General features: G+C 49.6%; 4 protein-coding genes and 1 non-coding gene across 7 annotated transcripts; 1 reads left to right on the top strand and 4 right to left on the bottom strand.

Moving 5' to 3' along the window:
* Positions 1-22,456: 22,456 nt before the first annotated feature.
* Positions 22,457-35,512, bottom strand: CFAP20 (cilia and flagella associated protein 20). Its single transcript, XM_008139858.3, has 6 exons — positions 35,182-35,512; positions 25,904-25,983; positions 24,868-24,979; positions 23,975-24,163; positions 23,560-23,670; positions 22,457-22,858 (listed from the first exon to the last, which is right to left on the bottom strand). The coding sequence occupies exons 1-6, from the start codon at positions 35,263-35,265 to the stop codon at positions 22,853-22,855; spliced, it is 582 nt and encodes a 193-aa protein (XP_008138080.1). The 5' UTR covers positions 35,266-35,512; the 3' UTR covers positions 22,457-22,852.
* Positions 35,513-42,613: 7,101 nt separating this feature from the next.
* Positions 42,614-78,672, bottom strand: CSNK2A2 (casein kinase 2 alpha 2). Of its 3 annotated transcripts, none has more exons than XM_054710030.1 (12): positions 78,505-78,671; positions 77,674-77,785; positions 67,481-67,582; positions 65,202-65,252; positions 59,320-59,379; positions 53,910-53,993; positions 53,028-53,138; positions 52,499-52,600; positions 51,408-51,508; positions 50,477-50,625; positions 48,663-48,756; positions 42,614-43,039 (listed from the first exon to the last, which is right to left on the bottom strand). In XM_054710030.1, the coding sequence occupies exons 1-11, from the start codon at positions 78,606-78,608 to the stop codon at positions 48,680-48,682; spliced, it is 1,053 nt and encodes a 350-aa protein (XP_054566005.1). In that variant the 5' UTR covers positions 78,609-78,671; the 3' UTR covers positions 42,614-43,039; positions 48,663-48,679. The 3 variants fall into 3 exon arrangements, with proteins under 3 accessions (XP_054566005.1, XP_054566007.1, XP_054566006.1); XM_054710032.1 differs by lacking the exon at positions 42,614-43,039 and adding an exon at positions 44,579-47,505 and having other exon boundaries at positions 78,505-78,672; XM_054710031.1 differs by lacking the exon at positions 42,614-43,039 and having other exon boundaries at positions 47,908-48,756; positions 78,505-78,672.
* Positions 55,655-55,800, bottom strand: LOC114230985 (small nucleolar RNA SNORA57). Its single transcript, XR_003616976.1, has one exon. It is a non-coding gene; the product is annotated as a small nucleolar RNA SNORA57 (small nucleolar RNA).
* A 24,247-nt stretch (positions 78,673-102,919) lies between the features above and the next one.
* On the top strand, positions 102,920-122,984 carry CCDC113 (coiled-coil domain containing 113). The gene is made up of 9 exons (XM_054710752.1): positions 102,920-103,113; positions 104,958-105,084; positions 106,267-106,428; positions 110,275-110,430; positions 111,730-111,810; positions 114,731-114,886; positions 119,492-119,599; positions 121,821-121,976; positions 122,887-122,984. The coding sequence occupies exons 1-9, from the start codon at positions 103,016-103,018 to the stop codon at positions 122,971-122,973; spliced, it is 1,131 nt and encodes a 376-aa protein (XP_054566727.1). The 5' UTR covers positions 102,920-103,015; the 3' UTR covers positions 122,974-122,984.
* Positions 122,985-123,029: 45 nt separating this feature from the next.
* On the bottom strand, positions 123,030-131,497 carry PRSS54 (serine protease 54). The gene is made up of 5 exons (XM_028143055.2): positions 131,404-131,497; positions 130,789-130,917; positions 126,891-127,149; positions 125,248-125,379; positions 123,030-123,934 (listed from the first exon to the last, which is right to left on the bottom strand). The coding sequence occupies exons 1-5, from the start codon at positions 131,490-131,492 to the stop codon at positions 123,362-123,364; spliced, it is 1,182 nt and encodes a 393-aa protein (XP_027998856.2). The 5' UTR covers positions 131,493-131,497; the 3' UTR covers positions 123,030-123,361.
* Between the last annotated feature and the right edge of the window lie 1,751 nt (positions 131,498-133,248).

Raw genomic sequence — 133,248 nt, 5'->3', positions numbered from 1 at the left:
ACATTTAACAGCGGTCCTTCGCAGGAAACGTTTGCCCAGGGCTGTGTTATGACTTCCTAGGCACATTTGCCCTTTCCTGAAGCCCTTCCTTGTAAGAAAAAATATTAGATGTACATTATATAGCATATAATGTATTTTATTTAATATAATATATGCAAGGTAATTATCATATAGCCTAAATATGTAATATAAAATGTAAGTATCTATCATATTTAATATAATACAGATTATATATGACTAGAGGCCCTGTGCACGAAATTCGTGCACGGGGGTTGGGGGGGTGGTGGTTTCCCTCTGCCCAGCCTGTACCCTCTCCAATCCTCGCCCCTTGGAGGATGTCCAACTGCCAGTTTAAGCCCGATCCCGCCCCCAGGGATCGAGCCTAAACCGGCAGTTGATATCCCACTCGAAATCCAGGACCACTGGCTCCTAACCACTCACCTGCCTGCCTGCCTAATCACCCCTAACCACTCTGCTTGCCTGCCTGATTGCCCCTAACCACTCTCCCCTGCTGGCCTGATTGCTCCTAACTGCTCTCACCCTTAACCGCCTTTGCCTCACCCCGCCAACGTGGCTTTGTCCGGAAGGACATCCGGAAAATGTCCAGTCTATCTGGTCTAATTAGCATATTACCCTTTTATTAGTATAGATTATATTTTATGACTGTTGGTATAAAGACAAGTACACCAGGTAATCCAGGCTGGGTTGTATTCTGGTTTTTTTTCCTACTGTTTTTAAATGAATTCAAATATTTCCATAAGCCCCTAGGACTACTGTGGACCCAAGCACTGCCCCTGCTAAGGCTCGTGGAGAAGTGAGCGATGAGTGTGCACACATGGGGCCCACATGGCCAAGAGGAGCGCCCTGAAAGGAGACGCCCTGTGCTCAGCCCTCACTCACCTTGGTCCTTACCCAGACAGTCCTGGGGCAGGGAGAGGTTTTGATGGCTTTTAACGGAACCGCTCAGGGCTCAGACGAAGTGACTGCATACATTTCTTAGGATGAAGATTTTTATTCCCTTTTAAATTCCTTTATTTTGTATTTTTCAGACTTTTCATTAGCTTTTGTTTTTGGAATAAATAATAAATGCACAGCCCAGCCCAGCATGGCTCAGTGGTTAAGTGTTGACCTATGAACCAGGAGGTCACGGTTCAATTCCCGGTCGGGGCACATACCTGGGTTGCAGGCTCGATCCCCAGTGTGGGGAGTGCAGGAGGCAGCCAATCAATGATTCTCTCTCATCATTGATGTTTCTATCTCTCTCTCTCCCTCCCTCTCCCTTCCTCTCTGAAATCAATTTTAAAAAAATTTTTAAGAGAAAAAAATAATAGATGCACATGGCTTAAGAACATTTTGAGTGCCCCAAATGATTTGTAAAAGAATATAACTCTCCCTCCTACCTCTGCACCCTGCCACCTTGCTGCGCTGGTCTGAGTCCCTGCAAGCAGAGACATGCAAACGTGGTTTACCACATTCCTACAAGGAATATGAATATATTCTTGTGCATAAATGCATCTTCTCTTTGTTGAATGGCTCTTTAGGATTCCATTGAATGAATAGGACACAATTATGGCGCCTGCGTATTTCCAGTGTCTTTCTATTACAACAGTGGAGTAGAGAATGCTCTCCCATTACCTGGTGCTTTCCGATTCCTGTATTTTAAACAAGGATGTGCTATTTACGGAAGACACGATAGCCTGGAACGACCTCAGCGAATTCTAATTTTGGATGTTTATGGCCGACACCCAACAGAATTGGCTGGAGTGGGGCGGGAAGGAGGCAGACATTTAACACCGATTTAGTAATTTTTCCCGGGGATATGACTTCACAATTGCAAGTGTTACATAAACTGTAAACAAACCTTTCAAAGGTTACTTTAAAAAGCAGGGCTTTCAAATTAAGAACATCTATTCAGCAGGCACCATTAAGAGAATGAAAAGGAAGCGGCAGAGCGGGAGAAGACGCGTGCCATCTGCATGTCCAACAGGAGACTTGTATCCACCATATAGAAAGAACTCCTGCGGAACAATAAGAAAAGAAGCAGATTATCCCCCCAAAAAAATGCATACAAGGCTCGGTCAGCACTTCGTTGAAACAAAGAATAGCCCACCGACCAGCAAACATATGAAAACATGCTCAGCTTCATCAGCCATCAGGAAGACAGGCGTGCCGCGCGAGCAACGTGATCAAACCCAAGGAGGGCGTCCTTAGAACCCTCCATCTATAGCTGCGTGGTCAGCAGCACAGGTAACAACCTGGAGTTTTGGTTGGCATCTGAAGGGGAAGGGACCGACGTATAGGACTGAGCCCTTAACCTGTGGGAATCTAATGCTCTTCCTAGGTCAGGGGTGTCCTGCCAAGGGCCACTGGGATTTTTAGTAACGTCATTTGCAAGCCCATACAAAATTATCAACTTAAAACTTAGCCTGCTCCATTTGGTCATTTCCTTAACTCGCCCCTAATGCCTTGGCAGGGACAAACCAAGTGATTTCTCGGGCCTTAGATGGCCCCCGGGCAGGGTGTTCCCCACCCCTGCTGTAGGTAGACAGTATCAGAACTGAGTTCATTGCTTAGTGATGCTGAAAAAACGCATCCGAATTGGTGTCAGAATCGTTCAGTACTATTTGCAATAGCCAGGGATTGTAAACATACACTGAGTGGCCAGATTATTATGACCACCCCATCAGTACTTCGTTGGGCCACCTTTTGCCTTCAATACTGCGGCGATTCTTCTTGGCATTGACTCCATGAGATGTTGAAAGGTGATATGAGGAATCTGACACCATGCCTGATGAATAGCACTGTCCCGTTCTGTGAGTTTTGATGGTTGTGGAACCAGCTGCCTGATGGCTCTTTTAACTTCGTCCCACAAATGCTCAATTGGATTGAGATCTGGTGATTGTGGGGGCCACCTAAGCAAGGTAAAGTCTCCCTCATGTTCTTGAAACCACTCCTGCACAATACGAGCACCGTGGCATGGCACATTGTCTTGTTGGAAGAAGCCATCTCCATTGGGATACGCCATCAACATGATAGGATGAACTTGATCAGCAACGATACTTAGGTATGTTGTGCTATTCAGACGTTGTTCCACATGAATTAAAGGGCCCAAATCATGCCAGGAAAACACGCCCCAAATTATAACACTGCCCCCACCAGCTTGAAGGGTTGTACTCACGCATGTGGGATGCATGCTTTCGTGCTGTTTCCACGAAATTCTCACTCTGCCATCTGCATGATGCAACTGGAAACGTGATTCATCGGACCGCATGACTTTTTTCCAATGCTCGGCTGTCCAATCCTTGTGTTCCTGTGCGAATTGGAGACTTTTTATCTTGGTAACTGCAGACAGCAAAGGTGTTCAAGCAGGCCTTCGGCTTCCATATCCCGTACGATGCAGTGTATGGCTAATTTGCCTACAAACGTCAGGTGGTCATAGTAATCTGGCCACTCAGTGTATATCTGCTGGAGACCCTGCTTTCCGTTCTCTCTGCATACCCCGAGGTGGGATTGCTGGATCAAATGGCAGCTCTATTTTTTTAAAATACATTTTATTGATTTTTTTATAGAGAGGAAGGGAGAGGGATAGAGAGTTAGAAACATCGATGAGAGAGAAACATCAATCAGCTGCCTCTTGCACACCCCACACTGGGGATGTGCCCGCAACCAAGGTACATGCCCTTGACCAGAATCGAACCCAGGACCCTTCAGTCTGCAGGCCGATGCTCTATCCACTGAGCCAAACCGGTTCCGGCAGGCAGCTCTATTTTTAACTTGTGAAGAACCATTCTGCATTCCCACGGTGCACAAGGGTCCTAATGTCTCCACCTCCTCACACCCACCAGGACAGTGGCCATCCTGGTGGGTGTGATGTTGGTTTTGCTTTTGTTTTTCGTCTCCTTGGGAAATAGGCGATTGTCACATATTCGGGCAGTATGTTATTCCCTGAGCTACACACGTGCGTACTCATGTCTGTGGGATACGTTTCTATGAGTGAAACTCTTGGATCAAAGGGTGTGTGCATTTTTTTAAAGTCACCAAATTGTTCCCATAGAGGCTGCCCCAATTCATAGCGCCACCGACGACGCCCCGCAGGCGCCCTGTGCCAGCGTGGAATCAGATGCGCCCTCCGGTTCCCTGGTCTTCTGTGTGCAGAGCGAGGCCCCTCTGCCCCTCCTCCAGGGCCACAGCAGCCACCCCCACACAGAGCCCTGCTTCAGGGCCCTTAGGGGGCTCCCCTCCCAAGTCGCCTTCCCTCCCTAACAGTTCTCACAGCTCTTTGGGGCTCTATGTCTAATCATGCTGTGTCTCAATAGGAGTTTGCCAGTGGTTTGCTTTGAAAACCGGATCAGCCCTCGCCAGTTTGGCTCCGTGGATAGAGCGTTGGTGTGCGGACCCGGGTTCGATTCCGGTCAAGGGCACGCACGCACCTAGGTTGCAGGTTCCTCTCTGGCCTGGGCCCTGGCTCTGGTCGGTGTGTGTGCAGGAGGCAACCAATCGATGTGTTTCTCTCACATCGATGTTTCTCTCTGTCTTTTCCTCGTCTCCAGCTCTCTAGAAATCAATGGGAAAATAGCCTCAGGTGAGGACTGAAAAGAAAAGAAAAAGAAAACCAGGTCAAAGGGGGCAAGGACACTCCTGTGTCTTAGTTTGGGCTCCCCCAGGAGCCGCCCCGGAGACTAGGATCCCCGGAAAGGACTGTAGTTTCTGCTGGTGGTCCAGGACCACGAGCCCAGTGATCGGGACAGGGATGAGGGAAGAGCAGACAGAAAACAAGGACATGTTATCCAGCTAGTTACCGCTTCGGTGACTGAAGCTTGATCGCCCTCCTTCCATTTGTGTCTCCCCACTGTGTGTTCTGGGGTGAATGAGAAAGGGGAAGAGTTGCATCTGGTTCTGGGGACTGTGCACCCCCATAGCTCCTCTCACGTTAGCCTCAGGCCTTGTGCCTTTCCTGCACCCAGTCTGCCTGGCCCCCACACGGGCCACCTGCCTAGGGATTTCCCTGGGGGGGAATGGGGGGGATGGAATGGGCCCCGCCTCTCAGATACAGGCTTGGCCAATCAGCAGATTCCATCCCAATAACCACTGTGATTGGCTCAGAGATGATCATATGACCCAAGTAGGCTCACCAAAGGTAACCTCTGGACTTTGGCTGCTGCTTTCAGAAGGTCCAGCTCTTTCCCTGACGGGTTTGGGGTCTGGAGCTGCTTGCTGGCCGCCATTGGGAGGGGTGTGTTGTGTGTGTGTGTGTGTGTGTGTGTGTGTGTGTGTGTGTGTGTGTGTGTGATGCTACCTGAGAGCCCCTGCAGGGAAAAGCCAGCCTCTGGAGCTGACTGATGCCTGGTGTCATTTGAGCCCTGGGTTAATTTAAGCCTAAAATGAGATCTACGTGGGACTATTCAGACCCCAGGCCAGTAAGTGCCCTTGTTAGCTTACAGCCCGTGGAGGGCTCACCACGGCACCTGGACAGACGTGGCCATTGAAAACAGCCGTGGGCTTCCCTGCCCAGGTATTTTGGGAGGATCATCCATCGGGGTCTCCCCGTGGAAGAGGCCTGGACACGGGATGGTTTTCCCATCATAGGGGTCAGGGCAGCAAAGGTGGGCTCCTGCCTCCTGCACACCACGCTTTCCCTCTCCCTGCTTCCTAACCCGCACCCTGGCCACAGCAGGCTCCTCCCCCTTCCCAGTCACACTGGGTCGTGGTCCTGCCCCTCCTGCCTCCCGGGGTCCCCACACCTCCCCACTGCCGCCTGACCCAGCTCAAATATACCTTCTTTGTAAAGCCGGCCTGGACACGACTCCAAACAGAAAGACTTTTTCCCCCTCCGCCCACGCTCCTATGGCGTATACCCTTCTATTTAAAGCGGAGCTTGGGGCTCACTATGGTCATCGATTCATCCCTTCTCTCAGCAGTTATTTACTGCACGTCCTCTGTCCTCCCGGCACGGTTCTGCGCTCTGTGCGTGAGGAATAGAGCAGAGGGCAAAATACAACCGACAGACAAAAGCTGTCTTCCCGGAGCTTACATGCAAATGGGGGAGCAGACAATAAAAATCAGTAAGTCAGTAAACTGCACATGATGTGCCTGAGAGAGCACTAGAGAGAAAGATCAAGCAGAAAAGGAGGGAGGGTAAGGGGATCTGGAGTGGAGTGTGTGTGTGTGTGTGTGTGTGTGTGTGTGTGCGCGCGCGCACACACACACACACATTTTAAAAGAGTGTGGCCAGAGAAAGCTTTTTTGAGAAGGTAACACTTGAGCAAAGGCCTGAAGGAGATGAAGAAGTGTAGCAGATTAGCCCGGCCGGCATGGCTCAGTGGTTGAGCATCAACCTATGAACCAGGAGGTCACGGTTCAATTCCCAGTCAGGGCACATGCCCGGGTTTCGGGCTGGGGTGTGCAGGAGGCAGCCAATCAGTGATCCTCTCTCATCATTGATGTTTCCATCTCTCTCTCCCTCACCTTCCCTCTCTCTGAAATCAATATTTAAAAAAAAAACAAAACACCTATTAAAGAAGTGTAGTAGATTAAATGGTGGGCCCCAAGAGATACATCCTCATCCCCATCCCCAGAACCTGTGAATGGAACCTTATTTGGAAAAAGCGTTTTCGCAGAATTTCTGTTGTTCAGCTACCAACGTTGTGGTGACTTGTTACGGCAGCCCCAGGGAACTAATACAGGAAGTAAAATCCTGTGGAAATCGGGGGAGAATGTTCCAGGAAGAGAGAAGCTCAAGGACAAAGGCTCTGAAGCAGAGATCACACTTGGTTTCTGTCGTGGCCAGGAGCCGGAGCAACCGGAGCCGATGGAAGGAGGAGGGAGTGGCAGGAGGGGAGGTCAGCGGGCCAGGGGACCGGACCAGGTGAGATTGTGTGCCCCTGTTGGCTTTGACCCTGGGTGAGGTGGAGCCGTGAGCAGAGAAGTGACATGATCTGACTTCATCATTTAAATAAACTGTCAACCTTCAACATCAAACAGCCAGTTATTTTGCCAGCAAAACGTGTTCCTTCAGCAACAGCGACTCCAGACAATCAAGCTACAGCAAAACCCACAGGCTCCTCCCACAAGCAAGGAGAGGAGTGTTACTTTATAGAGAAAAGGAGGAAGTTGGGAGGGGCTGTTTTGAAGGAAAGTCCATTGGAGGAAAGTGAGAGTTCAGGGTGGTGACGGTTTCTCATTGGCCCATTGGTCGAGTGGCGGAGCAAGGAAGGGAGTCTGCCCTCTTCCTGCAGGAGGAGGAAGGTCATGTCACTGGCCGGGACGATTTCCCCGTTGGGGTCTGTAACTGACACCTTCCTTATTGGGGTCTGTAATTGTAGTCCAGAGGTAGTGCGTGAGGGCTCCCCCTTCTGGCCTCCTGACTCTATCTTAAATGAGGTTTCCCTTTATTGATTTTCACAAAACAAAGGACTAAATGAATGCCTAGCAGACACCACATCACATCACATCCTGATTTCGTCTGTCTAGGCTGCTCAACCAGGAGCAACTTAGGGGCCGGGACTATGTCTTAAATTGTTCTGTATCCTTACGGGCCAGTCCTAACGAAAGAGTGCCTACAAATCAACAATAAAAATGGGACTTGCGGGGTGGAGGGAAGAGGCTCCTTGATCAGAGATGTGTGAATAACGAGGCTCTATCTCCCACCCATCGCATCAAATCACACGGAGACTCCAACTTTCCCGCACCGCATTGCCAAAACTGTTCGGACCTGTGGTACCAGAGTTAGCGAGGGTGTGGGGATACGCCTATACTGTAGGTGGACGGGACGGTGGCGGTGCCGCTGCCAAGTCCATCGGCCCAGCCACGCTGTGAGCTTCCTTCCTGTCCCGTTCCTGCCCCGAGCATCTCGTCCCCTACTTGGATGTATACAGTGTTGTATCCTGTTTCCCCCTCAGCGCTGGAGTGTCCACATTTCCCCGCTTTAAAAACTCTTTGTACACATGGTACACATTGTACTTAAAAGAAAGCAGGCACCACGGGGTTTGCAAAGCTTACTGTGGAAAACTTAGAAGGAACCAACCAGATCCAAGAGGAAAGGGAAAACCCCCTGAAATCTATACCACCTTGACATTCTGTGGGCCCTCCTTCCGCTCTTCTGTGCACAGGTTTTGGCGTGTGTGTGCCTTTGTGTGTGTGTGTGTGTGTGTGTGTGTGTGTGTGCCTTTTAAGAAAACTGGGATGCTACCAGACATTGTGTTTGTTACTTGCTTTTCTTTTCTTTCTTTCTTTTTTTTTTAATCTCTTGAAGGGAGAGGGATAGAGAGCTAGAAATGTAGATGAGAGAGAAACATCGACCAGCTGCCTCCTGCACACCATTCTGCAACCAAGGTAGATGCCCTTGACCGGAATCGAACCCAGGACCTTCCAGTCCATAGGCGGACGCTCTACCCACTGAGCCAAACCGGTTTCAGCGCTTTTCTTAATAAGTAAAATTCTTCTGAGCCAGGGTTTTACGGCTTCCTGGTTCTCTCATGAGGAACCACGTTATTTCTCCATTCTCAAGGTCGGGATGGGGTCAGCCTGGTGCTCGCGAGGCCCTTGGGGAGCCCAGGGCAGGGACAGGCCCAGGGGTGCAGACATCAGAGGAGTTGCAGGCTCCTGGGGTCGGAGGGCTTGGCAAAAACGCCCCTGATCTTGGGCAGGTCGGGGGAGCAGGGTCCCAGCCGGGGCCCTGATCTGGCTGTCCCAGCGGCTCACACCGCCGCCTCATGCCAGGCTCAGCCGGGAGCCGAGCCCACAATCGCTGTCCCCTCGGGGTTCCGCTGCCTGCCTTGCCCCATCCTGGCCTGTCCTGAGCTGCCCTGGTGGGGCCGGGTGGGGTAAGACGAGGCCCTGAGGCCCCGGAGGATTGTGGGAAGAGCCGGCGTGCGGGGCCAGCAGCCAGGGAGTTTTGCCTCCGTCAGGCTTTTGGCCCACGGAGCATCCTTGGTCCAGCCCCGAGCCTGGAGGAAAGCCCTGCGCCCAGGCCTCATTGTGCTTGCAGGATTTCCTGCTTCCTGGCCGCCTAACCTATTTATGGGCCACAATGGCTGCTTCCCCGGAGGCCCCTACTGTACTCTGGGCCCATCCTCCGAAGGCCTCTGGACTCGGCCCAGCCTGGCCTGCCCTGGGGCAGGACCGTGAGGGGGCGTCACCTCACAGGCCAATTCAATGGGTGAATGGAGTGCCGGGCACAGGGCGAGGACCCGGAGGCTCTCTCCGGGCTCAGCAAGAAAGAGTGTGCAGCCCGCCAACCACGGCCACTGTGCGACAGTGAGTGACGTGAGCCCACAGCGTGGGACGGTCCTGGCCCCAACTTCCTTTCTTATTCCACCTCCTCCCCCGCTTGCCTGGCCTTCCCTGGAGCCGCAGGTTCACTCTCTCTCTGGAAGGGCCCTGCCTCAGGATCTTTGCTCAGCTGGCTCTTCTGGCCTCTTCTGTCCATCCCTCGGCCTCAGCAGGTAAATCAGGCGAGATTTAGCCAATGGAGCACTGTTCAGCTCAGTAACTCTTACTCAACCTGCAAGGCCCACCTCCAATGTCCACTTCTGGGAGGCTTTCCTGTGCCCCCAATACTGGGTCACTCCCCCCCCCCACTCCACCCACCCCCCAGCCCTGATCACATCCTCCAGGAAAGGCCGCGAGGTTTGTAGGTCAAGCTCCCCAGAAGCAGAGCCAAGAGCCCATGCTGTGCAAGGGGTTAAGTGAGAGCCTCCATCACACAAAAGGGAGGAAAGCAGAACAGGGCAGAGGAGGAGGCCGAGCCAGACGTGGTCTCAGGGGAAGCCTGGCCTCTGCCCGGTCCCCCAGGGAGCTTGGAATGGCACCAACCAAGTTGTGAGCTCGCCCGGCCGGCGAGGCTCAGTGGTTGAGCTTTGACCCATGAACCAGGAGGTCACGGTTCTTCGATTCCCGTAAGGGCACATGCCTGGGTTGCAGGCTCATCCTCGGTGTGGGGCGTGCAGGAGGCAGCTGACGGATGATTCTCTCATCGCTGATGTTTCTCTCTCTCTCCCTCTCCCTTCCTCTCTCTGAAATCAATGAAAACATTTTTTAAATATATTTTATTGATATTTTACAGAGAGGAAGAGAGAGGGATAGAGAGTTAGAAACATCGATGAGAGAGAAACATCGATCAGCTGCCTCCTTGCACACCCCCTACTGGGGATGTGCCCGCAACCAAGGTACATGCCCTTGACCGGAATGGAACCTGGGACCCTTGAGTCCGCAGGCCGACGCTCTATCCACTGAGCCAAACCGGTTTCGGCAACATTTTTTTTTTAAGTGAAGTCTCCAGAGGCCAGAGGACAAGGCTGCTATCCCCTCACGTCCGTCATTGAGTCACTGCTCAGAACCTCCCAGGCGTATCCAGGTAACAGGACGCCCATCAGCCAAGGGCAACCTCCAGTGGTGGTAGTGGTGGGGTCTCCAGCCTGGCCTCCCAGGGGCCGGTGTCAGGCCTCTCGGTCATCCAGCCCAAAGGCCATGGTGCTTACCTGGGATGGGAGGCCAGGTGCGGAGACGGGGTCTGGGTCTCTCTGAGCAGCCTGCAGCAGCAGGTCCCCTCCCAGGAAATGGTGGGTCCTGAGGGGTGTCCAGAAGCCTCAAGCATTCCTACCCCCGGGACCCCCTGTTTGGGGAGGACAGGGGAAGTGCGATGGACCGGGAAGAGAGAGGGAAGGGGCATGTGTCTGGAACATCACTGCTTGGAGGGAGGCAGAGAGAACCCGGCCACCGGCTGGAACGACCTCAGAGGCTCCCTGAGTCAGGAAGGGCCCAGGCCTGCAGGAGGGGACAGGCGGCGCCGGGCGTGGGGGGCGGAGCCTCGGGGCCCCCAGGGAGGAAGAGGCGAGGAGGCACCTGGGTCAGTGACCCTGCGGCTGGTCAGTCAGACTGGCTCCAGGCGCGGGTCCACCACGTGCCAGCGGTGGGCCATCCACATCCCTGAGCCTCAGGCTCCTCCCTGGGGAACTGTGAGGGCAGCCTGAACCGGGGGCTCCGGACACGCTCCCGCCCCGCCCGTCCCGCTTTGGCTTCGGTGACCCCCAGCTCTATTAGGGAAATGGGCCAGCGTCACACCCATAGCTCAGATGCCAAAACCGAGGCCCCAGGGGGCCAGCTCAGGCTTGTATCCCCTGCCTCTCCCACCCCCATGGCTACAGGCGATGGTGGCCAGATAGCATGGTGAGTGCACACACACACACACACACACACGCACGCACGCACACACACACACACGCGCGCGCGCGCGCACACACGCGTGCGCACCCTCTGCAGGGCCACCCTGGGCTCGGCAGGGCTAAGGGTGGGAGGTGGGAGCAGAGCACAGTTTTTCCAGCTGCTGGGCTCCTTCGGCCAGAAAGTGAGGAGGAAGGAGGCAGGAGGGGAGGGCGGGGCCGAGGCGGGAGGGGGCCGCGCCGGCGCCTGTGCGTGTTCCACGGAAGCATCAGTTTTTCCCTGGAAACACTCAGCGGACTCCGGCCCTTCCCCCTCGCCCCCGCTGTCTTTTCCTGGCACAGAGGCGGGGTGGGGGTGGGAGAGGATGGGGGGGGGGTGGAGAGAAGGCCCCAAGCCCACCGAGGGGACCACTGTGGCTCCATAACCCTGACCCCTTGAACTCGGCCCCCACCCACAACTCCGCCTACAGGGAAACTGAGGCAGGTGGTCGGAAAACCTTCCTCCACACTGGGTCCCGCCAAACCAGAGGAACACGGTGCCGCCCACGCCCTCGGAGGGGCCACGGTGGCCAGTCCCCTGCCTTGGGGAAGGCCAGGCGCCCAGGGACGGCACCGCTTCTCGTGGATCTGCGGTTGAACCCAGGGCCGCTGCTCCTGTGCGACTGGGTCAGCCATCCCCTCCTCCATGAGCAGAGAACAGACTCGCCCACCTCGCCCCCTCCCTCCAGGGATCTTTCTCTCTTCTCTTCCTCCCTTCTCCCATTCCCTCCCTCTCTCTCCTGCCTTCTCTCCTCTCTCTCTCTGAGTCATTTCTCTCTTCTTCCCTCTCATTCTCTCTCTCTAGCTCCTCTCTTTAAAAGAAAAAACAAAAAAAAACCCCTATATATATATAGTTTTATTGATTTCAGAGAGGAAGGAAGAGGGAAAGAGAGATAGAAACATCAGTGATGAGAGGGAATCATGGATCGGCTGCCTCCTGCACGCCCCACACTGGGGATCAAGCCCGCAACCCTGGGCATGTGCTCTGATGGGGAATCGAACCGTGACCTCCTGGTTCACAGGTTGACACTCAACCCCTGAGCCACGCCGGCCGGACCCAGCCCCTCTCCTTTTGTGGAGCTCTCTCACTCTCATTTTCCTTGGCTTCTCCATCCCGAAAGCTCCCTTCTCTCTTTTTCTCTCTCTCTAACCCCCTCTCCAGCACCCCTGCCACCTAGTCAGCTGTCCTATGAGCACATCCCCAAGTTGTTCCACCAGCTCCTTGGCCTGCCCCTCCCACCCCCACCCCAGGGCTCCCAACCCCATTGGGGCACCCCCAGCTTTCTGCTGTCCAGGCGAGAACCTAGGGCACTGTCCTGAGTTGGTCCCATTTATTCAACCCTTGGGCCTCGTCAGGGGCTAGGCCACCCGTCTCCTCACACCCCGGGTGCCCACTGGCCCTGTCTCCCGGGCTCCCTGGCCCACCGCCTGGCTTCCCCTGGTCCCCTCCGTCCTCGGGCTCACCTCAGAGCCGGTGAGGGCCCGGCTCTCCCCGAGAGCCCCTTCCCTGGTGCAGGACGCGCCAGCCCCGCCCACTCCCCCCAGCACCTGCACCCACTCCTGCCTCCAGTGCAGGATCCCTCCTCCCGGCGCACCCCTCCTCGGGCCTCTGTGGCGGACCCAGTGGGGAAGGGGGAGAGGGTGTCCCTGAAATTCCCAGCCCACCCCCTTCACTTTACAGGGGAGTCAGGCCCCCACCGTGGGACCCTAGGCGGGCACCCCAAACCCCGTGGTACAGGGCTCTTCGCTGGCGGGGCTGCCTGCGGGGAGGGGCTCCTGGCTGGTCGGTGGCCCCGGCAGGCGGCCTGGCGGACTGTAAATCACCACATTGTCTCCTGGGCCCTTCCCGCCCAGACTTTAGAAGGCAGGGCAGGAATCTGCCTGCACCCACCCCTCCGCCCGCCAGGCAGGGGGCTGGCACAGCCGGAGAGAAAGGGGGTCTTTATGCCCACGGGCAGGAGGGCACCAGTCCCCTCCCGGGCCCCTGACAATGCCCTCTGGTGAAAGGAGTCTTTGTGATGCTCGCAGTCTGGCCGGAGGGGACACAGAGGCCTCCCCAAGTGGGAGGCGGTGGCAGGAGGCTCTGTGGGGCCGGGGGGGGGGGGGGGGGGGAAGAGAGGCGAGGGGGTCACAGGCCACAGTGGGGAGGCCTCTGGGCCCAAGGACCGGAGGAAGGAGCCATGCGATGGCGGAAAGGAGCAAGGACACACTCCAAGCGCAGCACAAGGAAGTGGCTTTAGAGTCGCTGCGTCCTGTGTCCACAGAGGCCCTGACCTCCCCCAGCTGTGGGGGGCGCAGCTTCCTGCAGCCGGCCGGGGTCACAGAGGAGGGCGGTCCCCACCTGCGGACCCGTTCTCACTGCTGCCCTCACCCATCGGCCGTCACTGCTTCTTCAATCATGGGGCACAGCGCCCCACCCCCAGCTCTCCCCTAAGAGTCTGCCCGCTCACCTTCTCACAGGCGCCCACCCAGACGCTCACCGGCCCCCCAGCAACAGTGTAAGTTCCTTAACAACTCACATTCGTGCCTTCCCTCTGCCCCCCGCCCCCCAGCGAGGCTTTGAGAGGTCGCATTGGGTTTCCGACTCAAGGCTGTCCGACCCCCAAAGCCATGCGTTTAACCCACGTGCTCCCCACCTCCCTGTGCAGACACCCTCACTCCAGCCCCCCTGCCTGGCGGGACCCCAAGGAGAGAAGGGCTCGGCCCTTAGGGAGTGTTCTGGAGCGGCTCGATCCCTCCCCTGCAGGACAGACAGGGGCTGGGGCAAGTCCTCAGGTAGAGCCCCCTCCCCACTGCACGTCTGACACCCCCGAGCTATGGGTCATCAGGTAGCGCTCCTACTCTCTTAAAGTGGGGCCGTCACACCTGCCCAGCAGGTGCCTCTGCTAGGCACACAGGCGAGATTGTGCAGGAGAGACCCTCTCCCCCACCCCCCCAATAAACGTGGCCCTGCCTCTCTGAGGCCAGAGCGGCAGGAAGCCCGGGTGGGGAGGAGGCCAGGGCAGGGTCAGCCCCCTTGCCCTCCGGGAGGAAGAGGCTGAGCCAGGGGCTGCCAACCTGTGAGTCAGCGTCCCTGAGAAGCCAGGCAGCCCTGGGCCTGGCAGGGGCGGGGGGGGGGGGGGGGGCAGGGCTGGGTCCCTCTGTGGGTGGGGAGGGTGGAGAGGGGGAGGGTCTCCCCAGGGAAGAGCAGAGCGACCCAGGCCGGAGCCATGTGGAAGCCATGTCTCCCGAGTCAGAGGCAAGGACCTGGGTGATGCTGGCAGCCCCTGCCAGACTGTGGTCTCTGGAAAAGGGGTGTCCTTGCAGAGAGCGAGCTTGAGGCTGCCTGCCCCCCCCCCCCAGGCTGCCTGCTCCCCCCTCAGGCTGCCTTTCTATCCCACCGCCACCAGCCCACACTCCCCTGGCCTCGCTGAGCCATGGACAGGGTGCTAGGGACTAGCAAGCTGACCCTTTGCTGTGCAGATGGGCACACCGTCCAGGGAGGAGCTCCGCTCGCCTCCTCAGATTTCTGGGAGCCTCCAACTTCCTCCCTGGCGAAGCTTCCTTTGTTCCCCTGTCCTCCCCACAAAACCCCTCCTGGTCCCTCCATGCAGGCCCACGGACAACCACCGTCACCATGACAACACTGGGAGTGCTGGGCCGCGCCTCAGCACGTTCATCCATTCTCTCAGTGAACCCCAGCACGCCCCGTGAGGTGCGTGTCCCTGTTGTAATTCCCACTTCTGCGAAAGGGGAGGCTCGGTGAGCCACTCTTGCACCCTGAGGTCCCAGGCCGGAAGGCAGGGAGGGGCTCCAAGCCCACGCTGGCCCAGCCTAAGGGAAGGGCTTAGCTACCGGCCACTTGGCTTCCCCAGGCCGAGTGGTCACGGCCATTCATCTCATTGCCCTACAGTGACCCCAGCGGCTGGAAGGGCAGAAGCCGCCAGAGGGCAAGGTCTCCACCAAACTTGCTCTCTGCTGAGCGGGAGGGGCTGGGAGGGCCTGCCTGGAGGAGGGGGACTGTGACCACCAACTGCTGGCCAGCCAGGCCCTAGGGCAGCTCATTCAGTGAGAGACACCCCCTTCTTTTTTTTTTTTAATATATTTTATTGATTTTTACAGAGAGGAAGGGAGAGGGATAGAGAGCTAGAAACATCAGTGAGAGAGAAATATCGATCAGCTGCCTCCTGCACACCCCCCACTGGGGATGTGCCCGCAACCAAGGTATATGCCCCTGACCGGAATCGAACCTGGGACCTTTCAGTCCACAGGCTGACACTCTATCCACTGAGCCAAACCGGTTTCGGCGACACCCCCTTCTTTTCCAAAGCCCCCACCATTGCCACAGGGACCTCCTTTTCCTCCCTCTGTTGCCAGTGGCCAATGTGGGGTGCTGTGTCCACCTCCCCCAACTCCTCCTGCCAATTGGACTTCGCTCAGGACACCGGCTCCGTTGTCTGCATCCGGGCTCTCAAGCCTGTTCCGTCCCTGGCCCATCACTGTCTCCTACAGCCCCCATCTCAGTGAGGACCCCGTCCTGCGCCCCACACCCCCTGTAATTCCTCGTGCGGCTGCCTCCCTGCCAGGCCCACCCCACCACCAGGCCCCCACACGGCCATCACGGCTCCTGGTCAGAAGCCAGTGGCCAACTCAAAATAACTATTTCCCTTCCCTCCAGCACAACTGTCCCTCCTGGGAAGGGACAACAGCTGCAAGGGATCAAAGGGGGGAACGGAACCAGAGAACCCCCCACCCACAGCCCACACCCAGGCCCAAACCCACAGAACTGGGGCGTCGAACACGGGGGTGAGGAGCCTGCCCCTCCCAGAGTCCTCTTCCCTGGGAATAGGAGCGGGGAGAGGGGCCCGGGAGGGCGGCAGCCTCCCCTAGCCCAGCACCCGGCTTGGCCCACCTGTGGTTTGAATGGGCTTGCCTCCAAGCCTGGGATGCTGAGAAATGGGCCTGGCTGGGGTGGCTCAGTGCTTGAGCATCGACCTATGAACCAGGAGGTCACTGTTCGATTCCTGGTCAGGGCACATGCCCAGGTTGTAGGCTCGATCCCCAGTGGAGGGCGTGCAGGAGGCAGCCGATCCATGATTCTCTCTCATCATTGATATCTCTCTCTCTCTCTCCTTTTTTGAAATTTATCCAAAAAAGTATATATAAATATATTTTAAAACAAATAGCCACATGTGGCTAGTGGCATCTGTATTGCACCCTGACCCCCCTTTCCGAGGGAGATTGCATAGCCCTGAACGCCTTACAGGGTGATGGCATGATCTAAGAAGAAATCTGTATGTTGGTCTTCGGCCCAGCTCCTGACCAGAGCTCTTAAAACCTTTGTAATTTTCTAAGCAATAAAAGGGACTAGGAGCCTCTTTGGGCCTGGGGTTTTGACACAGAGCTCCTAAATCCTCTGGAATGTCTGGGGTGATAGGAGAGTCTTTTGTTCTAATCAGTGACTCCCAGGCCCCCCCCCCCCCATCCCCGCCCCCAGGGTGGCCTCTGGATGGGGGCTGGTCACCAGAAGAACCGAGCTGTGATGAGAAGCTTGGCATTTTCAGCCACACTCCTTCTCCTCTGGGGCGGGGAGAGGGGCTGGAGCCGGAGTTAATCATTGATCCTGCCTATGTGATGGAGCCGCCCTGAAAAGCCCTCAAGTGGCAGGTTGGCCTTGGTGCACCCCAACTCCACGGGGACAGAAGCTCCCGCCCTCGGGACTCTCCTGGACTGTACCCTGTTGCTCTCCTCAGCTGGCTGCTCGTCTGTATCCTCTCCTCCCCTCTGCTGTGTAATAAGCTGGGGGCCGTGTTTCCCTGAGCTGTGTGGGCCAAGACAGCGAGTGATGGACCCTCCGGAGGGCGTCTGGAGATGCCCAGTGTGGAGCCAGCCCAAACCGACGTGGACTTGCAACTGGTGTCTGGGTGGGGGGGCAGTCTGTTGGGCCCTTTAACCCTCGGGGTCTGACCCTAACTCCAGGTAGATGGTGTCAGCATTGAATCGTAGGACAGTCACCCAGCGGGTGTTAGAGAACCGGTCCCTGTGGGAAAAGCCTGAAGAAAGGCCCGCCGGTCGGGTTTGTACTTGTGGCTGAGATTTGCTCTCATAGCCCACCACCAGGCCGCCCGCTCGGAGGGGGACAATGACAGCGTTCGCCTATGATCCCTGAGGGTTGCAGGCGCCTGAGAGTCACCGAGAATCTGACGTGGTGGCTTGGGCCGGTTTCCAATGCCAAGAAAAGAGGTCCCAGGCTTGGGAGGGTGCTTTCCGGGGCAAGTGACCACCAGGGCAGTCGAGGCGGCTTTGGAGGGCGACTCGGAACCCAAAGGCTAGAGTGCGTGGATCTGTTCTACTGTCTGTACTGGCTTTCCTGTATTCCCTCCCCAAACACCAGGATTCACGATTTAAGACCTCATGGAAGAAGCGTTGGGGGAAGTCCAAGCGATGACAGAGGCCTTAGAGTTATTACCCTCGTGCAGTAAAACAGAGGAGGCTCCCGTGACGGTCTCCACCCCTGTAATGAGGGTTCTGTGCAATGCGTTTCCACACACACCCCCACCCCACCCCCCTGCGCCCCGCAGCTCTTTTATTTTTTTGCTTTGCTTCAGACACCATGGATACCAAGAGGCACATTTTTTCCAAGGCTCATGCTCCACCCAGATGTCCGATGCCTTGTGGATTTACAACTGGGAGCACCCCGTGGTTTGCATTTCGGGAAAATGTATAGAGACGTAACTTACCTACGAGGATTTTGTAGAAAGGGAACTGCAGGTGTTTGGGGAGGGGCTGGGGGAGGTTGCAGATGTGCCCGGGGCGGGGCTGCTGTATGCCTTCTTCCCTCCCAGCATCTGGCCTTTCTGCCCTCGGAAGCTGTCCTATCAGTTCCTGCTCCCTCCAATTTGGAGCAGCTTCTCAAGTGACGGAAACATCACCCATCATCAGGGGAAGCAGTTAAACATGTAGATTTCTGTGCCAGATTTAGATCTCCTGAAAGAGAATCTGCATGTTAATGAGCTGGGCCCCAGAGCCTGCATTTTAACAGGCCAGGGCGCAGTCATCTAAATGGAGAAACATAACGGGGAGAATAGCTCGGTGTATGTAACTGAAACAGTAATGAAGCACACACCCGTGTGTGAACGGGACCCCGGTTAGGAAATAAAGCCTCGTGTCCCTGAAGGGCCTCTCTGGTCACTGGTTTCCCCCCCACCCCCCAATGCTAGGTGAAGCACTCTCCTGAGCTTTGAGACACTGTCCCCTGCCTGTCACTAGAGGTTGTCGTTTATAAGTGCATCCTAGAACAATACATTCTTTTGCCTATTTAAAAATGGTGTGGTGCCCTGACCGGTTTGGCTCAGTGGATAGAGCGTCGTCCTGAGGACTGAAAGGTCCCAGGTTCGATTCCGGTCAGGGGCATGTGCCTTGGTTGCGGGCACATCCCCAGTAGGGAGTGTGCAGGAGGCAGCTGATTGATGTTTCTCTCTCATCGATGTTTCTAACTCTCTATTCCTCTCTGTAAAAAAATCAATAAAGTATATTTTAAAAAAATAAAATAAAAAATAAAATAAAATAAAAATGGTGTGGAGCCTGTCGGGTGTGGCTCAGTGGTTGAGCGTTGACCTATGAACCAGGAGGTCACGGTTTGATTCCCAGTCAGGGCACGTGCCCAGGTTGCAGGCTCAGTCCCCAGTGTGGGGCATGCAGGAGGCAGCCGATCAATGATTCTCTCTCATCATTGATGTTTCTTTCTTTCTCTCCCTCTCTGAAATAAATAAAAATATATTTTTTATAAATTGTGTAGAAATGGGATCGTCTTTAATATATTGTGCCTTGCTGTTCTCAGTCTGCATTATGGCTGTGTGGCTGCCCCGTGTTGTTGCACCTCGCTGTACTTTGTCACTCTTCATAGCTGCGTAGTATTCCATTATGTGAAGACTAGTGACCTGGCGTGCTAAATCGCGCAGCCCCACCCACCCGCCCGCCGCCCTGCCTGACACCCTAACTAACCTCTCCACCCAGAGCTCGAGTGCGCCTGGCCCGGCCCTGACCCGACCCCTCCAGCCTTCTCTGGCTGCCTCAAGCCCCACCTTTGGTCCTGTGAGTCACCTCAGGCTGGTCCCACCTCCTCCGGGCGCCTCCCCGCTTCCACCCCATCTCCAGAGCAATTCGGCGGCTCCGCCCTGCCACGCACGCACACGCAGCCTCCTGCTGAACGGTTATTATGACGTGAGGGTGTCACGACCATTAGCACATTAGCTCTTTATTATATAGGATAACACACTTGATCTATCATCAGGCTAATTTTGTTGATGAGGAAATAGTGGGTCAAAGAAATCCGGTAATCGAAGAGCCCAGTGCTGGGCTGAGTGTGAAACCTGCTCCCACCACCCGGGCCTTCGCTGTGTAAGCTTGGCCACACTCATCTTTGTGCCTTGGTTTCCTCCTCTGTAAAAGGACAATCATCGCTCCTGTTTCCGTGTTGTGATGGTTCAGTAAACAAGTACAAGGAAGTAGTTGAAACGTTGCCTGGCCCACTCAAACGCTTTCAGTCCGGGAATGGGAACTGGCACTCCGTCTTTCCTCGATTCTTTGTACAGTTTCCATTTCCCATGAGCACGTGTTACTTTTATGTCCATTAGTTCAACACAAACCTTTGCCCCATAGCTTTTCTTAAAAAAAAAATATATATATATATATATATATATATATATATATTTCATTATTGATTTCAGAGAGGAGGGGAGAGGGAGAGAGAGAAACATCAATGATGAGAATCATTGATCAGCTGCCCCCTACGGGGGATGGAGACCACAACCCGGGCATGTGCCCTGACAGGAACCGAACCGTGACCTCCTGTTCATAGGTCAACACTCAACCACTGAGCCACGCCGGCTGGGCTACCCCACAGCTTTTCAGCCTCAGGCCCTGGAGTTCAGCTAATGTGTGATCAAGAAGTGACAAACCAGGAAGCCCTCACTGCGAAGGCAGAGCTCCGCCTGGCCCTTGACCCCTCCTGAGCAGACAGGTCTGGTCTGGCCCAGCCAGCCCCACGGGAGGCAGGGGACGCCAAACAAGGCAGGACAGGGCTGGCATCTGACTCCCATCGTGGCATCCGGGTCCTCATTCTGCCCCTGCCACTCTTAGGGGGTAGCCTGTGCCTCTCTGGGCTGCAGTGTCCTCATCAGGGTGAGAAGGGGCTCAGAGAAGAGATCCAAGGCCTTTCCCAGTGAGTTCCGACCCCGAGGCTTTGGCTCCAGCTGCTGAGGTGCCAGGGAAACCCGCTGGGGTTCTCTGGTGCTCACTTGTCTCCTCCGGATGCCCAGGCAGGGGCTGGCCTGGCTGCAGGGAGGCAGCCCAGGGGCCAGTGGCAAATAGGAGCCCGGGTGGGTCTGCCCTCCCCCAAAACGAGCCCGGTTAGGAGTGGCTGCGCACCTGTCACTCTCGCTGGGGAGGTGGTTCCTCTAAAGCGCCATGACTGTTGGGAGCTGGATATGGCACCTGCCCACTCCAGCTTCCACAGTCTGAGGTCCCTGTGGCCCCCGCTCCACGTGGAGGCCTCTGGCCCCACAGCCTGTCCTTCCCTCCCGCTCCTGTGGCCTCACCAGTCATCTTCCTGGTGAGCTGGGAGCCGAGGGCCAGGGGCCGGGCAGCCGCTGGTGCCACCATGCACGCTGGCCCAGGGCCAGCTTAGATAATTCATGGCATCACCCTGACGCCCCCTCACTTCCTCTCGGATGGCTATGAGAAGCATCTGGAAAGGCAACAGCTGCTGCCTTCCACCCCGGAGAGGGCGGTGAGGTAATGGCCATACATAGTCTGGCCAGTGCGGTGAAGGGGGCTCTGTGTGGAGGAGAGCGCGTTACTGTCTTTCTCGGGGCTCCAGGGCACTTTGCTGACACCCGGCACCAAAGGGAGAGGAAAAGTTAACCCTCTGGCTCCACAAAAGCATCTTTCATCCCAGAACAGACTCCAGATGGGAAGGAAGACCTCGCTCCACAGTGGCCAGAGACAAGCGGATCTGTGAAGTCCCAGGCCCCCCCCACCCCCTTTTCTGAGGCTCCCCCTGAAACCCAGAAAGTTCCGGAGACACGCAGAGTCTAAGGCAGGAATGGAAGGACGGAGAATCGGACAACATTTAGATGTGACGGGGTTGGTCCTGAAAGAGCAGTCACCTGGGCTGATGAACGGCCGGTGGCTCTCAAAGGAGAGGGCGGCCCCCAGGGGGAAGGGGCTCCAGGCTGGTTGTTAGCAGGAGACAAAGGGCCGATAGTATGGGCTGAGCCCACCTCCGTGCCAGGCAGCGGACGACTGAGGGGAAATGGAACTGAGTCATGAGGCAGAGAGGGGCGCCTTCGTCCACCCTCCCCTCCCGCAGCCCCTGCCTCCTCGGAGACTTGGCCGTGCTGGCCCGGAGCAGGGTGCCCTCACCATTTAACTTCTCAGAAGGCAGTAATCAATGCCGACTGGCACTGCGTGCTTTCACCTCTCATCAAAGCCGAAGCGGCTCCGCCCACCCCCCCAGCCTCTCCTGTGGAAGGGAGAACGCGGCGGTGCCTAGGATGGCCCTTCGTTCCTTTAGACTTCCACATTTCTATTACATAAATGTCACCTTTCCAAAAATATTCTTTAGTGTACAACAAAGCATCCGTGGGATACCATAACCATTCTCTCCAGATGTAATCACTGCGCTAGTTGTGTGTCCTTCAAGGTCATCTAGGTACAGCTACATGTGCTCTTGTCTGCGCCCAAACTGCTTCCCCAGGCATGATCCACATGTAGAGCTGTAGCCGAAGGGTTTAACTTCCATAAATTAGATTACTTGTCTAAGCGAGCATGCCCCAGAGTAAGTGTGAGTGGGCAAGTGGTGGGAGGTTTCAGTTCTCTCATGTGATTTGTGCTTAAAGAAGCCACTTTCCCCAAAGCCCCTAAGTCAGGTGGGTACTTCCTGTGGCACCTGAGTAGGGAGGTGGTGCCCGCTCCAGCGCTGGGGGCGCTGCCGCACCGGCTGGTACAGAGGCAATGGGACTAGATGTGCTTGGTCTTCAGTGACTCAAGCCCAAGAAGATGCCTCTCTTAGTCCTGCACCATTCCTGGGTTTTTCCACTTGTTCATCTTGAAAGTTGTTCCAAGTCAGTATCTACAAATCAGTCTTGCTCTAAGCGCTCACTGCCAGCTACTGCACAGCACGAATGCATGGGCCGGTCTTTGGAAAGAGTTCTATTTTCATACCACAAAGAAAAGAGAAATGTCACCATTAAAAAGACACAAACTAAGAACAAACGTACAAACCAAGAATATAACATTTTATTCATTTCCAGATTATGAGTATTACAAGCATATACATATATTTAGGTAATATATAAAACAAAGAACAAACCATAGAAAGAGATTTTGGTCTGAAATGGACACCTTTAATTCTGTAAGCTCGTGGTAAGGTATCTCCCACGCGCTGGGGTGGCGGCGGGATAAACGCCAGGAGCCCCGCATCCCCACTGTACTTACGATGCATTACGTACGGCATGGTCACTGTGTCCGCGACAAGGGACACCAAGGAGTAGACAAAAGAACCACAGCACAGCGAACTAATAGAAATATTTGTTTTTCTGCATTGTCCTCCAGATAGTTTCCTTTAAAACTAAGAGTCGGGTCCAGGGTCTATCCCTTGAGTTGCATTCCAGTTATTGCTGAAGGAGAAAAAAGAGGCATCAGTTCAAGCTATCAGAAAAAGACGGTCAGTGCCCTGATCCCCTAGCTCTAGCACAGAGGATGCTAAGCTGCAGGAAATGACACGTCAGCAGCAGCAGGCAGGTAGCGCTGCCATCGTGTCAGAGGAGAGAGCAACGGGCTGATAAAAGAGGTTCAATGGACCCTGGCCAGTTTTCTCAGTCGTTAAGAGTGTTGGCCTGTGGATCAAAGGGTCAATGGTTCGATTCCCAGCCAAGAGCATGTACCTCAGTTGCGGTTTAATCCCCGGCACTGGTCGGGCATGTGCAGGAGGCAACCAATTGATGTGGAACTCTCACATCGATGATTCTCCCCCCCGCCCCGCTCCCTTCCTTTCATTCTCTCTAAAAATCAATGGAAAACTTATCCTCGGGTGAGCATTTTTAAAATAGAGGTTTGATGGGGGTGCCTGTGACTCCCTGCACCCCGAACCCCCAGGAGGGGCAGGATCACCTGAGGAGTGGAGGAGCACAGAACCCTTCCCAGGCTCATTCCTGACTCAGGGCTGACTTAGGTGGGGAAGACTTAGGTCTTAGGATGGAAAGGCACCCCATTCTCCATGTCAACGCAGAGAGGCGTGCAGCCGACCCAGGGCAGAGCGCTTTCCAGGACACAGCCTCCCGACCCACCGCCGGCCTTCCTCGGGGTCCCGGCTGCTTACCTTCCCCTTGTTCTGAACTGGGAGGTAGAGTTTGAACTCCGCTGGCAGTTCGTCTTCTGAGTACAGTCTGTCTGAGAAGTAAACCCGGCGGATGCGGCAGTTGGCGTGGATCTGTGGACGCCAGGCTTACTTTGAGAAACTCAACGTGACTGTCCTTCCTCATCTCCCGGTCCTCCTAGGGCTCCCCCACCCCACGGTGCTGTCGAAGCGTCACCCCCTTGGCGTCTCCTGCTTGGCCTGGGGTGGATTCTGACAAGAGGGGATTTGCTCGCCATATTCTCCCGCTACCTCTAAGCAGAACCCCCTGCACTTGGGGGCCTAATCCAGAAACCCACTCTTCTGTCGCGTGGGACCCAAGCCAGGGACAGAGCATCCCCCGTCCCATGGGGGCTCCATCTGGAAAAGGGCCTGGCACCTGCACTCTCAGGGTCTCGATGTAGTTGGTGCCGTACGCCCGCCGAGTAAAGTCCGACAGGTTGAACTGAATCTGGTTCCAGCCGTCATCCAGCCGCATGGGCATGGTGCAGATGAAGGGTTTGACCCGGGTGGTGCTCTGGTAGTTACTTGCCCGAAATCGCCGGCGCACATTTTTGTCATCTAGTACCTGTGAAATGGAGACAAGAGTCACGCTCCCTCCACCTTGGAAGAGGCTAGCAATCTGCGTAAGGCAAGGACCTGAACTTCCACAGCCCTGATTCCCAAGGCTGAGGCCCAAGGGAGGATAAACAGACCAGACACAGGTCACACTGGATGCAGATGGCCTGGAAGGAGCAAGTTTATCTTATTTGTTGCCAAGACAACACCAGCTGCTTATGACATATGACACACCCACCCACCAGGCTCTCAGGCCATAGAATGACTTCATAAACATTCTTCCCTTTGAAAATAAAAAATACTAGAAATAGCGTGGCCAGTGTTGCTTAGTGGTTGAGCGTGGACCCATGAACCAGGAGGTCATGGTTCAGTTCCCAATCAGGGCACATGCCCGGGTACAGGCTTGATCCCCAGTAGGGGCGTGCAGGAGGCAGCCACTAGAATAGAGACCAACAATAACCCAGTATTTAAATGGTTACTCCCCAAATGAACACTGCTCTAATCCTTAAGTTTTGAAATCTTGTCGCTATAATTAAATTTACTGTGTTTCTTTAAAAATTCGGCATTAAATTATGATAACTAATATCAAGTGTATGTCAAAATAATAAGGGCTGAATCAAGTTTATGGCACAGGCAGAAAAGAAGACATTGTCCGCTGATGGGACACCTCTCTGGCACAGCCAAGAATATGTACATTCACGTGCACACACTTACCTGTACTTCAAAAGTAAAATATTTCTTCAGGTTTTTAATAATCATGACAAGGAATGGAAGTTTAATTCCCAATGTCTTCTTTGGGTCTGCAGGACACGTGATGTATGTGGTGCTGTAGAGAAGGAAATGCCAATAAACACACTACTGATCTTTTCCTCTGTGTACGCACAGCAACAACCCACGGCCCAAGAGGGTAAATCAAAAGACAGCTCTACAAGTTCCAGATACATCAGCCAATTAAGCCCTCAACCTTTAGTCAGCTAATGCTTTAAAAAAAGCTGGACTCTGGCCCTGGCCAGGTGGCTCAGCTGGTTAGAGCATGATCCCGTACACCAAAGGGTTGAGGCTTCGATTTCTGGTTAGGGAACATACTTGGGTTGCAGGTTCGATCCCCAGTCGGGGTGTATACAGGAAGCAACTGATTGATGTGTCTTTCTCACATCGTTGTTTCTCTCTCTCCCCCTTCCTCTCTCTCTAAAAATCAATAAGAACATATTCTTGAGTAATTAAAAAAAAAAAGTGCTAGACTCTGAAACAAAAGCTCAACACAGGACTAGACACCAACAATAAAATACCTGAAAAGCAAAACCAGACCAGTGGATCTGAGGCAGTCCTTCCAGTGAGAGAAGATCTCTTCTGGTCCAAGAGAATCAACAAATGATAGAAAGCCAAAACTAAGACCATTTTGGCACCAAAGCCCACAGTGGCCACCCCCAACACACACGCACCTTGGTTAAATATTAATATCTAATACTTGCACAGGGCTTAACATGTGCTAAGCAGATTCTAAGTGTTTTATCCACATTCACTCATTTAATCTGCACAATAACCCTTCAGGAAAGATGTACTGTTGTTATCCCCATTTTACAGATGAAGAAACTAAGGCCAAGGAGACTGAGTAACTTGCCAAGGTAAACTCTAAGTAGCAGAGCTGGATTCACACCAGGTGGCCTGACCAGACAGCCTGTGCTTTCACCTCCATGAGGTACCACCTCCTTGGAGTACAGTATCTCTAGGAAAACAGAGTTCAACCTACCTGACATTTGTTCCTTCAATCTCTAGCACCAGGGACTGGATGTCATTATCAGTGATTCTTTTAATGTGACCATTCCGCACCTATAAGGAAGAAAATTAAACTGATTAGTATTGAAGTATTTGGCAACAACTTTAAGATTCTGAAGGCTGAATGGGACCATTTAAAGAAAACCACAGTGGCCCAGAGGGGGATAACACGGAAGTTTGTGACATGCTACGTTGAATGTGTAAATAAACCATGCTATTACTGCTATGCAGGGTCCCCTCAACCACCACAGGAATCACAGGGAACTCAGCAACCTATAAATCAGGATAAATTTCTTCCCGAAGAAATCAACTCCATTCATTCAGCTAACATTTAATGAGCTCCTACTACGCATTAGAACATTCCTATACATTCTCTCACTTAATCCTTCCCACAGCAACAACAAAAATCACAAGGCAGGTGGCACTGTTTCCCCTTTACACATGTGGACATCGACACCCAGGAGTGCAGCTGTCTGCTCCTAAGTCCGAGGGTCAGGACTGCCGACCAGGCCGGCCACTGCCCCACGCTGCAGAAAGGCCAGGGGCTGAGTCACTGAGGAGGGGCGACCAGAACATGAGCACTGCTCCCCCAGGTTTACGCCTACTTCATGCTTCCTTATCTTCTCTTCCCTTAGTTTCTACTTTTTCAAGTACGACCTCAAGTCCCATCTGTGCCCCACACAGAAGCCTTCATTAGCACTTCCAGCCCACACTGACCTCTCTGACTGGTTTTCCTGGCTTAAAGAGCCCACACTACACAATTCAGCTCTTCATCCTACGTTGTTTTGTATTTTTTGCTGCATATGTAGGAGGTATATGAGGGAAAGAAATCAATATTCCATACAGGTGCCTCCTCTCAAAATATTTAGGAAAGAAGAATTACCTTCAAGCAATCAACTCTTAAGCACCTAATATGGACAGAGCAGAGATGTGCAAAGATACCTCAGAGACAGGGCTGGACTGCTAGGGCTGAATATATTAACACATGAAAAGGACCCACCAGCTTTAGAGCAGGACTCATCAGAAAGACAAATGTGGTCTTTTTCTAGGGACAGTGAGGATGGGCTGTGTTGGGCTGTTTGACAAATTCAACGATTGTCATTTGGCTTCCCATTAGATTCACATAAGGGAGAGAACAGTGTCCAGTCTGTCTGATAGTTGTATTTTCCTTCCTTCCTTCCTTCCTTCCTCTTTCCCCTTCTCCTTCCCCTTCCCCTTCCCTCCCCTCCTTCCTTCCTTCCTTTGTTAATCCTCACTTGAGGATTTTTTCCCCCCATTGATTTTAAGAGAGTGGAATGAAGGAGGAGAGACAGAGAGAGAGAAACATCAATGTGAGAGAGACACATTGATTGGTTGCCTCCGGTAAGCGCCCCGACCAGAGCTGGGCATGCAACCTGCAACCCAGGTACATGCCCTTGACCAGAATTGAATCCCTGAGCCTTCAGTCCACGGGCCAATGATCTAACCACCAAACTAAACCAGCCAGGGCTAATAGTTGTCTTTTTCTTTTCTTTTTTAAATATATTTTATTGATTTTTTACAGAGAGGAAGGGAGAGGGACAGAGAGCTAGAAACATTGATGAGAGAGAAACATCGACCAGCTGCTTCCTGCACACCCCCCACCAGGGATGTGCCCGCAACCAAAGTACATGCCCTTGACCGGAATCGAACCCGGGACCCCCCAGTCCACAGACCGACGCTCTATCCACTGAGCCAAACCGGTTTCGGCAATAGTTGTCTTTTTCAACATGGGTTATTAATAATATGTCATCCTATTTTTAAACATCAGTCTCTGAGCTCTGTTACTGTGAACTTGATCCACTCGTGGTGTGCTTGGCGTTCCTCAGGTGACATCTGATATCACTGGCCATCTTTTTCTACAAGTTGCAAATGAGTCTTATCTTCTCAAAAAAGTGTAAACTCAGGGGTAGGGACCAAGTATTAAGCATCATTTGTATCTTCCACAATGCTTAGTACTGTGCTAGGCATACAGTAAGCACTCAGATATTTGCTGACTTCTGGACTTTGTCGCTCTAAGAGCTGGCACATATGAATAGTTTCAAGAAGGATTTTAAAACATTCCTGGATAACATATCCACCATGGACGATTACAGGAAGCCAGAGATCCTGGGTACATCACACCACAGAGCCCAGGAGGCTGCCAGCGGGAATGCTTTCCCACAAATCACCTTTTGGTGCCCACTGTCAGAGACAGACTGCTGGGTGGACAGGCCCCAGATCTCTGCCAATGTGGCATTTCTTGGTTCTCAAGACACAAATGTCACATTGAAGTGCTTCTCAAACAAAGCTGCTGACATCCAATGCCCTCCTGCTTCGGATTCTAGGCCGCTTTCCAAGGAGATTAAGAGCACAAAGGCTTGGATCTGTGTAGCATATGCCACCACTGCCCACCTCATTCCCCACAGGAGCCCTCCCTCCAAGTGGCGATGGTCCTCTAGTTGCTGGCCCACAGCTGCTGGGGAAAAGCAGGCCGTGTGGTGAAGGAGGACTTAGGAAATTATTTCCAAATCATGTGATGATAAGAGCTGGCAGTATTCCAACAAGATGCAAACACCAGTTCTGTAACATACCGCTAATTATTCCCTGTAATCTAGCTTCATTCTTACCTAAGGCAACATTCAAACAGATGATTAAATTGAAAGGATTAAGTATTGAGTGCCCATGGGCTACTATTGCTAAAGTGCAAATTGTTGCAATTTATCCAACATTGTTTGAAAGCACTGGCCTCAGATCTTACCTCCCCAAGGCCTTTCAGGCCATCCCTCAGCTCCAGAAAGCCTAGCCGGGCTTCACAGGGCAGGAGTGAGCCCAGGGCAGGAGCATTAGGGAAGCTGCCTCTATCCATCTCCGTTTCCAGCAGGCGACTTCACTGGAACAAAGCTGACTATTCGGGTTTCCGCAGAAGAAAACAATGCCTTACACTGCGTGCAGAAGCCGCAGGCTGGACGCACAGACAGACTCTGTATGGGCATCTGTATGGGCATCCTCTGCTGCTGCCCTGGACACAGCTTTTAGTGAGACTTTCAATGACTTCCTAGAGAGAACTTTCTTTCAGCCACATAGCAACAGCCACACTCGCAAACTTACTTCTTACAAAGTTAGTTAATGTGGCCCCCAAACAAGAGAACTCAGAGGAACCAAGGCAGCTTTTTTGAAGGAATGCCTATCAGTCTCTAGAGTTTTAGCCTGGCTGGTGGTGAGACAAGCTAAGTAGAGTTTTGCCCAAGGAGCAAGCTCAGGCCTCAAAGAAGAAAAACACAGTATTCTCACACCCCAAGCTGCCAGCGCTATGAAATCAAATTATGTTGATCTGTTAGTGAATTATGATTTTTTTCCTTTATTTAAGTTCAAATACAAATTCGTGGGGGGGAAGAGTGGAGGTTGATGGAGGTGCAATTAATCAGAGATATGAGCACTTAGAAGGTGCAAAACCTCCCCAACCTCTTCTCTAGGCTCTAAAACTAGGGTGGCAAGGGGAAGGCGTGAGGGGCAAGCTTCCTAACCCCGGCAATCTGGCTCCTGTATACTGCAAGGTCTTCCAGGAAGCAACCCCCTCCTCAGTCCAGCTTCTGACAAACACCGATAACAAGACACACGGCCTCAGAAAGCATCAGCTTCCTTTCCGTAGCCCCTTCCAGGGCAGAGGTCGCTAGGCAGGCTGGCTTTGAAATGAAGATAAGATGAACCGGTCAGCATTTACTGCTCATGGTGGAAACAGGTTTTCTTTTACTTCCCTCTCTCAATTAGAAAGTGCCAATTATTTGTGACATTAATTCTTTTTTATTTCATAACACATTCCCACTATCAAAGTGTGGCCTACACGTGTTTTATTCTCCCAAAAATAAATAAGTATTTAATAAATAAGATTCCCCAATCTTACATTTGTTAAAAGTTCATGAACTCCCCAAGCTATGAGCTGGAGGTACTTTAGGAGCCTCAGAACCCAGGCAACTGACAACTGCAAGTCAAAGTGGTTCTCGGCCTCTGCGGCCACCGGGAAGGGCACCATCAAGCCCTTCTGGCAATCACTCTCCCAGGCTTTCCATCGTTGCTGGGGCAACTAATAAGCAACACTGACTTAAGCCCCAGGGAGGAGGGTCAAGCTGAGGGGGAAATACTACTGAGAGGAAGCTGGCCAAGTTCTGTATTTCTACAGGTGCGTTAAAAATAACACAGGAGTGGTTTCCATTTCCTACCCCCCACCCATTTTTTTTTTTTTTTTTTCTGGTTCCACCCACTTATCCTGGCAGACAGCTGAGCCCCCAGCCATCTGGTATCCTAGTCTTAATGACACATGTTCCAATTTACAGTAAGCCATTAGCGCTGTCTGTTAGGGGCTGGGCTCCCTCAGAAAATGGACAGAGGGAGACCTCTGTGGGGAGAGTTGGGCATAGCTCCGACGCAAGGCCTCGGCTTCCCAGGCTCCAGTGGGTCACTTGGCAGGGGCAATCCAGACAGCAGCCAGGCAACTCAGGGCGCCTACAACAAACCCTGAGCTAAAGTAAGGGCAGTGGTGTGCACTGTTAACCAGTATCTTTGTAACAGCGCCTCCACAGGGCAAGTGTAACTAACACCAGGTCGTCGCCCAATTGTAGGAAAAGCTATTACTCAGAACAATGAAGAACACCATCAGACTGACCCAGGGAGAGTCTGAAAAAAGAGTTTCCCTACCTTCATGTCCAAATGCTGTCAATTCTACTACTGGAAATCGCATCAGTTTAACATGGACTAACAAGATTCACTCATTACAAACTGGGGCGCGGGAGCTTTTTTCTGGAGACTTCGTTCACTTTTAAATTAGGAACAGGAAATGAGAATCTAATACCATCCAGCAACAGCCACAGAAACTCTGGTTCTAATATTTAGTTTGAGAATAGGGGAGGAGCAGCAGCTGAGAGAGAGCCGAGGTGACAGGAGACAGATGGAGAAGCCTGTATGAATTAACATTCTCACCTAATAGGCTTTTAGGATATTACCAGTAAGGACTGAGAATGATGTTTACACAGGCCATAAGTGGGAATAAAACCTCCTGGTATTTTATTTACAAACCCAAAGTAAAGTTTACAGTACACACAGGAGTCCTTTAATCAATGTAATACTTACTAGGCCCAGAAATTAGGGAAACCTTAAGAAACCCCTAATTTCTCCTAAACTCTTGGATTGAAAAATTGCAAAGCTTATTAGAAAGCTTCCAGTCTAGCCAGGAATACAGATCTTAAGAAGCTAATTTTCAGTGTGATTGAGGGCTCTGGCCTGGTAGCTCAGTTGGTTAGAGCATCATCCCGATACACCAGGATTCTGGGATCTACCTCCTGTCAGGCACATAAAGAAGCAATGGAAGTGCTCTAGCTGGTTTGGCTCAGGGGATAGAGTATTGGCCTGTGGACTGAGGGGTCCTGGGTTCGATTCCAGTCAAGGGCATGTGCTGGATTGTGGACTCGATCCCCAGTGAGGGGTGTGCAGGAGGCATCCAGTCGATGATTCTCTCTCATCATTGATGTTTCTATCTCTCTCTCTCTCCCTTCCTCTCTGAAATCAATAAAAGTATATTTTTTAAAAAGCAATGAAAGAATGCATAAATAAGTGGAACAACAAATCAATGTTTCTCTCTCTCTCTCAAAACAATACATTAAAATTTTTTTAAAAATCAAGTGTGATTGAGTATGATGAAAAGGAAGGAGAAATTCTGCAAGGGGATGGCAATTAGCCCCAGGGAGTGCTTGTAAGCTGTGACCTAGAGACTACAGCAGAGGTGGAGGCACAGGTCCCAGCAGAGGGACCAGCAAATACAAAAGCTTGAATGAAGGTGAGAGAGAACAGGGCTCCTTTCAGTTCAGTAGGTTCAGTAGACGGGAGCCCAGGGCAGGGGAGCCCGGGGCAGGGGAGCGAAGGGCAGGTGAGCCGAGGGCAGGTGAGCCCGGGGCAGGGGAGCCCGGGGCAGGTGAGCCTGGAGAACTAGGTAAGCAGGCACTAGACCATGCTAAGGGTTTGGACTGGGAAAGCCATGGTAAAATGATTAAATTACGTATTCTAATTTCAGAAGGCTGGGCTTCCTCTTCCTCAGCATCTGAATACTGAGCTCAAATATAAACCTTTTTACTCTTGTGCAAACCCCGTAGTTTCCCGCCCTATTTAATACTGTATGCCATAACTCTGTTGCTAAGCATTTCATATACATCTTCATTTAATCTCCATAACCACGAGAGAGAGGTGGCTTTACTGTAAGGTGAGAAAACTGAGTAGTTAAGCACTTGCCCAAGGTCACACAGCAGAGGACCTGAGACAGAGCCAGGCCACAAATCCAAGGTGCCTGATCACACTCCAGCACTGGGTTTCAAGATCAGAGACTATTCCTCCCCTTTAGGAACTTGTAGTCTACAGGGAGATACCTCACTTAAGCTCTCAATGAAATAATGTTTAAGTTGAGATTTGAAGGATGAGAAGGGGAGAGGGGCTGTGAACCTCAAAGAGTGGGATACAAATGTAACCACACCCACAAATATAGAGTTTGCAAATTCACGGGTATTTTGAATATGACATTCACTCCTCACATTCAGAAGGAGACACAAAGCCTAAACAAAAACCAAACCTACTTTTTCCAAGATTCTTCTTTTTTTAAAAAATTTTTTATTGATTTCAGAGAGGAAGGAGAGGGAGAGAAATGGAGAAACATCAATGATGAGAATCATCAATCGTCTGCCTCCCACACGCCTCGCAGAAAACAAATCACAGGAATTCTCTCTCCATAAACTAGGGAAGGAAAATAGTAAAATTTTGTGAAATCAAAATAATTGAAAATATGCACTAGAGCCAATATGATGTACCTATTGGCAAAGGTTGGGATCATTTTGTTGTTGTTAATCCTCTCCCGAGGATATTTTTTCCATTGATTTTTAGAGGAAGGGAGGGGGAGAGACACAGAGAGAGAAATATGGATGTAAGAGAAACAAAGCTGGCTCGTCGCACACACCCCAACCGGGGGCTGGGGATGGAGCCTACAACCGAGGTATGTGCCCTTGACTGGAATCAAACCAGAGACCCTACAGTCGGAGGACCAACACTCTAACCACGGACCCAAACTGGCTAGGGCCAGGGTCATTTCTTGATCAATGTGAACAGTCCTTTCTTTTCTCCATCAAGTTTTGCCCTCATCCCCAGCAGGGAAAATACTTCTCGAACTCTGTATCTCCTCAAATCTACACAATGCCTGTCACCTGGCTGTTGTTCAATAAATCTTTGATAAGTATATCAATTCCCAGGGTTCTCTGGACCAAACTGGATTCCCAACACTTCCTGAGGACTTTATAGTATAGCCGAGAGAAGGCACACCTACAACGAAGCCCGTGAATCTGGCCCCAAACTTTCTCTTTTTCTCCCTTTCCTTCCCTTGACCCAGGGGAAGAATTTTGCTTAAAATGAGTGGTCTTCTAGTTTTCTTTGCCAAAATTTACTCCATGTACTCTACCAATCGATCTAACAACGTTTTCACATGTGTTTATGTCATTAGGGTACCATCCGACCTCTAGTGGCGTTGTTAAGGGACACGGTGTGCCATGGTTACTTTGCTTCTATGTTTCACGTGTAAACATGTTGACTACCCAAAAAGCTGCATCAGAAAAATAACTAGAGAAGATCAAGCCCAGAAGGGTTAAAATGGGCAACTCTAACCCAAGTTTCACTTCACAGAACTGCTGAGGTCCCGAGCACTGAATTCTCTCAGTGTAAGTTCTGACCTGCCCTGAAAACCTCTCCTCCTCCATCACGTCCCATTTTCTATCTCCGCTGCCTGATACTGGCACTTGGTTACAATTCCAAGTTCGACAGCACACAAGGCCACTCTCCCGGTAACTAAGTCAAGCCACAGCGGAGAAGCCTTACAAAGTTCTCACAGTTTCCTGGTACCCTCGCTGCGGGTTCTCTTCGCAGAGCGTATGATGTTTTATTCCAATGTGAACAAAAGCGTGCAACTGAAAACCTTAGCGACGTGGGGGAAAGGTTAAGGAACTGCTTTCCTGTGCCACACGCTGGGCGTCAGCTCTCGACTGTGGGTCGCATCACCGTGGAAGGGCAGCGCTGGTCCGATTCCCCTCTTACGCACGAGGCCCAAAACGCGTTCTATTCCAGTCTTTCAACTACGTTACAAAAAGGACATTGTGAGCCCACCACCTGGAAGCTGCTTGCAGGAAGCAGGACTCCCCCATGGCAACAGGCAGAAGGCGGTCCACGTTCCCTCCCCATCTCTATGCGGCCCGAAACGCTCACCAGCGGGGAAAGGAAGACAGAAAGGTCGTTCAGAGATGAAATCCCAAGTTCTTGGCTTCATCACCAATAAACTTCTTCCTCGGATTATTCCCCATTCATTCTCCCCTGAGGAGAGCGGCGCTGTTAGATCCTAAGTGCCAACCTTAACTTCTATGAAGAAAAGGGTACAGCTAGCAGCTGACGGTTAGGGGATTTGCATGAGACATGAAATACCAAGGTAACAAAATGCAGACCAGCTCTCAGGCTGCCAGACACACACGCCCCCTACTCCACCCCTCCCAAGAGTGGACGGGGCCATGGCCTCCTGGGGTCAGGGCCAGGGCCATCCTGTGGGTGCCTGAAAGAAAGACCAGGAGGCTGGGACGGGGCTGTGAGCTTATTCGTGCAGACAAGACTGGATCACCACTCTGCCATTTCCCTGCTGGAGAAGTCAGGCACTGGAGGGGAGGCAGGGCACAGACCTCCCCCCCCCCCCCCCCAGTCACCCCGAGTGTGGAGCAGGTGCCACAGTCTGACCTGCTTGGAATCAGCAGAAGGGAGGGGGCAAGCGAACGAAGCCCAAACAGAACTGGTTCTGGAACAAAGGCTCCGTGTCTGGCGCCCAGCACAGCGCCTGGCACCAGGCAGGCTATCAGTCAACATCTGTGAAATCCGTGAACAGCAGCTGCTCTCCTCTGTACGTTTCCAAAACAACCTCCAACAAGTGTATGCCTCTCGTGCCGCGAGAGGCGATGGGGGCACCCAAGCTCCGAGGAATGGACTGACCAAGTCCAGTCTGCGGCGAGGACCCCCTGACCTAACCACACACACCTCGGCCCCCCGGACACCTAGACCCCAGCCACTCCCGCCCATAGGGACCTCCCGGCTGCTTACACGACGCCCCACGCCCCGGCCTGGCCTCCCCGAGGCCCCAACTCGACACAACTACCCGCCCCCCTGCAGCCCGCCCCGCCGCCCCCAGCCCCTGACCTTCTTGTCCCAGATCTGCAGCGGCTTGCTGCCGATGCTGTAGAGGATGGACAGGAAGCCGCTCTGGAACGTGTTCTTGAACATCTCGCAGGCGGCCTTCTCCTCGGCCGCGCCGGAGCGACCCGGATACGGACCCCCAAGTGGCGAAGGTGAAACAGGGGGGCCGGCCCTGGTACGAACGAGGGACGCTGAGTGACTGACCTCGGGGTCGACAGCCACCTACCACCTGGACTCGAGACGCCACGTCCGGGAGTTTCCGCTCCCACCAGAACCAGGCCAGCCCAGGACGGAAACCACAGCAACTGCCGCCCGCGCCGCGCTCCCTGCCTTAAATGGAGGCGACGAGCCAGCCGTAGCTCGACGTGGATTCCTCCGCCCACTTGAGCCCGCCCCCTTGGAGCGCGGAGCCAATCCCGTCGTGGGGATCACGGGCTTCCTGTTCCTTCCGCCCTTAAGCCCCGCCCTAGTCCCGCCTCCTCGTGAAGAGAACTCCTTTGCCAAGGGACTATTTTTCTCCATCGTCATCTCAGAGCTTTTGGAAGCGTAAGGAGACGTGACTATAGAATGTGTTTTCGACACTTGCGTGGTGTCATGGGAACCTGGAGGGGGTGGGGTCAGAGGGCGTGAGGACAAGGCCCCGCCCCCTGAGGAGCGAGGAGGAGTTACAAGCGCAGAAGAAAAGGGGAGAGAGGCGCTTGGGGTGAGGTGCTTACCTGGAATCCTGCGATGCCAAGTAAGCTTGTTGGCTGAGTACAAGCTAAGGCTGGAGCAGCTAACCTGTACTGAGCAGTAACTGTACTAAGCGCCATTGCTTCATTGCTTTCATTGTTAACAGGGTTGCTATGAACACACCACATATACATGGATATGTGGGATGCAGTCAAAGCAATACTTTGAGGAAAATATATCGCCTTAAATGCATTATTATTATTAGCAAACAAGGAAACCTGAACATTCAGATAAAAGCAGAACTTAATAAAATGAAACAAAATAAAACCGAGTTGGTTGAGTAACAGCTGAAGTTTTTGTTAAAAAAAGCATCAATACTCAGCACAGTTTAAAAAAAAAAAAAGACATAAAATAAGCTATGGTATTTCGTGTGGGGAAGATATCTGAAATGGTGGAGATGACTCACTGAGCATCTACCTAAATATTATACTCCGTGCCCAGGCCTGTGCTGGGTATTGTGGCTGACAGGAAGTTTGCAGCTAACTTCATCCTCATAATCCTATCTAATAAAGAGGGAATATGCTAATTGACCATCACTCCATCACAAAGATGGCTGCACCCACAGCTGATGCCAAGTTCCCTTAAGGAGCCTTAACGAGCAATCAGCAGGGACCTGAGGCTCCGCCCTCCCCCGCCCCCGAGGGGCTTGACAGGGAACCTCAAGGTGCACTTCCCATCCTGGTGCTGGGCTAAGGGACCTCGGACTGCTCCCCCCGCCCCAGCGCCAGGCCGGGGGACCTCAGGCCACACCCCCTGCCCCAGCACCAGGCCTGGGGACCTGAGGCTGCACCCCCCTGCCTGGCAGGGCTTGACAGGGACCTCAGGCTGTGCTTCCCACCCAGCGGGGCTTGACGGGGGACCTCAAGGTGCACCCCCAGTGCTTGATCAGGGGAACTCAGGCGGCACCTCCCGCCCAGTGGGGCTTGACGGGGGACCTGAGGCTGCACTCCCCTGCCAGTGGGGCTTGACGGGGGACCTGAGGCCATGACCCCCACCTGGCGGGACTTAACAGGGGACCTCAAGGCATGCCCCCACCCCATCTGGGGGACCTCAGGCCATGCCCCCCATCCTGGCGCCAGGCCAGGGGACCTGAGGCTAAGCCCCCTGCCTGGTGGGGCTTGACAAGGGTGGGACTGGCCAGGTCTGGATCTAGCCCAATGGTGGGGGCAGGTGGCTGGGTCTGGGTCTCACGTGATTTTGAGGCGCATGTGGGTGGGCTAGGACTTGACTCTGGGTCCCCCTTTTAATGTGCTTGAATTTTGTGCACTGGGCCACTAGTAGCTAATAATAGCTAACATCAACTGAATATTTGTTATGTGTCAGGCACTATACTAAGCGCCTTAGCCTTTATTAAATCATTTAATCCTCACAGCAACCCCGTGAACAACTGAGCCAGAATTTCCAGACATTGGTGGGGGGGAGGCCGGTGGGGGAGACATGGATTGTATTACAGTAAAAAGTCAAAACATTTTATATGAAACTGTTCTTTTTTAATTATTTCTGGGGACTCTATATACTTTAGGCCAGTGAACAATTTATCCCTTGATTGTTATTAAATTTCTCAAAATATCCTAGGGGGGAAACGTGCTTAAGTGCCCTGAACAGATAGCCAGCCCATCAATGAGCAAGCTGATGGGGGAAATGAAAGTGCTTGCTTCTCCTAACGACTCATCCTCAGGGAGTGTCCACATGAACTGTGTTCAGTTCTTCCTTCTGTTAGGGGTCACAATTTATTGCGATCACAAGCCTTGGCTACAGTAAAGATTATTTGATGAAAGGGTTGGAGAACATGAATTAGTGTTCAGTGAACATGTTTTGCTCCTATTGTAGACTTGATCTTGGCATGCTTCTTCCAGATGCAGCACCGCCATCATGACAGGCACACCATAAATGAATGAATGAACGAACGAACAAACTAGAGCCGAATGTTCACTTTGACATTTATCTTCATTTCAAAAGTAATGTAGTCTGAAATAACCTAAAACTACAGATGTCACTCAAAGAAACACATGAAACACTACTTCCTCAAGATCGTTTTCTCTTCATCAACATGAAGATGCGTAAGGGCAAAACACAAGAAAATTCTTGCTAATAAGTTGCTTCCTACAATAATTATACAAGCCAGTTTTTTAAAGTAATGAATGGAAAAAGCAGAACCTAATGAGGCAGCAAAATTGCAATCTGGGCAGTAGGCACAGAAGCTCAACTGATACATATCAGGCCATTAAAAGTTGCAGAAAAGGTAAAGTAATTGCAGGAAGTGCAAGATAAGGGTGGTCTTGAGAACCCCATGACTACAAGAAGGGGTTTAGTTTGTTAGCCTGAAGTGGGGGTCAAGCCATCACAGAAGTAGCATCCAGTCCTATGCCCAGCCCACAATCTCTGACCATGAACAAATCACAGTCCTGTGTTTGGATGGAATATGACATCTTGGTGGGGTGTCAAAATACACCAAGAGATTACAGCAAGTAAATCAAACCCATATCAGTAATCCATGTCAAATGAGGGAAACTTTCTCATTATTGTGACATTTTGTTTGTTATTAAAGATACTTGAAATATTTAAAATAACTTCAAGTATTAGAGGATCTGATACTTCCAATTTAATTTGAAATGCTTCAAGGAATTTGAAATTAGTTCTGTGGTTTTTAATTTAAAAAATGTCAAAGAAAATGTAATTAAATTTGTAAACAATGAATGTTTAAAATTTTTTGGTTTAGTGTTTGGATGCTTACGAAGACTGCATCCGAATTTTGGTCTTTCATGTTAGCTATTGGAAGTGTTTGTGCAAATCAAATAGATTGAATGTGTGGGTGACTTTGAAATGTCTAAGGAAACTAGATCGTGTGTGTGAGCAATGTTTATGGTTTAACCCGTTACGTTTTTAATTAATCCAGCATTGATCAAAGATTAAGCCAAAGTAAGTGTTCATATTTATATACAAAACCAACTAGTTTGTAGTGATAACAAGATTTATAAATTGATTCCAAAGAGACAAATGAGATTTTTCAATGTACAGCTTTAATAACCGAGATATTTTGTAAAACATTAGCAACTATAGAATTCTGTTCAGTGCACAAAAGCCCTGGTCAGATGCTACAACCCAGTGCACAGTGTCTGTTCATGTCCATCCAAACCCAGAAACTCGGAGCACCCAGCATCCGAGAGACGCGGGACTTGATACTGTAAGGCCAAATTTATTCTTCACCCCTCCTTGCTGATGGGGATGGGGAGAACAGCGATGGCTGGGGCGTTCACCTGGCAGATGGGAGGACCCCCGAACCCAGTGGCTATACCCCACCACCACCAGCCTTGACACCACCAAGTAAAGGAGCCAGCGGTGGGCAGATGAGGCTCATTTGACTGTGAGAGTGAAGCTCAAATGGGACTCTGTTGGGCCCTTGCACATTATTGTTATTTTAAAATTGATTTTTAAACGTACACACAGCAAAATGCACTCTTTTTAGTGTGTAGTTTTGATGAAGGCACCAAGTCATAAAACCATTGCCGTGTGCAGGATTCAGAACAGTTCCATTCCCCCCCAAATTCTCTTCACGCTATCCCTTCGTAACCAGACCCTTTCCCCTCCTCCAACGCTCCCTGCACCCCTGGTGACCATGGATCTGTTCTCAATCCCTACAGTTCTGCCTTTTCCAGAACGTCATATAGATGGAATCGTTCAGTAGGTAAACTTTTGAGTCTGGCTTCTTAGCACAATGTGTTTGAAATGCACATTATTTTCACTGTTTGTGGAGTATTCCGCAAAGGGTTGCTCATCCATTCCACCGCTCAGCCCCCAATGGCCAGGGATGTTTTAACAAGTTGGCTGGCCCTCCGCATGCTTACTTTTTTTTTTAAAAATATATTTTATTGATTTTTTTACAGAGAGGAAGGGAGAGGGATAGAGAGTCAGAAACATCGATGAGAGAGAAACATCAATCAGCTGCCTCCTGCACGCCCCCTACTGGGGATGTGCCCGCAACCAAGGTACATGCCCTCGACCGGAATCGAACCCGGGACCCTTCAGTCCGCAGGCCGATGCTCTATCCACTGAGCTACACCAGCCAGGGCCGCATGCTTACTTTTGAAGGCTTCTCCACAGCATTTCAAACCCATTAAAAGGCAGCCATTTTCCAGATTCAAGATAACCCTTTTCTGTAACTTTGAAAAGATCTTGAGAATTTGCTTTTGAACTTATTTGATTTTGTGATTGTCTGACTCTTCACAAATTATCATGAGGAAAAAAAAATTTTAAACAAATACTGAATCTAACCATGAATGAAGTTCACAGGACTGGAAAGACATTTAATCACGTTTATTTTTATTTTGCAACTTTCTTATGTTAGAGCCAACACCGTTTTTTTCGGGTCGAAAACATTTCTGTAGGCCCCTGGGAAGTCTTAGGCCCTGGGCACCATGCCCCAAATCTGACAGAACCCCACAAGGATTTCACGACTAAAGGCATCCCGGTTCCAACCCACACCAGTGAGAGAAGAGATGGAAGACTGCTTTCTCTGAATCATAACAATGCCCTTTCTTAAAAAAAAAAAAAAAATCATATGGCACAGTAGTTCAAGTTTTTGAAGAGTTTATCTCACAAACATACATACTGTGTAAAAAAATGTATGTGCAAATTTGTTCATCACAGCAATACTGACTGGTAATAGTACTGATAAGAGTCTATCAATAAGGAATGGCTGCCACAGTGGTACATCACATAATGGGATACTAAGCAGGCACGACAAGGGATGAGGTAGGTCTGTATGTGCTCACAGTAGGGATTTCACAATTAAGTAAAACCCTAACTTGCAGAAAAAGAATGTAGAGTCTGATTACATTTCTGTAAAAGTAAAAGTCACTGTAGTTTTGAAATGTTAGTAAATGCAGAGGGAACACACTGGAAGGTTTATGCCGAACTTCACCGTTTCTGTATGCCTGTGCATGTGGGCGGGGAGAGGCTTTCGTTAGGTGCTTTGCTGTACGTGACATTGTTACCATGAGCGTCTATTACTTTTGTAATCGAGGAAACTCAGTATTACTTTAAACAACCCCGACACAAGCAGGACGACCGGAAGACGTGACTTGACGTTCTGAATTTCTGAGCACATTATGGATGAGCAGTAGACTGCTCTGGAGTTAGCAGGTTCCTTGTCCCTTTTTTTCCAAGGCCAAAACCACACACACACACACACACACAAAAAAAAAAACCCTCCTCTTTCCTTCTTTCTACAACCACTCTCCCAACGAGCACATCCACAAAAAACAAGATTCTCTTGGTTGATTGAGGAGTTTCTGGAAAACAAGATGTCCACACTGAGAAGGGAAATTGGAGGACGAAGCTAGAGTTCAAGTTCTGCGCGGCATCTAAATAACTCCCAAGCCAACGGCCGTGTATCTGCTCCGAAGAGACCCTTCCTCCTGGCTGCAGGCCCTGCAACACCGCGGTCAGCACGGCGAGAACATGCTATGTAGAGAAACATGCACACACGAAGCACCACGTCCACAGGAGTTCCGGGGACATGCTCACTGCAGTGAGGTATTGAGATGCTGTCCCGGAGATCTGGGAGACCAACTGAAATTTGCAGAACCGTAAGTCCAAAAGGACCCATGAGAGAGAGCGCTTGAGGACCCCAGGCCGGTGATGGAGCTGGAAAGTACTAAGTCCATCCATTCGGTGCCCCGTTGGCCTCACAGTCCGCGGGCGGTGGGCCTGCGGGCCTCACTCGCTGGTGTCCAGGGGCACGCACGGTCTTGAGCTCCCACACCCGAGGAACTGCTTGGATACGACAGAAGCTGGCCCAGGGGACACTGTGACCGTGACGGCAGAAGGCGTCTTTGCTTCCCCCCCATAATTGCTTCAAAAACTGTGAGTGTCCACACCTGGATTGCCAGTCACCTGTTCCGAACAAGCAGCAAAGACAGGAGAGAGGACATTGTGCGGACCAGGTAGCTTTTGTGGAGAACGGGGGTGGGGGGCATCCAGCCACCTGGGCGTGGGGGTCTGCCTGTCGCTTCTGCTCTCTATAGGCGGTGGGAGGGCACAGGCCACCGCCAGACACCAGGCTGTGACACAGCTGTCCTAGGAGGGGAGGACTGAGGGAGCCAGGGAAGGCTCATTTGTAAAAACAGGTCGAGTTTGTTCCCTTGATAAATACAGCCAGTGCTTCCGCACCATCCTATCGATGCGACCAGAAAGAGCCCTGGGGTGGGGACCCAAGAGCCCGGCCCCTGCCCTGCCTCAGGACGGCAGCCTCCATCCTCCACGGTGAGATGCTATTTAAGAAGGGGGTTTGGGGAGAGGGAACAGGATTGGGAGGTGGAATAACTATGGAGACAAGAGCAAAGGGAACGCCAAGGGGCTAAGGCACCTTAATGACTTCACCGAAGCGGCACACCTACATCATGGGTCTCACCTGCTTTGCAAGGCCCAGTCAGGGAGGCCAAATGCGTGTTTGAGGCAAAGCCTGGCTTTCTGGGCTCACAAGTCTCCTTAAATCAGCCGCCTCTTTCCCAGGGTGAGCTCAGCATCCCTCCTCGGCTTCTCATCTCTGTAGAGAGCATCCTGAGCACCTGCCTCTCCGCCTCTGGGACTGCCCCCCTGTCCTCTGGCCAGACCTGCCAACGATGCTCTTCTGTGTCAGCCGCCTGGCCATGGGTCTCGGTTAACGGCCCCTTCCATACTGAAAACTCTCCATACATTTCTTTTAAAACCTTTTATTCAATAATATATACTTTTAAAATTATAATATGTAACTGCCCATCATGCCGTATTAGCCCCCGCACCCCCGCTGCGGAGTCTGTGGTCTGCTGAAAACCAGGCGGCCACGGGACGCGTCCAGGGGCGCGGGGGGAGCAACAGTAACCAACAACCATTTTGCATACCCTTCACATTTCCCATGCTTTCTGGGTCAGGAGGAAGTCAACCGGAAGCCAAAGGCGTGGAAACCTTTTACATTCGGAAGTGAGGTTTGATATACGGTGGTGGGCTGCCCTTCAGTTGGTCTAGTTCGTGCTCGCCAAACCCGCCACCGTTTGTGTCTGCTCACGGCACGTGATCTCTCTACACACGTTAAGACGTTTGATTTGGTTCTTGTTCTGCTTATGGAAAAGTGAGAGGAACCGCAACAGACCTGGGGAAAGAGATGGGAGGAGGGGAAAGACGCATTAATCAATCTGACCGGGAGTGAGGACGGGCCTCCCTTGTCCGTGGCTCCCTCCTGGAGAGGGCCGGGGAGTGTGTGCAGGCTTGCCTTTCCCGTGCCACTTTGCAGAAAACCTAGTGAGGCCCTTTCCAAACTTCCTCTTCTGATCCCCATCAAGAGGCAGTCTTTGCACGGCCTTGTGTGAGAGCAAGGGGAAAGTTCTGGACACCACGGGGGTGACCGAGTCTCTTCCCCTCCTCTCAGGTCCGGGACGCTGACCGTTCTGTGGGAACCTAGCTACAAGGTGTGCAGGCCACTGGCCTCTGGCGCCCCATCAGATCTGACCCAAGTTACTGAAGACAGCGTGGGACTAAGTATTTCTCTGTATGACAGAGAAAGGGCCAAGTCCACTGAAACAGGGAACTAGCTCATACAGGGGTGAGCAAAGCAGGTTTACAGCTGTTCGTATGGAAAGACATGCAGGTCAGGGTTCCTAGGAGCTTTATCAGCTTCCAAAGAACGGCACAATGGCAGTGTGCTCACAACTGCAAACCTCCGTTTGCCCGCCCTGTATTTTTAACTCTCCCCTGAAAGCCTGGTCTGAAAACTGTTCCTCCTCCCATGTCCAGCGCAGTGGGGGGGAGGCGAGATGCCAGCAGAATTTCTAAGAGTCTCAGAACGGCACCTCAGCCCCGAGGGGAAGGACTGCGCACCTGGGCGGCGGTCACAGGAACATCGGTCCATGAACTCTTGGGGTAAAGAGCTCTACTGCTCAGTATTTGAGAGGCCACGTGGTGCATACGGATAAGAAATTAGTTTGCCTTTCAGCGCTTCAGAAACTGATTTCCAAGCATCCAACTCCACAGAGGGACCAGTCGGGGAGAAAAAGAACATTCATTAAAGACACCGCCATCTGCCAAACAACAGCACATGCCCGCGAGTGCTGCAAGGAACGGGTCGGGGAGGCGTTTTAAACGCAGAGCACTGCCACGAAGGCTCAAGTTGTGGAGTAAAACAGGTCAGCCCCAAGAAGCGGGTGTCTGAGGGGTGCAGCTCAGAAGCAAGAATCAAGAACCAGCAATACGTCCCCTCGCCGACACGCCTCCCGCTGTCTACCCACCGAGGGGATTACTGCAACCACCACACACATCTCTGCAGTTCAAGGTTTACCCCTTCTCTCCCGAGACAGGAAACACAAGCTTAAGGTCCTCAGAGCAGGGGCTTGTCGCCCTCTTGGGAAGGCGGGTGACCAACGTTTTTATTTAGGCAAAACAGGATTTCACAGGGCGTTTTTCTTCCCACTAAGGGCAGCAGCACAGAAATCGTACATCAGCCATCCAGTGATACAGAGGTGGCCACCACTGTGTCTGAGGTGGTCATTTGTAAGGATCGCCAGCCAGGCAGCGCTGCTTTTGGCAAACAGAAGGCGAGTCGGCTCCAGGGTTCTTGATTTACCCAAGCTTTACACGGGGTGCCAAGGTTTCTGTCCCAACCTCTTAGTCACCATTCACAGCAAGAAAAGCCAGCAAGTGAAAAACGGTTAATTTATTGAGTCAATGAAAGGTGATTTTTTAAAAACAATCCTCAATACATGTAGTTCAGGAATTAAGTATCACATTTGTAGCACATTGTTGAGTCTCTACACAAAAGTACGCCCACCTGCACAGCCCCATTGCCTCACCTCACGGCCTGCGTGGGGCCGTGTTCACCAACACATCCATGTAGCTCAGAGCACATTTCCACTGGTTTTCTTAGCTGGTGTCTCCCCACCACCCGCCGGCCCCGTTCCCACCCTAAAGGCAGCACGTCCCGTCTCCGAGTTAAGCTCACTGACAAACTTTGGCTTCCTGTGTGCTCATGTGGACCCTGCTTTTGCGTTCACAAGGGTTTCCATCTCCATGACTTCGCCAGGTTATACTACCCACTCCTGCTCAATGGGAGGAGGGAAGTCTGCTTTCCCTGTGGGTGCCCATGCATAATGCAGGTTTCTAAGCAAACCATTTACTCTGACCTGGCATTAAAGGAAACGATTAACTGAGCTTTTGGATCCACTTCAGTGCATATACAAAACTCCTCCAATTGCTGCTTGTGTCCCAAAGTAATTTTGCTCCCATCCTCAGCCACGCAGCACCTGGGAGAACCTGTCATTTCCCTGAGTAGGCCCAGGCTGAGCCCCCCGCCGCCAGCTTGCTGGGACTCGGCATCTGCCTGGGAGAGCACCTTGTGGTCCCACCGGCACCAATCCAGGGGGCAGTGCCCGCCTCAGGGCACATCCAGAACATGACTTTTGTGCCCCCCAGGTCCTCTCCCCTCACAAGTCACATTCCCTCAAGATTGACCTTTTGACTTATTGGTTCAGCTTCTCCTTTAACAGCCCGCTGGCCCGGCCTCTCCCAGCCCCCAAGGATTGCAAGCTCTGCCTTCTCCTCTAATGAATCCGTCTGAGCACCTTCCTCTTTGCAAGGGAAAACATTGGCTTTGAGCCTCGTGAGTACCGATGTGCTAGAGACGTACTGGAGAGCGTCTGTAAGGAGACCCAGCCAAGTGCGTGCCGGTTAAGTGCCCCGCAGAACTGGCATCGGCACGCGCCTCACTGTAAGAAGGGCCACGAATGCTTGGTCTGCACTATGCATGTGACGGCTGCTCCCGCCCAGCCACCTACCACAGGGACGGGAGGGGACAGGAGCAGGCCAGCTGATATGACCCAGGGGAGCATGAACTGCAAGTAAACCACAGGTGAAAAGATCGGCAGTTCTGCCCCGCAGCCGCCTCAGCTGGAGGAATCCCCGCGGCCATGCTCACGGTGGCCCGGCTGTGATACACCGCCTGCCCGTGGCCAGGAGCTTTTTCCTCACCACATCAGGTCTATGTTCTTAAACACAGGCAGTACCTGAGATGACAGTGTAACACTACCCTGTTCCCCACATTTTTTGCTTTTCTTTAGGAAATAATAAGTCCTTATCATAGGCACTTTTAACCTGTTATAAGGTAATGAAGCAAACAAAATATCAAATGAAAATTACTGAGATGAATTAAGAAATATGCTAACTGAAAAGGATAGAGGGTGGGTAGATCTACCATAGCTTAGTCTAAGTATTAGACATTCTCTCTCTTACACACACACACACACACACACACACACACACACACACACACACCCTCTCTTTCAGAACTCTCCAAGACCATCTCCTAACCCAGGGAAATGTCTCAAATATCAGCGGAGCCAGGTCCAAGGGGACACACCATGGTTTGGGCATAGGTTAAGAGAAAAGGTCTGGACTGGACTCACTCCAGTTTGGGAGGAAAAAAACAACCTACAGTGGCAGCAGCCAGCAGCTGGTCAAGGCCAGACGAGAAAGGAGTGGGCGTTTTAAACTCCGTTCTGCTGCACGTCTAAGGCATGAAGACAGGCAAAGGACAGGTGGCAGCAAAGGAAACTGTGCATAAAGCATTGCTCCTGTCAAAGCGGCGGCTGCAGAGCCAGGGCAGGCAGGTGAGCGTCTGCACCTACCAAGTCACAAGCAAAGGAGAGAGGACAAGTGAACCGCCGGCTCAGCTCCAGATGCTCTCCTGCCTCTGGGCCCCCACAGGTCACTACTTCACCAAGCCCTCCTCTCGGCTCCCGGCCTGGTCCACACAGGCACCTTAAAGGGGTGGGAGGAGAGCATGGGGACACAGGGGCGGGGCAGGAAAGACACACAGTGGCACATCTCCCTGATAATAAACAACAGTTCCGTGTTGCCTCGGAGGGCACGTGAGAAGCTTCTGACAATTCCAGACAGAGTTTTACTGCCTGACACGGTATCTAGGTCCAGCCAAGAGCTCGTGCCTCGTCTTTCATTTTCAGACAGAACAAATGCAGACAGTAATATACAGAATGTGCAATGCAGGCAGGTAGTATATGTATGAGAACCTTGGCGGAATTCATTTCCTGGCTTTGGGATCTTATTTTTTCATCTGTAAGCTCAACTCTATAAATAAGAGTTTTATTTGTATTTCAAGTTCCCACCAACCAAATGAATCTACATTTAGAGATAGGACCTGCTACCAATACCAATATGATTTTATTGGAATATGGAATGTAAACAGATGCTTTCAAACAAACAATCTATCCTTATAAAAATGTATGGCATTATTAAATAGTTAATAAAGAAATCCTAATGTGACATGGTGACAGACCCCTCAAGCTCCAGCCTAGCTGTGCGAGTCCCCATAGCTGTGGCGTGGCTCTGCAGCTGGGGTGAGGGGACTGCTTGCAAATCATGTTAATGTCAAGTCCCCCAAATGAAATCAGCACTATTTTTACTTTTTAAAACAAAATCTAGCTTCCTTTGCTAACGTGAAGGCTGGCACATGGATCCCAGGCTCTGCTACTCACTCCGGGAACTCCATTTCCTCCCCCAAGGCCCTCGCCGCTTGGGCTGTGGGTGGCTCTGCCCATGTACCTCCAGGCCCTGCAGGCGAGACGGACTTGTCATTGCCATCACATTCACGTATTGCCCATCAGAGCTTAGAAATGCAGAGTACCCTGATTACAGCGGGGAATTACTTCTCATGGGGATAAAAAGAGGCAAAAAGGGGGTGGGGATGGGGATATATATTTTTCCTTTGCCCAATAGGTCATTCCTGAATAAATTCTCATAGAATCTTTTCCCTCCTTCTCCCCCTCCCTGACCTAAGACCGACTTCCCAGCTTTAGTTATGGTTGTGAACAAAGCATCTTTGTTTCAGAGAGATGCGTTAAAATAGGTGCACACACAGGGATGTGCTGGGAAATGGTGAGGCTTCCTTAACAAGGCTGAAAAAAAAAAAAAAAGAAAGAAAGAAAAAGAAAAAAAGATACACCAAAAAAAAAATAGCAACAAGATTTTATGGTGAGGCAAATCAACAAAGGTTACAGTGAGCTCCAAGTTATGCACTTAGCATCTAACTTCTGAAGAGACGGATGGACCTGTTCGTGGCATCACAGGGTTTAAAGTGACGTCTGCTGACACCCAAGGGGACTCATGAGAGTGACTGCAGTTTGCTCCCAAATTAATACGCTTAGAGGAAACTGCAGGGCTGAGGTACATTTCCTAGAGAGCTCATGTCATAAAAAAATACATAAAACATGAATTTGTAAAAGAGTTAAAAAAAAATACTGTCGCTGTTTTAATATCTCCTGTTCGTAAGTGAGGCTGGTGTGTCAGTACAGGCTGCTGACGTGCGGCTAAAACGAGCCTGAATCTCACCCAAGGAAACCCAGACCACAGTGGAATAGACAGGAAGTCAGGTATTCAGAGCTGGTTGACCGAACGAGTTAATTCAACAGTGGTCTCCTGTGAAACACAGGTCAGTGCACAACAACTCCGAGTCTCCCATCTCCCATGCATCCCACAGGGAGCGGCCCCTCAGATCCTGAACTAGGTGCAGCGTCTCGCCCGCTGCTGGAGCGTCAGCGCCCTGGAGACTAGGACTGGGGAGTTTCTTTCTTTTTGACAGACTTTTAGGTCTTTACTCTTCTTTGCGTTTAGAAGGAATGACTAGAATTTCTTTGTATCACACTGGAGTTTTCCTTCAAGGTTTGTGTTGGGTTGGTTGGTTTTATTGGCAAGCATCAATGCCGCATTACCCGTCGCTTTCCAGTCTTCATCGGGCCGCCGTGAGACCACTGGAAAGTACAGCGTTGTCCGCACAGGGCTGGGACTGCTCCTTCACCACGGGGTCTGCAAGGCAAAGGGCCAGGTCAGCAAGGCTGGGCGGTGAGGGAGGGAACATCACACTGAGCCCCGCCTTCCACAGTGAGCCAGAGGACACACTGCTGGAAAGGCAGGACCAGGAGGGCGAGGGAAGTGGCAGCGTATGGTTATAGAAGAACGAGGCACTGAAAAACGATCAGGGTGAGCACTCATACTTCCTCAGAGTCAAGTTCAATGACTCAGACTCACAAAGAGCGGCACAGACTCATCTCCCACTATTCAAATGTCTACTCATTTTCTTTTCTTTTTTCTACTCATTTTCTTTTGTGCTATTTTCCTTTAATACTAACATCATACCCAACGCCCAATTTTTTCAATGCATGCACAATAATAAGCACTTCAGAGAGAAGGGTGAATAAAAAGAGCCATTAGAAGACCTAATCATTTTGCCCAGTCGGTATATGGCTCAGTGGTTGAGTGTCGACCTATGAACCAGGAGGTCATCATTCGATTCCCAGTCAGGGCACATGCCCAGGCTGCGGGCTGGATCCCCAGCGTGGAGCGTGCGGGAGGCAGCCAACCAATGATTCTCTCTCATCACTGATGTTTCTATCTCTCTCTCCATCTCCGTTCCTCTCTGAAATCAATAAAAATATATTTTTTAAAATAATTAAAAAAATTTAAAATAATATACATATACATATATAGAGACGACCTAACCATTTTTAGCAATAGTAATTTTTTTTAAAAAAATAGAAGCATGAGTATTCAGAAAAGTAGACAGATCATGAATTACATATTGTAAACATCAGTGCTCTGAATTCCATCAACTCAAAGGGTAGAAATAGATTTCTGTGCCCTGGACCACTGAAGGGTGAGATCTTTCAAATTCACTGTCTACTAATGCTTATGGGCCAATAGGTTCCAAGATCACAGAGCGATGTCAACTTCAGGCAAGTTTCCGTTAATTGCAGAGGGAAAAAGAAGGAAAGATGGCATATTAGTCAAGCAACAGATAGGCTGAAAGTGTTGGTCGATTCACATAGTGAATTGAGACAGGTCGCTTAACCTCCCTTATTCTCAGTCTCCTCTGACTAGCCTAAACCACCCCACACTGCTGAGAATAAAGTGTGAGACGTGCCTTATCAGTGCGGAGAACTGCACTTGTGCAGAACAAGCAACCACATAAATGAAATTTATACACATTCTCTGAAGTCAGTAATTCAGATAGAATTTTAGTGAGGTCTTTTCATACCTGCTCTCCTTTCTGCAAATTCTTATTTAACTTATTTCCTTCTTTAAAAACATACTAATTATTTTCAACTAATTACTTGTTTTTCTGTGTGTGCTGGTGTGGGGGGGGGGGGCAGGGGGGTTTGTTATCTTTGATTAGTTTCCAAGAAAAAAGTATATATTTGAAAACTTGTGATCTACCAACTCAGTCACAGGGAATGGTCTAACACAGCGGTCGCCAACCTTTCGGACCTCATGGACCACCAGTAGTCCGAGGACCACCGATTGGTGACTGCTGGTCTAACAGACCAGACTCGAGGGAGCTACAAGCAAATACCTCCAGGGATCAAGAAGCAGACCTGCCAAGTTGTCTCAATGGTTTAGAGCTAATGAGGCCAAATTCCAGCGGCATTAATTCAAATACCTAGAATTCCCTTGACCGGCCTCAAAGATAAAGGGTGCAAGAACTTTTCCTTTAAAAAACGAGGCCTCTGCAGAGCGCCTGGAGACTCACAGAAGTACGGGTGCTCCATGGCCTCTTTGGCAGTCAGTCTCTGCTGATGGTCGTATCGCAGAAGTTTGTCCAGAAGATCTAGGGCCTCGGGGCTGACGAGGTGTCTGTTCTCACTATGTATAAAGTTTTCCCAGCGTTTCCGTGAATGTCTGAGAAGAAAAGGAGAGCATTAGTGTTCTGAAACAAAATTCAACTAAGATGCTTATGTAGTGGGGCCAAAACCAACAAAATCAGAGAGTACGACACTGGTTACAAGCTCCTTAAATCTCATTCCGGCTACCTGCCCCACCCCTACAGCTCTGATCCCAGCCAGTGCACTTGCTAACATCTGTATGATCCTCAAACAAAACAGTGCTCCATGACTGATGAATTAGTTAAGACGTTTACATCTGATTCGGATGTAAAAGATTTAGATGGCTTTAGTGAATTCTGGGCGAGGCACAGAGGTGACTGAGTAATTGTTATTACTCAGTCATTATATTTAGAGCTGCTGGCCTTAGAAACATGCGTTTCATAAAATACTATTGGAAAAATTTCAACACATTTACTTTTCAAAACTCTATCTGAAAACAGGCTTTAAAATTATAAATAATCCATTACAGAGAACAAAAGAAATGGTTTCTTATTCAAAGAAGCACAGCTTTCTAAGATATTTCCATTAAAATAAGCATATGCTAAGCCAGAAAACTTCTTTTCTGTAACATTATAATTTTCTATTGATAAGCAGACTGTCTCTTAGAAAAATAAAATTAATAGAAGACCCATGTAAACAATGTCCAAATATCTCAAAGTAAGAAATGCACGGGGCGGGTAGAAGGCTACTTGATTTTATACAATTAGAAAGGGGAAGAGCTTTAGAGAGAGATTTTGCCAACCTTCCCACGTCTGCAGGGGGTTGAGTTAACACCCCTCCTCTCCCTCTCTTACTTACTGTCCCAGGATATCGTTGAAGTGTGGGTCTAGGTCTATGTGATACTTCTTCAGATACCCATACAGCTCATCGGTACCCAGGACCTTGGCAATGCGAACAAGCTGAAACACAAACAAACTGATCAGATCACCACGCACAGAACTCCCTGCACGCCCGTGAGGATGCTGGGACAGGGAGCCAAAGACTTCCCACTCACGACTTCCCCAGGAAACAGGTACAGACCCAAGCCCGGGAAGACGGGCAGCAGACCCAAGGACAAGAATCCACACGAATGCAGATTTCCAAAATGCCTTTGAAACGATAACGCAACTTATTACAGGAATCATCTACAACAGTGGTTCTCAACCTTTCTAATGCCGTGACCCTTTAATGCAGTTCCTCATGTTGTGGTGACCCCCAACCATAAAATTATTTTCGTTGCTACTTCATAACTGTAATTTTGCTACTGTTATGAATCATAATGTAAATATCTGTTTTCCGATGGTCTTAGGCGACCCTGCTAGCGGTTCTCAACCTGTGGGTCGCGACAGTTTTCAAAGCTGTGGAAAATCAGCGATGATCATTCTGGGATGGAACAAAGACCAGGCTTTGAATGTATCAAAATTGACTCAACAGGTTGAGAACCGCTAGCAGGGTCACCTATGACCATTGGAAAACACAGATATTTACATTACGATTCATAACAGTAGCAAAATTAGTTATGAAGTAGCGATGAAAATAATTTTATGGTTGGGGGTCACGACAACATGAGGAACTGTATTAAAGGGTCGAGGCATAAGAAAGGTTGAGAACCACTGCTCTAGAAGCTGACGATTCTGGGGTCATCAAATTTAGTGACTAGAACCTAGTTTCATTAGGTAAGGAGGTGCCTGCCTGCACGGCTCACTTTGAAGTTGGGCATAAGAGAAGCGTCATCGATCTTTGGAGACCTGGTAACAGCAGGCAAAATTTTGTGAAATCCTTCACCTGAAGAAAAGCTCCTATGAGGACACTGAGAGATAACCAGTGGCTCAAGGACAGCACCCTATCAAGGATGCTACTTTCTTGGCATCTGCCCCCAAATGGATATGAGCCAGATGGTGTTCGCTCACCTGGTCATAGTTGTCCTGTCCGTGGAAGAAGGGTTCCTTTCGAAAGATCATGCTCGCTAACATACAGCCCAAACTCCACATGTCCAAGCTATAATCATACATCTGAGGAAATAAGGACAAGCAGTCAGTCACAGCTGCTCCATTTTCCTGAGCAAAAAAAAAGAGGTAGCTGCGGAAAATCAGCAATGATCATTCTGGGATGGAACAAAGACCAGGCTTTGAATGTATCCAAACTGACTCAATAAAAACCAAGAAGCCCGGCCGGGTGGTTCAGTGGTTGAGCGCTGAACCAGGAGGTCACGGTTTGATTCCCCGTCAAGGCATATGCCTGGGTTGCGGGCTCAATTCCCAATAGGAGACGTGCAGGAGGCAGCCGATCAATGACTCTGTCATCATTGATGCTTCTATCTCTCTCTCCCTCTCTGAAATCAATAAAAATATATTTTAAACAACAACAAAAAACAACGGGAAAAAGGAAAAGCCCCAAGGAAACACAAAAAGCCCAGCGGCGCTCCGCTAACCACTTTACCTGGTAGTCCACAAGGAGCTCTGGTCCCTTGAAGTACCTGGAGGCCACGCGGACATTGTACTCCTGAGCAGGATGGTAGAACTCTGCCAAACCCCAGTCTATCAGTCGCAGCTACAAATACGACAGAAAGAAAACATGTGAAAGGAGCTTTTATAGATGCCTGTGCCTTAGAACAGGGCCACACCACATTAAATGATAATTATTTGGCCGTATAAGAAAATGTTAGCAAATGCACTGGCAAAAAAATTGTACTTTCAGTAACTGCGTAAGAGGCCTTTTCTGAGCACAGCTCTTAGAATCGTATTTGCTTTTTTTTTTTAATTTAAATTATCCTGGTTTCTTTTCTCTTGAGATCAATAGAGCTTAAGCTTCTCTCTGGCTCCATACAACCTGTATGTGCAACACATCCCCCATCATCAACAGCTTTCATTATAAGCTGTAGTCATAACAGAAAGGGTGGGGGTACATGCTCCATTCCAGGATGGAGGCACTGCTCCAGCTTTTCATTAATCTACTAGGTGATTCATTTACTCAACAATCAGGGACAACCAGAATTGGGCACTGAAAATAAGAGGGATCAATGATATTTTTAAGGCCAGGCAGATTGGTCTGAGGGGTCGTTAAGCAGTAGAAACCATCAGCTGCAGTTTCTTTCTTGAGGCCCCCCAGAAAACCATGACCACAATAAACAAGGGAGTACAGCTGCTTTCCTTGTGTACTACACTTATGCAAAGTAGGAACCCACACTGGGAACTGGGAAATAATAGTATCACCAGTCTGCCAAAGAAAGCAGCAGGGGTCTCCAGAAACCACCTAAGTACTGGCCAGGGGTGGTCTACGCCTTCCACTGCAAGGCTGGCGGCTGCCTAGCCGGTATGGTACCTTTTTCTGTTGGTGATCTATCATGACATTGTGAGGTTTCACATCCCTGTGCATGATTCCCTTGCTGTGGCAGTAATCCAGAGCCTATTAGGTAAGAAAGCACAGAGAAAGGTAAGCAAACCCTCTACCACCCCCACATTGCAATCATATTCGCATTTCTTGTGACAGCTTGACTGGGATAGTCTCCTCTGGGGAGCTTACTGTCTGTAACAAAAGAGAAGAAACCGGCCTCAGGAGGCAGCCCCTGCTCTCTGCACACGACGCTGGCCGCTGGTAGAGGGCTAAGGAGGCCACGTCAAGGCTCTGATGGTAGTTTCTTAAAATGGGGGAAATGAGGCCTGGCTGGTCTGACTCAGTGATAAGAGTATCAACCTGTGCAGTGAAGGGTCAAGGGTTCAATTCCTGCATGTACCTGGGTTGCAGGTTCCATGTTTCTCACTCTCTCTTTCCCTCCCCACCCTGTCCCGCCTTTCCACACTAAAAATCAATGGGAAAAATACCCTCGGGTGAGGATTAACAAACAAACATACAAAAATTTTTTAAAAGGCTGGGGGAGAGGAATGTGGAATGATACTCTCCTTTCAGCACTCCTCTCCTGCTTGCACTGGCCACCCGAGTTTAGAAACCATACATTCATCTGTTCAGATTTTGTGTTTAAAATCGGACCTGGGAACCTCACTGGAGTCACCTCTCATAGTGGTTCAATGACACGCAAGAGTCCACGTGGACATGAAGCACGACATCCAAATATCTCTCTCAGGGTGGCTTGTTTTTTTAGAAAGTGTCTTATGGGGGTTTTCTAGATTAACACACATTCTAATATTAGTATTACCCTTAAAAGCAATCTCTGAGCCAGTTGGTCTTTAAGAATTATGATTATAGCCCGGCAGGTGTGGCTCAGCGGTTGAGAGTCAACCTATGAATCAGGTCATGGTTTGAATCCCGGTCAGGACACATGCCTAGGTTGCGGGCACAATCCCCAGTGAGGGTGTGCAGGAGGCAGCTGATAAATGATTCTCTCATCATTGATGTTTCTCTCTCCCTTTCCCGTCCTCTCAAGCTTGCCTTCCCTCAATCCCCACACCCCTCTGGCCCTCTACTCCTCCTCCCATCCTCTGCTCCCAACCACTAATCTGCTAACTGTTGCTATGATCTATCTGCCTTTTAGACATCCATAAAATAATACAATATACAGTACTCCATCTTCATTTACTCAGATGTTTCTGAGATTCACTCATATTGCTTTTTGCTTGCTGGGTAGCATTCCACTGTGTGACCATACCAGCTGGTGGACAGTTGGGTGGTTTCCACTTTTTGGCTCTTATGAATGAGCTACTTATGTTCATGTACAAGTCTCTGAGGCGACACATGCTTTCATTTCTCTTGGGTGGATTCCAAAAGGTGGAAGTACTGGATTGCATGTAGGTTTTACATTAAACGTTCAAACATTTGTTTCCCAAGTAGCTGCACCATTTTACATTCCCATCAGCAGCGTGTGAGGGTTCGTTTCTCTACATCCTCCCCACACTTGTCGTTGCCCACCTTTTTGATGATGGCCGTTCAGTGGGTCTGAAGTGGTATCTCACTGCAGTTTTGATTTGTATTTCCCTAATGAGTGGTCAAGTTGATTATCTTTCCTTGTGCTTACTTGTCAGCCTTTATCTTCGTTGGACAAATGTTGGCTCAAATCTTTCATCCACTTTTTTATTTGGGTTGTTCTTGTTTTATTCATTGATTTAGTTTCCCCGTGTCCCGGTGCTTGAGGATAGAACCACGGACTGGAAACCATCGGCACTGAAGACATGCCACCCAGGGGGCAGGAGCGCCTATCCTCTGCTCCACATATTTCGGGGACTGGGACCGCACGCCAGACCCCGCCAAGAAGAGGAGGGTTGTTTTTGTTTTAAATTAAAAAAAAAAAAAAGTTTTTGCTCCCGAATCTCCCTTTTCTTACACAATATAACTATTTTCATAAATTTCAAAAGTAGGCCCTTTGGCTTGTCTTAAAAAGCACTTTAAGCTTGCCTGAGTCCCATAATATCCTCCATGAGTGATAATGATAGCAACCCAGAATCTCAGGGTGCCTACTATGTGCCTGGCACTGAGGGCTCTTGGTGGGAGTTTTCCATGGGAGAGGATGAGGGTTTCTCAACTTTGGTACTGTGGACATTTTGGACCAGATAATTCTTTGTTGCGGGGAGCTGCCCTGCACACTGTAGGATGTCAGTCAGGCAGAATCCCCACTACATACCAGATTACAAAGCACCCCTCTAATAGTGAAAACCAAAGACAGTTCCAGACTGCCAAATGACCTGGGGTATGAAGCAGACTTGACTGAGAACCCCTGGCCTAGACTAGCAAGGGCACTATACCAGGCATCCTTGTGTGGGAGGGAAGCCAGAAGCCAGGGAATGATCCCTAGCACCAGCATTCCAGGTATAAGCCCATTTTCCTTTCCCTAGACACAAAAGAGTATACAGTGTCCGATGCTTTTTATATGAAGGTCAAAAACAGGCAAAACTAAACTGTGGTGATTGCCCTGGCCAGGTAGCTCAGTTGGTTAGAGCATCCTCGCAGTACAGCAAGGTTGTGGGTTCTATCCCCAGTCAGGGCAAACACAAGAATCAATCAATGATTGCATAAATAGGTGGAACAACAAAAATCGATTTTACCGCCCCCCTCCCTCTCTCTCAAAAAATAACTAAAAGTAAAAATAAAAACTAAATTATAGTGGTAGAGGTCAGACTATAATCTTCAGAGAAGGGGATACTGAATACAAGGGGGACAAGAGAGCCTCTATGGCAGGGGTCCTCAAACTTTTTAAACAGGGGGCCAGTTCACTGTCCCTCAGACCGTTGGGAGGGCCCGACTATAGTTTAAAAAAAAAACTATGAACAAATTCCTATGCACACTGCACATATCTTATTTTGAAGTAAAAAAAACAAAACGGCAAAAATACCCGCATGTGGCCCGCGGGCCGTAGTTTGAGGACGCCTGGACTCTATGGGTTTTCATACCATTCCCCACCAGCCCTGTCCAACAGAACTTCCTGTGATGAAGAAATACTCTAGCCGAAACCGGTTTGGCTCAGTGGATGGAGCGTCGCCCTGCGGACTGAAGGGTCCCAGGTTCGATTCCGAGCAAGGGCATGTACCTTGGTTGTGGGCACGTCCCCAGTGGAGGGTGTGCAGGAGGCAGCTGATTGATGTTTCTCTCTCATCGATGTTTCTAGCTCTCTATCCCTCTCCCTTCCTCTCTGTAAAAAATCAATAAAACGTATTTTAAAAAAAAAAAATACTCTATCTCCGCACTGTCCAATACGGTAACCATAGCCACACGAGGCCACTGAGTATTTTCAATGTGAATAACAAAGCTAAAGAGCTTACTTAATTTAAATACCTACCTGCAAGGCTGAAGCTACTATTCTGGACAGCATAGTTCTGTGTAGGTTTGGATAAATGTTTCACTTAGGTAAAATCCAAAAAAAACTGTACACTTAAGATTTAGTACTTTGTTTATGTAGGTTCTACTTCAATTTGACTTTCTCTTTTGTTTTGTTTTACAGCAAAGCTGTAGCAAGACTGCCATGGCAGTGCCTCTGAGATGGACCAGAGCTCCTGAGGACAGACCTCCCTGAATCTGAATCAGACCCAACTCTGCGCAACTCGTGATTCACGAGCAATCATGGCAGCCTTCAACCTGTTTCTACATTTTCAAAGTTTAAATGTTGCCTCTTCTCTATCCCTGGCCTGCCTCTCCCAGAGAGAACAGGAGTGCTGATTCTGTTATCTTGCCTAGTCTTTGCCCAGATGAATTAGACACACACCTGGGATGTGAGAATCGTCTGATGAAAGAAAATTCACGAAGGGAATTAATTCTTTTGCCAAGTTTACTAGTCAGACTCCCTGGGGAGCTACTGGCATACTTTTAAATTCCTTGGGAAATTCTTTCAGTTTTAAAATCTGGTCGTTTCTGACCACTAAGCACGAAAGAGGTTTTCCAAATGTCATCTGGGGTTCCATGCCTCATCAGCAGAAAATACCTACCACCTAGCTGCTGCCTCTGGAAAACGGAGAGGACACCAGACACCCAGTGCCGCCTGGAGGAGCAGCTGTGAAGACCTGCGTCACTGGATGTCTTACCTGGTCTATGGGCCACTGTGCCAGGTTTCAACCTTACCTTTGGGGTGCTGGTCTGCCTCAAACGCTTGGTATTGTGTTCAAGCAACTATTCACAATTCCATCAAAACTCCATCTTGGCATTTTTCAGTAACGCCAACACCTCCATCACTTTTACGTTCTTTCAGAGGTTCTTAATTTGGGGTCACACCCCTCCTAAAACTTAAGTAACACTGTATACTTCACAGCACTTTTGGAGTGATTTCACTGTTGTCATTAGACTCTTAGTGCTCCATGACACTAAAAAACTTAGGAAACATCCGTCTACTCCATTTTATACACCTTTTTAGAATTCTTTACCTAAATGTTTACCTACACAAACTAAGAGAGATCATTTCTCCATCAATCAGTAATGCTTGAAAATTTCAGTCTTGGGATTAGTAAGTCTCCTAGAAGGTCCACCCATCACTCTCCCTGCATGTCAAGGCTAATTAGCCAGGGCTAGAGGCTGGGCTGTCTCATATAAGAAGGGGATTGTAAGAGACGGCAAGAAAGAGATGGCCAGGAGTGCCTGCAATCCTGGTATGCATGTCCCTCCACAACGTGACCTCAATGCTCTGCCCGTCGAGAGGTGGGGTCTACTTCCCACTCTTTGAGTCTGGGATTAGCCACATGACTTGTTCTGGTCAACAACTGAAAACATGACACAGAAGAGTGCTTACATGTCACTTACACTCTTGCTGCTAGACCAGCACGGGAAGGGCCCAGACTAGCCTCCAGGGGGACGAGGCCTCTGCTACTCCAGCCGCCCTCCAGACATGTGAATGAGGCCATCCTGGATCACCCTAGACCATCCTGACCAGCTGGCCCAGTTAAGTTTTCCCAGACCAAAAGACTCACCCAGCCAACCCACAGAATTATGAGAAATAAGAAACTATCTGTAAAAGTCGTTAAGTTTAGGTGATTTGTTATGCAGTAAAATCAATAGTAAATATTGATTAAGCAGCGGAAAGAAAACCCTAGGGCAATAAGAGCTCTGAAGAGGGAGGGTCTAATCTCTGCTATGATGCCCCTGGACTTGGCCATCTCTGTCAGTTCCACTGGAAACTTTCTATGTAAAGGTCCCAAGATGGAGGCATCAAGGAAAGAAACACACCCCAAAACAACAAACAAACAAAACCTCTAAGTACTCTGGGTATCAAGAAACATCCTGCTCTTTCTCTATTCGCTCAAAAACTTCCCCCTTAATGACTAAGCCTGAACAGAATTCACTGTTCACGGGTGCCACTTACTTTAAGTAGTTCATACATATAAAACCGGATATCAAAGTCTGTCAGGATCTGGTAAAGTTGCTGAAACAGATTTCAGAAAACAAAGTTACATTAGCGTCATTACATCTTGTCATCCAAATGTTGGTTATTATTCTCTGTAAACTTTAAGCGTGAGTCACTGAAGAAGCCCAGAACTTTTTACTCCCTGACCTGCAACAAATGGGGACACAGACTACAGAGGGTCTGATACTTCAGCCTTCCAAAGAATTCCAGGGAAGAAAACCATTCATTCCAACTTGGACCCTTTAAAAACATGTTTAATGCTCCCTGGTTTCAAACCCCACAATTGCAGTCATAGAGATGAAGCCACAGGTGTCCAACTGCACTTCCAACAAACCCGCCCACTGCGGCTGCACGTTTGCTGTAGAGCAAGAGCAGCGGTCGACAGCCTTTCGGACCACTGGCTGGCGACCGCTGCGTGGAGAAGACCCAGTTCTGTGGATAGGAGACCCTGAAAAAGTGCATCAGCCCACGTGGGAAAACAGTGGCAAGACAGCCTGTTCGTGAAAGAAACACGAGGAAAAGCAACTGCTACAGCATTTGGAAATGGCAAGACTTAAAAAATCTATACCCTCCACTCCCCACAAACCAGTTCCAGGCTGGAAAGAGAACACCTCACAGGCAATATTGATGGGAACTAACTAAATCAATGTTTTAGGGAGAAGCAAAAAGGAGAGGTGGAGTGAAATGTTAAACAACTGATTCACAAATGCACATTTTCATGATTGATAATCCAAAGACCCACCCACTGGGAGATTTTTGAAAATTTTCAATTTCTAAAAGGCAGAGTAGCATTTATGAATCCAGGTTCATTAAAACACGAACCCTTGTCGAAACTCTATTATTACTTTTGATCATCAATCCAACATCAATTCCAAGTAGATCTCTTTCCCCATCAGTCCAAGCAGCACTTTTGATGAAATTAATAAGCACACCTTTATGAAATATGTTTTGTTTCTCCTTTATTGGAAGACTCAAGCAATATAGAGAAAAGCTCTCCAGGAGCAGAGAACAGTGTGTAATAAAGGGGGGGGGGGGGATAAAATTACATATTCGTACTTGCTTGTATCTGTAAGAATGATGAGATTAATAAAAAGCGGTTTCATATACATGGGGGGTGAGGAAGGATGGACATTGGGGCACAGAGGAATAAAAGAGACTTTTTCCGCATACCAGTTCATATTTTAGATATAGGCAAATACATTATCTGTTCAAAACAATTTTTTTATTTGCTAAAAATCAAATTTAACAACTTCTAAGAACAACAGGACTTCTTTTTCAAATGTCCCCTTTTAAATCAGTGACTCTCCTTCCAGCCTAGTAAGGCTATCTGATTTCACCAAACCCAGGCAGCAGCCAGCTCAGGCACCACAGGGAATGAAACCATACGTTACAGTCCACATTCCGGTGGTGCCCACTGGAGGCTGGCCGGGATGGGCCCCTACTGCACTCAGGCACAAAGGCACAAAGACCTCTGCACCATTTCTCGCGAGATTCAACTGCATACCAGCCCAACACTCAAGTTTTTTCTTCTCCCCAGCACACCCCCAACCTGTATGTACAGAACTAGGCGAAGATACCATCTCTTTGCGTGTCAGGTCAGCTTCTCCTGTGAGAGTTAAGGAGATCACTCCCAGAGATGATGCCAAGTTGAACCTCAAGTCAATAAACAGGCCATGACAGGGAAAATAGCATTTACTACCCCTCAGAGGCCTGGGATAGATTATTTCCAGAAATGAATATGGACTATTGTACTAGCTGGGTTTTATCTGTGGAAGGTGGTATCATGTGGTATTTATACCAAGCATCTGTGTAAATGAATGTCCTTGGTCTGCCAACATAGCATTTCCAACTACTCCAACCAATATCAATTTTATATAGTACAAAAAAACACTAGTTGAATATAGTGCTTAGGCCTAACACATTCTAAATATTGCCATGTGTCTTTTATTATCGCTTTGACACACATGAAGTGTTATACCTGATGATTTCCAGGAGAAATTGACCAAAACAGTACCTCTACCATAAAATGAAATACAAGGGAAAAAATGAGGAAGGCCCTAAAAGATCTGAACTAAATTACCAAACTTGATATAAAAACTGACCATGTACTAAAGTCACAAGCATCAATCATCAACAAATTCCAAATAATAAACATTATATGCATCAGGTTCTCTGGACACAGCACAATCAAATTAGGAATCAATAATAGAAAAAAAATGTTAAGTGGGTTCTGGATCAGATATTCACAACCATAGAGCTAAAAAGGACGTTCCCAGGACAGCAATCACTGGGACACCTTTTAATATGGAGTCCATACTGTCTCTATTAGGTGGCATGACTGCATAAATATTAAATTTCTTAAGTGCACTGTGGTCATGTAGGAAAATATCCTCCGTCTAGTGCTAGCATATTTAGGAGTGAAGTAAAGCAATGCCTGCAATTTGCTTTAAGATGACTTCAGCAAAAAGATAGTTAGAGATAAAGAGGGGAGTGTGGGGGGATGGAGAGAAATAACTGCAAATGTGGCATAATATTAACTGGTAAATCTAGGTGAGTATCATAAGGGTACTGACTGTGCTACTCTTTCCAATTTTCAGTAGGTCTAAAAAAATTTTTTTTAAATATATATATATTTTATTGATTTTTTTTTACAGAGAGGAAGGGAGAGGAATAGAGAGCCAGAAACATCAATGAGAAAGAAACATTGACCAGCTGCCTCCTGCACACCCCCTACCGGGGATGTGCCCGCAACCAATGTACATGCCCTTGACCGGAATCGAACTTGGGACCTTTCAGTCCGCAGACCGACGCTCTATCCACTGAGCCAAACCGGTTTCGGCTTTAAATATAATTTTATTGATTGTTTACAGAGAGAGGAAGGGAGAGGGATAGAGAGTTAGAAACATCAATGAGAGAGAGACATCGATCAGCTGCCTCCTGCACACCCCCCCTACTGGGGATGTGCCCACAACCAAGGTACATGCCCTTGATCAGAATTGAACTTGGCACCCTTCAGTCCACAGGCGGATACTCTATCCACTGAGCCAAACCAGTTAGGGCAGGTCTAAAAATTTTCAAAGTAAAGTTTGGAGAGAAAACCCAAATCCACAAGATGTGAATTTTTATTTCTGCTTTGAAAATGATACAGAAGTGAGTCTCATAACCATGAAATGTAGTGAAAATAGTGCTTGGGGTTTACAGACTTCAGGAAAGACAGGGACCGGCCAGCATGGCTCAATGGTTGAGCACTGACCATGAACCAAGAGGTCACCAGTTTAATTCCTGGTCAGGGCACATGCCCGGGTTGTGGGCTCCATCCCCAGCAGGAGGCAGCTGATCAAGGTTGATGTTTCTCTCTACATTGATGTTTCTGTCTCTCTCTCACTTTCACTTCCCCTCTTTCTAAAATCAATAAAAACATATTAAAACACACACACACACACACACAAAATAAAACTCCATGACATTCCAGATAAATGTAAGAGCATAGAAACTCACCAAAAAAGGAATTTGAAAGAAAAACAGAGAAAAGGCATGAAGAATAAAACATAATGAGGGGGGAAAAAGACATTTTCTCAGTGAGAAAATAGAAGATATTACATAAAACATAAAAGAACAGGATACTATTTTAAAAGGCTCAGAGAACAAAACAGAGCTCTACAATAGGAAGTCTAACATCCGAATGAGTTTGAGAAAGTGAGAACAAAGAAGGGAAGAAAATCAAAGACATTAAAAATACTTTTCTGAAACAGAAGGACACAAGTTTCTAGATTGAAAACGCCCAGTAAGTATCCAGAACGAAGGATGAAAGCAAGCCATATGAAAGCATGTCACGGGGCAACTTCAGAGCCTGAGCAGGAAGAGACCCTGCAGGCTTCCACAGAAAAACAAAAGACAATCACGTAAGATGAAACCACAATGGCTTCAGTGGTAGGAGCAGAACAATCTCTTCAAAAGGCTGAGGAAATTATTAATTACAACCTAGAATTCTACACTACGGAAAATGTTAGTTGGGAGGATAAAATAAAATGTTTTCAGATATGCAAGCCTCTAAAAACGTTAAAATCCCACGATCCTTTTTAAAAAAGCTCCTAGACAATGTATGCCATCCAAACATCCCCTTTGTAAGAAGTCAGATTTCTCTAGGGAATTACACACTGACCTTCTGCCAGTTGTCAAATCCACCTGGCAATTCACGAAACACAAATGCGGAAGTGAAATTTTACATGTGGCTGGACAGCTGGTAAGAACTCATTAGGAAGCCGACTAAGGGGTTTTAATATGAAGCTCCATGAAGACTGGCTTTGAAATGTTTGCATTAGAAAGATGTTTGGCTTCATGAAAGCCTGTTTAGTTTTGCAGAAATGCGCACACATATGCACCTTGATAAACCTGGGTCACCCACAGCAAATTAATGAAAAAAATGTATACCCCACTTTTTAGAGTTCACTACTGGAGTCACAAGGAAACTTGTTACATATGGGGAATGCAACACTGTATATAAAACTTGCTTATTGTTTTATAAGTGCTTACTGTTCACTGATTAACCTTAGAGCCTCTTTAGGGTGATTACCTAAGAAAAATTAAGTGTGAGGATAAGGTTCTTTTATTTTCACCCAAAAGCATCACTCCTGATACAGCGTATTTCAACTGCTGATTTGATTTTGTCCCTAACTTCCATCCCAACAAAATCACAAGCCTTTTATTCACTGGCAGAGTTGTCATCACCTAAAAATCTCTAAATGCCCCTGAAATCAACACCGCTTTTGATTTTTAAAAAACTTTCTCTTCTCATATTGGTTTTCATATTGTGCTCCACCATGTCCAGCATGCCTGGCCCCCAAACCTTGACATGAGTTAAGGTTGCGGTGTTTGAAAAACACAAATTCATGAAAAACCGGCTTAATATTCTGCTTCTGAAGAACACATCATATTCTAAATTAATAAGAATATAAGAACTATATGAGGCTGCCTGGCGCAGATGCCCCAAGAGCCCCCGAGGTGTCTGGGAGCACCCGGACCTGAATGGACCCAGGGGGTAGGGGCTGCTGCACCCTTCCCTGTGTGCCCCCCGCAAGGCAAAGGCTTCGGCTTTAGTATTTCCTGCTGGTGAGCTGGGCGCTCAGGTCCAGGAGAGGGAAAATGAGTATCTTTAAATGTCTACAGATGGTGCATGTTCTCTCCAGAGATGCTTCTAGTTAAAGAAATAATTTAAGAGTCAGGTATCTTAATAAAATGTGCAAATGCAAAGGAAGGAAGGAAGGAAGGAAGGAAGGAAGGAAGGAAGGAAGGAAGGAAGGAAGGAAGGAAGGAAGGAAGAAAAGAAATGTAAATAACCAGGGCAGGGCTTTTCTGTGTCATCTGCTCTGTATGCAGTGTGCACGAACACACACCATCTGAGAGTCTGAATCCACTGTATTGCTTTTCACGAGCCCTGCATCCGCTCATCACTTCCTATCAGCAATGTAAGCAAGATTCCTAAGAAAATCAAAGGCAACATCTACCTAAAGCTGTCATCTAAAACAGGAGTGGTAAAAAAAAAAATAAAAAATTTAAAAAATAAAATAAAACAGGAGTGGTAGAGATGAGGCATTAGCTTAGACCCAGCCCAGCAGCTATTCCCAGAGTAAGCGAGGCAAAGGGTGATGAGTAACTACACCAAATGCAAGAGCCCTAACCACTTTCTGCAACCTGGAGTCACTTCAGAAGGAATCCAATGTGTTATTTCCTACTCACCAATGACCTTTCTGCCCTCCTTGTGTTCTAGAGTATCAGCAGTACTTATTGCCACCACTCATCCCCAAAACCCCCATAGCAGAAAAAAAAAAGTATATACGTACCTTAAAATCTGTATTATTGATATATTCAAATACCAAAGCTGGTGTCTTTGACTGCAAGAAAAAAATATAAATAATTATTAAGTATTCAAACAATAAATATAATTTCTTCTGTCATACCTACCTATCCTCAAATCCCACTTAGATGAAAAAGATTCACCCCTCAGGGAGAGACTAGCAAGAAATTTCCTCTTGAAATTTTATGCCTGGAATTTGCTTCAAAATAACAAGATGGTGGGCAATGGGAGAGTGGGGAAGTGGGTGGGGTATGGATGAAACAAAGTTGGCCAGGAGCTAAGTGCTAAAAACTGAGTGCTGTGTGCAGGCAGGTTCATGCTATTACTCACTTTACTTTTGTAAATCGTCGGAATTTTTCATAATAAAGTTCTGTTTGTTTCTTAGTTTGTTTGTTTTTAAAAGGAGTACATTCTCTGACCAACCTGTCCACTGGGCCTGGCACATTATGCGAAGATTTATTCTCTTGAGGGTTTCAGTTTGCCAACTATGAAAGGAGTGACATGTTTTCATCTTGGTTTAGCGAGCCAGATGCATTTTATAGAATTATCATAGGTCTTGGGGCTCTAGCACAGGTCTTTTCAGGACCCGAAAGGAAATTATCTATAATTATCAGTAAGCCACAATGTGAAATTACTTCCTCAAGTATTTTTAAAGCACTATAATCTTTGATGCAATGAGTACAAAATAGTCAATATTTCCTTGTTGTAAACAGATTTTCAAATGTCAAGTTTACTTAAGTGAGGTAAAATAATGTGAATTGGCAGTAATAAGCTCTCGAAATTGGGAGAAAAGCAGGGGCTTAAAAGCGTTATAGGAAGAAACAATCATCCTAGAAATCTTTCCAGCCGGGAAGTTTTGCCGAAGGAAGCAGATGAAAGTTACCTAGGAGACAGGCCACAGTGCACCCACACGGGCCTTTGCCAGGATGAGTGGCAGTCCCGGCCAAAGGGTCCTCAGCAGCCCACGCTGAGAGGGTTTCACCACCAGACCTCTCTACAGGTGGGGGAGGAGGGTTCCCTGGTTGTTTCGTCCACTTCAATTTACTGGTTACATATGTGTAACACACACACACACTTTAAGTTAACAGATTACAAAAACGGTGAGACAGCTATTACCAAGCTCCATGTCACTGCAGAATCAATCCGAGCTGATCAGACAGGGATATATTTGTGCCAATTAGATGGGATCTAGAATATGACCATCCTTCTCAGTCTTTTCAGGGACCAAAGTAAAAAGCTTTCCTTATTCTTCAGTTCAACAGCCCTGTGTAATTTTGGGCAAATTACTTAACCTCTGTAGACTTCAGTTATCTTATCTGCACAGTATGACAATGCAGACAACAACAGTACCTACCCCCACTGGACTGCTGTGAGGATTACATGATGAGATAGTTAAACACTCAGAATAGTGCTGGCACACGCATGTTAGCTACCACATTATTATGAGGATGTCTTCAGCAGATAGAAGCAAAGACAATAAACTCAAGCTATCATGGGAGAACGGAAATATTTGAGGTACAGCAGGTGAAGAACAGAAATGGGATGGGAAGCGATACCAAAAAAGCCTTAGTTAATAATAAACACTTAAGGTTTAGTCACTCCCGGGAAGAGACAAAAAAAAGTAAACAGCACCACTAAAATGGGTCAAAAGTAAGCATTTTAACAAAAATACTTCCAACGTTTCTGGATATACAATGTGCCCCCTAACAGTGGATGCTGAATTAAAGACCAGTATGAGAACCAGCAAGCTCGCCCCCTCAAAGGTCAGTGGGCCCGGGACCTGCTCAGCGCTCTACGCCAGGTGTCCACGTGGAGATTCTCGGTACTTCCTTCTGTGACCCCAGATTTTCAATGGGAGGTAAAATAATGCTGATTGGTAGGAATAAGCTTCAAAACTGGGAGAAAAACAGGGTCTTAAAGGAGATAGTCAGCAAACATTTGTAAGCTGAATCAGGACAATGAGGTAATACACCTGGGCAGGGATTTGCCTAACTAATAGACATGTTAGGTTCTATCGAAGTGGTGGTGGCTACTTTCACATTGGGCCACCATGATTATTTTTCTGGTTTTCAAAATCATTCCGTAGAAAAGACAAACACAATCATCCTCACTATATAATATTTCAGGTTTTATGTCTCTCTCTCTTTCTCTCTCACATACACACACACACACACACACACACACACACTCTCTCTCTCTCTCTCTCTCTCTCTCTCTCTCTCTCTCTCTCGCTCGCTCCCTCTCCCCCAACCATCAGGCACCTACCACAGGGTCCTTCACAGTGTCAATCAGCTTAATGATATTTGTTCCACCACGAAGGTTCTCCAGAATCTTAACTTCTCGTTTTATCTTCTTTTTCTTCACTGGCTTAAATACACAAGAGTAATCAGAAGTAAGACTCCCTTGAAAATTAAAACTTTAAAACGACGTTAGCTAATCAAATGGATAGTGCACTATCTTGTACACTCGGTTATGTTAAAGAGCACGTCTAAATTAGAAGAGAAAAAAATGGAGATAAAATGGATCTGCCCATAAGAACTTATAGGATTAAGTTAAACAATTTACAGACTTATAGCTTATGTCAAATCTTTAAGTAGGGCACTTAAAATTTTTGAACACCATGTCATACTTTAAAAATAAAATGCTTACTGGGTTAACTGCCAAGTGGAAAATGTTATAGCTCTGAACAGCTGTATATCATGCACCCACAAATGGAAAAACTTAAACAAAATGGCGAGACACCTGCTCTTCCAATGAGTTACATGTAATTTTGTCTTCCAGGAGCGAAGACCAGTTCACTGACATCAAGTTACAAACTTGTTTCCCAGCTGCTGGCTCCCATTTCCTGTCGCCACTCCCATTTCCTTAATATCTAGGATCTGAAATCACCAGTAAAAATTCCCAACAGATCCCATTCCCAAAGAGATGATGGATCGGTAACAGTGATTGAAAACCTCTGCTACTGCTAATCTTTCAATCTGCGAGACAGGAAAGTTTCAAGACTTTAATCAGAAATACTGGCATTACACGTTACTTCTTGTTTTCTTAATATATTTTTTTTATTGATTTCAGAGAGGAAGGGAGAGATAGAAACATCAATGATGAGAGAGAATCATTGACTGGCTGCCTCCTGCATGCCCCCTACTGGGGAGGATCGAGCCCGCAACCTGGGCATGTGCCCTTGGCCAGAATCGAACCTGGGACCCTTCAGTCAGCAGGCCAATGCTCTATCCACTGAGCAACACCGGCTAGGGCACACATGTTGCTTCTTATCTTAAGGGGGCTAAAGAATCTGAAGAAGGAAAATAAGCATATCACAATCAACAAGTTTTATAAAGCACTTAGCACAGCACTGGCACATAGTAAGCACCCAATAAATGCCAGCTTTATTATTTTCAAATTTTTAGTTAGTAATATTTCATCTTCACAAAATTCCCATGTAGTAGATTCAGCCACGCTGAGCTACTTGCCCAAGGGTCACACGGCTAATAGTAAAGAGTGGGAGCAGGAATCACATCCAGACAGTCTGACTGCAGGTCTCACTGGTAGCCACTGTGCTTTCATTTCCCTAGTGTGGCTACATAACTAACATAACTAAGGAAAAGGGACATTCCATCACTGAGACACTGTTACAACAGCACAGGCAGAGGCCAGTGGATTGGCCATGAAACAAGATATAAAAAGCCTGTGTGTATGTGTGTGTTGGTAGTGGTGGTGGAGGGGGAGGATATAATACACATGTCAGAGAAACCTCCATCTATTGTTGGTCACTAAGCTACAGCTTTGAACCAAACAGAGAGGGAGAAGATTATGAAACACCGAGCATCTGCAGCACCTATAAACGCGGTGCTCAACTGAGAGACTGGATCTCGCTGCATCCTTCCATGGCAGCTGCCAGCAATCATGCCCACTCCACTCTGCCAGGATTCCCAGCAGATCTGGCCACGGTGTCCCTTCCCCATCTCCACTTAGCCTTCTTATTCCTTATTCCCAGTTTCAAAATTAGGGAGGCTCAATACTTTGGGAAAATGAAGCATTCAAACTTGAAGCCACAGAAGGACCTTCTACACAATAAGTAGTCTGAACAACTGTTCCCTACTAAAAAGATAAGACAACTGAATGCAACACATGATCTGGGATTTTCTTTTATATAAAGAACATATAAGGACAACTGACAAATGTGAATGGGGACTCTAGTTTAGCTAACAGCATCATACCAATGCTAATTTCTGATTTTTGATCCTGGCACTGTGGGTTACGTAAGAAGTTGTCCTTGATTTTAGGAAATACACACCAAAGAAAGGATGACGGCAATTTACTCTCAAGCACTTTTAAAAAATAAGTAAAATAAGTATAAATACAAACACAGAGATGTGTGTGTGTGTGTGTGTGTGTGTGTGTGTGTGTGAGTGTGCGCACGCGCGCACATGTATGAAAGAGAACAGGAGAGAAGAATAAAGCAAATGTTAACATTTGAGAAATCTGGGTGAAAAATATATAGGAATTCTTGCAACTCTTCTGCAGGTCTGAAATTATGTCAGAAAGTTTAAAGAAAAACAAAGGCTAGTTATTATCTATAAATTCTGCCAATGCTACCAGTGTAGTCAATGTAAGAAAATTCTAGTTTTGTCATCCACTTTAGGAAAGCAATTACAGATCTGTGGGACTGGTAACAGGAAACAACAAACAAAACAACCACAGCCCTGGCTGGGTGGCTCAGTTGGTTGGAGTGTTGTGCCGTACACAAAAGGTTGCGGGTTCAATTCCTGGTCAGGGCACATATGGGAGGCAACAGATCAATATTTCTCTCACATTGAGATTTCTCTCTCTTTCTAAAATCAATAACAACATATCCTCAGGTGAGGACTAAAAATAACAACACTAAAAAAATCAGCCACAGCCAGAAGCCTGTATACACCCAAAGCCCTCCTTTTCTACCGGTGAACTGTGCAGGGGTAACCCATTCATGAGTTGCTTTTATCACGGTGCCACATAGAAAGCTGTGCTTGGCTCTCTTATTATTCAGCAACAGGTCAGACAGGCACCTTGTTCCTGGGCAAGATGAAGATATCTTTCATTATGTCTAAAGGTAACTTACAGAGCACGCAAACATATTTGCTGCTCAAATGTCACCTAACGACTTCCCAAACAAGAGACTGGGGACAGCAGGGCGGAGTCATGCAACAGCTGGAGTCCTAGCATACTGGCGAGACACCAAGGGATTGCGAAAAAGCAAAGTGACCTACAGCCCAGGACATGCCCCCCAAAGCACGGGCACCTTTCTCTACAGGAACCAGACACAGGTAACTCCCTTTAGCCTCAGCATATTCCTTGGAACCTAGGAGATGCTGCAGAAGCTACAAAACCAATGAGCTTGCAGGGAGTGAAAGTGATCATTTAAATTCTACAAATAGAACTGGAGAGAAAAAGAGAGGATTGATAAGGGGGGACCCTCGCACCCTAAGGAAAACAGATCATGAATTTTACAGGAACGAGGATGCTCTGACTCTCTCCACCAGTGTTTGTACTCATTCACCATCAGTAACAGCCAGTGGAGAAAATACATACATTTCCATGACAATCTCATCATTTCCTCTTGCTGGCTAGAAAAAGTCTCTCCCAACTAAGGTTCATTTATTACAAGTCCAAGATTATGTTTAAAAGATTCTAACTGATTTGTAATACTTTAAACAAAAAAAAAGGGAAAAAAAGATTCTAACTGAATCAGCTTAGCTGTTTTCCAAACAACAAAAATTTGTTTTTTACTCTAAGTCTAGTAGAGAAAATGGCACATAGCTTTTAAAAAGAAATAAAGTATTAAATCAAGTTTCAAAAGAAATGAATTTTGGCACACACCTAGAGAGAATATTTAATGGGAAAACTCATTTAAAATTTTCTGTACATAAGCTCTGGGAAGGAAGGAAGGAAGGGAAGGAAGGAAGGAAGGGAAGGAAGGAAGGAAGGAAGGAAGGAAGGGCCTTTTCAGGTTTCTGCCCACACGGTGTAGAGTCCCAGCTATTTAGAACCTTGTTCGATGTAATCCAAGACTAAGGTACTTTTTCTCTATCCCTACGTACCAACACTTCCAAATTTTAAAACAAAAGACAGGTTTAGTAATGGCATACTTGGAAACACGAAAGTTGACAGTTAGTAATCGCTCCTATTTAGTTACTGAGAGCTACTTTAAAAAAAGCCAGGCCCTAGCTGGTTTGGTTCAGTGGATAGTCTTGGCCTTTGGACTGAAGGGTCCTGGGTTCGATTCTGGTCAAGGGCATATGCCCAGAAGGGGGCATGCAGGAAGCAGCCGATCGAGTCTCTCTCATCATTGATGTTTCTATCTCTCCCTACCTCTCTGAATTCAATAAAAATATATATTTTTTAAAAGCCAGATCTGAGAATGATTTCAATTATTAGCATTTAATTATGATTGAACTAGAGGCCCGGAGCACGAAATTTGTTCACTCAGGGTGGGGGTCGGGGGACAGGCCCCTCAGTCCGGCCTGCGCCCTCTCACAGTCTGGGAGCCCTCGGGGATGTCCGACTGATGGTTTAGGCCCGCTCCCCGTGGCAGTTGGACATCCTTAGCACTGCTGCAGAGGCGGGAGAGGCTCCCGCCACCACCGCTGCACTTGCCAGCAGTGAGCCGGCTTCTGGCTGAGTGGCACTTCCCCTGTGGAAGCGCACTGACCACCAGGGGGCAGCTCCGCGTCAAGCGTCTGCCCCCTGGTGGTCAGTGTGCATCATAGCGAACGGTCCTTCCGCCATTAGATCGATTTACTTTTATTCCATTACCAAAGCAATGATTGCCCCACTAAGTTACAAATTTCATCATCTGCAATAAAAAATTACAAAGAACACTGGCTGCCAGGAATGCAGGATAAAGGAAGGAAGGAAGTTCAGCCTGGATGATGGCATTTACTTCATCTTGGTAGCATCTCTAAAATCTACTGGAACTGACCTAAATGTGAACACTATCTGACCTATGTTATTTCTTCACAGCAACTTTCCCCCTAATCTTTCAAGTCTCATCTTTCCAATTACATTACCAGCTTCTTGAGGGTAACTGTTTATTCTCATGATTTAATGTTTTTATTTTATTTAAAAAGGTGATACATACAGCAGGCCTTTTGAATCTCATCGTGAGAATTGTAGTCCTTTCTACTATTGGTTCTGTCCCCTAAAACCATTCACTTGCCCCAAGTGGCATATTATTATTTGTATTGCTTTGTAAGTGCCAGGCACTGTTTTAAGCACATTTTAATCAACATTTAATAGTACTGCCCTAACCAGTTTGGCTCAGTGGATAGAGCGTTGGCCTGCAGACTGAAGGGTCCTGAGTTCGATTCCAGTCAAGGGCACATACCTCGGTTGCAGGCTCCTGGCCCTGGTTTGGGGCATTCGGGAGGCAATAAATTGATATCTCTCTCTCTGTCTCTCCCTCTCCCTTCCACTTTTTCTAAAAATCAATGGAAAAAATATCCTAGGGTGAGGATTAAAAAAAAACAAAAAAAAAAACACTTAATAGTACTCTGAGTATTTTTAACCCAGAGGCACCGAGTTTAAGTAACTGCTCAAGAACATAGAGCTTCTAAGTTTTGGCATTAACATCTGAATCCAGGCAGTTTGTTTCCCAAGATTCTCTCTGTCAGGAAAGAAAACGACTTTGTAGATTACTAAAACACTATCCTCTACCTTCCCATTTATCTATATCTCATTTGATTCTCCCAACAGCCCTGTGAGTTAAACAAGAAAGGCATACCCATTTTACAGATGAGAAAAAAGTCAAGGGGGTATAAATTAAGCTGCTTCTAGAACCCGTCTTCTGCCCTCCATTTTTAGCACTTCTCACACTCTATCACTCTGATTTTGAGGCAGCAGATCCTAAAAGTAGGCTCTAGAGATTAGTCATCTGGAGCCATGCTCTATACATAAAAATGGGTATCAAGATACTATTTCCACACATGGTTTACTCTCTAAAAAAATCTAATATATTAAAGGAATAAACCATCAACTTAAAAATGGCAAGTGATCATGAGACTTGGAGGAACTGTATGGATTTAAAAATGTAAAGACACTGGTCTGAGGCTTCAAACCACGAAAGTAAAGGAACATTCACTTGTGCATTAAACGTGCTGCTGAGGATACAAATCAGAACCCCATCTGTATCCACACTTCACCCAGCAGCCACCAAACTCAAGTATTTCCTTTCAGAAGAGTACCCCAAAAATCACCAGCAACAAGTACTCTGACTTCTAGTGAGCATGCGTCCATCCTCCCAGTACATCAAGAAGTCAGGTATCCCGCAAAGTCCTCACTGCTCCTCCTGTCTCCAGGAGAGGAAGAGGCCTAACCCCAGCTGCTTCCCCGCCTGACCGCCTGACCCTAAGCACACAGCATGCTCTCTCTGGGTCTTGCTTTTAAAAATATGGCACAGCTCTTAACTCCTAATTAGGAAATCGTTCCATTTAAAGGGTCCCAAGGACCCCGAGAAGGGCTAAAATGCACACACAAGTGGTGTTCACAAAATGCTAAAAGTTGTCCAAAATGGACAAATGCTTTTATCCTTCGTAGGCAGCACTTCAAAGGAAGTGAAAAATGGATTTTTCAGAATCAGAAGATGGAATTTCAGGCACTAAAGTGGCTTTCTGTCCTGCTAGGTGAACCCTTACTTTCTTCCACCCCCATTTCTCCTCAAAACAATTTCTTTCACAAAAGATATAACCAGCCCTGGACGGGTAGCTGAATTGGTTAGAGAATCATCCTGATACACCAAGGTTGTGGATTCTATCCCCAGTCAGAGCACATACAAAAAGCAACCAATAAATGCATACATAAGTGGAACAACAAATCAATGCTTCTCTCTAAATATATATATATATATATATATATATATATACACACACACACACACACACACACACACACTATATATATACTATACACTATATACACCCCATAGACTGGAAAGTTTTAAGATTTCGGCCTCAGAATTTCACTTCAGGATAGACGATAAAATTGCGCTCACCAAATTTTTTTTTTTTTTTTTTTTTTTGAGAGTGAGGAAGGGAGAGGGAGAGAGAAAAACATGGATGTGAGAGTGAAACACTGATCAACTGGGAACTGAATCAGTAACCCTTTGGTGCACGGGACGACGCCCCACCAACTAAGCCACAATGGCCAGGGCTGCTCACCAATCTCTAAGTTCCTAAAGCCTCTTAATAACCAATTTGTTTAGATCAATAAAACGCTTAGAAATCTGCTGATGCAAATTAAACGATATAAAATTCCTGTGGTCATTCATCATCCAGCAATTCTCATATACTGCAGCTAAAATATACTAGGCCTACATGAAGAGGAGGCTTTTTCTAGATTTCTCCCAATTATGAGCAGCTGGTACCTCTGCTAAGGACCTAATTCCCTATAACCAAACACAATAATAGTAGTTATTAGTCAAAATTTCAACTTCTTGCCCTAGCCCAGTGGTCGGCAAACTGCGGCTCTGTTGACTAATGAGTTTCCCGACCACTGCCCTAGCCGGTTTGGTCCAGTGGATAGAGTGTCAGCCTGTGGACCGAAGGGTCCCAAGTTCGATTCCGGTCAAGGGCACATACGTCGGATGCAGGCCCCTCCCCAGCCCATGCCCTGGTCCGGCGCATGCAGGAGGCAACCAATCAATGTGTTTCTCTCACATTGATATTTCTCTGTCTTTCCCTCTCTCTTCCACGCTCTCTGAAAATCAATGGGAAAATATCCTGGGGTGAGGATTAAAAAAATTTTTTTTCAACTTCTCTGAGTAGAGGAGCACAACTTTGGATAAATGCACTACTCTTAAAAAAAATTTTTTTTTAAATCTACTTTAATCCAGCCTGTCAGAACAATGAGAAAACCACAATAATACCATCAGTAGTTTCTCACCCTATCCTTCAAATAAAAATCTGGATAGAAATGCCACAGCGCTTTGAAAAACATTAAAGTAAACGAAGTTTTCACCAGAGGAAGCAAGGTGGTTTACGCCGCACCCTGAAAAGAACGTGCATCGAGAACAAGAAACAATACTTCATTAACTAGAGCTCCACGGGGCCTCCCAAGTCTTATTCCAGAACACTGGGCCTTAGTCTGCACTCGACGTTACAATGCTAAAATGAGCAGTAAGCGACAGGAAGAAACAGGAGAGAGTTCTGGCTAAGGCTCAGTTCAACATAGCGATGTTAGATGAGTTCTTTTTTGTGCTTCGGTTTCTCTCCGTAAAAATAACCTTCGGCTTCCATATTGGGTTCCCTAAACAAGGTATAATGCAAATCTTCTCAACAGAGGGACAACTATCAGCAACGGACCCTATAAAGTCCTCTAAAAGGATGACTAACAAGCAACGTGATGCTCTCCTAAATGAAGGTACTGTTACTTATGCATACATCTGAATGCTGTTCCTTTCTTTTTTCTTTAATTTCTTTATTGATTAAAGTATCACATATTTGTCCTCATGCTGTTCCTTTCAAAGAAAAAAAAAACAAAAAAAAAAACCGCAGGAAGTTGCACTCATTTGAAAAATGCTGCCCTCACTCAAAAGTTTAGACGTTGCCAGGCCAGAGTGGCTCAGTGGTTGAGCATCAACCTATGAACCAGGATCCTGGTCAGGGCACATGCCCAGGTTGTGGGCGTGCAAGAGGCAGCCGATCAATGATTCTCTCATCACTGATGTTTCTCTCTCCCCCTCTCTGAAATTAATAAAAATTATATTAAAGAAAAAAAGTTTAGACGTTTTTCCGGATTTGCTTTCGAGTAAGCAATCATCTTTCTGAATGCACAGCAGTGGAATATGGATATTGCTAATTTCAATTTATGTCTTGCTTACTTCCTAGAAAGAATCTGAGTAGCTTACATTCAAAACATTTACGCTCATTATAGAGGAGGAAACTGTATGGCTTCCCCAGGTGACCTCTCGGGAAGGAACCTTTCTTTAAATATTTGTACTTGTGAAAAAAAAAAAAAAAAAGGCCATGTGACTTTGTAGGTGCAATTCCCATTTAGGGAGGAGGGGAGTCAAACTCCACATCTTCAAACATCAGCTCTCTTCTCCCTCGCACCCCGTTTCTGACAGCACCGAAAACTGCTCATTTCTTTCCACTGCCTCATCACTACGCTAGGATGGTACAAGGAGTCGATCCCTTTTCAGAAAGGTGATTTTCAGAGTGTAAGCCTGACCCCTCACATTAAACAAGGACACAGGTGCCCTAACTGTCCTTCAGACACAAAACCAGCTTCTTAGTCCCATTCTTACTCAGAGCCTCTGCAGAATGTCCACACTGGAAATCGTGCATCTGTAAAAGTGCTTAGATGAACTCCTCTCTAGTCTTCTCAAAATTTCACTAAATTCCATGCACACACACTACGTGATCTGGCAATGAGGAGGACCCCTCACCCATTCTAGGAATGACTTTTTAGTACATTCTATAAAACAGTGTTAAAGTGACACAGTTACCGAAAGGAGAATTTAGTCAACTCTTCATGCTCACGAAGAACGCGTCTTCATCCAAGAGATGACAAAAGGTCAAACTCAGGCTGCTAAACCAGTGGTCGGCAAACTCATTAGTCAACAGAGCCAAATATCAACAGTATAACGATTAAAATTTCTTTTGAGAGCCAAATATTTTAAACTTAAAACTTCTTCTAACGCCACTTCTTCAAAATAGACTCGTCCAGGCCGTGGTATTTTGTGGAAGAGCCACACTCAAGGGGCCAAAGAGCCGCATGTGGCTCGCAAGCCGCAGTTTGCCGACCACGGTGCTAAACCAAACTCAGACTCTGCTGTTCCAATGATTATTTTAGCGATTATGAGTGTACTCATCTATTGCTCCCAATTTCACTTTACTGGCTGATTAAAAAACAACAACGAATAACCCTTCCAGGGCAGCTGGCTCGCTCCATCCACCCCACCTGGAACTTTTATCCCCAAAGGAGAAACAAGCCATCATCCTCGGAGGTATTTCCCTCCATTCGGGCTGCAAACCTCATCTTTGAAGCTGCTGCCAGTTTTCCCAACTTTCTTTCTGGAATAACTTAGAGCCACCAAGAGGAAGGAACATCCAAGGAGCCCTTGGACTGGTGGGATCTCCCTCATCAGGCTTCTCTTTCTTCTGAATACCTGTTTATTTTGTCCCAAATGGAGCCCCTTTGGGATTTTCACTTGAGGGTAGGGGGGGCCGGAATTACATTTCAAAACAAGGATGCTCCTGATCTATCATGCTTAGCTTTGAAACAGGCCTGCGTCTTTTCTCCCAAGAAAATGGGGTGGGAGGAGGAATTGGGGGGGGACATCAGACCCAAGCCATGGACAGTGAGAGCTGGGACTGCTCCCTCTAGAATGCGGCCGGGGGAGTCTGCCCCCTTCTGACCTGTGTGTGTGTGTGGGGGGGGGGGGGGGGTACGGGGGTTGCAATGCCACTTCATAAGACACTCACCTTGAGAATTTTTACAACCACTCTCTCATTGTTGGTGATGTTAATGGCCTCAAACACTTCACTATACTTTCCCCGACCAAGTTTCCGAACCAGTTGGTAATCATCTTGATTACTGTGAAAGGCAAGAGGGACACATCAATGCCAGGACTTGGGGTTCACCAAGCACAGGCCCACCAGGCGCCCCCCCCACCCCCCGAGCCACGTCCATGCTTCAACCCCTTGGAAGTGCCTGTCCGCCGGCCACAACTCCCTCCCCACGCGAAGGCCCCGGCGCCGCCGACCGGGCTCCCTCCACCCCGCACCGAGCTCCTGACTGTTCCCTCCTAAGTTGAGAGGAAGGAGGAAGGCCCCGCTCTGAGCCCATCGAGATGGGGGAGCGGGGCCCCCGGCCCCCTCTGCCCGGGGCGCCCCGGCACCTGCCCCGCACTTCACACCCTCCATGCCTCGCGCCTGCTCTGAGAATCGGGGGGGCGTCTTGTTAAAATTGCCCCCATCCAGACTCACTTCAGAAAAAAAAACTAAAAATCAGGCAGAGAACTGGAATAGCTCCGGGGGGACAGCTGTTGCCTCCCCACCCCATCGAACCCAACGTGGGAGAAGGGGCCGCTCCCGCCCTTCCGCCAGGCCTGGCCCTGGACCCCACACTTCTCCCCGCACCGAGGGCATTCCTCGGGGTTCAGGGGAGCGGGGGGAGAGGGAGAAGGGGCGAGGGCGACGGGGGCCGGGCTCTGCCCCCCACCTCCCACCGCGGGCCGGGACGCGTGGGCCCAGCCGGGGGGCTCCGGGGGCGCCGGCGGGTGGGGCCGGGCCGGCGGGGGGCGGCGGCTTTACCCCCAGCTCGGGACGTGAGCCTCGTAGTCCCAGTAGTCGCGGCTCCTCAGGCTGTTCACCTCGGCGTAGACCCGGGCCCTGCTGCCCGCGGCCGGGCCGGGCATGGCGGGCGGGACCGGGGGGCGCCGCGGGGCGCCGAGGGCGGCGGGGCGCGGGGCGCGGGGCGGCGGGCGGAGCAGGCGGCGGGCCGCGGGCCGGAGGAGGAGGAGGAGCGCGGCGGCGGGCGGCCACGCCAGGCCGGGCCCGCGGGGGCGGGCGGGCGGGAGGGCTGGGGGCGCGGGGGGCGCCGGCCGGGCGGCCGGGCCCTGGGGCGGCCGGCGGGGCGGCGGGCGGGCGGCTCTCGCGCTGCGCGGCGGCCTCTGCTCGGCTCGCGGCCCGAGGCGGCGACGGCGGCACCAGCAGCGGCGGCCGCCGGCCGGGAAAGGGGCAGCCGCGGCGAAGAAGGAGGAGGAGGAGGAGGAGGAGAAAGAGGAGGAGGAGGAGGAAACCCGGAAAAAGGGCCGCTCTCTCTAGGAGCGGCCGCCGCCCGGCCCGGCGCCGCCCGGCTCACAGCGCCCCCTGCCGCGCGGGGGGACCCGCCGCCCCGCCCTCAGCGCCCCGCCCAGCCCCGCTGCCGAGCTCACTCCTCGGTCCGGCGGATGGGCGCCCAGAGCCTCCCCACCCTCGGACTGCTGCTTCAGAGCTCACCCCTTCGTGTACCCTTTTCGGGATCCCTACCGCAGCCCTCCACCCTCTATTCATCCGGAGTTTACCCACCCGACCTCCTACAAGGACCCTATTCTGACCTCCTGGCCCCCAAACTGTTCCCATCAAGTCCTCTCCCATGAGTCGCTCTTATGACTGCCCACCTCAAGATGTGTCCATCCCTCCCCGGGACACCCCTCTTCCCCATGGAGCCTGCCCTGTCCCTTATAGACACTCGTCTATCCCAAGACTTTCCCTTCCCCCTTCATCCAGAGCCTTCCTCACAAACCCTTTTCCTTCCGACCCTTGCCTAAGAGCCCTCTGAATGTTCACATCTGCCCCTTGCTTAAGCTGGAGTTGGGGTGGGGGTGGGGAGTTGCTCACTGTGAAGTTCCTGTTTTTCCCTTTGTCATGAAAAAAGCAATTTGTGGGGGTGGGGAGAGAAGGGGGTGGTCCTAATAAATATAAGGTGACAGGAGAAGATTTGACTTTGGGTGATGGGCCCAGGGTGCAATATACAGATTTTGTAACGTAGAAACCCACACCTGAAACCTATTATGTTCATGTTGACCAATGGCACCCCCAATCAATTTAATAAATATTTTTTAAAAGCGATTTGTGGGGGGAAAATAAAATAAAAAATAAAAGCAATCTGTGGGAGACACCTACAGACTAGGTAGATTCCTTCCGGATTTGTTTGGGAGGATGGCGAGCGGGAGGATTGTGAGAGTCCTGCCTGAAGGGCTAGGGGTTGGCATGGACCCAGGGCGGAATGGCCAACCAAACGTGGGCCTACATTAGCATGCTGTCTTCTAGCCCTTAGCACTCTTCTCTCTTTGATCTTCTGGGCCTTTCTTTTGTGTTGTGTTCCTATCCCACATCCTTCATCAAGAGAACTTCCTCACTCAGCCCAGGTTGCTCTGACCCCAATCCCTTTGCACAGTCTGTTTCTAGATGAAACCCTGCTTTCTCTTTCTCGATGTGGCTAAGAGCAGGGACTGTGGAGTCACATCCATCCAGGTTTGAACCGCAGCTCTGCTACTCACAAGCTGTGTGACCTTGGGCCAATAACTTAACTTCTCTGTGCTGCAGATTTTACAGCATAAAAACAGGTCGATGGGGAGAATTAGGCAAGGTAATCCATGTAAGACACTAAGAACACTGTCTAGCAGGCATATTTTGCAATTTTTTATTTGTTTCCTAACTTTCTGTAAAAACAGCATGAGAGCAAGGACTGAGTCTGTCTGCTCATCCCTGACTCACCCAGCATTTGCCACAGTCGGAGGCTTTCAGTGAACACAGTGTAACCCCGCAGCTCACTTACTAATTCCGAAGGGGAACCCAGAGTTCAAAACTTTAACCATGAATCAAACTTATCTTCAACAAGGGACCAACTGGCCCTCTAACACGATGCACCCAGAAGGGACATGGCATCTGCCCCAAATGCTCAACTTGAATCTAATCACAAGGACACAATCAGACAAATTCAAACTGGGGGGCACGCTCTACAACAGCTAGCCTGACTTTCAAAAATGTCAATGTCACGCCCTGGCCAGTTTGGCTCAGTGGTTGGAGCCTCAGCCCCTAGACTGAAGGGTCTTGGGTTCAATTCCTGGTCAAGGGCTTGTACCTCGGTTGCAGGCTCAACCCCCAGCCCCAGGGTGCGTGTGCAGGAGGCAGCCAATCAATGTGTCTCTCTCACATCAATGTTTTTCTCTCTCTCCCCCACTTCCCTCCCTTCCACTCTGTCTGAAAAGTCAATGGGGAACATATCCTCGGGTGAGGATTAAAAAAACCTTTTTTTTCAATATCACAAAAGAAAACAAAACGGAAGTCAGAAGTAGTGTCCTTGATTAAAGGAGCGTGAGAGATACAACAATGATGCTCTGTGTCTGGATTGGGTCCTGGATAAAAAAGGCAGGAAGGAAAGGAGGGAGGGGAAGGAAGGGAAGGAAAAGCACACAGCTAAAGGAACACCACTGGGACTGCCGGGGAAATCTGGATAGGGGATATACGTTACGTAACAGCATTGTTCCAGGTTGTGAGGGTGGGGAATATACTGTGGTTAACGCAGGAGAATCTCTTGATCTGAGAAGTTACATGCCGGGTGTTTAGGGAAGAAGTGCATTCGGATCTACAGCTCACCCTCCAATGGTTCTCCGGGAACACATGGGCTCCTGGAGCAACCAGGAGACATGTCAGCCATTGGAGAGTTCGGTTGGACCGCAGGAGCTTGCGATATTTTTGGCAGATTTGACCATTTTGAAAATAAAAACTGGAAGAAAATGAAGCATTTGTGAACTAAGTGGACTTTGGAATTTAATTTCCCAAACCTGCAAACCTCCGTAAATCTCTGTCACACAGGAAGACACAAACACTCTCAATCTCTTTTTTATTTTTATTTTTATTTATTTTATTTAATTTTTAAATATATTTATTGATTTTTTTACAGAGAGGAAGGGAGAGGGAGAGAGAGTTAGAAACATTGATGAGAGAGAAACATCAATCAGCTGCCTCCTGCATACCCCCTACTTGGGATGTGCCTGCAACCAAGGTACATGCCCCTGACCGGAATCGAACCCGGGACCCTTGAGTCCGCAGGCCGACACTCTATCCACTGAGCCAAACCGGCCAGGGCTCAATCTCTTTTTTAAATATTTATTTACTTATTTTGAGAGAGAGAGAGAGAGAGATCCATTTGTTACTTCACTTATCTATGCATTCATTGGTTGGTTCTTGTGCCCTGACCAGGGATCGTACCCGAAACCTTTGGTGTATCAGGACGATGGATGCTCTAATGGTTAGAGTCTAATCAACTGATCTGCCCAGCCAGGGCCATTCTCAACCTCTTAACACAGCCTTAGGATTTCTTCCTGACAAGTTTTTGCAAACTAGTCAAGACCAGTTCTTCTTTTTTAAAAAAATCTTTATTGTTGAAAGTATTACATATGTCCCCCCGCCCCCATTGACCCCTTCCAGCCCACCTCCGCCCCCACCCAAGGCCTCCACCCTATTGTCTGTGTCCAGGGGTTATGCAAATATGCATACACGTTCTTTGGTTGATCTCCTCCCACTCACCCTCCCCCACCTTCCTTTTGAAGCTCAACAGTCTTTCATCTGGAATCCTTGTATGAACTTTATGGGTTCCAGAAACCTCCAACATTATGTGCAAAATTTGTGTGTGTGTGTTTGTGTGTGTGTGTGCGTGCGCGCACGCACACACGTATTCTTTCCTTAGCATCCATGAGATTCTCAAAGGATCCATGACCTAAAAATGGTTGCAAACCACTGGTCTAACCACCAGGTCCAGCCCCAACTGGGGCCGAATTCCTTGCCTCCACCCTCGCCCACCTCTGACTCCATCCACCTTCCCTGCCCCGTCCTCTGATCCTCACCACCGAACCCACACTCCACACCCATCTCACGTCACCTAACCTGCTCCACACCTGCAGCCATGCCTGAGGGTTCACCCACACACCACTCTGGTGCAACGTGCTCCTGGATTGGGCTGACACTTCCCGACCTCAGCCCTGAAACCTGCAGTCAGTCCTCCCACGGCCGAATGGAACATGTTTGCATGGTTTGTGGGTAGGTAGCATGGCCACCCCATGGAATTGGCGGAGACGCACCACCTCTCCTTACCAGCCCTCCATCAGTGTACTTGGTGAGAATTAAGATGGGCAATTAGCCCAGCTGGCGTGGCTCAGTGGTTGAGCATCTACCTATGAATCAGGAGATCATGGTTCGATTCCCAGTCAGGGCACAATGGTCGGGGTGCTGGCTCAATCCCCAGCAGGGTGTGTGTAGGAGGCAGCTGATGAATGACTCTCTCATCATTGGTGTTTCTGTCTTTCTCTCCCTCTCCTTCCTCTCTGAACATTTTTTTTTAAATATTTTTTTTTATATTTTATTGATTTTTTACAGAGAGGAAGGGAGAGGGATAGAGAGAGTCAGAAACATCGATGAGAGAGAAACATCGGTCAGCTGCCTCTTGCACACCCCCTACTGGGGATGTGCCCGCAACCAAGGTACATGCCCTTGACCGGAATCGAACCTGGGACCCTTCAGTCCGCAGGCCGACGCTCTATCCACTGAGCCAAACCGGGTAGGGCTGAACATTTTTATTAGCGATGGTAGCTTGCAACCCTCACTGAAGGCATAAGTCTCAAGGTGGCTCTGCAGTTGTGTGTGTGTGTGTGTGTGTGTGTGTGTGTGTGTGTGTGTGTGTGTGGCAGGACAGGGTTATTCATTGAACCAGAATCAACTTCCCCTAATTACTCTGTGTGTGTGGGTTTGAGGGTTGAGTATAATTCAGGTTATACAGGAGAGAGTGAAAGAGGGCATCATGAGTCAAATAGCCCAACAATTTTATACCAACTTCTCCTATGACTCCAAATTCTATCCAAACACCCCTCTAAAAAAACCAAACCAAAACCAAGATAAACAAAAATGTTAAATCCTCAGAAGAACACCTCCTATCTCCACAAGGCCTATTTCCACAACATTTAAGAGGTTCTAAGAACATAGTCTAAGAAAATAATGTCAATTATGATCAAAACATTATTAATAGTGGTGACAATTTACGTATATGTTCAATATCATTGAGTCGTGAAAAAATCCTGAGGCTAAAACCCATTGCATTTAAATGAATGAATTTTATGGTATGTGAATTATATCTCAAGAAAATGGTGTAAAAAAAATTCGACAAGATTGTGTGTGCTGTAAGGGCTCCCTTTTTGCAGTGTAGAAACTAAGACTCTAAGGACACAGATAATTGAGGGGAACTGGATTTGAACTTAGGTCCTTCTGACTACCCAGTCCATTTCCTTAACCCTCTCATGATTCAATATACCCCCAAAAGACCCAAACACATTCATCATAAAAATCGTCATCTTTAATCACGACAGTGTAAAACATGTTAAATATCCCAAATTGGGGGATCAGTTAGAGAAATTGTGGTATGTCCCTCCAGTGAAGTAATAGGCATCCCTAAAATTTATGATTATTGGGAATTTTTAGTGATGAGAAAAATGTTATTATATAAGGTGGGTTTATATATAGATATATTTTATTGATTTCAGAGAGGAAGGGAGAGGGAGAGAGAGATAGAAACATCAGTGATGAGAGAGAATCACTGATTAGCTGCCTCCTGCACTCCCCACACTGAGGATTGAGCCTGAAACCCATGCATGTGCCCTAAATGGGAATCGAACCCGTGCCCTTCTGGTTCATAGGTCAGTGCTCAACCACTGAGCCACACTGGCCAGGCTAATAAGTATTTTTATAAGTTAACACAAGTAATTGTGATAAGCAGAATAATGCCACTCTCCCCACCTTTTCTACTCAATAAGGATGCATAACACCACCTATGTTCTTTTGTCTTTTTTTAAAATATATTTTTATTGAGTTCAGAGGGGAAGGGAGAGGGAGAGAGAAGCAGAAACATCGATGATGAGAATCATTGATCGACTGCCTCCTGCACGCCCCCTGCTGGGGATCGAGCCTGCAACTGGGCATGTGCCCAGTACGTAGGCGGGCGCTCTATCCACTGAGCCAAACCAGCTAGGGCTGGTCTTTTGTCTTGTTTTGCTTTGTTTCAAAGCAGGAAACCAACGTGTCGGTGTAGGTTAAGTTCTTGGGCCTGTGATGGATGCATGGGAAAAGAACTGGGGAAGGGAATAGATTAATTGCCTTTGGATCTTGGACTCATTTCGTTTTACCTTTATAGTCCATAAAAACTAACCAATGTTCGCAGGCTGTTGACTAGCCTAGCCCTTCCCCCAACAATGGTCAGCAGGAGGGTCTTCGGTTCTCTCCGTAACCCCAGGAGTCTACCGGGGATGCTGGGCTCTCGCTCCGGGTGTCTCTACTGCCCCAGGCAGGTTAATAAAATGTGTCCCACTGGCTGCACTGCACCTGGGGACATTTGCACACAACTTGTTTAAGGAAATCACTCACCGATTTCCCCCCCAAATCATCCTCACAGTGTGACCCGTTCTGCCCTTCGCCCAGAAAATGCCCTCGAGTGGGGAGTGGACAGGAGGGGATGGGGCCCAGCCTGTCCAAGCTTGAAGCAATAGAAACAGAAATTTTCTGCTAGTGGGTCCCCTTTTATTTTTCAGCCTTGTCTGACTGGGAGAGTTTGAGTTCATTGAGCTTCTGGGAAGAGGTGGGGGCGGGGCATGGGGGCGACTACTCTCTGGGAAAGAAGGATAAACTCATTCAAACCAAAATGTAAATGAGAGCTCTTCAAAAGGGATTTGCATTTTTGAGGGGCAGGAGTAGGAATGCAGAATGGATCCTGAATCCTGGAGCTGTGAGGTATTAGGGAGGGCAGGCCTACTTCCTGAGGGCCCCGCCCACTCGGAAGTTTCCGGGGGCGTTCGGAGGGGAGTGGGCTGGAATCTACAGTAGCAGGCACCACTCCCCCTGGCAAAGCCATTGCACTTTGCAAACATCCACCCTCTCCCTGCCCAACTGCTCTTCCCAATTGTTCAGAATCACCATCCACTCCCACGTCCCAACCATCACCAAGTCCGTCTGGCTCTCTCTCCAGATGGAGCTCACTGCCACCCTTCTGTGTCTTGATGCCCAGCGCTCTTCCGCTGATAGCAGCCCGCAGCGTCTCCTAGGACACAGACTGTGGGTCCTTTCCTGCAGGGATATCTGGGCTGTCAGGCTTGCCAGGAGCGAACCCAGGGGTCCTTCACCCGGGTTGGTTAAAACTCAGCGCCTTCATAAACTTGGATGAAAAAGATTACACCTTTTTTCACTAACCTCTATTTTTATTTTTATTTTTTTTATCAATCCTCACTCAAGGATATTTTTTCCATTGGTTTTTATTTATTTTATTTTTAATATATATATTTTTTTTATTTCAAAGAGGAAGGGAGAGGGAGAGAGAGAGAAATATCAATGATCAGAGAGAATCATTAATTGGCTGCCTCCAGCATGCCCCCTACTGGGGATTGAGCCCGCAACCCAGACACGTGCCCTTGCCTGGAATCGAACCCAGGACCCTTCAGTCCACAGGCCAACGCTCTATCTGCTGAGCCAAACCAGCTAGGGCTCCATTGGTTTTTAGAGTGGAAGGGAGGGGGAGAGACAGAGAGAGAGAGAAACATTGATGTGAGAGACACACATCGATTGGTTGCCTCCCACACGCACCCTGACCCAGAATTGAACCCACGACCCTTCCATCCGTGGGCCGATGCTCTCACCACTGAGAAAAACGGGCGAGGGCTTCACTAACGGCTAAGTAAAAGGTAGCGTTTCCTTCCACTTATAATGTAGACAAGAGACAACAACGAAACCCATATAGTATGAGCAGTACCTGTGAGTGTGTCACCAGTAGAAATCACAGGTATTCGCTTGTCACTGTACAGTTGGTGCTATTTTTAAAAAATATGTATATTTTATTGATTTTCTACAGAGAGGAAGGGAGAGGGATAGAGAGTTAGAAACATCGATGAGAGAGAAACATCGACCAGCTGCCTCCTGCTCACCCCCTACTGGGGATGTGCCCGCAACCAAGGTACATGCCCTTGACCAGAATCAAACCTGGGACCCTTCAGTCCGCAGGCTGACACTCTATCCACTGAGCCTAAGCGGTCAGTTGGTGCTATTTTAAGGCAGGAACGTTTGCTCTTCAGAAGGACCAGCTGCTGTGATGGTCGGAGGCAAATGAATATGCAGGGACCCTCCTGACCCTGACCATCCCCCCTGTGCTGGCCCCACTCTTCCTCGCCTTAGGACATTTGGATAGAAGACTCTGAAATGGAGATTGGGGAGCTTTTAAAATGGAGATGTAATTGACATTACAGAATATTAGTTGGATATGTATATATTGGGAAATGATTACCATATTAAGTCTAGGTAACATCCATCAACACAGAGTTAAAGTTGTCCTGTTTCTTTAATTCCTTTCAGTTTAGAATAGCTCCTCAGTTGCTTTTCAAAGACCATAGGCCAGCAGCTTTGCAGCCCATTCCTTCGTTTGAGGTTATCTGATGTTTCTTCATGGTTCGATTCAGATTATGTAATTTTGGCAGAAATATTACAGAAACTATGCTGTGTTCTCCTCCCGTGACTGGGAGCGTGCAATTTCTATCTGTCCCATTCTACTTGAGGTATGAACTCCGATCACTGTAACTATCAAGGTGGCATCTGCCAGATTTCTCCACCATAAAGTTACTTTTTTTTTTGTCCTTTAAAGAAATATATACTTTATGGGGGTATTTTGAAAATTGTGTAATTATCCTGGTCTTGCTCAAACTTTCTGTTTATTTATTTACATTGGTGTGGACTTGTGGACTCTTATTTTATTCAGTGAGCTATATATAATCAGTTATTGTCATTGGTTATTTTTTTAATATATATTTTTATTGATTTCAGAGAGGAAGGGAGAGGGAGAGAGAGATAGAAACACCAATGATGCGAGAGAACCATTGATTAGCTGCCTCCTGCACACCCTCTATGGGGATAGCACACCCACTATGGGCCTTTGGGCCCGCAACCCGGGCATGTGCCCCCGACCGGAATCGAACCCACAACTCTTCAGTCTGCAGGCTGACACTCTATCCACTGAGCCAAGCCGGCTGGGGCGTCACTGGCCATTTTGATGTTCAGTTAGTTGTTGTGATGTTTGGCTCTTCTTGCTGGTTCCTGTATCCTTCCGATGGGCTCCATCATCCTTCGGGCACTTTCTTATTTTTGGTACAAAAGGCGCTCCAGGCCCATCTTGTCCTTTCCCTGCCCCAGGCCTGAATCAACCAGTTCCCCAAGGGGGAGGCGGGGGAGAGCTGTTCCCTTTAGTGGAGGATAGGATTTAGAAGCCAAGATCTGGGCACGAGGTATGCTCACTGTTCTTGGACTGTTATTGCTGCTCCCAGGCCTTCTCCAGGCGACTGAGCTAGAGCAATATGTATGTATACACACACACACACACACACACACACACACACACACACACACTGCCATCTGTATTCATGTCTATATATATCTGTGTCTATTGGAAACCGTGAGTTCACTCTACATCCCCAATTCCAATCTAACACCATAGAACCCATGCTAGTTTCCCCTTCCTCTATTTGTTCCTTTTTTAAAGTACATATTTTTATTGATTTCAGAGAGGAAGGAAGAGGGAGAAAGAGAGAGAAATATCAATGATGAGAGAGAATCATGGATGGGCTGCCTCCTGCACGCCCCCCACTGGGGATCCAGCCCACAACCTGGGCATGTGCCCTGACTAGGAATCAAACAATGACCTCCTGGTTCACAGGTCGGCGCTCAACCACTGAGCCACACTGGCCGGGCCCCTTCCTATATTTGTAACCGTCTTTTCTGACAGGGAGCGGTCCAGCACACGCAGGACCCTTTCAGGTGGAGGATGGAGTGTGAAGAAAGACCTCTCCGAGGAGGTGACATTGAAGCGGAGACTTGAAGGAAGTGAGGGGATGAGCCATGCAGGTTCTGGGAGAGGAATGTTCTGGGCAGAACACTGCAGCCCGCGCAGGGGCCCTGAGCACGCACGCACGCTGGTGGGTTTGAGGAACAGAACAGCAGGCGTCCTGCGGCTGAGCCAGAGGGCAGATGATGTCAGCCCGGGAAGGGGAGAGCTCAGGTAGCAGCTGGTAGGCCATTGTGAAGACTTTAGTTTTCCCAGTGACAAGGATAGAGAGCCACAGGGATATTTCACATGCAAAGGATTGCTGGGACTCCAAGTACAGAAGCGGGAAAGCTGCGGGGGGGGGGGGGGGGGGGGGGGAGAGGGACGTGCAGTAAACCAGTGAGGGACGTGGCTGAGCAGGAGGTGAGAAATGGTCAAATGGGGGGCATCTGTGATCAATCTGATGTGGCATGGAGAGTGTGAGAGATAGGTAGTGGTACGTGGTGCTACACACGTGTTCGTTAAACAAATAAAATGGAAAAAAATTTCCATTGGTGGCTCAGTGGTTGAGCATCGACCTATAAACCAGGAGGTCACAGTTTGATTCCCTGTCAGGGCTCAATCCCCAGTAGTGGACATGCAGGAGGCAGCCAATCAATGATTCTCTCTCATTATTGATGTTTCTTCTCTCTCTCTCTCCCTCTCCCTTTCTCTTTGAAATCAATAAAAAATATATATGTATTTTAAAAATTGTATGCAAGCCGAAACCGGTTTGGCTCAGTGGATAGAGCGTTGGCCTGTGGACTGAAAGGTCCCGGGTTCGATTCCGGTCAAGGGCACGTACCTTGGTTGCGGGCACATCCCCAGTGGGGGGTGTGCAGGAGGCAGCTGATCGATGTTTCTAACTCCCTATCTCTCTCCCTTCCTCTCTGTAAAAAATCAATAAAATATATATATTTAAAAATTGTATGCAAAACACTTAGCACAGCAGGTGAATAATAAACTAATCAATTGATGAATGAAGGTGAGAAACTCTGCCAGCAGGATCCTGTTCCCCACCTATTCACCTGGCCATCCTGGCATCCGGGAACAATGCCCCTTGCGCAGTGCTACCCCCCTTCAGCCAGACTCCCTCCCACCCCCCTGCCCGCCCCTCCCAATGAGTCAAAACTCCCACTTTCCCCGAGCCCTGTCTCCGCAGGGTGTGGGGCGGCATCTGATAAGTTCATCACCATAAGTTAATGACTTCTTGCAAGAGGCCTCCCCCTCCCAGAGGAATCCGCGTTTTTAAAAGGCGGCACCTTATTTCCGTCGCCCCGGGAATGTGGTAGAATCTCAGACAGCGGGGCAGCGTGGTGGAGGAGGCCATTTGATTCTGGGCAGCACTCAAATGACACCTTCCAAAGGTCGGGGCCGGAGGGGCCCAGCCAGACCGCATTCCTCCTCCCCGCTGCCTCCAACTGCAACCCGGGCATTTCCTGTCTCTACTTACCCCCAGAACGTGATCCACGTTCGGTCAGAAGATCACACATCCTAGATGCTTTCCCCAAGGTGGGCAGGGCATGGTGTGGCCACCCTGCACCTCTGGGAGCCCTGGCTCAGCAGGGCAGGCTTCGCTCAGCCAGCAGACTCCGCCCACTGATGGAGACGGGTAACCTTGAAGCGACGGCACTCGGCACTCGGGCCTCCATTGTGTGCAGAACTGGTTTCTGTGCCAGACAGGTTTCAGCAGCAAGGCCTCCCAACACACCATGAGGTGCCACTTCACACCCTGCAGGGTGGTGATACTAAAAAGGGCCCATCATAACAAGTGATGACAGGCGTATGGAGAAACTGAAACCTTCCTACACGGCCGGTGGGAATGTCAAATGGTGCAGCCACTTTGGGAAACAGCTCGGAAAGCGACTCCTAAAAGGGTTGGCCATAAAGTCACCATATGACCCAGAAAGGCCACCCTCAGGGACATACCCAGGAGACATGAAAACATACATCCACACATAAAAAGTGTGTGACTCATGTTTATAGTGGCATTTTTCATAACAGCCAAAACAGTGGAGACAACTGATTAAAATGTGGCATATCTAGCCAATGGGATCTTCTTTAGCCATGAAAGGAATGAAATCCTGACATATGGGACCACCTGGAGGGACCTTGAAAACATTATCCTAAATGAAAGAAACCAAATGCAAAGTCCGCATGTTCTGTGACTCCGTTTGGAAAATGTGGTAGACAAATCCATGGAGACAGAATGTAGGCTACGGGTTGCCAGGGCCTGGGAGAAGCTGGGAGTGACTGTCAATGGGTATAGAATTTTTTTGGGGGGTGGGGTGGGGGAGGTGATGAACATGTTCTAAAACTGATGGCCCAACTATGAAAATATACCAAAAGCCATGGAATTATACACTTCATTTTATTATTATTATTAAAAGGTATTGAATAGTAAGCTAAGCACAGAATATTTTTAAAAATATATTTTTATTGATTTCAGAGAGGAAGGGAGAGGGAAAGAGAGACAGAAACATCAATGATGAAAGAAAAGCATTGACTGGCTGCCCCCTGCAGGCCCCCTACTGGGGATTGAGCCCCCAAAATTGAACCTGGGGATCCTTCAATCCACAGGCTGACACTCTATCCACTGAGCTAAACTGGCTGGGGCTGGAATTGTACACTTTAAATGGGTGTATGGATTTGAGTAATATCTCATTAAAACAGTTATATATTTGAAAAAATGAACACAAGGAAAAAGAAAGAGGAAGGAAGGAAGGAAGGAAGGAAGGAAGGAAGGAAGGAAGGAAGGGAGGGGAAGGGAGGAAGGGGGAAGGGAAGGAGGGAGGGAGGGAGGAGGGAATGGGAAGGAGGGAGGGAGGGAGGAGGGAATGGGAAGGAGGGAGGGAGGGAGGAGGGAATGGGAAGGAGGGAGGGAGGGAGGAGGGAATGGGAAGGAGGGAGGGAGGGAGGAGGGAATGGGAAGGAGGGAGGGAGGGAGGAGGGAATGGGAAGGAGGGAGGGAGGGAGGAGGGAATGGGAAGGAGGGAGGGAGGGAGGAGGGAATGGGAAGGAGGGAGGGAGGGAGGAGGGAATGGGAAGGAGGGAATGGGAAGGAGGGAGGGAGGGAGGAGGGAATGGGAAGGAGGGAATGGGAAGGAGGGAGGGAGGAGGGAATGGGAAGGAGGGAGGGAGGAATGGGAAGGAGGGAGGGAGGGAGGAGGGAATAGGAAGGAGGGAGGGAGGGAGGAGGGAATGGGAAGGAGGGAGGAAGGAAAGAGCAGGCTCCTATGGAAGAGGAAACAGGGCCAGGCACTCTGACTAACTGGAAACACCCAGGTTCGTGGGAACTGATCTCACCTTTCTAGAATGTGGGTAGACGGGACAAAGATAAGCAGTGCCAAAGGGACCACAGAAGCTATGGCCACTCTTTCTTCGGAAAATATCCAACAGAATTTGCTTGGGGAACCAAGGGAAAGAATGGGGATATTAAGAGAAATTATTCCAAACTTGGAAATAAGGCAAAAGGAGGCTGTATGGCCTTTGAGCTAATGCTGGGGCAGACCACGCCTGGGTTCTTTTGTTATCTACGGGCTGTACCTTTGTCTTGAACTTTCCTGTTGATCAGGGCCCCGATTCTGTAAAGCTGTGAGCTAACTTGCACAATTCTATTTCGTAGAGATGCAAATTATTTTTGTTGTTAGAAAGGAAGGGAGAGGGAGAGAGAGATACATCAAGGATGAGAGAGAATCATTGGTGGGCTGCCTCCTGCACGCCCCCTCCTGGGGATCGAGCCCGCAACCTGGGCATGTGCCCTTGGCCGGAATCGAACCTGGGACCCTCAGTTCACAGGCCAACGCTCTATCCACTGAGCCAAACCAGCTAGGGCTGTTCATATTCTTAAAGTTACACGTTGACGGGGAACAGAGATCCTTTCCTCGACAGCAGGCCCCCCTTACCCACGGTTTCAATTACCTGCGGTCAACTGTGGTCCGAAAATATTATATGGGAAATTCCAGAAACAAACAATTCGCGTGTCATCCTGCTCCGTCCCGCCTGCAGCACGACTCGCCCCTGTGTCCAGTGTATCCTCAATGTAGACGCTGCACACCCGTTCGTCCTGGTTACCAGGCGGACCGTCATGGGATGACAGGGCTTGTGTTCAGGTCACCCGGAGAGCTGCCTAGCGCGAGGTCACAATGCCTCTGTCATTCACTTCACTAGCTCGTCACGCAGACATGGCATCACCTCACCGAAGCACAGGAAGTAGGGCAAACACATAAACACGGTCCGATGAGGTATTCTAGGAGAGAGAGAAGCCTCGTTCACGTTTTACTATGGCATGTTGCTATCATTGTTCTATGTTATCATTAGTTACTGTTGTTAATCTCTCGCCGGGCCCACTTTATAAATTAAACTAAACACAGGGCTGTATTGGGAAGCCCGTGGGCCGGTCCTTCCTGCCACTTGGCTGTAAGGGTGCCGTCAGCCGGGCACAGACCCTCACTGCGGTGGGAGACTGGAGAGTTCTTTCTGGAGAATCCCCGGAAAACTAACCTTTAGACACTGGGAGCCAAGCTGAGTCTCCGTGGAGCAGTAAAGCCTCAAGAGAGAGGCGTTTAAAGCAGATGTTAGCCATACCCGGTTTGGCTCAGTGGATAGAGCGTCGGCCTGTGGACTGAAGGGTCCCAGGTTCGATTCCGGTCAAGGGCATGTGCCTTGGTTGCAGGCACATCCACAGTAGGGGGTGTGCAGGAGGCAGCTGATGGACGTTGCTTTCTCATCGATGTTTCTAACTCTCTCTCCCTCTCTGTAAAAAAAAAATAAATAAAAAAAGTAAAAATAAATAAATAAAACAGGTGTTAGCCCAGCTGGCGTGGCTCAATGGTCGAATGTCAACCTATAAGCTAGGAGTCATGGTTCAATTCCAGGTAAGGACACATGCCCCAGGGTTGCAGGCTCAGCCTCCGGTGCGGGAGGCAGCTGATCCATGATTCTCTCTCATCATTGATGTTTCTATCTCACTCTCCCTTTCCCTGCCTCTCTGATATCAGTAAAAATCCATTTTTAAAAATCAGATGTGAAATACCACTCTATCCTTAGAGAGATAAGGTATTGTATCCATGTAATAAGAATAAGATTCTTTTAAAAACATTTTTTGTTGTTGTTGGGAAGATTCTTTTTTGCTAAGTGTCTTGTTTGCAAAATAGCAGTAACTCCTAGATACAGAGATCAGAGTGATGCTGCCAGATGGGGGATGGGAAGCAGGTTGCAGGGGGGCGGGGGCCGGGGGGGGCAGGAAAGGTGAAGGGATTAAGAAATACAAATGGGTAGTTACAGAACAGTCACGGGAATGTAAATTGCAGCATAGGGAATACAGTCAATAACACTGTAATAATTATGCCTGGGGCCAGGTGGGTACTTGAAATTTTCAGGGGATTCCTTTGTAGAGTGTGTAATTGTCTAACCACCGCGCTGCACACCTGAAACTAATACAGAATAATATTGAATGTAAAACTGTAATTGGGAAAAATAAATAAATAAAGAGTCTTTTTTTGGGGTTTCCCCAGAAGCAGACTCGAAGACAACAATTTCAGTGCAAGCGATCGTTGGTAGGTAATCCCAGAAAATACTGGTTGAGGCGTTGAAACGGGAGACGGAGCAGGGAAAGAGGCCAATCAAAGGTTACCGCTGTGGTCACCGGAGCCTGCTCTGGCTGGGACCCCAGGAGACAGTATGGAACAGCCTCGGAAGTGTCCCAGCCAGTGCACGGGGACCCACAAGGGCTTCCCAGGGAAGTGACCTTCACCACTTCCAGTTTGTCCTACACCTAAGCCGCCAATGTTACTTGGAAGAAACCAGCCCCTGGGCAGAGCTCTGCAGATATTTGCAGTAAACAGCCCTGGGCAGCAAGCAGGCAGGGGTGAATGCCAAGGGCTAGTGCCAACAGCGGCTGCTGCAAGAAGCAATCAGAAACAGGAAAGAGTCTTGTCAATTAAAAAAAAAAAAGTAAAAAAAAAAAAGTAAATAAATGTGAGAGCAGAAATAAAACATTCAAGGAGCCCTGGCCGGTTTGGCTCAGTGGATAGAGCGTTGGCCTGCAGACTTAAGGGTCCCAGGTTCCATTCCGGTCAAGGGCATGTACCTTGGTTGCGTGCACATACCCAGTAGGGGGCGTGCAGGAGGCAGCTGATCAATGTTTCTCATCGATGTTTCTAGCTCTCTATCCCTCTCTCTTCCTCTCTGTAAAAAAATCAGTAAAAATATATTTAAAAAAAAAACATTCAAGGAACGGTGAGAAGGAAAAGTGGAAGATAACTTGACTTCCCAGATCTGGGGTGCAGGCTGGGCTTTGGGGTTATGGGCTGCTCCCCGGTGCCGATGAATTGAGAACCATTATTGGGCAGGGGACAAAAAAAGTCCTTCCAGGTCACAATCATGTAAGCAGAGAATTCTGATTTAACCAGAAAATCATCATGTAACCAAATGGGAGGAATAGAGAGACGGGAAGCAAGTAGGTGGGGGCGGTGCGTATAAAACATTCAATCCACACCTACCACAGGAAGATAGGAGACCCAGCCTCACGCTGGTAATTCAAGAAACAGCATATAAGCATCGCATTCTGAAACATGGAGGTAAATGCCGGAAGAAACAACTGAAGGGTCGAGTAAGTCATCTTCTCAGCGGAGCAGGGCTCAGAGAGGATTCATGTGTATGTATGTGTTGCGTTACTGATTTTTGCTACAAACATTGTAATATTATCTGATTTTTAGATACCATGAACATGCATGAATTTGATCAAAATTTTATAAATAATCCTATATAATAAAAAGGCTAATATGCAAATCGATTGAACAGCAAAACAACCGGTCGCTATGACGCGCACTGACCACCAGGGGGAAGACGCTCAATGCAGGAGCTGCCCCCTGGTGGTCAGTGCACTCCCACAGGTGGAGCGCCGCTCAGCCAGAAGCCGGGCTCACAGCTGGCGAGCGCAGAGGTGGTAGCAGGAGCCTCTCCCGCCTCCATGACAGTGCTAAGGATGTCTGACTGACAGCTTAGGGGGAGGGACTTAGCCATCAGTCAGACATCCCCCGAGGGCTCCCGGACTGTGAGAGGGCACAGGCTGGGCTGAGGGACCTGCTCCACAAGTGCACAAATTTCGTGCACCGGGCCTCTAGTGTCTCTCTCTCTCTCTCTCTCTCTCTCTCTCTCTCTCTCTCTATATATATATATATATATATATATATATATATATAAAAGCATAATATGCAAATTGACCAGACAGCAGAATGACTGGCTGGCTATGACGCACACTGACCACCAAGGGAGCAGACACTCAATGAGGAGCTGCCCCCAGCCCGCAGGCCCTGATTGCCTGATCGGGGCCTGCCAGCCAATCTCTTGGTCCCTCCCCCCAGCCGGCAGGCTCTGATCGCCAGATGGGGAACCAGGAACCGGGGGTGGGTGGCAGTGGACGTGGGCGGCATGGGGGCCCCAATCACCCCGCCAATCGCCCCACACACAGAGGGCGACTGGTGGCAGCAGCGGAGGGCGGGGCCGGCTGCCTGCAGCCAGGGAAGATCAGCCCTGATCACAGGCCAGGCCTAGGGACCCTACCGGTGCACGAATTTCATGTGCCGGGCCTCTAGTAATTTTATAAAGGTACTCAGAAAACAATAAAAAAAAGAGAAGCAACCTGATTTTAAAAAATGGGTCAAACCTGAACAACACCTCACCAAAGAAAATACACAGATAGCAAACAAGATGTGAAAAGATGCTCCACATCACTTCATGGGGGAAATGCAAAATAATACAACGAGATACCACCACCCGCCTAGCCGAATGGCCAAAATTCTGAACGCCGGCAACACCTACGGCGGGTGAAGCTGGAGCAGCAGGAAACTCGCACCCATTCACGGCTGCCAGGAATGCAAAACAGCACAGACACTTGGCAGTTTCATGCAACACTAAACATATTACTCTTACCTTAAACTCCAGCAATGCCACTCCTGGTATTTACCCATGTCCACACCAAAACCCGCACGTGGATGTTAACAGCAGCATTACTCACAATTGCCAAAACTTGTAAGCAAACAGGATATCCTTCAGCAGGTGAATAGATAAATAAACTGTGAAAGCCCTGGCTGGGTGGATCGGTTGACGTGTTGTCCTGTACACCAAAAATGAAGGCAACCAATCAATGTTTCTCTCTCCTCTCTCTCTCTCTCTCTCTCTCTCTCTCTCTCTCGTATATCTATCTATCTCTATATCTCTCTCTCTGAAAAAGCAATAAACATATCCTCAGGTGAGGATTAAAAAAAAATATAATAATAATAAAATAAACTGTGATACTTCCAGACAGTGGAATATTACTCAGCACTAAAAAGAAATGAGCTATAAAGCCACGAAAAGGTATGAAAGAACCTTAAACTGCACATTACTGGGTGAAAGAAGCCAATCTGAAGAGGCTATACTGTATGATTCCAACCAGATGACGTTCGGGAAAAGGCAAAGCTATGGAGACAGGAAAAAGATCAGTGGTTGCCTGGGGTTGCCAGAGCACAGAGGGTGTTTCGGGCAGTGAAAATAGATACCATAATTGTGAACACATGTCGTTATACATTTTGTCTAAACCTTAGGATGTGCAACACCAAGAGTAAATCATAATGTAACCTTTGGACTCTGGGAGATAAGGATGCATCAGTGCAGGCTCATCAGTTGTAAGCAATGTTCACTCTAGTGGGGGCCGTTGGTAATGGGGGAGGCTATGAATGGGAGGGGCGGGGGGGGGAGTATAAGGAAACCTTTGCACCCTCCCCTCAATTTTGCTGTAAACCTAAAATTGCTCTAAAAACATCCTAATAAAGAAAATCAAATATGCATTATACAGAGTCTGCATGGTCCGCACGGAGCTGTTAGACATGGTTTCCTCTGGGGGTGTGGATTGAGACCGGAAGGTAAGGAGGGAGGGAGGGAGAGCTTTCTTTTTCCTCTGTGTCAGGCGGTCATAATTGTCCTGCAAAGACTGTGATAGTCTGAGCGACTTTGGAGCAGAATGGGGTTCCCGGTATTTCCGGCTGGCACGCGCCTCCTGCTTTTGACAAGGGAGAAGGGACAAGGTCCTGGCTTGGCAAGGACGTGGCCCGCCTCCAGGGGGATCTGGTGGAGCCAGCTGTGACATCGGGAGGGAGTGTTGACAGAGTGACTCACTTTCCAGGAGGGTGGAGACAGCGCCCTCCGCTCCTTCCCGGTGAGCTGCCAGGGGCGCCCTGCTCCTACAGGAGAAGTCCGTTCCCAGATCCACAGAAGCGAGGGGCCCTTGCACAAAGCTCTCTCCGAGCCCGCCCAGGGGTGGGAGTGGGGGCTCGGGATCTGGGGACCCTGGGGCCTGGAGGGAGAGGTTGTAGTTGGGGATAGTGAAAGGTTTTCATCATCCTTTTGTTTGCAGGGAGTCGGATACACAAGGGGTGGTGGCGTGGGGAGGCCCAGGAGCCAGGGAGAGTGGGAGGCCACGGCCGCTGGCTGTCAGCTGGAGGGGCAAGGGAGCAGGGGAGGCCACTGGGGCCCAGGGGCTGGGGCCACTGCGGAAGCTGGAACCGGGACAGGCCTGTCCGTGGGACCTGGAGCCATGGAGAAGAGTCAGCCACAACCAGAGGCATTGCCAGGACAGAGAGAGGGAACACCTCCTCCCCGCTCCTCCGCGCTTCTTCCATTCTCCTGCCCTCCAGCTGACCTAGGAGCCTGGGAAATCTACCCTAAAGGGCTCACTGCCACCCCTCCCCGCAACACAGGGAGGGAGAGGAATCGATCTCGGGGCACGTGGGGCCAGGACTGGCCCGTGGCCTTTCCACCTTGCCATTCCAATAGCTCACCCAGTGCCCGACACAGCTCCAGGCTCCATAAATGCGTGTGAACAAGTGGGGAAGGGGGACACAGTGCCACACGTCACTGATGGTTTTAAAAAGTGAAAGCCTGGCCCTGGCTGGGTGGCTCAGTTGGTTGGAGCATCCTCCTGTGTACAGGAGGCAACCAATTGATGTTTCTCTCACACATCAATGTTCCTCTCTCTCTCTCTCTCTCTTCCCCTCTCTCTCAAAAAGAAAATCAATAAAAAGATAGCACCTTCAGGTAAGGATTAAAAAAAAAAAAGTGAAAGCCTGGTATAAGAACTGTTGAACAGCATCTATGGATCTGGAACATACTTTGACCTCACTTGATCCATGACCCCTTGAAATCTAGACACGCTGTATTTCTCTCCTATAGCACCTACCTCACTGTCATTATCCACGTCAGACTGAAGCTCCTTGTGAACTTGCTGCTCACTGCTGCCTCCCTAGGGCCAAGCACATAGCAGGTGCTCGTATATTTATTGACAGAAGAGAGGAGAGTGCTCTGGAGCCATCAGAGGATGGTCCACCTCGCCGGGCTGGTCTCTTTTCTATAACAGCCAAATAGTCACTGCCCATAACGCCCAGTTCCTTTATCTGATTTTTTTTAGAATCTTCCCTTTGGAGGAAGAAGAGGCCCGGCACTTCTTTTTATTATTATTATTTTAAAATATATTCTTATTGATTTCAGAGAGGAAGGGAGAGAGAGATAGAAACATCAGTGATGAGAGAGAATCATTGATCAGCTGCCTCCTGCACTCCCCCTACTGAGGATTGAGCCTGCAACCCGGGCATGTGCCCTGACCGGGAATCGAACCGTGACCTCCTGGTTCATAGGCGGACACCCAACCTATTTATGGTCGAAGCTTAATACTTTGGGTGGATCTGACCATATCATTCTTAAGTCAAAATGCAGCGTGCTACAAAATAATGCTAGGCAGGGGCCGGCATCCACATGGAGCTACTAGAGGCGGTCAGAAAGTGGTCCCAGAAAAGTGGAGGTGAGGGTGGTCTCTAGACTTTAAGCTGCTCTGAGACCCTTTCTCTTTGCAACTGCCTGGATTAGCACAGGTGCATTCTCACTGCTTCCCAGAGAAGCCATGCCTCCCTCTAAAGCCTCAGTGCTATGGACATTTGGGCCAGTTCATTCTTTGTTGCGAGGGGGAGGGGAGGGGGCTGTCCCATGCATGAAAGGGTTGAATAGAGTCCTCTCCCCCCCACCCCCACCCCAAATTCACGTCCACCTGGAACCTCAGGATGTGACCTTGTTGGAAATAAGGATCTTGGCAGATGTAATTAGTTCAAGATCTTGAGGTGAACTCTTCTTGGATTTAGGGTTGGCCTTGAATCAAATGACTTCTGTCCTTATAGGAAGAGGCGAGGACACACAAAGAAGACGACACTGAGCCAAGAGGTCGATTCCAGGTCAGGGCACATGCCCATGTTGTGGGCTGGATTCCCAGTGGGGGGCATGCAGGAAGCAGCCAATCAATGATTCTCTCTCATCATGGATGTTTCTATCTCTCTCTCTTTCTCTTCCTCTCTTTCTAAAAATCAATAAAAACATATTAAAAGAAAAAGAAGAAGGAGGAGGAGGAAGAGGGGGGGGGAGGAGGAGAAGAAGGAGAAGAAGAAGAAGAAGAAGAAGAAGAAGAAGAAGAAGAAGAAGAAGAAGAAGAAGAAGAAGGGGGAGGAGGAGGAGGGGGAGGAGGAGGGGGGGGAGGAGAGGAGGAGGAGGAGGAGGAGGAGGAGGAGAAGAAGGAGGAAGAAGAAGAAGAAGAAGAAGAAGAAGAAGAAGAAGAAGAAGAAGAAGAAGAAGAAGAAGAAGAAGAAGAAGAAGAAGGCCACGTGAACATGGAGTGATAGGGTTAAAAGTCAAGAAATGACAAGGATTGCCAGAAGCCACAGGATTCTTTCCCAGAGCCTTGGGAGGGAGTGTGGCTTCACCGACACCTTGAACCTGGACTTCTGGTCTCCAGAATTGTGAGACAACACCTTTCTGTGGTCTGAAGCCACCCCCTTTGTGGCTGTTACAGCAGCTTTGGGAAACTAATACCAGTGCAACCTCTGGTTTCTGTCCGATAGATGACAGACCGCCCCCCCTCGCTTATAACAAACAAAAATGTCTCCAGATAGTCCCTCCCCTATGCCCTACCCCCAGCCACTGCTCTCACAGGGTGGACAGGACGAGAAGAGCAGAGTGGGGTGAACCTGGGCTTGAATTTCAGCCCCACCCGGGATAGCTACGTGACCTTGAGAAAGTTGCTCAACTTGTCTGCAGCTGTCTCCTCCCGAGTAAAATGGGGGCTGAGAAGGTACCAGCATCTCCCAGAACCATCAGGCCGATGCAGTGAGATAAGGTGTGGGACGTGCTCAGCACAGCGTCTGGCACGTAGGTAGCACTCAATAAATAGAATCTGAAACAATAATTGTTATAAGTGTTTTTTATTGAGCAACAGTATTACCTAAGTGATAATAAATATATTAAGAAATAACAATGGCAGTTGTCAGTGTTTTTCTTTGAAGCTGGCAAGCTGAGTCAGTTTTTCACGTGATACATCTACTGTGAACGGCTGCCAACCCGACGGGCCAGGAGCTGCTTCTCAAAAGGCATGACATTGCCTGCAGTGGACCGCGTGGTCTTTTTCCACAGTTCCAGGTATTGCGCTGTGGTTCCCCCCGGGTCTTCCTTAAAGCTGCACGCTACATCTTTCCCACCGCCGATGCCTCTACCAGCACTGCGCCCGCTGTACCACAGGGCCCAATGGCTGCCACCTGCCGCAGGGCCCCTTCCCTCTCCGGGCCCTCTTGGGACTGGCATCCATTTGTATCCCCGGGTCCATGAGCGTGTGAAGTATTTCTAAAGGTCGTCTGCGTTGCTCCCAGAGCCCAAAGAGACCCCCCACCGAGAGAAGAAGGCGGGCCAGGGCTCCCTCAGGCTCTCTGTCATCTTTGGTAATCCACTCTGGCCCCAAACCTGTGCCCCCTAAGCAGCAAAACAAAAGCACTTTGGGGTTTAGTGGCTACGTGTTCCTCGTGGGGGAAGGTGGCCGACCCTCATCCTAAGCAGTTTATCACAGCTGCTTCCTACCCACGTCCAGCACCACCACCCCCCCCCCACCCGAAGAGAAGTTTGCCCAGCCTGCCCTCTTCCATCCCAACGGGGGCAGAAGAAAGCTACCCTGCTGCTCACGCATGCCTGCCCTGACGCACATCAGTGTAGACGTTAAGAACTTGATTCCATTTCAGAGAGGAAGGGAGAGGGAGAGAGAGAGAGAAACACCGATAATAAGAGATAATCTTGATCGGCTGCCTCCTGCATGCCCCCTACCTGGGATGGAGCCTGCAATCTGGGCATGTGTCCTTGACCGGAATCAAACCTGGGACCCTTCAGTCCACAGGCTGACGCTCTATCCACTGAGCCAAACCAGCTAGGGCTTGATGCCATTCTTGTGTGTCTATGGGCAACTCACCTAATCTACTCCATCCCTCAGTTTCTTGATCTGTAAGATGAAGACAATAATACCAATTCCTTAAGACTTCTGAGGCTTAGATGAGATGATAACTACGAAACGATGTGAGGCATAACCTCTCGGGTTGCAACGAGCTGATTTAGAAACTGTTTCCATCATTTGACTGGAAACTCCTTGAGGGTGGGCGTGGTGTGCTCCTCGCAGTTCCCCAAGCTGCTCAGGACACATTCGGTGCCTACTTAAGGGTCTCTTGAATGTATGTATATTCATTTAATAATCAACCAGGTGTGTTGTTTTTTTTTTTCCTTTCAGGAATGCAGGATACTGGTATCTAAGACAAAGTGCAGTTCATATGCAAGAAGCACCAGGTGGTGAGCAGAGTAGAAGCCTCCCAGTGAGGTAGAGGAAGGAAAACAGACCAACAAATGGATTTCCCTTTCTGTGTCTGTTTCCTCGTTTGGAGAATAAAGAGAGTAATGGATATGATTACAAGGCTGCTGCAAAGGTGGCAAGGGCATAGTAAGTGCTGGAGAACCAGTCGTTACTTTTATTACCATTTTAAGAATTATTGTTGTGCTCTAACCGGTTTGGCTCAGTTTAGCCTGCGGACTGAAAGGTCCCAGGTTCGATTCCGTCAATGGCATGTACCTTGGTTGTGGGCACATCCCCAGTAGAAGGCGTGCAGGAGGCAGCTGATAGGTGTTTCTCTCTCATGGATGTTTCTAACTCTCTATCCCTCTCTCTTCCTTTCTTCCTCTCTGTGAAAAAATCAATAAATATATATATATTTTTAAAAAAGAATTATTGTTGAAGAAGTAAAAGCAAACGCTCTTATGTGCCTGGTCAAGGACAAAGACCTCGCTCTGGTCAGCGCGGAGATGGGCGGGCGGGGGGGGGGGGGGGGGGGGGGGTGGTGGTGTAAGGGAGCGCAGGGCGGGGCCTCTTGAAGCCACGCCCCTCCACGCCCGCGTCCGGTCGCCAGGCAACGCACTGCCTGGTTGCAGCCGGAGCGACGCGTAGCCGTAGCCGCTAGCACCGGGCGCTCTGGGTTGGCCACACCTGACGTTGGCAAGGGCCGCTCAGTTAGCGTGATGACTGACGATGACACCGAGACGACCACCAGCGAATTTCAGGCGGAGGAGAACGATCTGCCTATTATCCAGCTGTTCAGCCTGGTCGAAGAGCTCAGGTACGGCCCCGCTGGCTTCTGGGGCGGCCCCTGCTCACCGTGTGGCCTTGGGGACGGTCAAGTCCGCCTTGAACACTGAGACACTGAGACCCCCACAAAGTGGGGGAAATACTCGCCTTTGCCTTTTACCGCTGCGTGTCCGCCGCCACTGAACAAACAAGCCATTGGTGGAGCCAGAACCATGTGGAGGTGTGAGGGCGTGGGGCCGGTGGAGCGTAATGGGTGAAGCCAGAGCCTCAGCCTGGTGCCAAAATGTATGCTTAGCCCATCCTCTGCTCGGCGGTGGCAGGTTGGACCAGGCGACCTCTAAGCATCTTTCCAATGCTAAGAATCTATGATAAAATGAAAGTGGCAGCTGATATTTTTAGTATGAGTCAAGTTATGCCTGGATCCATCCTATAAGATGGAGATGAACAACAAAGAGTGACTGGCCCAGTATTCTATATTTTTAGCAGTCTGTTTTATATCTACTATAGAAGGTAAACTGGATAGCAAGATTCCACAATGTAGTAGAGGTAATTGTACAACTTATTGATCTCACACAGAACATCTGGCTCTGGCTACACAGGTGCTCTGCCCTGCATCTATAACCAATTTAGGTTTGAACTGAGGTATGACTACTAATAACTCTTTTTATTTTTTTTAAATATATTTTTTGTTGATTTCAGAGAGGAAGGGAGAGGGAGAGACATCAATGATGAGAGAGGATCATTGATAGGCTGCCTCCTGCACGCCCCCTACTGAAAATGGAGCCTGCAACCCGGGCATGTGCCCTTGACCCGAATCAAACCCAGGACCCTTCAGTCCCCAGGCTGTGGCTCTATCCACCGAGCCAAACCTGCTAAGGCACTAATAGCTCTTATTTTTTGAGTGCCTATTCTGTACCAAGTAATTTGCATATATGACCTTACATAATAATGGTGCAGTAACTCCCAAGGTGGGTGAGGAAGCAAAGACAGAGGTTAAGCCACTTTTCAAAGGCCACACAGCTAGCCAGTGGTAGTGCTGGGATTCGGACGCAGGCGCAGCTCCACAACCTGCAGTGGGAAGGTGACACGTGCTGAAAAAGAAAGATACTTTGATTTATTGGTTTTTCATTGAGCCGTTTCCACTAATCCTAAAATTCAGCCAAACAGGAATTAACTCAATAACATATGAAAATATCAAAGCTGTTCTCTCCCTGATGTAAACATATATATACACGTGTGTTATATGTATGTACGCTACATGTATGTACCTATGAAGTGAAGAAGTAAAGAGTCATACTCCTGGTTTATACAGGATAAACTAGGTTTGTCCTCTCTTGTTGTTTAAAAACCATCTGTTCAAAGCTTCTCCATCATTTATGATAATTTTCCAGTGGTTACTTCATCTGTTGGTTGCTGGAAATGAAAAAAAAAAAAAAAAAAAAAAACCTGAAAAATTAAACCAAAGGAAACATCTGAAGATTATGGATGTGACTTCAAGAATGAATTAATTCAGAAGGAATTTCACAAATGGGTTAGAAGATGCTTGAAGATGAAACTTGTAGCTTCTCAGCCACAATCTTCAATGTAAAATTATTGCTTTGAATTCTGTGGCTCATTAGACATGTTAAAAACATATCAACTACATAAATAGTACTTACTATGTGCCAGGCATTGTCCTGAAGGCTTTACATTCCTTACTGCAACCCTAAAAGGTAGGTGCTGTTGTTATTCCCATTTTACAGATGAGGAAACTGAGGCATTACGAGGTTAAGTATCTTGTAGAAGGTCATGCATAGCTAGTAAGTGTTAAATACTATTTATTTGGTGTTGACATACCTACTAACAGAACTTACTCAGGTACACTCTGTCTTGCAGCTATGGAAACTCTGCTCTCAAAACTGAGACAGAGATGTTTCAGAAATATTTAAATAAACTGGAATCCAAGGAACAGCGAATGCTGCGGTTGTCTGAAATTAAAATGTCAGGAACAGATTTTGCACAGGTACACAGTTGAAGAGTTGTTTTGTTCAGTTTGTCCCTTTAGATGCAAGCGGTATTTGTGCATCTGCCTCTGGCGTACCTTCTTTGGCCAAGTGACATGACGTTGTCCCTGTTCTTCCTTTGATTCTTTCTTCCTTCTCAAGGTTTCTCTTTCAAGTCAGTGCGAAGGGAATCAGGTTTAATTAATAGTGGACTGACTCTCCCAGAATATCTTAGTTTGTTTGAAATAGTTCCCTCAAGTTGGGAGACTCAAAATGTTTACAAGGCCCCGCCAGGCACAGAAAGAGGGGAAGTGGGCCTGTGTGGGCACTGGAAAGTTCCTTCCTCATCTACGAGGCCCAGCCAGGTGGCCTGGGTCGTCAATAGTAGTTGATTTTTCCAGAGAAGCTGGAAATCTGAATTCTTTTGGTGGAATTTCCTGATTTTCAAATGTGGGTAATTAATTTTTTAAAAATATTTTTTATTGATTTCAGAGAGGGAGAGAAGGAGAGAGAGAGAGAGAAAAAAAAAACACATTAATGATGAGAGAGAATCATTGACCAGCTGCCTCCTGCATATCCCACACTGGGGATCGAGCCCGCAACCCAGGCCTGTGCCCTGACCAGGAATCGAACCGTGACCTCCTGGTTCATAGGTCAATGCTCAACCACTGAACCATGCTGGCTGGGCTAATTAATTTATTTTTTAATTAAAAATTGTGTGTAAGCCTATCCCTTGAGAGCCAAACAATCCCATGTTGAGGTCCACATATTCCCTGGGCCGCCTGCACGTGACCCGTGGCTCAAATGCAGAGGAGAGCCACCATTTTTTGTCTCTGTTTTTGCTGACTACTGTCCCCCCGGATCCAATTTCTCTTCTGTGTTCAGCTCAGGAAGCTCTGAGCTCCGGGCTTTCCCTGGCACGGACTTGAATGCTAGTCCAGGGCAGGTTCACCATCTCTCCATCCCGGAGACACTTGCTCTGGTTTATTTTCAGTTCATGGTCAAGCTTAGGCCTTAGGTTGGCCGGTGAAATAGGAGTCACCTCCGGCCTCATATCCGGAATCCTCTCACTTTGCGTTTGTTCTCTCTGGCTGTCATTCAAGTGCTCTGTAGCCGGTCTGAGAGGTCGTGTCGATGCCCACCCGAAGCTGCTCTATAACCAATGCCTGCTTGACAGCGGCTTTGTTTTCCTTGAGGTATAGATGCGAAGCAGGCGTAAGTCCAAATCCCGCTCAGGCATGGACCGTGCGACGAGCCTCAGCGTTGACCAAAAATGCGATCTTGTACGGAAGGAGCTGGAAGACACGAAGGAGGAAATAAGGCACCTGAGGGCCAACGCCGAACGCGACCTGCAGCATCACGAGGTAACCCTTTCTCCCTGCGGGTCCCCCAACCTGGCTCCCTCCGTCTGTCCATCCATCTGTCCGTCTTACAGGAAGTACCTGTGGGATGTTCAAGTGAGTGTTTGCACTTTGAAAGAAAAACAAGTAGATTGAGACAAATTGAGGCCCTACCTTTTTTTTTTTTTTTTTTTTTTTGTCTATTGATATGATGGATTAGATTAATTTATTTTATTTTGTAAAAATGTTTTTACTGCCCTAACTGGTTTGGCTCAGTGGATAGAGCATTGGCCTGCAGACTGAAGGGTCCCAGGTTCGATTCTGGTCAAGGGCATGTACCTTGGTTGCGGGCACATCCCCAGTAGGAGGTGTGCAGGAGGCAGCTGATTGATCTTTCTCTTTCATCGATGTTTCTAACTCTCTAGCCCTCTCCCTTCCTCTCTGTAAAAAAATCAATAAAAGATATTTTTTTAAAAAATGCTTTTACTAGTATTGATTTTTTGATTTTTTTGGAGAGGGAGGAAGGAAGAGGGATAGAGATAGAAACATCGGTGAGAGAGAAACATCAACATTGATTGGCTGCCTCCTGCACCCCCCTCACAGGGGATCGAGCCCTCAACCCAGGCATGTGCTCTGACTGGGAATCGAACCTGTGGATCTCTTGGTTCCTGGGTTGATGCTCAACCACTGAGCTACACCGGCCGGGCTATTTTTTTTTTTTTTAAATCCTCACCAAGGATACTTTTCCCATTGATTTTAGAGAGAAGGAGGGAGGAAGGGAAAGAGAGAGGAACATCAATGTGAGAAAGAAACATGGATCGGTTGCCTCTTGCATGCACTCCGACCAGAGATCAAACATAAGCCTGGGAATGTGCCCTGATCGGGAATTGAACCCGCCACCTTTCAGTGTACGTCCGGGACGGTGCTCCAACCAACTGAGCCACACTGGCCAGGGAGAGGGCCTACCTTTAAGAAACTTACCACCTCCTTGAAGAGAAAACAAATTTTAAACTTTTTTTAAAAAATATATTTTATTGATTTTTTACAGAGAGGAAGAGAGAGGGATAGAGAGTTAGAAACATCGATGAGAGAGAAACATCAATCAGCTGCCTCCTGCACACCCCCTACTGGGGATGTGCCCGCAACCAAGGTACATGCCCTTGACCGGAATCGAACCTGGGACCCTTGAGTCCGCAGGCCGACGCTCTATCCACTGAGCCAAACCGGTTTTGGCAAATTTTAAACTTTTTTAATGGGAAATTTCAAAATTATACAAATGTACAGAGGCTAGCACAATGAAACCCCTATATACTTAGCACCCACATTCAACAGTCATGAACATATGGCCATTCTTGTTTCCTCCATATCCCTACCAACTTCCCCCTCGGAATAGGCAAGCGGGCTGTCATGAAGTAAACCTAGACATCTCCTTCATCTGCAAATATTTCAGTATATGTCTCTAAGGTATGGAATATTTTTTAAAAACCATATCCACCCTAACTGGTTTGGCTCAATGGATGGAGTGTCAGCCTGCGGACTGAGGGGTCCCAGGTTCGATTCTGGTCAAGGGCATGTATCTTGGTTGCGGGCACATCCCCAGTTGGGGGTGTGCAGGAGGCAGCTGATCGATGTTTCTCTCTCATCGATGTTTCTAACTCTCTATCCCTCTCCCTTCCTCTCTGTTTAAAAAAATCAATAAAATATATTTTAAAAAATAAAATAAACAACCATAACCATAATAATCATAAATACCCTTAAAAATGTATACTCATTTCTTAATAATACAAAGGGGTTGAGGTTTAAGTCAGTGAGTTGGTTGAAAAATCCCTAAGTCTCTCTCCCTATGCAACATGCATGACTGGGGTCCATGTCTTGTTGGAGACCAACAAGGCCAGTTTCCCTCCAGAGAAGATGCGGGACTGTTAACGAGATTGCCCATGGGATGATGCTGTGGGCTGATACTAGTATTTGAGAGCCGTGTTGTATGAAAAATAGATATTTCTGTTCGAGCTCTAAATTGTTCTATTTCTAAACGTGGGTGCGCACACAGGGACACGCTCACTGTCCGCAGAGGGACAGATCCGTGGATTCATGTCGCCATTGACCTACCCCTCCTCCTCTCCCTCCCTCCACTGTGCTCCCCCCTCCGCTTTCCCCCTCTCTCTTTTCAAACGGGCATTGCTGAATTCTAGTATGTTAAAGGAGCCCAGGATATGGTAGCATCATCCTCACAGGCTAGATCGTGTGATGTAAACATCACAGTGCGGGTGGGCCAGGTGGTCCGAGAAGACTTTGTTGAGGTGGGGCTGGCATAGGACGTGGCCTGGCCTCGCAGGACGATGGCATTAGGCTAAGGAAGAGGACCAGAGGGGCCCCCTCTCGGTAAGGTGGCCGACACGAGCCAGCATGTGAAGGTGGGAACGGTTCTTGATGTTGAGGAGGCTGGTGTGATTAGAGAAGAGGGTGCTTAGAGGCTGTATTTGGAAGCCGGGTTGGGGAGGGCTGTGAGACCTTGGAAGCCAGGCTGAGGAGTGTATCTTGGATGTCTTAGAAAGCAAGACCCCACTGAGGAGGACCGAGCAGGAGGTGGGCATGTTGGAGGTGGCATTTCAGGTGGGTTGATGGTCTAGCAAGTGAAGAGGGTGGGGAGGCACGAGGCCGAGGCTGGAGGCTGGCCAGGACAGGACGACACGTTTGCTTCTTGGCACCCAGGGAAAAGGTCTGAAGCTACAGATAGCTTCTCATTTTCTTCTTCTTTTTTTAAAAATTTCTTTATTGGTTAAGGTATTACATATTTGTCCTCATCCCCCCATTTTATTCTTGAAAATAACATGTGTGTTTCTGTGTTTTCTTATTTAAAGATGATTTCTATTTGTTGTAGCAAAATTTAAACACATGGGTAAGCTAAAAGAAGCACATTTGAAAACATATTCATATGCATATATGAACTTCTTTATAAAAAGATACCATATTATCTTGTCAACTCTTTTATCACTGAACAATGTCTTTCCATGTTGGTACGTATATTCATTTATAGCATCTTTTTCAAATTACAGAAGTGTGTAATAAGAGTGCTTTTTTTAAAAAAAAATTTATTGATTGACTTCAGAGAGGAAGGAAGAGGAAGAGAGAGACAGAAGCATCAATGATGAGAGAGAGTCACCCATCGGCTGCCTCCTGCACGCCCCACGCTGGGGATCAAGCCTGCAATCTGGCCCTGACAGGGTATCAAACCATGATCTCCTGGTTCATAGGTCAACGCTCAACCACTGAGCCATGCTGACCAGGTTAAGACTGCTTCTTTGTTTCCCACTAATCCATCTCTCCTGCTGTGACTATGGTTAATGTTTTGGTGCATATCTTCCAGATATTTTTATATCATATCATATATCATATATCATATCATATCATATCATATCATATCATATCATATCATACTAGAGGCCCGATGCATGAAATTCGTGCAAGAGTAGGCCTTCCTTCCCCTGGCTGCCTGCACCGGCTTCCCTATGGCACCTGGGACCTGGGCTTCCCTCGCAGCTCTGGCTTCGTCAGGAAGGATGTCTGGTCCAATTAGCATATTACTCTTTTATTATTATATATTATATTATTTTATATTATAATTAGTGTTATAATTTTAATGGATAAATAATATTTCAGACATGAAAATACATATTTATAAAGATCCCTGAGGCTCTGTTGTTGTTTGCCGCCTTTTTATGTTTCCTATTAACTTTTTTGAGGCATGCTTTTACATAGTAACATTCAAGCAGTCACATCTGCATCTTAAGGGTATATAATTCTAAGACTAAGAAGAAACATAGAAACTTTTTAAGTGACTCTGTTCTCTCTCTGTGCTGACTTCCCCAGGCTATCATTGAGGAAGCTGAAATTCGGATGGCTGAAGTTCAGAAAGCAATGCAAGAGTTTGAAAAGGATATTTTGAAAACCATATCCAAGAAGAAAGGGAGTATTTTGGCCACTCAGAAAGTGCTGAAGTACATTGAGGACGCGAACCGCCGGAGGGTGAGTTGGCGGGAGGTTGGCGCTTAGAAAGGGAGAAGAGAGTCATTGAATGATGACACGAAAAGGATCCACGGGGCAGCCCCGCTGCATGTGGTCTCCCATCAGCGTTGCTACATGTGAGGATTTTTTAGTCCATCTCCCCAAGTGTGTGTGTTTTAGAATGCAAGTTTACTCAGGCTGCATCCATCAGGCAGGGCGAATATCAATAGTTTCTCAGATGGGTGACTTATTTTTATTGTTGCTATTTGTTTCAAGATCTGATATATTTCCTCCCTCCCTCCCTCCCTCCCTCTCTCTCTTTCTTTCTTCCTTCCTTCCTTCCTTCCTTTCTATCCCCACCCGAGGACATGCATTGATTTTAGAGAGAGAGGAAGGGAGGGAGAGAGAAACATTGATGTGAGCAAGAAACATTGATTGGTTGCCTCCTGTATGTGCCCCAACCAGGGATCGAACCCAAAACCTGGGTATGTGCCCTACCCGGGAATTGAACCCGAGAAACCTTTCGGTGTACAGAACAATGTTCCAACCAACGGAGCCACACGGGCCAGGACTGACATGTTTTCTGGAGAAACGTATGAGCCTATCTAGTCAAGTGACTGTGTGGAGTGAGACCGGTACATCTCAAGCTCGTTGCGTTCCATTATTATAAGAATGAGTCCAGCTGGTGAGGCTCAGTGGTTGAGCATCGGCCCATGAACCAGGAGGTCACGGTTCGATTCCCAGTCAGGGCACATGCCCAAGTTGTGGGCTCCATTCCCAGTGGGAGGTGTGCAGAGGCAGCCGGTCCATGTATCCATGTTTCTCTCTCATCGATGTTTCTATTTTTCTATCCCTCTCCCTTCCTCTCTCTAAAATCAATAAAAAAAAAAATTTTTTTTTTAAAGAGTGAGTTAAAATGCTCCTTCATTTTCAAAGATTTTGCAGTGTATCAGCTTTGGATCCTGAAGGTGGGTTGGCTTACTAACCCTAATTGGTTATAAATAATAAAAATTATGTGAACCAGGAGAACAAAAGACCAAAGAATCATAAGATCATTTTGTCTGGAAAGGCTCCTCTACTCACACGATCCTGAATTTAAAAGCAATAGGAAACGTGCAGAGGACAGACCCAGCTCCCCCTGCTTCTTGGTGATGAGTGAAATGCTATAGCAACACCAGCTTGCGTAGATGTCAAAGGACCTTAAAATAAGTGACTGATTGTTCGGGCTCAAGGCTTGATGTGTAGCCTCAGACTTACCAATGTTTCAGACCAACAGGGAAGAAGAAGAGAAGTGGATTAACATTCGCTTTTATTTTTCAGGATAATATAAAGGATAAATTACGTTTGAAAAATGTTTCTCTCAAAGTCATGAGGAAAAAGATGCTGTTACAACTGAGGCAGGTAGGTGGCTTCTGTTTTTTAAGTTCCTGTGGTCGGTAGAACAATGTCCACCCGACGATGTCTGTGTCCTAATTCCTGGAACCTGAACGCATTACCTCACACGGCAAAAGGATTTCGGCAGATGTGATTAAAGTCAAGGATCTTGAGATGGAGAGATAATCTTGGATTGTCTGGGAAGGTTCAACGCAATCACAAGCGTCCAGTGAGGAAGAGAGAAGATGTGATAACAGAAGTAGAGGTCAGAGTGATGTGCTTTTTGAATTTTTTTTATTGACTTCAGAGAGGAAAGGAGAGGGGGAGAGAGAGAACCATCAATGATGAGAGAGTCATTGATTGGCTGCCTCCTGCACGCCCCCCACTGGGGATTGAGCCCACAACCCAGCCATGTGCACTGACCGGGAATTGAACCGGTGACCTCTCGGTTCATAGGTCATTGCTCAACCACTGAGCCAAGTCAGCCAGGCTGATGTATTTTAAAGAGAAAAAAAAAAATTATTATTGATTTTTAGAAAGAGGAAGGGAGAGAGAGGGGGTGGTCAATTTGTTGGTCCACTTATTTATGCATTCATTGGTTGGTTTGTGGATGTGGCCTGACCGGGGATCAAACCCACAACCGTGGCATATCAGGACGACGCTCTAAGACAGAGCTTTGAAGGCAGAGGAAGGCGTCCTGAGCGAAGGAAGGAAGGCAGGCGCCTCTAGAAGCTGGCAACAGCGAGGAAGCAGTCTCCCCAGGGGCCTCCGGAAGGGACGAGACCCTGCCAACACCTTGATTCCAGCCCAGAGAACTGTCTCGGGCTCTGACCTCCTGAGCTGTGAGGTGGTAGATCTGTGCTGTTTGACAGGCCACTGAGTTTGTGGTTATTTGTTACAGCAGCCGCGGGGAACTAATACAGTGTCTGTGCTGGTGAATCTGTAGGCGGAGTTGGCTTGAATCTAAGAGGCCCTCGCGTCGTACTTGCTGATGCTTTGGGGGATGTGGCCTGGGGGGCACGGTTGTCGCGTTCCTGGGTGAGTCCTTGGACAGCTGACCTAAAGGCAGTAAGGCGGACGTGCAGAGGGTCTCCGGGGTGTGATGACGGGGCTCCGTCCTCTCCTCGCTCAGTGGGTTCGTTATTAGCTTGAACCTGGGCACCGATGGCCACACGTGTCAGAGGTGGCCCCGGACAGGGACACAGCAGTGGGCAGGAGAATTAACACATCTAAGGCCTAGTGCTGGATTGACTTGGGATCTCGAAAGACTCCACAAGCTGGGATGGCACGACGTGGCTGAGGACAAATGTAAGCTCCTCTACTTCGATCCCCAACATTTCCGCACGGGTGCCAGATGGCTCAGCCATAGTTCACCTGCTGAAGGCAGCTCAGCTGGCGGCAGTGCTGGGGCCCAGGCCGCACTCCGAGAGCCACAGTGCCCCACCAGGAAAGGATCACGTGAAGAATAGTTCCCACGATCTATCTCGCCCGAGTCTGTCCTGCGTAGCCAGACCCGGAGCCCTGTGCCTCCGTAGGAACTCCAGGCTTAAAGGATCGGTAACTGGAGTTCACATAGGAGAGGGAGCTGAGAGGGAGGGAGGGTGCAGAAAGCATGGGGACGACTTGGACCCATGGGCCCAAGTGGGGAGGACACAGAGGGGCCGGGATGTCTCCCGGTGCTCGGGCACTGCCTGCGGGAGAGGAGGCACCCACTGTGAGCCCGGAGGGCACCGCCGGTGTGCGGGCTGGAGGTGTCAGCGGAGAAGATTCGAGTCCAGTGTAAGAAGGACCTGGCCCCACAGAGCTGCCCCCGGTCAGCGAGTCCCTGGTCCCCTGGGCATCACGCGAGCTCAGCTTCGTGAAGAGGGCGTTTCGGTGTGAGGCGAGGATGCGGTGGGTGACCTCTAACCTGAAAGCCATGCGGCACCACAAGGACACTGGTCCTGCTCTGGCAAGCTCACAGACAAGCAGGGCATGGGGTGGTGAGAAAAGGCAGGGATGACCCGCCTGGCCTGGCTCAGGGGTTGAGCATCACCTTATGAACCAGGAGGTCGCGGTTCGCTTCCCAGTCAGGGCACATGCCTGGGTTTCAGGCTCAGTCCCCAGTAGGGGGCGTGCAGGAGGCAGCTGATCCATGATTCTCTCTCTTCGTTGATGTTTCTTTCCCTCTCCTTTCCTCCCTGAAATAAAGAAAAAAAATATTTTTTTTAAAAGGCAGGATGTATAAAAAAAAAAAAAAAGGCAGGGGTGTGTAACTGCACAAAGGCACCAGGAGTCGACCACAGAGTGGAGCGCCGCCTGCAGCGGAGGGAGGCGCCCCCTCTGCTGTCAGGCTGGGAGCGTGGGACGGGAGGGCGGGTCACATGGGGCCTCAGGAGCTGTTGTGGAAGGAGGTGGTCCAGCGGGAGTGGAGCGTGGGGTGGGGAGCAGTCCTGAGTGTGGCCGCTGCCGACCACAGATGCAAGATGGCCCGGACCTGGGGGGGGGGGGGGGGCAGGGGCAGGGGCAGGGAGGGAACCCAATCTACTGCTTGGCCCAGCTTTTCCAGGTTAAGAACCACTTTCAATGGCCTTCTTCCTCCTCTTCCTGCCCAGCTGTTTGAGCGCGCCTCCCCCCCCCCCCCTCGCTCCCCCGTGGGAAGCCTTGCCTGCCCCTGCCTGGCCTGGGGGGCCTCCACGTGCCCGATGCTCCTGCGGTCCCACCATACCGCACCTGTCTGTGAACCCTCACCCAGGATGCGCCGTGAGGCCAGGGAGTAGCCTATACACTCACATCTCTGTCCCCAGGGCCTGGTGCCACGCCTGGCCCCACGCAGATCCGCAGGCTGTGTTGGTTGAATGACTGAATGATGCCCGACTTCCAGAGTCTCACCCGGAGTCGCGGGGTGTGGGCCATACACTCGGAAGTCACTCCCTCACGTCGCTTCTTCCTCTTCCCTGACCTGTAGAAGGAAGAGGTGGGCGAGGCCCTCCATGACGTCGATTTTCAGCAGCTGAAGATAGAGAACGCTCAGTTCTTAGAGACGATCGAGGCAAGGAATCAGGAACTGATCCGGCTGAAGCTGGCGTCTGGGACCACCCTGCAGATCCTCAACTCATACAAAGTAAGGTCCACCCCCTGCCCAGGTCCCTGCCTTCGGGCGGTTCCCAGGCACCACTGCCGCTTCCCACGGGGAGGAGTGGCCTTCAGCCTCCCTCTGCTCCCCTAGTTCTCCTGTGAAAGCCACGTCTTCTGCAGCACCCCAATGTTCTCACAGCCCTGGCTGTGCATTAGGACCATCCAAGGAGCTTCTACTTTAAAAAAAAAATTTTTTTTTTTATTGATTTGAGAGAGAGGAAGGGAGAGGGAAAGAGGGATGGAAATGTCAATGATGAGAGAGAATCAGTGATAGGCCGCCTCCTGCACGCCCCACACTGGGGATAAAGCCCCCAACCTGGGCATGTGCCCTGACCGAGAATTGAACCATGACCTCCTGGTTCATAGGTCAATGCTCAACCACTGAGCCACACCAGCCAGGCACTTCTACTTTTTTAAAAGATATAAGGACAACCTAGTCTCACCTCGACCAATTGAATTAGGGGGGGTGAGGGCCATGCATCTTCATTTTTTTTAACTCCCCAGATGATTTTTATGCACAGTGAGTTTTGAGAGCTAACCACATTTAGGGCCCTGTTTTGTTTAGGCATATAAAAAGCATTCCCTGCTTAAAACCCTGCAAAGGAAAACCTTCTTATCTATAAATCAGGACACTACTAAGTAAGTCCTCACCCACACAGAACCCTTTTTGGAGAAGGAGAGGCGCTATTAATAACTAAGCAGGGCCATAGGCGTGAGCAGGGCCTGTCCCCAGCAGGCGGGGCTGGGGTCACCCCGTTAGCAGCCGGCCGAGGTGGTGGTCAGCCAACCGTGGGCCCGTGGGCCCATGGGCCCGGCCCACTAGCTGGTGAGCCAGGAATGGTTTTTACGGAACATTTGCAATCTGTTTGGTAGCGAACACTACCTTTGAAACCTAATGAAGCAAAACTAGTTTCTCCCCCAGAAATTCCATTCTTCTCCTTAGTAGACCTGTAGTCCAAACTATTGTACTTAATTCCGACATTTGAAATCTTATCAATAAAACATTTGTAGAAAATTGTTTTTTTTTTCTCTTGTTCATATAAGTAACTATATAACATCCTCAATGTTGCCTCTGGGCCTGCAAAACTTAAAATACTTCCTGTCTGTCTGCGACCCACGTAGCAGCCGTGGCTACGGGTGCCGGTGGCTCACATAAGGGCATCATGTGGCCCACACGGTGTCACTTTAAAATGTGAATTGGGCCTGGCCAGCGTAGCTCAGTGGTTGAGTGTCGACCTATGAACCAGGAGGTCACAGTTTGATTCCTGATCAGGGCACATGCCCGGGTTGTGGGCTTGATCCCCAGTGGGGGGACGTGCAGGAGGCAGCCGATCAATGATGCTCTCTCATCATTGGTGTTTCTATGTCTCTCTCCCTTCCTTTCTGAAATCAATAAAAATATACACTGAGTGGCCAGATTATTATGATCTCTGAACGCATAATAATCTGGCCACTCAGAGTATATCCTATATAATAAAAGGCTAATATGCAAATTGTCCCCTCGACCAGGAGTTCGATCAGCAGGCAGGCCAGCCAATCGCCCATGTCCCCTCTCCCTGGCCAGGCTGGCCAGAGCATGAATTCATGCACCGGGCCTCTAATATATATATATATATATATATATATATATATATATATATATATATATATACATACACACACACACACACACACACACACACACATTCAGAGATCATAACAATCTGGCCACTCAGTGTATATTTTTAAAAAAGTGAATTGGAATGTATTCAGACTAGGCTGATGCTCGTCCAGGATTTTCCTTTTACGGATGAAAAACCAGAGGCCCAGAGAGGCAGAGTAATTGCCAGGTTCAGACAGCAAGTCTGTGGCCCGCTGGGACTCCTGGCCCCGCGCCTGTCCCACCTAAACACGTGCCTTTCCCCGGCACGAGGTGTGTAGGCAGTATGGTGCTGGCATTCTGAAACTCGGTCACCCACGACCGTGTCGTAACCATCCAGCAGGTCGTCACTTGGAGCTTATCTCGTCCATAGTTAGCTTATCTGATCCCAGCTATTTGGAGACGGAGCCATCCTCCGGACTCCCAGGCCCTCGCTGGCGGGGGCGCCGGCCTGCTCGAGGTTACATCACGTCATCACGTCGGACCTCGATCTTATCCTGCCCACCCAGCTGCATAGCACAGGGCCTGTCTGATCTCGTGGGGAAGGCCAGGGCTCTGGAGTGGAACTTCTGGTTCATAAGATGAACCTGGCCGCTGGCAGGCCGGCGCTCGTGGGGACGTGACTAAACACACGGTGCGGGTGGTTTGCGTCTCGGAACCCGGGCAGCAGGGACACGGGCTGCGGTGGGCAGAACCCCAGGGGCCACTGCGCTGGTGACAGATAATAGCGGATGACGAGCCGCTCCCAGGAGCTCTGCGGTGGACACAGCGAGGGGCGGAGGGAGAAGCAGGCCCACTCCCTCCGCGGCGCAGAGCTCACCTCCTGGGGGGAGGCAGGGGGGCAGCTGTGCGCGGTGAGGTCAGGCCTCCCCTGGGGACCCCGGCGCCGGGCTTCACGTCCTGGAGGTGGGTCTGTGTGCCTCGGGGCTCCGGCTGGTCGGTGCTGTCCTCCCAGCACCAAGGGCAGTGCCTGGCCAGCAGGTGCTCGGCTACCGTGGTCCCAGGAACTGTTGGTGCTTCAGGTGTGTTTAGGGGATGGGAGGGGGGCAGGGGGGCAGGAGGGACCACGTCGTGTGAGTCTCACCCACCAGGTGGGCGATCTTGTCAAAAACACGCAGATTAACTTTCCTCTGTTACCACCTGGACTGAGCACCATGCCAGGCACAGGGCTGAGTGGGCGCTGCGGGCACAGCCGGAAGGAGGCAGACACGGTCACTTCTGCGAGTTTTGAGGGAGCCTCCCTCTAGGGGGCACTGCTTTCTCCCACTTTGTGCCCACAAGCCCCGAGTGGGGGAGTCTGGTATATTATCATTGTTTGAGGACCGCTGTGATGTGTCACTCTTTGTGTTTTTAGTCTATATTAGTTTTTTTAAATATATTTTTATTGACTCCAGAGAGGAAGGGAGAGGGAGAGAGAGAGAAACATCAATGATGAGAGAGAATCATTGATGGGCTGCCTCCTGCACGCCCCCCACTGAGGATCGAGTTCACAACCTGGGCATGTGCCCTGACCTGGAATCAAACCGTGACCTCCTGGTTCATAGGTCGACACTCAACCACTGACCCACACTGGCCAGGCATAGTAGATATTAACTGGGTTTTAAGAATTAAATTTATTGGCCGAAACCGGTTTGGCTCAATGGATAGAGCGTCGGTCTGCGGACTGAAAGGTCCCAGGTTCGATTCCGGTCAGGGGCATGTACCTTGGTTGCGGGCACATCCCCGGTAGGGGGTGTGCAGGAGGCAGCTGGTCGATGATTCTCTCTCATCGATGTTTCTAGCTCTCTATCCCTCTCCCTTCCTCTCTGTAAAAAATCAATAAAATTAAATTAAAAAAGAAAATAAAAAAGAATTAAATTTATTGGAGTAACATTGGTTAATAGCATTATATCAATTTCAGATGTACATTCTAATTCAGCATCTGTGTACTCTATTGCTTCCTTTCGTCACCATACACTTGACCCTCTTGACCCACTTCACCCTCCCAGGTCACTCTTCACCGACTGTAAACTATCGGTGCCCTGTGGTAGGGAGAACTCAAAGGTGTTCCCTAAGACCCCCCGCCCCCTGGTATATCCACCTGCCCAATCCCCAGGACTGAGGACACCATGGGTTCTGTTAACAGGTGCTGTTCTGCCCTGTCATTAGAGGACTAGTGACCCGGTGCACGGATTCGTGCACATCGATAGGAAATTAATTAGAAGATGGCTGGCGGGGCAGGACTGGGCTAGATGGGCCAGACACACGCTGGAGCCAACCTCCCGTGGTCCCCCCCACCCCCACCCCCCGGCCGGCCGCACCTGGGGTGGCAACGCGGCTCGAAGGGCGTCTACAGAGTGAGCGGGCTCCCTCCAGCAGGAGGGGTCCCTCTGCCTGGACTGCAGGGATCGGGCCAAAACCGGCTCTTCGACATCCCTCTGCAAAGTTGCTGCCGTACAGGGTGTGAAACGCAAACGCTAGTGTGCAGGAAACCCGATTCGGGGCTGCCAGTGCCCCAGCAACAGCATAACCCACGGCCAAAGGTGGAATCGCGAGGCCCCGCGAGGAATCGGGCTCCCTCCTCTCTGGTTTCGGGTGCGTCACCCGAGAACCTCCCCTGCCAAGTCACTGCAGCTCGGCAGCTCCTGCGTTGGGCGTCTGCCCCCTGGTGGTCAGTGCGGTCAGATGGGCGGAGGGACACTTGTAAGTGGTGGGGTGGGAGTTGGGTCTCGGCATCTCGCCCTCTCCCCCCGCCCCCCCCCCCCCTCCCGGCCCCCCGCAGGTGAGGATAAGACTCCCAGGACTCTCTCCTCCCCGCCACCTAGACACCAGGATGCTGAAAACCTGGGCGTGTGAGAAGGGCAGGCCACGGTCACATGGCCCTGCTTCTCGCCGGCCTCACAAAGAGCCGCCTGTCCTTGGCAGAGCTCCCCGTGGTCAGCTTTGCTCAAGGGCTGCGCTGTTCTCTTTCAGACCAGGCTACACCGAGCAATAGAAATGTCCATCAACCTGGAAAAGGAGATCCTGCTGAGACATGAGTTGCTTGAAAAAATTGAAAGAGAAGCCCTGCAAGTAGAGGAGGTAAGAGGGGCTTAAATGTGCCATTTCTGGTGTTTTGCAAGGGCTTGAGTCATTGTCCACCAGGATCCAAGCCACCTACATTTTTTATTTTTAATCCTCACCGGAGGATATTTTTTCCATTGACTTCTAGAGAGAGTAGAAGGAAGGGAGGAGGGAGAGAGAGATAGAAACACTGACGAGAGAGACACACACATGGATTGGTTGCTTCCCACACGCGCCCCTACCAGGCCTGGGGAACCTGCAACAGAGGTGCACGCCCTTGACCGGGAATCGAACCTGCGACCCTTCGGTCCTCAGGCCGACGCTCCAACCACTGAGCCAAACCAGCCAGGACAAGCCACCTTGAGTTTTGTCTAAAAAAGGCGACACCATAAAAAAAAAAAAAATCAAACTATCTCTGGGCTGTCAAAGGAGAAAGTGGTACCTGGAGGCTGGCAGTCTAGCAGTGCGGCCTCCCGCTGCTGCGTTCGGGTCTAGAGTCAGCTCACAAGGTAGAAAGCTCACAAGGTAGAAATCGTGTGGAGTCCAAACAATCCTCAAGAATTCCTTAAATGCCCCGTAAAGTAAAATGTTGAAAGTGTTGCCTGTACAACCTTGCAAAAAATATAACATGCTTGTAATGATGTAACGGACATGAAAAAAGGTACACGCACCAAGAGGCAGTATCCCATGGAAAGGACAGGGAGCCTTTAGGCTCCTGACTCTGACTCGGCACAGTGGATGCTTGGACGGCAGACCTGACCTCCGCCCTGAGCTCACTCTGGGCCCTGTGGTCACTGTGAGAAGACGTGGCATCATCCGCATTGTGATTTAGCATGCTCAGTGTTTTGCTGAGCACATCAAGTTGAATTTAGACAAGTTAAATGCACCCAGGATGGGACTCGAGGAGGACTTTAGGGAAGTGGGGGATAAAGAACACTGGGCGTGGCCCCACCGGTGTTGCCCAGTGGTTAGAGTGTCGGCCTGCACACTGGAGGGTCACAGGTTCGATTCTAGTCAAGGGCACGTACCTGGGTTGCAAGTCAGGAGGCAACCAATCGATGTGTCTCTCTCACGTCAATGTTTCTCTCTCCACACCCCACCTCCTCTCTCTATCTCATCCTCCTCCCTCTCTTCCACTTTCTCTAAAAATCAATGAAAAAATAGCCTCACTCCTTGGGTGAGGTTTTAAAAAAAACAAAAAAAACTGGACGTGGCCCGACGGGTGTGGCTCAGTTGGCTGAGTGTCATCCCATGCACTGGGACAGTGGTTGGCAAACCGCGGCTCCCGAGCCACATGCGGCTCTTTGGCCCCTTGAGTGTGGCTCTTCCACAAAATACCACGTGCGGGTGTGCACGTACAGTGCGATTGAAGCTTCGTGGCCCATGCGCAGAAGTTGGTGTTCGGCCTGGGCAAGTCTATTTTGAAGAAGTGGCGTTAGAACACTCAAGGGGCCAAAGAGCCGCATGTGGCTCGCGAGCCGTGGTTTGCCGACCACTGTACCAGGAGGCTGCTGGTGCCATTCCCGGTCAGGGCACATGCTTGAGTTGCGGGCTCAATCCCCAGTAGGGGGTGTGCAGGAGGCAGTCAATTGATATTTCTCTATCTCTTTTTTTTTTCTTTATAATGGTTAACATTTAGAGAGTATTTACTGTATATGAGGACTCTTTAAAAAATATATATTTCTATGGATTTCAGAGAGAAGGGAGAGGGAGAGAGAGATATAGAAACATCAACGATGAGAGAGAATCACTGATCGGCTGCCTCCTGCACACCCCACACTGGGGATCGAGCCCACAGCCCGGGCGTGTGCCCCTGACTGGAATTGAACCCGGGACCCTTCTGTCCTCAGGCTGACGCTCTATCCACTGAGCCAAACCAACTAGGGTGATGTTTCTCTCTCTTAATAAAAGAAGGAAGGGAGGGAGGGAGAGGAAGGGAGGAAGGGAGGAAGGAAGGAAGGAAGGAAGGAAGGAAGGAAGGAAGGAAGGGGAAGGGAAGGGATGGAAGGGAGGGAGGGAGGACGGAAAAGAGACTTTTAAGCTATACTTGGTGTTTCTGGACTGGATGAAAACATCACAATATATAAAAAACGAGATTTTTGTGATTCCCCCCACTCCTTTGAAAATGTAAACATTGTTTTCAGAACTATGCTGAAACTGGGGAGAGATGGGAGGGACAGCAAGTCCCAGTGGGCCAGATGCGGCAGGGATCCGGGTGACTTGGTCCTTCCCAACCCAGGACCGGGCCAAAGCCGAGGCTGTGAACAAGAAGCTGCGGAAGCAGATGGCCGAGTTCCGAGCGCCGCCCGTGATGATGTACGTCAGGGAGAAGATCTTCAACGGGGAGCTGGAGAAGACCATCCGCATCTGGGAGAGGAAAGTGGAGATCGCCGAGGTAGGCCCGGAGCGGCCCCAGGGCGGCAGACTTACACGCCCTTCCCATTTTTGTCTGCGATTTTGTTTTTGAGCTAAAGATACAGATGTTTGGACACGTAACCTCTGAGAGGAATCTCCAGTTTTTTAAGCCTTATATTGAAACAAAGGATGACTTTATTTTTTTTTTTTATTTTATTTTATTTTATTTTATTTTATTTTATTTTATTTTATTGATTTCAGAGAGGAAGACAGAGGGAGAGATAGAAACATCAACAATGAGAGAAAAATCCTTGATCGGCTGCCTCCTGCACGCCCCCTACTGGGGATTGAGCCCGCAACCCAGGCATGGGAATCAAGCCATGACCTTCTGGTTCGTAGATGACGCTCAGTATGCAACCCGGCCTGCGTCAGGCTGTGCTTCCCTTAGCAGCGTGCAGCAGGCAGCCGATCCGATTCTCTCATCATCGATGTTTCTCTCTCTCTCCCTCTCCCTTCCTCTCTGAAATCAATAAAAACTTGATGGAAAAAACGTTTTCTAAAAGACATACTTAGAGGACAGCAGCGCTTTCACACCTGGACCCTGGCTCCGCTTCCCACCGCAGGAAGCAAACTGGGATCCAACCTCGGGCCCGTCAGACCTGAAGCTGAGAGGTAGCAGAGAATCCCAGCAGGAACCTGCAACTTCTCGCTTTACCGACCAGAAACAAGCTCCTTAGAGCAGCGGTCGGCAACGGGTGGCCCGCGGACCACTGGTGCTCCGTGAGGTCCGAGAGGTTGGCGACCGCCGCTTTAGACGACTCTCCCAGGTGCCCCTGGGTCGCCACGCCCTGCCCCGTGGGCCCCGGGCCACCATCCAGGGCTGTGCTCTGACCAGTCACAGTCCGCCTCTCCCCCAAGTGACTCTCGCCTCTCCCCCTTTCCTTCCGCAGATGTCCTTAAAAGGCTACCGCAAGGACTGGAATAAGATGAAGGCCACCAATGAGAAGTTGCAGCTAATCAGCCCCCCTGGGAAGTAGTCAGAGGGAGGCTGTGGACCCAAAAGCAATCCATTAAAAGAACCAGCTCCCTTCTAGTCACAGGGGCCTCTCTCTGTTCCCCGTGCCGACTGGTGTCCCCGACTCTCCGGCCAGGCCAGCGGCCACCTCCCCGGCCCGTCGGCCTGTGGTGGGCCGGGTCCCAGCCTGGCCCCTGGAAGCGCTGACACTGAAAGAACCACAGGGCACTCTCACGGTTTGACTCGTTAGCCCACCTTTAGTTCAAAGCACAGATGACGGTGCCGTGGGAGCACGGGGCAGTGAGACAGAGGAGGGCGGGCCGCGGGCCGGGCTGGGCCGGGGCAGCCGGGCGTGCAGCGATCAGGCACCCACGCGGCGTGGCGGGGGCCGGGCACTCAGCACTCTGAGCCTACTCTTCCGTGGGCGGGGGGTTAGCTCCCAGACTCTCTAGCGTTCCAAAAGAAAACAAGCGCAGAGCAAAGCAAGAGCGTTTCTTGGGGCTGATGCAACCCGTTCTGACCCGAAATGGACGCCCCGTGCCCGGCCTCCTGCTCACTGTAATAGTCATAGTACGCGGGCTGGGCCGCCTCCTCCTCCCCCTCCCCTCCCCCGGAGAGCTGCCCGAATCCCTCACGCCCTTCCCCCGGGGTCCTGCGCCCTCCAAAGAGCTGTTCTCCGGCCACGGAGATCTGGCCATGAAGAGGGTCATGTTTGCTGGCTCTTGGAGCTGCGCCTCCATGGTGGGCGCCGAGGGGCCCTCGGCAGGGGCCGCGTTCTCCTGGTGGTGGTGGTAGTGGTGGAACATGGACAGGGGGAGAAGGCTGTCCGTCTGCGTCTCGGACGTGATCCAGTCGCTGTAGTCCTCCACCTTGACGTACAGGAAGAGGCCAGGGCACTTCTCGCCCCCCTGAGTCAGGATCCCTCTCAGCACCCACAGGTCCAGCCCCTGCAGCTGGCACATGAGCGGGTTTCCCGGGTCCCCCTGTGACAAAGGACAGAAGGCTTCAGGTCTCAAAGAACTTTTTGTTTTTATTTATTTTTTTAAATACATTTTTATTGATTTCAGAGAGGAAGGGAGGGGGGGGGAGAGAGAGAGAGAGAGAAACATCAATGATGAGAGAGAATCATTGATTGGCTGCCTCCTGCACGCCCCACACTGGGGATCAAGCCCGCAACCCGGGCATGTGCCCTGACCGGGAATCAAACCATGACCTCCTGGTTCATAGGTCTACGCTCAACCACTGAGCCACACCGGCCGGGCTGAAAGAACGTTTCCTTGTTAACACATCCTTGTGCAATTTACGGTTTGCTCCAGAAATGTTTTACACCGGTTCTCGCTGGAAATGGGGCAGATGATTGGTTACTCTTTCCAATCTAGGCAGCCACCGCCACAGATTTCAACAAGATGACTTTTCCTTTCATTGTGCAAATGACCTGTCCACTTCTGCACTTTGCCTGTAGCTTCCTGGCTCGCATTTCATTGTCTTGCCCCTTTTCAGTACTTGGACTAAAATCCCTCCTTCGGTTTCTCACGCCTCGAATGTTGATATTCCTTTCCTTTCTGGCCTGGAATGGTCACCTTTTCCCCTCTCCTCTCTCTCTTGTTTCCATCCTCCATTGAAGCTGCTCGCTCCCACCCACAGTCCTGCGAGGGTCAGGGTCACGCTGGCCTAGGGTCACCTGGGCAGCTGCCGGTCCCTGCGCGTGCTCCCGGCGCTCCCTGCTCCTGTGGGAGCGGTGCTGAGGCCGCGGGAACTCTGCCGCACGGACCTCTCTCCCCGCAGGTGTGTGGGTGACCCTGGCCAGTTACCTAGGTTTGAAAGTGGAATTGCCTAATCGTGTCCCACTGACAACGGCGACTGGGCGTCCATTCTGCAGGTGTTTTACTGAGACTTGCTCTCTGCCAACACAGAGTCAGTCCCGACAGCCACGAGTCTCAAGTGACAGTCCCTGCCCCATCTCTGGAAGTGACACTGCTTCCTCTCCACACTGAGCTTTTACTCCATCGTGTTCTTTTTTCGTTAATCCTCACCCCAGGATATTTTCCCATTGATTTTTAGAGAGAGTGGGAGGGAGGGAGAAGGGGGAGTGAGAGAGACAGGGAGAGAAACATCAATGTGAGAGAGAGACATCCATTGGTTGCTTCCCACACACGCCCTGCCCTGGGCTGGGGTTCGAGCCTGCAACCGAGGTACATACCCTTGACAGGGAATCGAACCCACAACCCTTCAGTCCGCCTGCCAATGCTCTAACCACTGAGCAAAGCCGGCCAGGGCAAGTCCGTCATGTCCTTACCAAGCAGACTGTATCGGTCTCCTGCTCCACGTGGCTGCCACATCCTGTTTTCTGGAACTCGTTTACGGGACACAGGTTGATGTCTTGCACGGAGATTTTCCTCAGGATACTCATCGTCATCTGCTTTCCCGTCTGCACCAGGCAACAGAGAGCCCAAGAATTACCAACAAGAAGGCACTCCCCGCAGCCAACGCAACTACAACTCACACGTCCCGATGGGAGTGAGCAGACGCCGCGCTGATTGAACCCCTTTTCCTCCTAGACATCAGGCCCGTGGCTGAGATTTTACTGAAAACGACTTTTGCTTTGAACTTGAAGGTGAATATAGGCAGAGAACATATTTATCCCTTTCCAACATCTACAGAGAATACATGTCCTTGTTCATTTCCCAAGAAAACAAGGATGGCTTAGACAAGAGGACAGTTCACTCTGGTTCGGGGAGTAATGTCCCTGGCCCCCCTGTAACTCACACTGATTTCAGATTGCCAGCCGCCTGTGTACTTCCGACTGTGGTCTATGCAGGACTAGAACAGTGGTCGGCAAACTGCGGCTCGCGAGCCACATGCGGCTCTTTGGCCCCTTGAGTTTTTAGCAAAGGCCAGCTTAGGAGTACCCTAATTAAGTTAATAACAATGTACCTACCTATATAGTTTAAGTTTAAAACATTTGGCTCTCAAAAGAAATTTCAATTGTTGTACGGTTGATATTTGGCTCTGTTGACTAATGAGTTTGCTGACCACTGGGCTAGAAGAAAAAAGGACCAAATATAAGAATGGCCACAGGAAGGGCAAGCATTGGGAATCGTGACTGATTAGCTGTGGGTTCCCGCCCAACTCTAGAACCTCGAGCCACCTGCATTCTTTTAAAATATATATATATTTTATTGATTTTTTACAGAGAGGAAAGGAGAGGGATAGAGAGTTAGAAACATCGATCAGCTGCCTCCTGCACACCTCCTACTGGGGATGTGCCTGCAACCAAAGTACATGCCCTTGACCAGAATCGAACCTGGGACCTTTCAGTCCGCAGGCTGACGCTCTATCCACTGAGCCAAACCAGTTCGGGCAGCCACCTGCATTCTTAAGCTTAGCCCGACCCTCGTGGCTCCATGGTTGAGTGTCGACCTATGAACCAGCAGATCATGGTTCAACTCCCGTCGGGGCATATACTGGGGTTGCAGGCTCCATCCCCAGTGTGGGACGTGCAGTAGGCAGCCAATCAATAATTCTCTCTCATCGTTGATGTTCCTCTCTCTCTCTCTCTCCTTCTCCATTCCTCCCTGAAATCAATAAAAGTATTTTTTATTTTTTAAAAAAGATAAGCCCGCCCCAACCGGTTTGGCTCAGTGGATAGAGCGTCAGACTGCGAACTGAAGGGTCCCAGGTTCGATTCCGGTCAAGGACATGTACCTTGGTTGCGGGCACATCCCCTGTAGGGGGTGTGCAGGAGGCAGCTGATGAATGTTTCTCTCTCATCAATGTTTCTAACTCTCACTCTCTCTCCCTCTCCCTTCCTCTCTGTAAAAAAATCAATAAAATATATTTTAAAAGATAAAATAAAAAAAAGATAAGCCCTAGGATGGTTCATCCAAGTTCCCCTACTGCTAGCGCGCACGGCCTCCGCCGGGAGAAGGAAGGCGTAACTGCAAACGTGGGGTTCCAGCCGGCCACCCAGCAGTTGCGCGAGGCCAGCGGCATGTACAGCTTCCCGCCCAGGAAGCAGATGGGCTGGACCAGGCCGGTGAACTGCATGGCCGCGTCTGTCTTCAGGAGGGCCAAGTTATTGGCCATCGTCCTGTTATCAAAGCCCTCGTGGACGATGATGGTGTTGACCGGATACTCCTCGTGAGAAACCACCGTGGCGTTCATCCTCGCGATCCCCACGATGGCCACGGCGTCCTTCCTGGAGGGAGAGCGAGGGGGGTCTTGAGAAGCCAAGGCACCAAGAAGGCTGCATTCTTCCCCGTTTTCATTATCTTAATAATGAGCTGGTTTGGCTCAGTGGATAGAGCATTGGCCTGCGGACTGAAGGGTCCTGGGTTTGATTTCGGTCAAGGGCGCCATATCTTAAAATAATGTTCACATGGACCACAAGGACAACCTCAACCAATTCCTAAATCACCACACAGGAGAACTCAGAATTAAATGGTGCGGAAAACAGAACAAAACACCTTACCACCTGGGTATTTTAAAACTCTCTCGCCGAAACCGGTTTGGCTCAGTGGATAGAGCGTCGGCCTGCGGACTGAAAGGTCCCAGGTTCGATTCCGGTCAAGGGCATGTACCTTGATTGCGGGCACATCCCCAGTAGGGGGTGTGCAGGAGGCAGCTGATCGATGTTTCTCTCTCATCATCGATGTTTCTAACTCTCTATCCCTCTCCCTTCCTTTCTGTAGAAAATCAATAAAATATATATTTAAAAAAAAAACAAAAAATACCTCTCTCATAAAACCCTGGGTCAAACAGAAAAGCAAGACAAAACAGCAGACTAAACAGAAAATAGCGATATCGGGAACTCTTAACACAAAGCAGAAGCTCTCCAAGGGCTAGTGGCAGCCACTGGGAATGTCTAACCCCGTCTTTCCCTCCTCGGTCACTCATGCTGCAAGATGCCCGCATGTGTGGGGAATGACGTAGGTACCGCTCCACATACTGCCGCATTTTGGGCGCTGGGAAAAGGTCGAAAACCATGCAAATGTCCATCATCAGAGGACTGGGTGATGGTACATCCGTCATGGGATACTGCGCAGCTGATGAAAAGAATGTTGCGCTTGCCCGGCCAGCGTGGCTCGGTGATGGAGCATCGACCTATGAACCAGGAGGTCATGGTTCGTTTCCCGGTCAGGACACATGCCCAGGTTGCAGGCTCGACCCCCAGTAGGGGGTCTGCAGGAGGCAGCCGATCCATAATTCTCTCTCATCATTGATGTTTCTATCTCTCTTTCTCTCTCCCTTCTTCTCTGAAATCAATTTTAAAAAAATGTTTTTATAAAAGGACTTCCCAATATTCATGATAGAGTGAAAAAAGCTGAGAGTGAAATACTGTGTGTGATGTGCTACCAGTTGTTGTTTTGTGTGTGTGTGTGTGTGTGTGTGTGTGTGTGTGTGTTATGGACTGAATTGTGTTCCCCAAAATTCATTTGTGAAGCTCCAGGCTCCAAAGCAGCTGCATAAATCAGGCCATAAGGGTAGGAGTCTAATCCAAAGGGACTGGTGTCCTTATAAAACGAGGAAGAGACACGGGATGTGGACACAGCGGGAAGGCCATGTGAGGACGCCGTGAGGGGGCGGCAGTCTGCGAGCCAACAAGAGAGGCCTCTGGAGACCCAACCCTGCCAGCACCTTGATCTTGGACTTCCAGCCTCCAGAACTGTGAGAAATAAACTGTTGTCTGAGCCACGCTGTCTGAGGTCTTTTGTTATGGCCGCCCTAGCATAGGTTCGCCATCACTGCCTATGACACGCGTGTCAGCACTGACACGCGTAGCCATTTTTGATGACACGCGGCCGCGGAGGCGGCCGCATGCCGAGGATAAAACATTTGCTGCTCCTGAGGATGAAACATTTGCGAAATATTGTTTTTTCCTCAAAGTGACACACTACCCGAGTTATGCTCAGTTTTTTGGCCAAGTTTGACACACCAAGCTCAAAAGGTTGCCCATCACTGGTTTATACTATAATTTGTTTTGCCAATTGTAGTAATTACTAGAGGCCAGGTGCATGAAATTCATGCACTTGGGAGGGGGGTGTCCCTCAGCCTAGCCTGTGCCCTCTCGCAGTCTGGGAGCCCTTGGGGAGTGGGCCTAAACCAGCAGTCAGACATCTTTAGTGCTTCTGGCTGAGCAGTGCTCCCCCTGTGGGAGCACACTGACCACCAGGGGGCAGCTCTCGCATTGAGCGTCTGCCCCCTGGTGGTCAGTGTGCGTCATAGCGGCCGGTCGTTCCACCGTTTGGTTGATTAGCCTTTTATTATATAGGATAGTCTCTTCCCATACTCTGTATGTGTATATCTATCTATAGAAAAGCTTAAGTGACCAAAATGACTGGTAGCTATGACACACACTGACCACCAGGGGGCAGACACTCAATGCTGGAGCTGCCCCCTGGTGGTCAGTGCACTCCCACAGCCAACCTCCCCTGGCTGGCCACCTTCCTCGGTCCCTTCCCCTGGCTGGCAGGCCCCGATAGCCTGATCAGGGCTGGGCCCCGGGCTGGGACGGGGAACCAGGGATGGGTGGCAGGGGATGTGGCCCCTCTCCCAGGGGAGCTGAGGGCCAGCTTCCTCCTCGGGGCCGCCGGCCAACCTCCATGCCCTGTCTCTCCCCCCGGCCAGCCCACCACCCATCCACCACGGTGGCGGCACAGCAGCGAGGGAAGGAGAGTGGGGGTGGGGAACCACAGGGTGGTGGGGCGCCAACGATGGCAGCGCTGGTGTCTGGCGTCCATTCCTTCTGCGCCCGGCCCGGTGACCGTCACCTCCTCTCCGGCCCAGCCCTGATTGGCCTGGCCACGATTGGCCCTGATCGCCAACCAGGCCTAGGGACCCCGCCCGTGCACGAATTTCGTGCACCGGGCCTCTAGCACTATATAAAAGAGTAATATACTATGTTTTATTTATCCGTAATAATTGCACATTATGTCCCAGCTTTCTGTTTATTAACCACCCCATGAACCACTCTGTGCATACAGTGTTTCCAGGGGTTGAAATTATTTCCTGAATGTTGATTCCCAGAAGTGAAATCATTGGGTCAAAAAGTAAGATTTAGCCGAAACCGGTTTGGCTCAGTGGATAGAGCGACGGCCTGCGGACTCAAGGGTCCCAGGTTCGATTCTGGTCAAGGGCATGTACCTTGGTTGCGGGCACATCCCCAGTAGGGGGTGTGCAAGAGGCAGCTGATCGATGTTTCTCTCTCATCGATGTTTCTAACTCTCTATCCCTCTCTCTTCCTCTCTGTAAAAAATCAATAAAATATATTTAAAAAAAAAAAAGTAAGATTTAAAAAAAACAAAAACAAAACCACACTGTTATTCCTTTAATAACATTTGTGGGTTGGTTTTTTTTTTTTTTCTCCTGGTTTAAAAGAATGCACATTAAATGTAAAGAATTTGGAAAAAACAGACGTTCAAAGAAGCAAAAACAATCAGATCCCTACACTTACAGGGCTCGCGTGTTCCCTGCACATCGTGAAGGCCCCAGGCGAGCTCTAAAACCAGGGCTCCTACCAACGTCAGCGCCTCTGCGTCCCCAGTGAAACCGACAGGGAGGAACGACCTCCCTGCAGAGGATGAGGAGCCCCGGCTCTGTGCGGTGGGAGGCAGCGGCTGCTCCAAGGCTGGCATCCGGTGACCGAGCACCCAGGACTCGAGGCAGCACAGAGCCGGGAACAGGCCTGTCACTCCGTCACCAGGAGTCCACCTTCCAGGCCTCCCGCAGCCGAGCGGGGGAACAGCCCCCCGCCCCCCCCCCAGGGCGCCCTGAGGCCCCAGTCAGGGTACTGGCCTGTGCTGAAAGGCGGACGCGATGCTGAGGATCCAGAACTCACTGAGGATGCTGCCGAAAGCCAGGTGGGTGTGGTGGGAGCTCTGCAGGGAGACCACCCACGGGAACTCCCTCTCGCTGACCAGACCCTCCTCGGAAGTTCCTAGAACGCTGGTTTGCTGGATGCCACAACCTGCCACGGGGGGTGCGAGGGGGGGGCTCACTGCTGGGGCAAGGGGTGGGGGGCCTGTGGCCACCACCCCCCACACCCGACCGCAGGCCCCCCTCCTGCTGGCCGCCCGCTCTGTCCGGCTCGCCATAGTGGTCACCGCGAACTCTCCCACCCACGTTTCTTTTCCTAGTTGGTTTCCTTCCCTATGAAAGAGAGGATGGTGCCCACAGGGGCTTGTGCTCTGCCTGGCCGCCCCGTGCCCTCCCTCGCCGGTGGCTGTGTCCCTGGGGGCCCCTCTCATCCCCACCCCTGCAGCGTGGGGTGCAAGGACTCCCCACCTGGCTGCACACTCCACCCACCTGCCCCCAGGCCCTCCCGCACCCCCGGGGACAGGGCCTGGGCACGGGCATTTTTTAAAAAGCTCCCATGCCCTGGCGCGTCTGGCTCAGCGGACAGAGCATCGGCTCCAGGATGGGCCCCGCGGTGACGGGGGGAGCGGGCACTCACTGGCAGCAGCGTGGGAGGCGCAGAGCAGCAGCACCAAGAGGACCCCCGTCGTCCCCGCCATCCCCAGGCGCGGCCGCAGCAGACACCATGGGCAGCTGTGGGAACAACAGCGCGTTTCCTCCCCTCCCCGAGCGGTGCCTTCCCCCCAGCGTCCCTCCGAGGCCCGGGCCCTCCCCTGCCCTTCCCACCGGCACAGCCTCAGGACGGGAGGGACACACCTGTGCTGCCCCTGGGGCCTGGTCCCGTGCAGTCCGGAGGCAGGGACCAGGCGCCGGGCACCGAGACTCTGTGGGGACCCGTGAGATGGCCCGAGGAGAGGAGGCCGCCCCTGCCTGTCGATCCAGCCAGGGTCCCCGCTTCCCAGAGAGTCGGGGCTCAGGAAGGTGTTGGCGTTTGAGTCGTGGAATTCAACCTTTTGCCTTAATGCTGTCGCTGTAAAACGCTGCCGAAAGGAAAAATCAGGGGTTCAGCGTGAACCCGCCCTGGTTTCATCCCTCCTACTAAACGCGGCGGGGTCCACGATGCTGGGTTTCGCCAGGCGCAGTTCCTGCTTTTACACACGGGTAGCCACAGACCTGGCACTTTGCTCCGTTCATTCGCACGATGGCCCCGTGATGTAGACACAGTGATTATCCCCATTTTACAGATTCAGACACTGACCCCGGGAGACACTGAGAAGCCTGGAACCCGAGCTCAGGCGTGTCTGCCTCCCAGCCCATGTGGCCCGGCGGGCGTAGCTCAGGGGTTGAGTGTTGACCTGTGAACCAGGAGGTCACGGTTCGATCCCCGGCCAGGGCACCTGCCTGCGTTGCAGGCTCCATCCCCGGTGTGGGGCGTGCAGGAGGCGGCCGGTCCATGATTCTCTCTCGTCGCTGATGTTTCTATTCGCTCTCTCCCTCTCCCTTCCTCTCTGACACCCATAAAAACAGATTTAAACCCCAGCCCATGCGTCCTGGCCATGCGCCCGCCTTCCCTCCGGGCCTCCCCTTGCCTCAAACGATGCCCGAGAGCCGGAGGAAGCCGTGGGCGCCGTCCTCAGTCACCATGTCCCACGCCCGGCACCGGGTGTCTCTCGTCGTCCGGTCGTTCTCAGAGTCCTTCTGTGAACTGCTCCCGCGGAAGGAGAAATGAGCCCACTCCGACCTGACGCAGCAAGAGCCCAACACAGGCACCCCTTCTACCACCTCGGGAAGAATGTTCCATTGTGGCCTCATGGTTACCATGGCGCCAGCGGGCAGACGTCTGGACCTGGGGACTCAGGAGGAGCCAGGATGAAAAGCCCTCCTGTTTCCCAAACTTGGCAGGGCCCTCTGGAAGCCCGGCTGTCCCCGGGGCTGACCAAGAAGGACATCCCCTGGTCAGACCACAGAGTCCTGTCCGGTCGCGGCCCCGGTCTGTCTACCTCCTCCGCACCCGGGTTTGTCAGACTGGAAGCCCGCGGCCAGGGTGGGTTTCGCTTTTCCAGTCCCTGTCAGCATCTTCATACTCCCAGCATGGCTTCCGGGGAGGCTCAACCTTTTTTTTTTTTTTAAATATAAAGTGAATTCTTTTTTTAAAAATATATATATATTTTTAAAATTGATTTCAGAGAGGAAGGGAGAGGGACAGAGAGATAGAAACATCAACAATAAGAGAGAATCATGGATCAGCTGCCTCCTGCATGGCACACGGGGGATGGAGCCCACAACCCGGGCATGTGCCCTGACGGGGAATAGAACCATGACCTCCTGGTTCATAGGTCAACACTCCACCACTGAGCCTCGCCGGCCGGGCCTCAGTCCAGTTGTCTTTAGCGGCTTCAAACCAAGCTCCCCGAAGGCTCTGTCAAAATCGTGGGGCCCGGTG

The sequence above is a fragment of the Eptesicus fuscus genome, chromosome 21 (genome assembly GCF_027574615.1).
Source record: "Eptesicus fuscus isolate TK198812 chromosome 21, DD_ASM_mEF_20220401, whole genome shotgun sequence".
NCBI lineage: Eukaryota > Metazoa > Chordata > Mammalia > Chiroptera > Vespertilionidae > Eptesicus > Eptesicus fuscus.
Note: the sequence above shows the minus strand (reverse complement) of the source record. Positions and strands in the feature narration are given on the sequence as shown.

Coding starts and splice junctions, on each gene's coding strand:
- CFAP20 (XM_008139858.3), bottom strand. CDS start 35,265: ATGTTCAAGAACACGTTCCAGAGCGGCTTCCTGTCCATCCTCTACAGC. Junction 25,984..35,181: donor TGCAGATCTGGGACAAGAAG/GTCAGGGGCTGG, acceptor TCTTCCTTATAG/GTGCGGAATGGTCACATTAA. Junction 24,164..24,867: donor ATTTTACTTTTGAAGTACAG/GTAAGTGTGTGC, acceptor TCCATTTCACAG/GTACTAGATGACAAAAATGT.
- CSNK2A2 (XM_054710032.1), bottom strand. CDS start 78,608: ATGCCCGGCCCGGCCGCGGGCAGCAGGGCCCGGGTCTACGCCGAGGTG. Junction 77,786..78,504: donor GCTCACGTCCCGAGCTGGGG/GTAAAGCCGCCG, acceptor TGCCTTTCACAG/TAATCAAGATGATTACCAAC. Junction 65,253..67,480: donor ACACTGTGAAGGACCCTGTG/GTAGGTGCCTGA, acceptor TTTTTCTTGCAG/TCAAAGACACCAGCTTTGGT.
- CCDC113 (XM_054710752.1), top strand. CDS start 103,016: ATGACTGACGATGACACCGAGACGACCACCAGCGAATTTCAGGCGGAG. Junction 103,114..104,957: donor AGCCTGGTCGAAGAGCTCAG/GTACGGCCCCGC, acceptor TCTGTCTTGCAG/CTATGGAAACTCTGCTCTCA. Junction 105,085..106,266: donor CAGGAACAGATTTTGCACAG/GTACACAGTTGA, acceptor CTTGAGGTATAG/ATGCGAAGCAGGCGTAAGTC.
- PRSS54 (XM_028143055.2), bottom strand. CDS start 131,492: ATGGTGTCTGCTGCGGCCGCGCCTGGGGATGGCGGGGACGACGGGGGT. Junction 130,918..131,403: donor CGCCTCCCACGCTGCTGCCA/GTGAGTGCCCGC, acceptor CCCCCGTGGCAG/GTTGTGGCATCCAGCAAACC. Junction 123,935..125,247: donor AGACCGATACAGTCTGCTTG/GTAAGGACATGA, acceptor CCTTTGTCACAG/GGGGACCCGGGAAACCCGCT.